A 144,179-nucleotide genomic window follows, 5' to 3' on the forward strand; every position below is an offset into this window, starting at 1 on the left:
GTTTTTTTATTCTTACTTGGTAAAATTTTCAGATTTATTAATATACAAATAATGTTAATTGCACTTCATTTTGTAAAAATAAAGGTTAAAAAGTGTTTTGGAATAACATTAGTATGCATACATACATATACATTTTTTTTTTAAAGTGGGGGCGTTTTTGGGGGGCTATTTGACCAATTTTAAAATGTGAGTGGGGGCTATTTGACCAAAATGGGGGCTTTTTGGCTTGGGGGCTATTTGTTTTGGGGGCTATTTGACTAGGAAGCGATAAGATAATGCAGATAAGATCATCTTTATTTAACGTCGGTTACATTCAACATGGTAACACTAGCTACATGCCATTGTCTCGAATCGAGCTCTTCAATTTTTTGAGGTTATATAGGTCAAGCGTTCCATACCAGTACGCCAGTGGGTCAGTACATGTAGATGCAGATATTTTTTATCTCTAAAGTGTTGGTTTACATTCAAACTAGAGATATAAGTGGTTCATTATTTTTCCATCTCAAACTGCAAAAAAAACCACCGCAATGCATATTTAATGTAAATTATTTAGTTCCTACACCCTGACCGTTGTACAATAGGGCATTGCCTAAATTCAATATGGCGGAATGACATGTTTTTGTACACAAAAGAATCGTTGTTTTTGTGTACTGATGTCATAATTAAAAATAGTATTGCGATAGAAAAGTTCATAAAACATAAGTGAAGGTATTATAATGCTAGATATGTCTGATAAACTGTCATTTTCATCAATATAACGAATTGCGTATTATTCAATATTCGGACAATTAATTTCGGACAAAAACAATATTTTATCATAAAGAACGAAGCTTTAACTAGGCATTCTCAGACATATGAATGTAGGATATTTAAGATATAGCTAATCAAATAATGAATGATGTAAAAAAAAAGATGACAAGTAAATTATGTAGTGCAATAAAATTATATGCTGTTGTTTTTTACATGATGAAATGCAACCTCTTGAATCTTGTGAATAAGCGCTGAAAGTGTGCCTTACAAATTATTATTTGATAACATCATCATTATCAAAAGATCAACTTTTTGGTTTCAGGAAGCAACATTATACAATGAGCTCACCTGAGCACGCCATGCAGTAAGTAGAATGAGAGTTGCCACTCCCTACTATTAAAAGGAGAAATGATTTTTTTGGCATTAAAATCAATATTGTGCTTTTCATACATAATATATTGTATTTCTTTTATCCTTACAAGATTATTCAAAAATACTTAACTCACCCTTAAGACTAGAGCAGTAGAATGCTGCATAGGGGCAGAAATTTAAGCATTTGTGTATCAAAATGCATTAAATTTTGTTCAATCTTTAATCATATTGACTGTAGCGCATGTTGATTCACAGTCTTAGAGCCCTGGCACCATTCACAAATAGGCGAGAAAAAACATTATGTGCACATAGATAAGTTTTTGTTGTTGTTTTTTTCAGTTTGGGCACACCAGACGTGATCCCTATGTTGTTTGATGAAGCGCTACCACCTGGTTGGAAACGCCAGGTTGTCCAGCGAAAGGATGGAAAAACAGCCGGCAAATATGATGTTTACGTTCTCAGGTATTCCAAGTCATTGTCGATATCCAGTGCTTATTCTATAGCACCCATGGGTCGGACTATCAGACCCATTCCCAAAGCCAAATATGATATCATTTTTCCTTTGGACAAAAGAATCAGAATTTATAAAATTAATAGCCAACAATATCTTACATATCAGATACTCATTAAAAAACATTTATTTTTTAAGCACGCTTTGTACAACCGAGACTGGCACTGTTATGGAACCTGGAATTTAGTACATTCAAGGCAGACTGCGTCTGCTATGTACTTGAAACAGTGTGCGAAATTAACATTTTTACCTTGAGATTTCTGTAGCCCGAACCAGATCTCCATAGCCCTCCGGTTAACAGAAAAACACATCTTGACTACCTTATATGGTTAAAAACAAGGAATCATATGACAACTGTACAATATCTGAATTTATTTTGTATGAATGCAAGTATGGTGGTGGGGTGGTCCTGTGTTGCCAGGGCCTAAAAAACACATTTTATTTGAGTTATCCAACCCTACCAACGAAATAGGTGCTGACCCAACCGTTTTTATAGTCAGTTTGTAAAAAAAGTGTATGTTTTAATATGTGTTTTTAAACCATTAAAGCTTTATATAGAAGATTACTTTTACACCATTCTTCAATGCTGACAATAACGTTCTAGCATAAAGCTTAATAAAAAAATGAATTAAAAAAACTACCTACCCCACCTGTTTTTAAAAAGGAGTTAACCCTTACCAGTTACCAAATCTTTTTTTTTCTTTTGCCTTAGTATTTACTATTAGGCTTTTTAACCAATAAACGAAATTTCTATTTGCAGTCCCAGTGGGAAGAAATTTCGTTCCAATAAGGAGCTGGAGCGATTTGGTGAGGAAGAAGACTTAGGCTTCGATCCCACAGAGATTGACTTTACTGTACGGGGAAAGAAAAATAAATCGACACCAGTGGCCAGCAAGAGGCCTAAACCGTCATCCAAAGTACTGATATCGAATCCCTTCTCTTCAAAGTCCAAGAAAGATTTAAAACAATTAAAACAGTTCAAGAAGAGTCCTAATAAAACATTGTCACAAAAATTGGTGGTTAAAATGACTTTTGGGCCGGTGAAAACAAAAAATCGATCATTTGAAGAGGACATTGAAAAAATCAATGAAGCGAAAAGAACAATGGATGAGGAATTAGAAAATAATACATATATTCCGAGTGTCTCAAATCCAGATTTAGGTCAAAGTGGGTCTAACGAAACGACAGTGTCGAAGAAAAATAATAATAATAATAAAAAGAGGAAAAAGTCCACTGATAAAATAGTTTCAAAGAAGAAACAAAAAATAGGTGATTCAGAGAAAGAAAATAGTAATAAAATTAAAAAACAGATAAAAGATAGCAGAAAAAGTACTGATAGTGTTGAAAATGTACAGACTGGGAATGAGGCGGGTAAAAAGGTTCGCCGGAAGAGTAGTAAGGGTGAGAGAAGACAGAGTGCTGATTCAGGATATGCTCGTCATGGCGGAGATCGGGAGCTGATGGTTCTGGCGAATATTCGGGCATCATCGCGCAGTGAACGTTACCGACGAAGTCATAGCGCGAAGGTTGAAAGTGAGGAAGAGGGGCCAGCGGTTGAAGACGTTGTAGTGCCTGAGCGATATGACCCTAGCACGTACGCGGAAGATGATAACAGTCAGGGTGAGTAGGGTATTTTGTGGCCGTAATTCGGCCCCATTTCCCTCCTGAATAAGTATATATTTTTCCCATACCAAGGTAAAAAAAATCCCCTTTTAATTATTTTATTTTTATGTTTTGTGGTGTGTTGACCTCTACACATTTAGCAAATGTAGCAATCAATTGCTATTTCCAACTTTTTGCTCAAATGACTGATTTTTCTCCTATCAAAGCCGCAAACCATCCCCTTCAAATTGGAGAGAAAGACACCGGTGACAATTTCTATTACATGCATTTCAATTAATGTAATGCTGAAAAATAATGTGCATTGGAAACAAAAAAATATCTGTTATTGTTGAACAGTTCAACCTTAAATAGTCATAGATTTAATTTCACCAACAAAAAAACAACTCTGTGAAGTTCCAGTATGCCTTAATTCATTTGAAATGTATCTCATAATTATTTCTTTAATTAATTTCTTTTCAGATTCCCCGTGGGTAGATGATGCTGAAGAGGAGGAGAGTATCCTGAGCCCGCAGGTTTTCTCCGGCCTCGTTAAATACGCATTTATCCATTCATCAGCCATGAAATACAGTCCTGGGTCCCTTATCCTCACCCGGGCGGACGAAGGCTGGTTGCTGGAGCTGTTACTTGATAATGCCAAGTCTGAGGAACCTGTTGTGGCCATAGTGGTAGGTTCAGATCTCACAAGTAACAATGCAATAATATAACCTGGTATATATATGCAAAAACTTGGTTATAACTCAAAAACAGTATTTTAATGAATCTTGGTACACATGTTGCCATAGACAATGTGTACATGTATAACAAAAGGTTTTGATTATAATCAATTTATGCCTTTTGTTTGACTGAAAGTTAAGAGAGAGAAAAATACCATACCTAGCCAAGTGTCCTATCCAGATTTCTGTTGCTATCTTCTCCTAAAAACATTGTAAAAACTTTCATCTAATTCTTATCCTTATTCTTGGACATGCCTCATTGATTCTGTTGAATCAATTTAACAGTCCAATCAAAACACTCCGATTCTACTGTTAAGTTTAAAGATGCACGCTTAATCCCAAATAAGTTTTTACCACAATTAACACAGTTGTTTTAATATACCAAAAAGGATGAATAAATGTAGAAATCAATGTTTTTTATAAAAAATTACCAAGTTTAATTTGAAAGAAAGGTGTAGAAAACTACCTTCTGAGATGGAAGTAGATCGCAGTAAATATTTTATCACTAACCAATCCTTTAATATTTCTGCATATTTAGCTCTTAAATAAACTGTTACAAACGTGTTATCAGTAATTAATATTTTCCATAAATGAATTATTTAGGAAGTAGTTAAAGGTTTATCACTAAAAATGTATGTTTGTTATACATGTGTATGTATTGATTTTGAATAAGAGTGTCGCTTTAAGCTAAATCTAAGTTGGTTATTGAATATGTATCTTGAGATCTGACTTAATCTACCAATGCTGTGAAAGCCCCATTAGTCACATATGAAAATTAAGGTTTTTTTCTTCAGCTAAATGGGCGGTCAATCGAAAAGGTGGAGATTGGTGAGCGATTCTCACTGGACATCTTTTCAGCAGAGTGTGGCTATGTGTCAGTACAATTGAAACCAGATTCCGAGACAGCCATCCGCCTACTGGAGTTACGTATGATTATGGATGAAGCGTCCAGTATAGGTATGTTGTATAATCTTGTCCACTGTGTAATCAGGAATGATTAATATAATGTTGTAATAACTTGTTTCAGAATCATGAAATATATAAGTATTGAAAACAAATACATGTATCAATTTTATGCTTGGATGACCTTGACTGACTTTTTTACTTAAATTAACTTTCTTATTTTTACCATTTGTTCAGTTTTGTAAACAAATATCAATGTTGTGCTCTGGTAACCTTGAATGTCAGCAGTCTTATATCACTGTTTTCCAGACATTTACGCAAAAATGGGCTCATTCTAAGACAAAAAAATAAAAAAAAGTTGACAAAATGGTCCATCTGTGAGAGTGCAGCTTTAATCAATCTTGAATAGCATACATTCATTGTATTTTCTTTGATTCTTGCTTGAAACATATACCAATACATGTTGATTTTGTTTTAGGTAAAGATGAAGAGGATAATAGTCATGAGGACAGTTCACTAAACATCACAGGTACAACCAATAAAGACCATTCATGCAAAGCATCAAAGGGCGCAATGTATTAGTTTGTAATGCTGACTTCTAAATTTGTATGGGAATGAATGATAGACGAAATATATTAATACAGTTTGTGTTTTAGCTCACCTTAGCATAAAGTGCTGAAGGTGAGCTATTGTGATTGATATATGTCTGGCGTCAACTATTGCTTTAAACTATATCTCCACCTTAACCCATTGGACAATTTTGATGAAACTTCACAGGGATATTCCTTGGATGGTGCCCATTGGAAATTGTTCAAAAAAAATAATTCCATGCAGACACGGGTTACCATGGCAACCAGAAGGAACACTTCTTCTTGACAAAAACCATATAGCCTAGAGCTTAGATATCTGGTGTGCAACATTGTCTAGTGATCCTCTACCAAGATTGTTCAAATGAAGCCCCTGGGGTCAAAATTGACCACATCCTGGGCTTCACCTGTGTAACATTGAGTTATAAAGGGAAAAAGTTTGAGTCTTCTTTTCTGAAACCAAGCTAAGACATTTGATGTATAACTTTGTCTGGTGGTCCTCTACCACACCCTGGAGGTCACCTGTGTTATAAAATGTTATAAAGGAAAAAACCAAGCTAAGATATTTGGTGTGTAACATAGTCTAGTGGTAACAAAGGTTTAAAACTTTCACTCAGATGTGTCATTATGTCCTTCTTGTTTAATACTATTTTATTTGTTCAATTGAACATCTCATGCCTGCTCTTGACCAGTCAATATGTACATTTAGGGCTGAAGCAATACGCCAAAGAGTATCGCGATATATAATGTATATAAAAGAGGTTCTCTTTATTGAAGTTTCTAGTTAGCATAACCAACAAAATCTTTTAAGATTTTAGTATAAGATAGCATATAAACATATCCATAACAAGTAACATATTATATATAAACAAGAAAAAATGTAAAATTGTAAATGACCACCACCCCTTACATGACTACTGTAAATTGAGGAAGAGACAAAAACCTTTGATATGCATAGATGTGAACCCTTTCTACTCTTTCATGTCTATGCAATCCCCAAATTTCTGATCCGTACAATAAGACTGGTACAACTTGCAACTGTTGATGGTAGAACTATATTGTGTACAAGGTATCTTGGGACAATATCTTGAAACAAGAAAACAGCACTGCCTTGGATTAAACTGCTATGACAGGCAATTGGTAATATAATAAATCTCACTTCATTGAATTGAAATTACCTAGTAATTGTTGTCTGCTTCAGGTCCAACAATGGGACAGGAGGGAGCAGGCAACAGTATTCAAAAAGTAGTCGTTTTGGAGAACAAGAATGGCTCCGCCTCCATGTTGGACCCGGCGCGCCTCAGTGCGATGGCCCGAATGGGGGAAGATTTAGTTGGTGACGACCCCATGGGATACAGCTCTCCACTGTCTGAGTCTACCATCGGGGAAAACAAAGTCCTGCATGTTCCGGGGGATTCCCATTTCGTCCTAACTTCAGACGAAGAAAGAGTGTTTAATGTTACAGACCCAATAACTGTTCAAGACGCTTACCTTGCAAGTGTAAAAATGGGTCACTTTAATGGAATGGACGAGCACACATATTCAGTGGTTCCATGTGGTCGGACAGGTCAGTTAACGCCCGAATCGAGCCGTAGGAAAGGTGGGCAGGCCAGTCCGCGCGTGACGAGTGCTGAGACCTCTCCATTCGTGAGAAGAAGTATTTCAACTGAGCTGGGTTCGCCAACAAGAGGAGGCTCGTTGGAGGCTGCACAGTCCGTATCTTCTCCACGTCTCTCCCTCCGCAGTGACAACAGCTTTGATGAAGATTTTGGCGTAACACATGGCTCAGATAATGAAGGTTGGATATTATTATTTTGCCAGTTAATGAAATTGGACATTTTCAAAAGAATTCTCTGAAATATCAACTGATAGACTTGTAGGTCCGTGTAAAACTGTGTTAATAGGCCTAAAAAATACATTTGGTTCAGGTTACCCGACCCTACCTGCCGGGTTTTTTTGTTTTGTTTTTTTATGTGTGTGTTTTAATATGTAGTCGTAAACCTATGGTCATCAAATTTTACATGGAGGCTGGGCCTGGCCAGTAGATGGCCCCTTTTGATTTTAGGGGTCATCAGGTCAAAGATCAATGTCACAGTGACCTTGAATGCGAAAAGGTTGTCCTAATGATAACTTGCAATGCTTCATGTTCCATGGCCATCAAACTTGGAGGTTTGGTCTGACCGGTAGATGACCCCTATTGATTTTAGGGGCCATCGGTTCAAGGGTCAAGGTTACAGTGACCTTGAACACAAAAAGCTTGTCTGTGTGATAACTTTATAATGTCTGCACCCATGGCCCTCAAACTTGACATTTAGGTTGGGGATGTGGAATGGATTTTTAGGTCATAGAGTCAAAGGTCAAGGTCACAACTCATATAGGTCATTACAGGTCATTAAAATATACGTCATATTTACTTATTCCCTGCTGCTAAGAGGATACATGTTTATCTGCAAATATCAGTCATCATTTGAACATGATTAAAGACTGTACCTATTATCTTGAACTCTTTAAATGGTCATAATTTTAAAACTGCCTCAATAGCATCCAATGTCAATGACAAATCAGCTGTCTTTTCGGTCCATGCATATTTCACCCCATTGTCCAAATTCCTGACAACATGGTGCTCAGGGGGAGCATAATGTTTGACAAACATCTCTTTTTTACATAGCTTAAGTTTCTACACAATAGTCATATTACCATGATGTCATTTAATAGTGCTGTAACGAGTACCCGACAAAGCAAAATGTTCGACACAAAACTAGCCAGTGCTGAGATCGCTGGATCGCGATTCAAGTGCAAAATTTAATAAAAGAATAGAACAAAATGATTTAATTCAATTCCAGCAAATATTGTGGTTGTTTTAAAAAAATATAATGCATTGTTTATCCGAAATACGTTGCACTGACGCAACTGGAAGTTAATTCATACAGAGCTAGCATTCAAATCAGTGTGTGGTGTTCGAATGAAGAATGCTTGTTGTCAAGGTTTTAAGGGAATATAATGTTATAAAAAGAATACAAATATAGAAATAAGAAAAAAAAGTCAAAGGGCATTAAAGAAATTATAGAGAGAAGATCTACAATAATAAAATAAAATGCGAAACTTATGTACAGCTATCATTTATTTTCGTCTTCAATTCAATGTCAACATGGAATCCCCGTCAACAAAATCATCAAATTCAGCGCTACCGTAAATGACTGGTTATAAGACGGTAGGGGTTATTAGACGCAGGGAAAAAATTCTGTGAAAAGTCGGAGAAAAAAACTTTTAATCTATGTTTTTGGTTAAAAGACGCATAGAAAATATGTCAAAAACGTCTGTCAATTTCGGCCACCATGTTTGTTGACAGTGACGAAAAATATTTTTTCGTGAAAATGGCGATGGTTATCTTTAAAACCATACAATGAAAATGCAAAATGTGTTTCATTTTAATTCGTTTTATGTTAGGAAAGGCACTTAACCCTTTAGCACATAGACAAGTGGCCAGATTACACCTCCCAGTCAATAGCCATCTTACTGATAAGCAGTCCTTATCTGCATAGGTACTTTTCTGGATATTTGAAAATGAGAAAATGAATACAGCAGTATGACCTTAAAATCAATGTTACTCCAAATAATTGTGTCCAAATCTTTTTTATGTGAATTCATTTTTTATAGATAATTAAATTATCTAATAAATGGTGTCAATGATGAAATATTAAATTATTTTATTTCAGCTGTGAATGTATTTTCAAGATGGATTTGTAACATTCCTTTGAAATGTCATAATTGCATTAAATCAAAGGGTAATAAAATGCTGGGATCGATCTAATTTTTATTACCCCTATCATAAAAAAGACCCATCTGGATTAAAAAGCCGACAATTTATGTTCTTGTGTATTAATACACAGAAATATGTCGGGAATATCCGGTGTCATCCAGCTGAGAGATCCAGTCCAAGGTGTCTGTTTAACTTTATTACCCCCTCATAAAATTGTTTACAAAAAAAGAAAGCCGATAAATGATTTTCCGGTATGAATAAAAAGATCTAGATCAAACAAAACGCTTGCACATGACCTATTTTACAGCCAAAACTATGATGGACATTATATAAGCTTCACAGAAATTTTACCCATCATTTTCTCATTTACTAATTGTTTCTTTTGTTTGTAAACAAAATATTACCTTTAAGTAAATATAATCTCAATTGATTTTAATGGTAAACTGAACTGACGTAATATATTTAATGATTTACGCATCAATGAATTTGGGGGAAATTCCATACAGTACTTAGCTCGTGGTCTTATTACGTCACAATGGGATATCACACCTGCGATTGGGAGTATAAACACCTTCTCAATTTAGCAGACGATATTTTCAAGGGAAAATCAATACACAAAAGGTTAAACTTTAATTTTATAAACATCCGGGATATTGTTTACAAAAAGAAAGATGCAAAATTGAAATATTGAAATGACCCTATTGAAATACGCGGGCCATGCGTTTACATCCAGTAATGGATACGGTCGGCCAAATGCGTATACATCTGGTAATGAGCTATGTCGGCCTATCTCGTATACATGCGCTAAAGGGTTAAAAGAACTGATTGTGACCATTTGTTTCTGGATAGCACTGAAAGGTGCCTTTTATGAAAATATGTAAGATTTCTTTTCGACAGTATATTGTAAACGATATGAAGTTAAGTTATGCATACTGTAAACCTTATATTGTGCTGGTTTGTTCTCAAAATGTCAACACCTACAGAAAAGAATAAAGTTTGCGTAAATGTGTGAAAAAAACAAGACCATTGTCGCATCAATTTGTAGTATTGGTATGTTAAACAGAACAAAAGGCAATGCGAGTTTTTCACACGTTATCGTACAGCTGACACAAAATATTTTGACATTGCCCAACTTTGCTTTCTTATATGCAAGTTTAATTATTGTTCCATTCAATTTATTATTAAAAATAATATTGAATAACTTTAGTCGAAAAATATTTAATCGAAAAATATTTTTGTTAAAATTATAAACGTCTTACGATATACCGTTTACCGATCTTCAACTGCCGTTTTAACCAGTATATAATCGATCAATATGACGCAAGTAACATCCCTTTCTACATAAATCTAAACAAACTCTCGACTTGAAATCGACCTCAGAAAAAAAGTTCAAAAAATTGTTACTTGGTATTATACGCAGGCATTTTTTTGCATCGGAATCTGAGGGGAAAAAGCGCGTCTAATACCCAGTCATTTACGGTATATAGAAATGACCAAGCATCCTATTCTTCTAAAATCTGGAAATATTATGGGTTTGATGTAAAGGATGACAAAAAAAAATTGAAAACTTAACAAAAATGGAGCTTTTGTTATACTTCTATTATTCATTTACTTTCAAAATACGTATTGCTTTATAACCAAGTGAATCATGAATCGATTCGTGGATCACAAGTCAAAGATCGGGATTAGAATCGGATCGCCTTTTGTCCGGCGATACACAGCCATATCATTCAAACAGTTTAACAAATCAGGTGTTCCTGATATCAGGATTGAAGGCTTTTAACTTCAGGATTAGGCCTAAAAAAAAAAAATTGTTTGGTTAGGGTTACATCCTTAAAAAAAATAGGTAGGGTAGGTAGGCTTTTTATTTTTATTATTTTTTTTTTTTTATTAGGTTTTATATAAGAAAATAATTTTCATCATTGGAGAATGGTGTTAAAGCTATCTTCTGTATAAGCATTTAAGGTTTAAACTTAATATTAAAAAGCAATTTAAAAAAAAACGAGATATTTTTTTTTTTTTTTTCAAATTGACTATAAAAACGGTAGGGTCGGCGCCTATTCCGTAGGTAGGGTCGGGTAACCTTTTAGGCCTTATTGTACATTTGTAAAGATTGTATTTTTTGCTGGGACATGAGCATCAGAAACAGTAGGAAGTGTGTTGAAATGAATATAAATGACTTTGGAAACAATTTCAAAAGGGTCTAAGACCGTTAACCCTGCTTTCGGCATAAATCCCTCCCACTCAAACAGATACCCTGTTATTTTTTGGGAGTGATATTATCAGTTGTTAAATTAGTTGTTTTATCCTTTGCCACCTTTTCTCTTTCCCAGAAATGTATGAGGGGGACAGCCCGCCATCTTCGCCGGCGGACTCGGGTGTGGAGAGTCAGTACTTCCTCTCCGGGTTGTTTCTGCCCCAGCCCCAGCTGCACCGGGACATGCTCTGGGCCCCGCCCAAGTCCCCTTACAACCTGGTACAAGAGAGCCTTTTTCATGATCCCTGGAAACTACTCATAGCGACTATATTCCTGAACAGGACTACAGGTAAACAGCATTATGAGGCTCGATTAATATGTAGTGTTACTTAAGAGCCCTGCCCAAGTCCCCGTACCACCTCATTCATGTTAGCCTCTTCCATGACCCCTGGATATGACTCATTGCTATTCCATAGAATTACTAAGGGTTGTTTTAATAAAAGATTTTAGTTGATTTAAGTCGTAAGAGAAACCCAAGGCATTTTCATATTGTTGTGTCAACTGTGACAGCAGGAGTGTGCTAAAGCCTTAACCTTGGTCTCTTTAAATACACTGTAAAAAATGAATTGCAGATAATACAGCCATCTGAAAATATGTAATGATCATACATGTACCTTTATTTTCTATGCAGGTAACGCAGCCATTCCACTGTTGTGGCGATTCTTCAACAAATGGCCCAATCCGGACGTGGCACGTAAAGGGGACGAGGAAGCTATTGCAAAGCTCCTGCAGCCTCTTGGGCTGCACGAGAGGCGTGCACACACCATCAAGCGATTCTCATGTATGTCGTTATTTAAATATTTATTTTTTATTTTAGTTTTTCGTTGTACCGGTATGTTTTGATGGATAAATTAAATACTGTAAAATATCAAAAATATTCTACAGAAGCTAACACTCAATGGAGGATCCAGTCATTGAAATTAGTACTTTGGATGGACAAGCACAAATTCTTATACTAGTGCTTGGCATCAGAAAAATGAACAAGCACTGCTATATAAAACCCAGAATTCAAGAGAGCCCAGAGAGCATTATACGAGTGTAAGTTTTGTGGGCTTATGTGAATTTCAACCACTGAGAGTCCTTAAATAACAGCAATGAGCTCACATGTAACTGTAGAGACTCTATTTATACTGTTTTTCTACAACATTTCATTCCATTTTTAGACAATACAACCACAAAGTGATAATCGGATTCGATACTAGTAATTTGATTGTCTAAGACCTCAATCATAATATTTTGATTTTAAACAAAATGTGATCACATGGTCTGGCTACTCAAACCAGAATTATTTTTGGGGGGTGCTATGGGAAGATACTTGTACTTGAAATTAACATGCATTACTTTCTCATTACAGATGAGTATCTTACTAAAAACTGGAAGTACCCTATAGAGTTATATGGCATTGGCAAATATGGAAATGATTCCTTCAGAATTTTCTGCAAAAACGAATGGAAGCAGGTATGCACTATATTTCCATCATTGTCTCATACCCCCAATACACTACTTTCCAATGCTTTGTTGTGAAATGTTGGCGATTTGGCAGGGAAATTTGGTATTCATGATTACTTACATTGACATTTGTCCAATACCTCTGTTACACAGCTGGACTATGCTTCATTGTGTACAGTTTTTACCAATGGCTGGGAATAACTCATAATCATAAATAATTAATAAGGCAGTTTCATTGGTCCCACAAGTTACCAGATCTAGGCTTTCCCGTAGAAATATATTCTGGCGAAAGCCAGAATTAAACTGGGTCCGCCTTTTTAGTACAATTATTCTTGATAGTAGTCAAAACCACCTGACCATTGAGGTTGCTGACATTATAGGGTTATTATGGTAAATATTATTTAACTGTAACATGCAAATTCATTGGAAAAGAGTTGTCTCCCCTGCCTCATGCATATTTATTTAAAGGAGATTTTGTCAGTCATTTGTCAAACGATATTTATGAAGTTTCGCAGACATTTTAAATCTAATATCAGATTTGATGGTTGATTAAGTAAAACTGTTGACTGCTTCAGTCTTAACAATTACATGTAAACTGTTGACTGCTACAGTACATGTGGTGTTTATGTATATATATAAACTGTTGGTAGCTAAAATGATGTTTAAATGTACATTGTAACCTGTTGACTGCTGCAGGTGAGACCAGAAGACCACAAATTGAACCTGTATCACAGCTGGCTGACTGACAATGCTGAGGCTCTTGGACTCTGCTGAAGAGATTGAACACTTTGTACACGGAATTTGCAAACTTTGAAGCAGAGAGAATGCTCTTACTAGACTTCATGCATATTTTGAAGTGTCAAGCGTGGAAGAACCTGGTTTGATAATACGCAGTATGCTGTCATCGAAAGTAGACTTTTAGATGAAAAGCATGATTTTTTAACATTACTGTTTAGCTGTAGAAAATAAAATATGAATTTTGAATAAGCCTGGAAAAAAGGCTACTTACTTGTGTGGAGGTTGCAGGCTTATTTATAGTAACTTTTACCACTGTGTATGTTTTTTCCAAATTGGAAAAATAGACGCAACCCTTGCTTGGGTTATGGCGAAGAAATCATATCTTATATCCATACATGCCATAACATAACTGGCTGGATGGGGGGGGGGATCCCCCTGAATTTCGCTTAATACTCCTCTCTCCTTTGTCCTTGTAGGTTCGTTCATAGAGTCGGGCATATTTAAGATTTACCTTGACAAACAGTAAACACCAAATCGGTGTCCTTAAAAATAGGATGGGCGTGTTTTGCGTCATGTGGCTCTCTCGTTTTATGTGTATGAATGTAATTCGCGGGAAATGCAGAATATCCCCCTAGTTTAGGGCAAAATTCCCTGGTTTTCAGAGGAAATTCCCTGTGGGAAGCTGTATAGAAATATGGCATGTATGCATATATGTGTACTGTTTGTGGTTGTAAATAGAGAAAGCAGTTATTGCAAACACATGTATATTTAATTGTAACAGAATTCCCAAATGTTAAATAATTTTTTAAAAGGTTTTTGTTAGATTATTTATAAACGTCCAGTTTGGTGCATTTATTTATTTAGAGTCTAGACTAATAAGCTATATTCACTAGTTACTAAGGCCTAAAAAGAAAAAAATGCATTTGGTTCGGGGTTACCCGACCCTACCCACGAAATAGGCGCCAACACTACCGTTTTTATAGTCAGTTTGAAAAAAAAAATGAAAAACTATTTTTTTTTTCTGTTAATATGTAGTTTAAAACCTTGAATGATTTATACAGAAGATTACTTTAACACTATTCTCCAATTATGAAATTGACATTCTCATATAAAGCCCAATAAAAAAATTAATTAAAAAAAGGATGTAACCCTAACCAAACCATTTTAATTTTTTTAGGCTTAATTGTTCAATTTCAATATCGCATTGTAATAAAGTTGGATTGAATTTATACTAAAATCTCGATGTCCAGGTAACTGGTTATAATAGAAATGTAAATATATTTTATCCTAGATGTTTTATGAACAGTGTTTATACACCCAAAAGGTCCATTACAAAATGTTTAAGTCAAATAAGACCCATTATTTTAAGCTGAAAAATGTACAAAGCCGAAGACGTACTGTAAATAGCACATATGTATTTATAAATTTTATGTCTTTTTTGGTTTAAAAAAAAATACATGATTCATGCACATATTCTGTACAGTATATGATTTAAGATTTTGTTTCTTTCATGTAAGGCCCTGCAAATTTGGTTTTATGTTAAGTGTTGTCAGCCAAGTAGATTTTAAGTCTTAAAAGTAGAAGTAAAAAAAATCTAAATTAAGCAAAAAAAATAAGGTTATAAACCATATTAATTCAATTAGTAAACGTCACTTGTGCTCAAAAAGACCCATTCAGGGGCATTTTTCTGTGAGAGTTTTCATGCAATGTAACTTTATTTTATGACGACACCTTGAAATCATCTGTTTAAACATTTATTTGATCACTTCTGCGTTATTTGCTATGAAGGGAATTTGCGCGTACATTTGTAGCAAAGAAAATAAGATTTGTGGGTTTTCTATGATGTGTTGTGTTTCTCCTGCAGGCTAGGTACGTTTTGGAATTTTGAACATGATGCTAAACATAGAATCAATTTTGTAAGTTACAATTGGTTTAATGTAAAATATTATTTCAGGGTAAGCCATCCATCATTAATACAAAAAAATGCTACTGGTAATGTTTCATTTTAAAGTTAAAAAATGTTAAGTTTGAATATATATAAAAAAAAAATACGTTTTCACCGAGAGGTTTTGAATTATTTTTTTTATATAGACATAATGTTATCTAGGAAGCAAATTAATAAAATTACTATACAATCATGATTTTTTTTTTACCTCCCCTTTATAAGCATGACATTTTATTGAATTACCTCCCTTTAGTTTTTATATCATAATAGTAGCGTCATTATGGTGTTATTAAAAAATGTAATCCATATAAAATAGTAAAATGGTTAATCAATATAAATTAAGCATAGAAATATTCTGGAATTAAACCCTTTGCATGCTGGGTAAATTGTCGTCTGCTCAAAAATGTGGTCTGGTTTATTCTAAATTTCTTTCAATTTACTTAAAACTTTGGGGATATATTGACTGAGTAGCAAACAGCTTGGAACCTGACCAGGCGCCGAGTTACTCGGCGTCTGGTCTGGTTCCAAGTTGTTTGCAAAGCCTTTAAAATCGCCATCAGCAGCTTAAGGGTTAATATGTAAAATCAGTAAACACATCTTTGCATCCAAATGATGGATGGCTTACCTTAATAAGTGTGTTACTGAGTTACTGAAGTAAAATCAGTTATTTCTTTTATTTTAAATATATATTCCTTTATGATTTATGAGATGTACATTGCACAGTTTGTAAGATATTGGACTAGTTGACCTAGAGAACATTTGTAGATGTTTGGTATTTTATTTGCTATTTGTTATATCATATATAGCATTAAGCATTATTATTTTATTTGGCTGTACATACATAAAGAGACATTGAACTTATCGTTGTCAACCACGGTACTTAGTTCCGATATGCTTCATAAATACCGTGGGACAATTGACTGACAAAATCTCGATTTAATGAATATGCATGAGGCAGGGGAGATAACTCCTCTCCCAATGAATTTGCATGTTACAATTAGATATTTTTTAATAACCCTTGAATGTCAGTTGCCTCTATGTTCGAGTAGCCTTGACTGCTGTCTAATATGATTGTACTGAAAAGGCGGAACCCAGTCAAAGCATCTGGAATCTTGCGGAACCAATGAAACTGCCTTATTGATTATTCATGATTACGAGATTTTCGTAGCCAAGTCGCCCACGGTACACAAAGAAGCATAGCATAGTACTGTATTGAGGGTATCCGACAGTGCATGGAATATGATATCATTATATATTATTTGATGTTTCTGGTGAATTATTATTACTTTTTATTTTATGTATTTGGCCTGATTTCGCAAAAGTATCTTACTTCAGTATCAGGCATATTTCATAAACCTTATTTAATAAAACAAATATTTTTTTGTGATTATCTTAAAACTTTAAAAATATTGTTAATTATAAGGTTTCAAAAATCTCCGACAGGAGAGAAATACACAATTTATCTTTATGACAAACAACGATGAACAATATCTTTATTACCATTTTCACGAAAAAAAAAAAATTGTCACTGTCAACAAACATGGTGGCTGAAAATGCCGGACGATTTTGACATTTTTTCTATGCGTCTTTTAACCAAAAACATAGATTAAAAGTTTTTTCCTCGGATTTTTCACAGATTTATTTCCCTGCGTCTAATACCCCCTATCGTCTTATACCCAGTCATTTACGGTAATTATTTAGTAAAATCCAGATTTTGTATGAAATTTACCTAAATTAAATAAGCTACTTATCCTTGGTACACTTAAGAACTTTCTAGAAATTGGGGCCGGGGCCGGGGTCATATATATGTTTCAGGCCTACTAGAAACTATTATGTTTTTGTAAGTTTATCATTTATGTACTATTTTATTTGTTTCAATGCAAAAACAGGGCATGGGAGTGGGGGAGATTATATGGATAGACTAAAGTGACATGTTTGGGCATTAGCTTACTTTTTTTAACATTTTCTATTTTTGCTAAAAAAAATCTTTGATTGTATCATATTAAAAAACTGTAACAATGAAAACAATGCTTATATGTGTATTTCATGGTTGTCTGTGGTTCATTGATAAATATAGATGAATAATAACTCACCGATTGACAGATTTTATAAAAATTGAAATTTCACTGTATCGGCCATTTTTGCCTGTTTCAATGTAAAAATATATAAGTTAGCGCACACAGTGCAGAGGAAAAAAATCATTTACTAGAATTTGAAGCCATTTTCCATTTAAATATGAACTAAGAACTAAATTTTATGAATTATTGGCATGAAATATAATGAAAAATACCGGTAGTTTGTTTTTTTCAGTGTGAGATTGTAATTCACGTCACCTCATGAACTGTCAGATCACCAAAAGTTAATAATTCACTTTGGGCTAAGTCATTTATGAAATACAGCTTTTGTTTCTCACTCAGTGAAATATATTACGATCTTACACTCAGTGAAATATATTACGATCTTACACTCAGTGAAATATATTACGATCTTACACTCAGTGAAATATATTACGATCTTACACTCAGTGAAATATATTACGATCTTACACTGAAACAAACAATTACTCTCTACTCAGTTTATAATACAAAATATTTTGATGTTAAAATGTTTTCTATGCAAAGTTTCGTTAATAAGCTGTGATTCGTTAACCTTTTGTCTGAAGCACCAAAAACATATGTTACTGTTAATATTTTTGTTACAGCTGATATTTTTGTTACGACCTGTGGCCAAATATGTATGCCTGTTAATTGTTGTCAATCAGTTGATATTTCTTTAGAATAAAGCCTTCATTTCCTGATGATAAAATTGGCAATCGACCAATATAAATCTGTGAATCGGGCCACAATAAATCAATACTTTTGATAACGGTTACCTGACCGACTAAAAAAATTCTGCGAACGCGAAACTTTTCCCGTGGTAATTTTGTTGTTCGTTATAGAATTGATTTGATATTTCTTAGAATAAAACCCTAATTTCCAAACAATAATATTTGCATTGTCCTCCGTCAAATACAAATATTAATCATTTTACCAGGCCCCAAGAAACAAATAGTCTGTTTGATGTTACCTGACCACTTGACAAAAATATCTACGGTATGATCCCAAAAGTTTTATTAACATCTGGAAACATTTTTTTCAATTTATGTCTCTTTTCTGCTCATAGAGCTATTATTGCTGTAAAGTTGTGTCCTGCTTAAGTTATTATGTCATATGAATATTATAGATCATGCTGTAACTATGGCATCGTTTGTTACCCATTTTATCGTATAATTTATATCTGTTTGATGTTTCTGTGTGTGTACAGTCTGATTTTTACTATAATGTATGATAAGAGAAAGTGCGTTTGTATGTTATTGGACAGCGGACAATAAAACTACATCCTAAACCATTGTTGTTGTTGTTTTTGTTGTTGTTGCTGTTGCTGCTGTTGTTGCTGCTGCTGCTGCTACTGAGTTTATAAAGGCCTGACCTCGTCACATCTCTTAGTGTGACTTAAACACAATTTTGAAGCCAAGGGGGGATCTTATCCCCAACAGTTGATGGGATATTCGCCAAGGAGTAATTTTGTTCCCAATATACCCCAAGACCTAGATGAATGACATCTTAAATGGTCCCACAGCTCTTACTTTGAGATATGGCCCCAATTTCTCGAAACTTCTTAAGTCCCTTATAATAGGATTAAGCTAATCTCACTATTTTTGTTGGTCTATAAAATCTGTTATATTTACTTCTTCAAGAAATTTTAGAAATTATGTAGGAATAATCTGTATGATTACCAGAATAAATCATTTTTCATTAATCAAAATCCATTTTTAGTATGTATTTTGGCTTATTGAAATAAGCGACTTAAGCCAGTTAAGCTTAAGAAGTTTGGAGAAATCGGGGCATGGTTTCATTTCTCTGGTCTTGACCAGTTGTAATTTAGAAATTTGAAATTACATGTACCATATTTTAAAAAGCATTAACTTGTAAGAATGGTATATTTTAAAGGATTTGCAATTTGTTTTACATACATTTTTTAAAACGTTCATGTACATGCATAGAGAGTTCATATGCTTATCTGTGTTGGGATTTAGTTCATCAGAGTGTGTGTGGCTTATATCAGTTGAAAGGACCAGCCTTATTGCCAAAGCACCCCCCCCCCCCCAAAAAAAAAAATAATAATAAATAAATAAATAAATAAATAAAATATATAAAAATGAATAAAAATAAATAAATAATATAAGACCAAAAATGATAAGAACATGATCATTAATCACAAAAACCACCAAAACCCTCAAAAATTGATTTTAAGTATATACTAATATCACTTATCAAAGGTTGACATGTAAAGGCCATCGTACGGCTGAAACTTGGTAACAACTCGATAACCGTTCAATATACCCAACTGAAACTTGGTAACAACTCGATAACCGTTCAATATACCCAACCGAAACTTGGTAACAACTCGATAACCCTTCAATATACCCAACTGAAACTTGGTAACAACTCGATAACCCTTCAATATACCCAACTGAAACTTGGTAACAACTCGATAACCCTTCAATATACCCAACCGAAACTTGGTAACAACTCGATAACCGTTCAATATACCCAACCGAAACTTGGTAACAACTCGATAACCCTTCAATATGCCCAACCGAAACTTGGTTACAACTCGATAACCATTCAATATGCCCAACTGAAACTTGGTTACAACTCGATAACCATTCAATAATACCCAACTGAAACTTGGTTACAACTCGATAACCATTCAATAATACCCAACTGAAACTTGGTTACAACTCGATAACCATTCAATAATACCCTGGTTACAACTCTATAACCATTCAATATACCCAACTGAAACTTGGTAACAACTGGATAACCATTCAATAATACCCAACTGAAACTTGGTTGTAACTCGATAACCAGTCAATATACCCAACTGAAACTTGGTAACAACTTGATAACCGATCAATATACTCAAATGGAACTTGGTAACAACTCGATAACCGTTCTATATACGCAACTGAAACTTAGTAATGACTCGATAATCGCACAACATATTCAAATGAAACTTGGTAATCATGTTTCCTGAGACAATATTCACGTGTGCAGCAGGGTCCATAATTAAGGCTTAAATAATAGCCTCTGTTTGACTGAAAACAACAATAGTTGAACGTAAACGTTCACTTGGCGATGTTCTTTTTTCACATCATTAAAAAAATCATGAATAACAGCTTATGCTTGAACGCGCTCATTCTCTGCCGTCTCCGGTTTGTACGTTTTTTTGTGGACTTTTTTGTGAAAACCTTGTTTTCATCATTGTGCAATGTTAAGGAGACAGCTTTTGAAGAGGTGTCATACATGAATATGAAAATAAAACAATTTCCTCCAACATGTTAATGTAAAACGGACAATGGACTCAATTTCATTGATATACAGTACAGCTGCTTTAGCACGAATTAATCAGTTATATGCATTACACATGATAAGTCTATGGAATGAATGTAAAGACGATAGTGTTGCAAGTCAATGGTACATGTTGTTCAAAATCACTATGATCTTCACCTAAGGCCAATATTGCTAGATTTTCATCCATTTTTTATAATGTGGGCGGGGTTGACATTTTTTATTATTTTTCTTAGATGATTGTTTCACCGTTGAATATGTGTTCATTCTCTTTCTTATTGCAAAAGGGACCATATATATACATGTCTTTCTAGACGAACCACGTATACTATCGTAACAATTAGTCTCCTTTTTTACATGTGAATGTTCACACCGACCCGGACAGTACCGGACCGATAGGCAAATATAGGGCCCAGTTCAATACTTTTATTTAAGTCAATTGAATTTTAAGAGCGGTGGAAATATGGGGTCGGGCGGAAATTAAAATCTAGCAATTGATTAATTGTCACCTAAATAAAAGGAAAATATTTGCATAAACATTTGTATCTTAGATTGCATGCATAAGTATGGTCTTCTTCATCGTGACAGGCGTGTCGCCGTCCTCATGTGCGTTTTCAGCTTGCGAACTATCTTCTTGAGAACGCGGACTTTCATTTCTGACGTGTTCATTTTCGTTCTCAACGATTCTATCACCCAAAGAGTCTTCCGGTTCACCAAAGGTCGCTTCCATTTTCGGTGGGCAAGGGAAAACACCATCGTTCTCTTCTTCCGAATCTTCGACAAGGGAGTCATTAATGACGAATCGATCCGGATATTGTACTTTTTGGCTCACAAATCCGTACTGGTTCACTAATGTTTGAATCTTCCTCGGAGATATAACCGTTTCTCCATCTTCCTCTGAGATCTGATCTAAGAATTTCGTTGGATACACCACTTTCTCTGACGGACTGTTTTCTAGTTCTTGATTTTCGTCATAAGTGGAACTAGGGAATTGAAAAACAGGTTGTCTTTGATCACGGGCGCGTTCGTTTTCGATATCGTCGCCGCCACTTGCATCCGGGTCTTTAGGCTTGATATTTACATGCACGGATATGTTAAATGGTTCTGGATCTTGATCAACTGATACAGTTGCTGGGGAATAATTCCGTTCCTCGCGTCGCTTCGTTGATCTTTGAGATTTAGAATCGCCTGCTGGGTGTCCTGGGTGGATAAGTCTACTTTTCGCCGAGGGCCAAAGCTTGTTTCCGGTTAACGCGTGCTCGTCTGGCTGACTCGCATCCTCCGTTAACGTCCCAAGAGCGCTGTCGCCCTCTCTGGACCATAGTTGAAATCTATGTGTGTTGTCTTGCGTCAAAGTCTCGCCCATAGCCCATTCGTAGGTGACCCCATCAAATGGGGAGTGCCCACTGGGTTTAATTGTCCCCGGCACAAACCCAACAGGCACCTGTACTTCCTGCGCAATCTCTAAATGACGTGACGGTTTCGTTTTGAGGATTGAAGAATTGGCCTTGGTGCGAACAGTTCTACGCTCGCTGCCGGGCGAACTGGCAGGCGCACGCGATTGACCGCTTTCGACTGGGTGGTTGAAACGCTGTACCGACATGATGGCAAAAATGTCCCGAGTATCGGGAGGCTCGGAGTGGACAGATGACGGAATATGACCGATTGGCGGTAATTTTGAACGCTTAAAAAGTCGCTGGCCACTTAAAAAGTTAGAATGAACAAAATGAACATGCTGATTTGTATCAAACACTTTTTTATAGCGCCTTTCAAACTCAATGGTGTCATAAACCGCCCCAAAGCCTTTTGGGTGGAACGGTTTATTGTCTTCCCCAGCGGATTTAGGCTTTCGTTTTCCGAATCTGTATTTAAGATTGTTCGATTCGTTGTCGTTGCTTCCGTGAAACCCAGCATAGTGCACAAACTCCTGATTCAACGCAGCTCTTTCGGAAGTGGTGTCGGACGTGTACGTAGACTGCTTCCGGTGGGCGGTTGCGCCCGGATGTGATGCGACCTGTGACCGAGAGGCACCTGAAGGGTGGCTTCCTGGGACACCTGAGGACGGCGGACCCATATGCTCCGAATGCACCCATTGTTCGCCGCTGGGTTGCCAGATGTCGCCTCGATTACGGCGGCTCCGCACCGGTTTGGCCCGGAAGCCGTCCTTCTGTCTGGACGCGTTTTGTGCCGAATGCCCAGGCTCCACCATTTGTCTACGGAAAAATAACAGAACAATTATGCAACAATAAAAATGATATAACGGATAATTGTTTGTTTCTATGTAAGATCGCAATGTATTTTACGAGTGAGTCACAAAAGCTAAATTTCAGGAGTGAATAATTTACTTTTGGTTCTATCGAGGTGAACATGATGTATTGCGACCTTACACTGAAAAAAAAAGTTTGTATTTTTATTTTATGCCTGAAGGATATATAACTTAGTTCTGAAATTATTTGCTGTTTTTCAAACAAAAAATGGGCAAGTTGTATGCGGAGGTAATGTCAAATGGCGTTGTTGTAATGCGTGCGCTGACGATTGCACGTGAGAGCGGTCTAAAATTTAAAATATTAATACTGAAAACTATCATATTGATATTTTCACTTTAAAAATAAACACTTCCAGTACGTCTTCACTGATAAATTTCTTTAAACCGTCGGAAAGCATGTAATCAAGAATAATACATTGTTTTATTGTATATTTAAAAATTCAAAAAAGCTCTTTTTTCATTAATAGTAACCATGGTAACCATTTATAAATATTATTAAGTGCTTAAGATTACATGTTTTGCAAATTTAAATATTAAATTAAACCAAATTCTTTTTCCCTAATGGGTACAATGGGTACCATTTTTTATTGTAAAAATTCAAAAACAAATTGAAATTGGTTTTATTTTTTGTTTTAAATAAATGAAGAAACTGAATATACTTAAATTTTACAAAGTAATTTCGTCTTTAAATAAAAATCCATGATTCACATGTATGAACAAATTGCATCGTCTGGACAGGTTAAATGCTCTGAGCCTCATCACATGGGCGTGACCCTTAGCCGATTTTGCACAATCCCACCCTGCTCCGCAGCCCCACCATCCTATACGACAAACCGTACCACAAAGAGTACCGTGAATACAATCGAAACCTTTTGGCTCGATATCGCTTGGCTCGATTGTCTCATTGGCTCGAAATTGAAGGACAGATTAATTTTCACTCTTTGTAAGTATTTCCGCTTGGCTCGATATTTGCGAGGCTCGAAGTATTTTGGCCGGTCCCTGGGATATCGAGCTAATGGATTTCGACTGTATATTAAAGGCACATGGACACTGTTATAAGACTGACCTTATTACAATGGGTAGGTGATCGACGCACGCGGTCAGCACTTCCTGGTTCCGCTCCCGGTCCTTTTGCAACTTCTGAAGGTAGCGGCGACTCGCATTCCGGTTCATGAGGCCGACAAGCGGCTCCGTGTCCGCCGACAGCGCCACCTGGGCTGGCGGCGCGCGGAGGGACTGCACGTGCGGGATTGTCGGGTGGCCGACGATTTCCAGCCAGTCGGGGTCGGGGGCGGCGCGGGAGCTCCGGTCATGCCTGCAATTACATTAATAAATTGCATACTTGATATAAAAATAAATCGCTGTTCTACTTTCCTCTTGTTCACTATTTAGACCAGCTTTTGTCATGTAAAATGAACATGTAAAAGAACGTGTGAACGATGAAACAACGTTATTACAGCCAATTGGACTACGTAAATAGATTCTAATATAGCAGTCTAACATTGCGGTCAATTGGACTACGTAATATAGCAGTCAAACATTGCGGCCAATTGGACTACGTAAATAGATTCTAATATAGCAGTCAAACATTGCGGTCAATTGGACTACGTAAATATATTCTAATATAGCAGTCTAACATTGCGGCCAATTGGACTACGTAAATAGATTCTAATATAGCAGTCTAACATTGCGGTCAATTGGACTACGTAAATAGATTCTAATATAGCAGTCAAACATTGCGGTCAATTGGACTACGTAAATAGATTCTAATATAGCAGTCTAACATTGCGGTCAATTGGACTACGTAAATAGATTCTAATATAGCAGTCTAACATTGCGGTCAATTGGACTACGTAAATAGATTCTAATATAGCAGTCTAACATTGCGGTCAATTGGACTACGTAAATAGATTCTAATATAGCAGTCTAACATTGCGGTCAATTGGACTACGTAAATAGATTCTAATATAGCAGTCTAACATTGCGGCCAATTGGACTACGTAAATAGATTCTAATATAGCAGTCTAACATTGCGGCCAATTGGACTACGTAAATAGATTCTAATATAGCAGTCTAACATTGCGGCCAATTGGACTACGTAAATAGATTCTAATATAGCAGTCTAACATTGCGGTCAATTGGACTACGTAAATAGATTCTAATATAGCAGTCTAACATTGCGGTCAATTGGACTACGTAAATAGATTCTAATATAGCAGTCTAACATTGCGGTCAATTGGACTACGTAAATAGATTCTAATATAGCAGTCTAACATTGCGGCCAATTGGACTACGTAAATAGATTCTAATATAGCAGTCTAACATTGCGGCCAATTGGACTACGTAAATAGATTCTAATATAGCAGTCTAACATTGCGGTCAATTGGACTACGTAAATAGATTCTAATATAGCAGTCTAACATTGCGGTCAATTGGACTACGTAAATAGATTCTAATATAGCAGTCTAACATTGCGGCCAATTGGACTACGTAAATAGATTCTAATATAGCAGTCTAACATTGCGGCCAATTGGACTACGTAAATAGATTCTAATATAGCAGTCTAACATTGCGGCCAATTGGACTACGTAAATAGATTCTAATATAGCAGTCTAACATTGCGGCCAATTGGACTACGTAAATAGATTCTAATATAGCAGTCTAACATTGCGGCCAATTGGACTAGGTAAATAGATTCTAATATAGCAGTCTAACATTGCGGCCAATTGGACTACGTAAATAGATTCTAATATAGCAGTCTAACATTGCGGTCAATTGGACTACGTAAATAGATTCTAATATAGCAGTCTAACATTGCGGTCAATTGGACTACGTAAATAGATTCTAATATAGCAGTCTAACATTGCGGTCAATTGGACTACGTAAATAGATTCTAATATAGCAGTCTAACATTGCGGTCAATTGGACTACGTAAATAGATTCTAATATAGCAGTCTAACATTGCGGCCAATTGGACTACGTAAATAGATTCTAATATAGCAGTCTAACATTGCGGTCAATTGGACTACGTAAATAGATTCTAATATAGCAGTCTAACATTGCGGTCAATTGGACTACGTAAATAGATTCTAATATAGCAGTCTAACATTGCGGCCAATTGGACTACGTAAATAGATTCTAATATAGCAGTCTAACATTGCGGCCAATTGGACTACGTAAATAGATTCTAATATAGCAGTCTAACATTGCGGCCAATTGGACTACGTAAATAGATTCTAATATAGCAGTCTAACATTGCGGTCAATTGGACTACGTAAATAGATTCTAATATAGCAGTCTAACATTGCGGTCAATTGGACTACGTAAATAGATTCTAATATAGCAGTCTAACATTGCGGTCAATTGGACTACGTAAATAGATTCTAATATAGCAGTCTAACATTGCGGCCAATTGGACTACGTAAATAGATTCTAATATAGCAGTCTAACATTGCGGCCAATTGGACTACGTAAATAGATTCTAATATAGCAGTCTAACATTGCGGTCAATTGGACTACGTAAATAGATTCTAATATAGCAGTCTAACATTGCGGTCAATTGGACTACGTAAATAGATTCTAATATAGCAGTCTAACATTGCGGTCAATTGGACTACGTAAATAGATTCTAATATAGCAGTCTAACATTGCGGCCAATTGGACTACGTAAATAGATTCTAATATAGCAGTCTAACATTGCGGCCAATTGGACTACGTAAATAGATTCTAATATAGCAGTCTAACATTGCGGCCAATTGGACTACGTAAATAGATTCTAATATAGCAGTCTAACATTGCGGCCAATTGGACTAGGTAAATAGATTCTAATATAGCAGTCTAACATTGCGGCCAATTGGACTAGGTAAATAGATTCTAATATAGCAGTCTAACATTGCGGCCAATTGGACTACGTAAATAGATTCTAATATAGCAGTCTAACATTGCGGTCAATTGGACTACGTAAATAGATTCTAATATAGCAGTCTAACATTGCGGTCAATTGGACTACGTAAATAGATTCTAATATAGCAGTCTAACATTGCGGTCAATTGGACTACGTAAATAGATTCTAATATAGCAGTCTAACATTGCGGTCAATTGGACTACGTAAATAGATTCTAATATAGCAGTCTAACATTGCGGCCAATTGGACTACGTAAATAGATTCTAATATAGCAGTCTAACATTGCGGTCAATTGGACTACGTAAATAGATTCTAATATAGCAGTCTAACATTGCGGTCAATTGGACTACGTAAATAGATTCTAATATAGCAGTCTAACATTGCGGCCAATTGGACTACGTAAATAGATTCTAATATAGCAGTCTAACATTGCGGCCAATTGGACTACGTAAATAGATTCTAATATAGCAGTCTAACATTGCGGCCAATTGGACTACGTAAATAGATTCTAATATAGCAGTCTAACATTGCGGCCAATTGGACTACGTAAATAGATTCTAATATAGCAGTCTAACATTGCGGTCAATTGGACTACGTAAATAGATTCTAATATAGCAGTCTAACATTGCGGCCAATTGGACTACGTAAATAGATTCTAATATAGCAGTCTAACATTGCGGCCAATTGGACTACGTAAATAGATTCTAATATAGCAGTCTAACATTGCGGTCAATTGGACTACGTAAATAGATTCTAATATAGCAGTCTAACATTGCGGTCAATTGGACTACGTAAATAGATTCTAATATAGCAGTCTAACATTGCTGTCAATTGGACTACGTAAATAGATTCTAATATAGCAGTCTAACATTGCGGCCAATTGGACTACGTAAATAGATTCTAATATAGCAGTCTAACATTGCGGCCAATTGGACTACGTAAATAGATTCTAATATAGCAGTCTAACATTGCGGCCAATTGGACTACGTAAATAGATTCTAATATAGCAGTCTAACATTGCGGCCAATTGGACTACGTAAATAGATTCTAATATAGCAGTCTAACATTGCGGCCAATTGGACTAGGTAAATAGATTCTAATATAGCAGTCTAACATTGCGGCCAATTGGACTACGTAAATAGATTCTAATATAGCAGTCTAACATTGCGGTCAATTGGACTACGTAAATAGATTCTAATATAGCAGTCTAACATTGCGGTCAATTGGACTACGTAAATAGATTCTAATATAGCAGTCTAACATTGCGGTCAATTGGACTACGTAAATAGATTCTAATATAGCAGTCTAACATTGCGGTCAATTGGACTACGTAAATAGATTCTAATATAGCAGTCTAACATTGCGGCCAATTGGACTACGTAAATAGATTCTAATATAGCAGTCTAACATTGCGGTCAATTGGACTACGTAAATAGATTCTAATATAGCAGTCTAACATTGCGGTCAATTGGACTACGTAAATAGATTCTAATATAGCAGTCTAACATTGCGGCCAATTGGACTACGTAAATAGATTCTAATATAGCAGTCTAACATTGCGGCCAATTGGACTACGTAAATAGATTCTAATATAGCAGTCTAACATTGCGGCCAATTGGACTACGTAAATAGATTCTAATATAGCAGTCTAACATTGCGGTCAATTGGACTACGTAAATAGATTCTAATATAGCAGTCTAACATTGCGGTCAATTGGACTACGTAAATAGATTCTAATATAGCAGTCTAACATTGCGGTCAATTGGACTACGTAAATAGATTCTAATATAGCAGTCTAACATTGCGGCCAATTGGACTACGTAAATAGATTCTAATATAGCAGTCTAACATTGCGGCCAATTGGACTACGTAAATAGATTCTAATATAGCAGTCTAACATTGCGGTCAATTGGACTACGTAAATAGATTCTAATATAGCAGTCTAACATTGCGGTCAATTGGACTACGTAAATAGATTCTAATATAGCAGTCTAACATTGCGGTCAATTGGACTACGTAAATAGATTCTAATATAGCAGTCTAACATTGCGGCCAATTGGACTACGTAAATAGATTCTAATATAGCAGTCTAACATTGCGGCCAATTGGACTACGTAAATAGATTCTAATATAGCAGTCTAACATTGCGGCCAATTGGACTACGTAAATAGATTCTAATATAGCAGTCTAACATTGCGGCCAATTGGACTAGGTAAATAGATTCTAATATAGCAGTCTAACATTGCGGCCAATTGGACTAGGTAAATAGATTCTAATATAGCAGTCTAACATTGCGGCCAATTGGACTACGTAAATAGATTCTAATATAGCAGTCTAACATTGCGGTCAATTGGACTACGTAAATAGATTCTAATATAGCAGTCTAACATTGCGGTCAATTGGACTACGTAAATAGATTCTAATATAGCAGTCTAACATTGCGGTCAATTGGACTACGTAAATAGATTCTAATATAGCAGTCTAACATTGCGGTCAATTGGACTACGTAAATAGATTCTAATATAGCAGTCTAACATTGCGGCCAATTGGACTACGTAAATAGATTCTAATATAGCAGTCTAACATTGCGGTCAATTGGACTACGTAAATAGATTCTAATATAGCAGTCTAACATTGCGGTCAATTGGACTACGTAAATAGATTCTAATATAGCAGTCTAACATTGCGGCCAATTGGACTACGTAAATAGATTCTAATATAGCAGTCTAACATTGCGGCCAATTGGACTACGTAAATAGATTCTAATATAGCAGTCTAACATTGCGGCCAATTGGACTACGTAAATAGATTCTAATATAGCAGTCTAACATTGCGGCCAATTGGACTACGTAAATAGATTCTAATATAGCAGTCTAACATTGCGGTCAATTGGACTACGTAAATAGATTCTAATATAGCAGTCTAACATTGCGGCCAATTGGACTACGTAAATAGATTCTAATATAGCAGTCTAACATTGCGGCCAATTGGACTACGTAAATAGATTCTAATATAGCAGTCTAACATTGCGGTCAATTGGACTACGTAAATAGATTCTAATATAGCAGTCTAACATTGCGGTCAATTGGACTACGTAAATAGATTCTAATATAGCAGTCTAACATTGCGGTCAATTGGACTACGTAAATAGATTCTAATATAGCAGTCTAACATTGCGGTCAATTGGACTACGTAATATAGCAGTCAAACATGACGGTCAATTGGACTACGTAAATAGATTCTAATATAGCAGTCTAACATTGCGGTCAATTGGACTACGTAATATAGCAGTCAGACATGACGGTCAATGGGACCACGTGATATAGCAGTCAGACATGACGGTCAATGGGACCGCGTAATATAGCAGTCAAACATTACGGTCAATGGGACCACGTAATATAGCAGTCAAACATTACGGCCAATGGGACCGCATAATATAGCAGTCAAACATTACGGTCAATGGGACCACGTCATATAGCAGTCAAGCATGACGGTCAATGGGGCCACGTCATATAGCAGTCAAACATTACGGTCAATGGGACCGCGTAATATAGCAGTCAAACATTACGGTCAATGGGACTACATAAAGTCAAAAATTACGGTCAATGGGACCGCGTAAAGTCGAACATTACGGTCAATGGGACCACGTAAAGTCGAACATTACGGTCAATGGGACCGCGTAAAGCCAAACATTACGGTCAATGGGACCACGTAAAGTCGAACATTACGGTCAATGGGACCGCGTAAAGCCAAACATTACGGTAATGGGACCACGTAAAGTCAAACATGTTTAATATTTCAAACCCGGCCGGTGGGACAGCCTTAGTTAATACAACAAGGGTGAATGTTATACCTTAACTTATAACAGTTTTGTCCACGGCTTAGCATAGGGTTATATCGTATAAAATCCAAAGTTGAACGGGTACCTTAAATGTTAAAGATGCACTCTTACTCCCGATTAAGATTTACCACAATTAAAACAAGTGTTTAAATATACCAAAAACAATGTTTTTTATTAAGAATACCGAGTTTAGTTTGAAGAAAGGTGCAGAAAACAGGGCATATCTACGTTATGAGACAATAGTAGAGAGTAGTAAATCTTTTAGCAATCACCAATCATTAATATATTATTTTTTTTTTGCGTTTCCAACTATTAAATACACGGTTACAATCTTGTCATCAGTAATTATTATTCTCCATAAATGCATTATTTAGTAAGTAGTTAAAGGTTTATCACTCAAAATTTATGTTTGTTATACATGTGTATGTATTGATTTTGAATAAGAGTGTCACTTTAATTGAAATGCTAAAAGTATACTGTATGCATTTATTTATTTTAAAAGCCAATGATAAAAAGCGCATTCAACCTCACCTTTCCCTCGAAAGAAACAAACAATGAAATTAATGTTTGATAATGTTCGGACAGCGAAGAAAGTTACATTGAAAACAATAAAGTAACGAATCGTTTATAAGGTCAGATTTGACTAATCCATTCAATTGATAAACAACGCAGGAAAAAGATTGTGACCCGTTTAATATAGGCCCCACATTTAAGTCTATATGAATCCGTTATTTGTCGTATATTAATATTTGATATATTCATAACCTTAACAAAAGTGTCGAGTATCTACCATATATCAATTACAAAGAAATTAGTGTTATTTGCTTAATTGATTTCTTATGGATTCTCTCAAGCCATTTGATCGCGCTGGTGTTATATAAATCCAGGGAATTGGAATAAAGTCAGTGTTATCTTGGCATGACACAACTGTAATGAATTACGTTATTGATCTGAGTTTTCTGACTTTCATCTTTGCCACAGCAATAGGCTTTCAGAGAAACTGTCTTTGTATCATTTCATTATTGCAATACGAGTTCCGCTAAAAAATTAATTATACTCGAGCCTTACGTTTCCAAAAATAGAAAATCTTTTCACTGAGATGAGTGTACTTAAATCATTTTGAATAGTGCGCTTGTGGTCTTAAAGCTGCACTTTCACAGATTGAACGTTTTGACAACTTTTTTATTTGTTGTCTTGGAACAAACTAATTTTTTAGAAAATGCATGTAAACCAGTCATATAAGACTGCTGACAAAAAATAGGTCGCAGATTTTTATATTTAAGTTCAAAAATAAATAAATGTTTTATTCATTTTTCTTAAACCGTTAGTAAGCCATGAAACAGTAATTTTCGAACGGAAATATGCAAATCTGCGATCTGATCTTTTGACAGCAATCTTTCATCATTGGTTTGCAGATATTTACGCAAAAAATTGCTCTTTTCAAAACAAAAAATAAAAAAGTTGTAAAAATGGTATATCTGTGAGAGTGCAGCTTTAAAGGGACTCGCGCTCATTTTTGGGACAATTTTCTGAAAACACTTATATTATAATTATTTACTCTTTGATACCGAAATTGCCGAAATATACATTTAAATTATACAAAAAAGTGTAGTCTTAAAGGGACACGCACATGTTTTTGGAGAATTTTCTAAAACACTTATATTACATTTATTTTACTCTTTGATAAGGAAATTGCTGAAAGAAAAATAATTTAAGTATAAAAAAACCCTGGTTTTAGTGGGGGAGCGAACCTTTTCGTAGGTACAGTAAAGAAAACTGACAAAAACGCTCGCCTTCAATGACTCTTACATAAGCTGGGGGGTAATTTAGTATTTAAGCCTTAAAAAGGCAATCGTAAATAATGCTACTCAAAATCGTGGACTTCAACGACAATATCTGAGCATATATCAATGTTTGTTGAAGGGTTCCTGCCGTTAGTATATTAGTGTTAGCACTCGAAATACACGTAATTATCCATACTTGAAATCGTCATACAAGAAAAGTGCATTTTACAACAACATGAGCGAGCCCCTTAAAGCTACATAGTCTAGATGGATGCATAAAGAAATGATTTAATTTGTATTCATTATGATGTTAAGCTCATTTGACTGTAATGATACGCAAGGTTTTTTCGATTAACTTTCTAATATATGTTAGTACTATTGTTAAATAGTTTTGTTAAAGCGTTGTATCCCACTTTCTTATTAGCGATATATTTTTGCGCTTTTTTAACTGGGACATTTGTGGCCTCAGAGCTTTTAAGGACTTTCCTTTTTAAGGACCGAAAATGGATGTGTACACTTGCGCGTATGGGAATATGCATGGGTACGCCCCTGTACGGGAATATGCCTAGGTACGCCTCTGTACGGGAGAAAGCCTGTGTACGCACTTGTACGGAGATATGCTTAGGTACGCCCCTCTACGGGAATATGCCTAGATACGCCTATGTACGGGAGTTAGCATGTACGCACTTTTACGGAGAATATGCATACGTACGCTGCACTACGGGAACATACCTGGATACGCCTCTGTACGGGCATATGCTTATGTACGCCCCTCTACGGAAATATGCCTAGGTATGCTCCCCTTCGGGAATATGCCTGCGTACGCCTTTGTACGGGCGTGCGTCTAGGTACGCACTGGTACGGAAATATCCTTAGGTACGTCCCCCAACGGGAATATGCCTAGCTACGCTCCTCTATGGGAGTATGCCTAGGTACACCCCTGCACGGGAATATGCCTTGGAATGCCCCTCTACGGGTTTATGCCTTGGAACGCCCCTGAGAAAGGATATGAATGCTGGCATTGTATACGACGTCCATAAATTACAAATTAATGGTCTACACCTGAATTTAAAATTAATTTAAAACGTTTATTAGAGATGCACACCCGTCGATAATGATGTACCATATAATCGCAGGCATGCCCCAGCTTTAATAAATCCAAAGTCGCTCGTAAAAAACAGGTCCGAATAAATACTTTCCTATTAAATTATTAATCCATCGGGTTGCAGTCTGCACCTTAATTCTGCGACCTTAGAGCAAAACGTTGTTATGACCCAGGCTCAAAAAGTAGGCACGTAAATTATTTCCAAGACATTCGTTTATTAAATGTCATATTCAATGGTTGATGCTGATGCGGGTCATTCTGCAGTATGCAGGATCTAACTCCAACAAAGACTCCCAACCAACATTCAATGGTAATATGACCTTCCATTTGGGTTAACAGACGATTTCTTCGAGTTTGTATCGTATAAAATCAATACAGAGGTGCACCTCTATCTAATTTAGAAATGCACCTATATATATCGAGGTGTACATTCAAAAAAGTAGAGTGCACAAAAAATTCGATACTATATTTACTGTTTGTGTTTGGCGACCTTGACCTCAATAATACGACATATGTTAACAGGAACCGCCAACTCGATTTTTTCAAAAGGTGACGTCACCATCATCTCACCCAATCAACACTCACCGGTTAAGTATCTCCACCATCTCCGCCAGAAATCCATCAATGCTTGTTTCCCGGCTCGGATAACACATCCTGGAGCCGAGAATTCCGTATTAGTCGTAACGGCCGTCTAAAGTTACCCTTTATTACTATATTGCATTCGAGCGTTACTCTCTCACGTAACACGAGTTACTCGTGCTCAATCATGATCTGCGGACACTTGCTAGAACAATCGCCAATATTTGCTACAGCCATATTCGGTTATTCCTATATTGCTTGCTGTCGCGAGAAAAGTCATCTACATCGTCACAAATTACTCGTGCCAAATGCGCAATGCGCTCAAAGTCGGCACGTGGATGCTTTGAAGCAACAATCACCTACTGTTAGGACGCAGCTACACGCGTTGTTTTCGTGGCGTCGTATATTTCACGGACGTCACTCATAAATTCATTGAAAATTCCATCATTTTTAGACTGTTTTTCCCTTTCCAAGTTTCACCAATTCACCATGCGGTATCAATATTGAAGTTATTGAAGAAAGTCTCTGAGCCGTCCGTCATGAAAGTCCGAGGGTGTCATAGAAGCACAGATAATGGGTAATCCGCAGTCCTTTAATATTTGCCATGGCTTAATCCGCATAGACTTCCAAACCGCTCCCTCTATTTTCATCAAATTTGGTATGATCGTTTTTTATCCTCCATTAAAAATCGTTCAACTGCATTTACTTCATGTTTTTCAAATATAATTTTCTACAAAATAATTCCACTTTCCCACAGTTTCGTTTAAAGTATAATTGTTATCAAAGAATCTTATTGATATTGATGATGTGTTTATTTTTATTAGTGTATGCTAAAATGAAAAAAAGCTGTGCAAATTATCAGCTTCTCTTTTAAAAGTTCCGTTATCATACTAGGTATGAACATTTAAACCTAAACTCGAAATCGCATTAAACTCCATGTACAAGAAATACGATGGTATCATGTTATATATATGACAAAACATGAACACCTAATTTACAACTTCGCAGGTGTTTTGTTCTACTATTGTATTCAAATGCTGTTAATCAAACAATCACTACGGCGCATGATTTAACAGGGTTTAATCGGTTAATATTCACCGCGGCGTATTAAAGCTGCACTCTCACAGATTGAACGTTTTGACAACAACAACAAAAATTGTCTTGGAATGAGCCAATGTTCGCGAAAATCCATAGAAACCAGTTATATAAGACTGCTGTAAAAAGATTTTTATATTTAAGTTTAAAAAATGATGTTTTATGCATTTTTCTTAAACCGTTAGTGACGGTTTAAGCAATAAAACATTAATTTTCGAACGGAAATATGAAATTCTACGATCTGATTTTTGTCGTCAATCTTATATCATTGGTTTACAGACATTTACACAAAAATTTGCTTTTTCACAGACAAAAAATATATATATATAGTTGTTAAAATGGTCAATCTGTGAGAGTGCAGCTTTAAACCTGCATTGTCACAGATTGACCGTTTTGACTTTTTTATATTTTGTCTTGGAATCATTACCAATGAGCCAATTTTCTCGTGAATGTCAGGAAACTAGTGATTTAACATTGTTGTCAAAAAATCAGGACGCAATTTTTCATATTTACAGTCGAAAGTTGATGTTAAAGCTAAGCGTTACTAACTCTTTAAGAAAAATGAGGTTTTTTTTACATAAAACATCAATTTTTAAACGTGAATATTCGAAACTGTTATCTGATCTTTTGCCAGCGGTCTTATATCACTGTTTCTCAGACATGTACGCAAAATTGGCTTATTCTAAGACACACAAAAAGTTGTCAAAACGATCCATCTGTAAGAGTGCAGCTTTAAGAATGAAATAAGAATATTTTTTCAAAACCAGAGATATGTTTTTTCTTGGTTGCTCTTAAGAGCTGCCTACTTACAGCACTGATAACAGCCGTTTGTTAACTGTTACCAAAGTAGAAATATATATAAATGATTGTAATGAAGACAATTATAAACAGTGATTTGCACTATGCAAATGAAACTTTCAGTGTATCTCAAATAAACTATTCATTTATTTTTTTATACAAATATAAGAGTCCTATTTTCAAAAGGCTAATAAAATTGGATATTTATTTTAAATGAAGTTTCATTCGTCTCTTTTGAAACTTTTCTTTCATGTCTTAATTTCGATTTTAAGCTTAATGAAAAAATGATTAGTTTGATTTTCTTATAATCACTCAAATATTTACTTGTACTATTTACCAATAAAAGCCATTCGCTTTTTTTTCTCACAAGTTCTTGTATTCGTTTCATTTTGAATAACAAAGTAAATTCTATATAATATACTTTAATTAAGTTCATAGTTGCTTTAAGGTAATTCATCAATCATATAAATACAAAAAAATGCTATTTATCAAGATTCATTTTTAAAATAACAAAATGTTTAAGTTTGTATAAATAAAGTTTTCATCGAGGGATTTTCTTATCTAGACATTCTATTATTTACGAAATTAATTAATAAAATTGCTTTATAATCATAAAAAAAAATCAATTTATTTCGATCGAAACCCGTTGGCTCGATTTTGCAAAATACTGGTCAGCCAAAATACTTCGAGCCTCGCAAATATCGAACTAAGCGGGGTTACTTACAGAGAGTAAAATATATCGATCTTTTACATGAAGTTCAAACCAAGGAGGAAATCGAGCCAAGCGATATCGAGACAACGGGTTTCGACTGTACCTCCCTTTAATATATGATATTATAATTATAGCCCCATTATGGTGTTATTCAAAAATGCAATCCATGCAAAAATAACATTATGGTTAATCAATATAAATTAAACATAAAAATAATCTCGCAATAAGTTTTTATTACCTCCCTTAAATATAGCCTACCATAATTATAGCCTCATTTTGGTGTTATTCATAAATGCAATCCATGCAAATCTAATATAATGTTTAATCAATATAAATAAATCATAAAAATTACCTTGCAATTTGTTGTTTTTTTTTGTTTGTTATATTACCTCCATTCAAAAATGCAATCCATGCAAAAATAACATTATGTTTACTCAATATAAATTCAACATAAAAATAATATCGCAGTTATTTTTGTTTGTTTTATAAGCTCCCTTTAATATTGCGTATCAAAATAGTGGCGTCATTATGGTGTTATTCAAAAATGCGATTTATGCAAAAAACGTAATGGTTAATCGATAAGAATTCAAGATAGAAGTAATCTCGAATTTAATATCTAAAATACACATCCTTGCATCCAAATGATGGATGGCTTACCTTAATGCACTATCACATTTTTGCATCCAAATGATGGATGGCTTACCTTAATGCACTACCACATCTTTGCTTCCAAATGATGGATGGCTTACCTTAATGCACTATCACATCTTTGCATCCAAATGATAGATGACTTACCTGAAATGCACTAACACATCTTTGCATCCTAATGATGGATGGCTTACCTTAATGCACTAACACATCTTTGCATCGCAATGATGGATGGCTTACCTTAATGCACTATCACATCTTTGCATCCAAATGATGGATGGCTTACCTTAATGCACTATCACATCTTTGCATCCAAATGATGGATGGCTTACTTTAAATGCACTAACACATCTTTGCATCCAAATGATGGATGGCTTACCTTAATGCACTATCACAGTTTTGCATCCTAATGATGGATGACTTACCTTAATGTACTAACACATATTTGCATCCAAATGATGGATGGCTTACCTTAATGCACTATCACATCCTTGCATCCAAATGATGGATGGCTTACCTTAATGCACTATCACATCTTTGCATCCAAATGATGGATGACTTACCTGAAATGCACTAACACATCTTTGCATCGCAATGATGGATGGCTTACCTTAATGCACTAACACATCTTTGCATCCAAATGATGGATGGATTACCTTAATAAGTGATATAGAAATGGAACGGTTCATATAGGCAAGGTTTATAGACAGATTCGGTGCTCGAGTTTACATACAGCTGGCCAACAACCTTATTCAAAAAAATGCTAATACGATTAATCCGATCAAATTAATGAATGAGATACATCTATAAGTAACTTTATTAATTAAACCCAATGACCGGAAACTGTACTAGTTCTTTCATGTATAATATCCGATCATATCGATGTATCTTCGAAACCGTGGAATTCAAAGTCAAATATAAAAATCCATCGGTTCTGGTCACCACTTTTTAACCCTCCACGTTACAACCATTCTGGATTATGAACGTCCAGGGGTGTCATAGATTAGCAGATAGCCGATAATGGAAAATGTACTAGTTATTTCAGATGTCACCTTCGATCATCTCGAAGCATCTTCAAAAACGCAGAATTCAATGTCAAATATAAAAATCTATCACTTTTAATGGTGGCAATTTTTTCACTCTCCAAGTTTCGCCAATTCTGTGCGGTATAAATATTGAGTATAAATGTTGAACTTATTAAATATTATTGATGTTTCAGTACTTTCTAGCAGAATAAGGATTATGGAAGTCCAAGGGTGCCACAAATGAGAAGATACTGGGTCATGGACAATATATTATTTCTTTCAGATTGCATGTTCGATCATGTTGAAGCATTTTCGAAACCGTGGAATTCAACGTATAAAAATCCATCACATATGGTCACAAGTTTTCCCCCTCTACGTCATTCGGAACACCTCGGCCATTTTCCATCGAAAACAACCTCGGATGTATGTCGGTTAAATTGATATCCAGCGAAGTGTATAGTTGCTTAAACAATAGAGATTACCAAGAGTAAACTTATTAAGTTTAACTGCAATATTTAAATTAATACGCGATCTACTTGCCGTGTAATTAAATGTAAAGATTGCCGACGTTGTAAACCGTCCATATATATGTCTGAGGTTGTTCTGGATGGAAAATGACCGAGGAGTTCCAAATGCTAGTCACCATTTTTTATCCCACAAGTTTCAATTACTTCGGTGCGAGGTATTACAAAATTCTGTACTTCTCAGCAGAGTTATAATTATGAATGTCCAGTGGTGCCACATATGTGCAGATAGCGAATAATAGACTATGTACTAGTTCTGTCAAATTTCATGTTCGATATTTTTGAAGCATGTTCGAAACCGTGAATTTCAATGCCAAACACCAAGGTTATTTATTGTACAACAAAAGTCATAGATTCGAATATTGTAGCATTTGTGGTCACAATTTTATTCTATGTGGAATAGAGGTCATGTTTTGGGGGAAATGTAGTCAAATTCCAGGGCTATTGCTAAACAGTATTCATGTGTTGAAAGATGGCGGTGCTCATGGTAATGTCGTAACTGTTATTGACCAAAAGTCCAGCGTTTGGATTTGCAGGCACTTATTAATATTATTGTAAAACAAATGTTACATGTTTGGAAATGGTGAAAATCGTAGTCACAAACTAGTGTTATTGTCAAACAGAAGTCCACGGGGAAATTGTGAAATTCGTAGTCACAAACTAGTGCTATAGTAGAACAGAAGTCCACGGGAAAATTGTGAAATTCGGAGTCACAAACTAGTGCTATTGTAGAACTGAAGTCCACGGGGAAATTGTGAAATTCGTAGTCACAAACTAGTGCTATTGTAGAATAGAAGTCACACGTTGGGAAATTGTGAAATAGGTAGTCACAAACTAGTGGTATCGTAGAATAGAAGTCACACGTTGGGAAATTGTGAAATACGTAGTCACAAACTAGTGGTATCGTAGAATAGAAGTCACACGTTGGGAAATTGTGATATACGTAGTCACAAACTAGTGGTATCGTAAAATAGAAGTCACACGTTGGGAAATTGTGAAATACGTAGTCACAAACTAGTGGTATCGTAGAATAGAAGTCACACGTTGGGAATTTGTGAAATACGTAGTCAAAAACTAGTGGTATCGTAGAACAGAAGTCACACGTTGGGAAATTGTGAAATACGTAGTCAAAAACTAGTGGTATCGTAGAATAGAAGTCACACGTTTGGAAATTGTGAAATTCGTAGTCACAAACTAGCGGTATCGTAGAACAGAAGTCACACGTTGCGAAATTGTGAAATTCGTAGTCACAATCAAGTGTCATTGTAGAATTAAAGTCACACGTTGGAAAATGGTGATATTTGTAGTCACAAACTAGTGTTATTTAAGGAATGAATTGCGGGATTGATGTCATTATCGGAGTATGAACGCAAATGGGCTGGTCAAAGTGTGTGGAGTACGAAGGAATTTTATTTTACGGGACCTGCTGACACAATACAAATAATAACAAGATCAACAATTTGCATGTATATTGTTTTGCGACGAACTGCGATCCGAACATATCCGAAGAGGTTACGTTAATCGGATGATAACCGCAATTGCCGAAAGGCAGTTCATTTAAGGAATTGCAGTTGAGGTGTATATATTGTAAAATAAAAGTCACGCGTTGGGAATTGGTTAAATTCGTAGTCATGTACTAATGTTATTGTAGAACAGAAGTCACACGTGGAGGAAATTTGTGTTATTCGTAGTCACAAACCAACGATGGTGTAGAACAAAAGTCACTCGTTGTGAATTCAATGGTTTTTTTTCTATATTAGAATCGTATTATCTCGTATGTTATTTGATATAGATGTTTGGTAAACATTGTTGAAAAAAACAAACTTTTCATAGCAAGAGTAGTAGTAGTGTAGTTAGCTATGATTGTTGCGTGTTTTATGACATAAAAAGGGACCTAATGCACAAAATATGGTTAAAATATTAAAACTATCTTTTTATAACCTTTATAGTATCATTTACTTTTCATTTGTAAGTCTAATAGGACTATTAAGTGAGGAATAACTTGCCGTGATTTCTCGAAAGTTCTTAGGCTTAGGCTTAACACACTTAAGTAGCTTATTTAGGGTAGCATAACTTCGTCCGTTTACCTGATTTTGTTAAATAAAACTTCGTTTTCCGAGATTATCAGATAGATGACATTAATAAACATTTAACTTCCTAAATAGTAAATATTTTACCAATTATTGAACAACTAAAATAGTTAGGTTAACTTAATCATGTTATAACAGACATAAGTTGTTTCCGATAAATCGGCCACAGAAAATACGGTGGTCATTTTCAGAAGAATGTCAACGCAAGACTAGAAACATGTTTATGAGCACCTATGGGTATTTAATTACTAGAAATAACAAATTAAATTGTAATTTACTTACATATTACAGCAAATACATATAGCTCCCACAGAGCGTTTTAGTCGCTCCGACATATATCCGATTAGTTTGTATGGAATATGTAAAACTTGTTAAACAGCTACTAAATACAATTTCAGGAAAAAATCCCCACTGGCCTTTAAAATTAAGGTCATGGCGAGCCATTCAAGCACAAGAAATGTTAATATATTTCAAAAGACTTCTCACAATGAAACCGAAAAAAATCATTGGAAAAACGGTGAAAAACAATAGATACACAATCAGCCGTTGTATTGGCAGAACTTGATATGGTGTGTAATTCACAATCTAAATGAATCCATTAGTTTTTTAAATAGAATAATTTCAATACGTTATTTCCGTTCGGCTGGTCCGTTTCGAAACTTAAGAACGGCTATTTTTCTAAACGGTGTTTAGGTTACAAATAATAGGTCATCATCGCTTTCGTCGAATATATTCGGGCGGAGGTGACATACAAATACAAATATGATATATCAAACTTTTAAAGCTGCCCTCTCACAATTTTGACATCGCTTTCGTCGAATTTATTCGTAAAAAGTGCGGAGGTGACATACAAATATGCTATATCAAACTTTTAAAGCTGCCCTCTCACAATTTTGACATCGCTTTCGTCGAATATATTCGTAAAAAGAGCAGTAGTGACATACAAATATGCTATATCAAACATTCAAAGCTGCACTCTCACTGATTGACAGTTTTGACTTTTTTCTCTTTTTTTGGTTTCAAAATCAGCTGATTTTGGTATCAATGTCTTCAATTCAGTCATATAAGATAACTCTCAATTGAACAGATCTCAATCGAAAAGCTCATTTTTCGTAAAGCGTTAGTAACGCTTTCAGCCATAAAACATCATTTTTGGAACGTAAATATGAAAAACTGCGACCTGATCTTTTGACGGCAGTCTTATATCACTCGTTTCAAGACATTGATGCTAAAACCGGCTCATCCCAAGACAAAAATAAAGAAGTTGTCAAAACGGCTAATCTGTGAGAATGCAACTTTAAGGCGGTTCTAAATTTCCATATTTCTACTCAACCATATGTGTAAATAAATCGTACACTGCTTGTAGCGCGGTGTTTGCATATCAATTATAATAAATGATGTTGATTTTATTATTATACCTACGCTGTAAGAAATTTATCATCCAAAAAGCTTATCGGCAGCTTCCTGTCAAGTTGATTATCGGTTTCCACCAATACAGGGGCGGCTCTGGAATTTGGTGTGAGAGGGGGCGTAAATAAGGGGTGTAACCTTTTGACTTGCGCCCCTCCCTCAGGACCTAAATCTATTTGGTTTTAATTGTTGGCCAGGGTATTTGGGGGTAATACCACCTAACCCCTGAATTTTTAATAACTTTTAGTCCAAAATTATGCTTTTTGGCCGTATTTTATTACTTATTTATCTCCTATATTGAAATAAAACGTAAACTTTGACGAATTTAGTGGGGACGGAGTGCCCCGCCCCCCGCCAGAATCCGATAGTACAATATACACAATGCTTATGTCAGTTATTTTGAAGATTTCTATAAACGTTTTTACATACATCAACGATTAGTGTATGTGTGTGTGAAGGCGGAGGGGGAGGGGTGAGGGTGCGTCAAGTTTACGATGCCACTGGGAAATCCATCCACTGTCGTCAGGCCCAGTGCGAGTATTTAACTTGTTATGTTTTGGGCCATATTTCAAATACAGGGTGTAACCCTGGTTACTCTGATTCGTTAACGTGCAGCAGTGAAAGCACTATAAAGCGCGACCCCCGTTTATCGACCCTCTCTTAGGCATTCGGAACTCCTTTGCCATATTCAATCGAAAACAACCTCTGATGTATATGGACAATATTCGATGGAAAATGGCCGAGGAGTTTCGAATGTTCCGAAGGACAGATGTTTTTGTTAGTGCTGATGCGGGGTACCTCTGGATTGACAGTAAGTTCTTTTACCACTTGGCCGCTTAACAGATGTACGATCGGCGGCATTTAATGCTGGTTTTATACGAGATCGAATAACGATGTAGCTAATCGGATTGAAGGATATAAACCAGACACGTCGCAATGCGACGAAATCAGGTTGAAAATGATTGACAGAAGAATTTCAGCCTTCATTGTGAGATTCAGTTTCAACTGTGGTTTTTCTTCTTCAATTATTCAGTTTCAGCTGTTTTCCTATTTTTAGTTCCAATAACCTTGACGTTAACTCCATGGAGCCCAAACGAAATCCCATGATAGGCCTCCATAAATTCTTCCAAAATACTAAGTTTCGTTACAGTGACCTTGACCCCAAACGCAATCCCATGAAAGGTCTCCAGAACTCGAACTAAATACCAAGTTTAATCAAGATATGTCAATCGCGACTAAAGTTATTCAGTTCCAGCTGTTTTTTTATTTTTAGTTTTATAGACCTTGATCCCAAATGCTATCCCATGATATATCTATAAACTCTTTCTAAATACCATGTTAAGTCAATATATGACAACCTTAACTATTGTTATTCAGTTTCAACAGTTATTCTATGTTTAATAATAGTTACCCTGACTTTGACCCCAAACGCAATCCCAAGAAAGATTTCCATATAGTCTTCCTAAATACCAAGTTCAGTCAAGATAAGTAAACACTATTATTCAGTTTCAACTTTTTTTTATTGTAGTAACAGTGACCTTGACCCAAATGCAATCCCATGAATGGCCTCCATTTTCTCTTCCAAAATACAAAGTTTTGTCAAGATAAGATGCATGAGTTTTTGTTCTGTGTTGGTTTGAAAACATTTGAGCATATTTTAAAGGGACTAGACACCAGATGCAAGAATACTATTGCAAGAAAAAAAGAAAATTGTAAAAAAAAAACTTTAATAAAATTGATATCATTGTGTACAACGCATTGAATCTTACTTACTGGTGTATCAAATCTCTTGTGTATCTTTCGCAGTTTTTGCGTATTTTTTTTTATATTTACTGGGTTTGTCTACCATGTACATCCCAGTTATTTTAGAAAAGTGTCAGTATATGTATCTGTACTAATCACATGACTATCATATGCTAAATACACACACTTTAAACTGGGAAACCATTATGCACTATTTTTAAACAGGTTAACTCAGATGAGACAGCGACAAACTATTCTTTTAATAATGTAAAATGATGTATTATCGGCCTCATACTAGTTTAAATCGATAATTCTAGGCTTGTTTTGATGGAAATAATGTATTTGTCAATGTTAGGACTATCTGGTGTCTAATCCCTTTAAGTCTTAGATGAAATTTAATATAACCTATCGCAGTGGCACGAAAGCAACGAAACAACAAATAGCATTTCCAAAGTATTTATTATTAGCATCTGATAATCAATCATAAATGTGTTAATAGAGTTAATGATTAGAAAGAGTTAAACCATTTGGAAAAAATCAAACAACATAAAATAAATTCATTTAAAACAAAAGAGACCTAGGATTACCCTAGCAACAAGAATAACCTTTAACAACATAGCACAATCGGAGTCACACACAAATACACTCAAACATAACAACAGCTTATTAACAAGAGCACCACAGGTGGACTTTATCGCTTGTCTGTTTTTCTTAGTTGACCAAGGAACATTATATTAAACCTCAACAAATATGTTATATTGGTAATTTAGGACAAACAAAAAATACTTCAGGTTACATTACCTGACCCTTCCTATAAAAAAAGGCGCCGCCCCTACCGTTTTCATGGTCTGCTGTTAAAAAAGGTTAAAAAAAATTTAATTAATAATTATAATGTAAGTGCATATTTCAAAATGTAGTTTAAAACCTTTTAAGCTTTATACAGAACTTAACTTTAAAGCTGTACCTCCCTTTTTTATAGTCTGTTGTTAAAAAAAATAAAAAAATAATAATAATTTAAGTGTGTGTTTTATATGTAGTTTTAAACCTTTAAAGCTTTATACAGAGATTATTTTAATGCCATTTTCTCAAAGGTGACAATATTGTTCTAACATAAAGCTTAATAAAAAAACTTACAAAGCCTACCCTCCCTACTTGTTTTTAAAAAAATATTACCCTTACACAACCATTTATTTGTTTTTGCCTTGTGAACATGCGTACCAAGTTGCATGTAAATATCTTCATAACGATTTCCAAATTATGGCCAAAATTAATGTTTTTGCATGGTGAACACGCGTACCAAGTTGCATGTAAATATCTTCATAACGATTTCCAAATTATGGCCAAAATTAATGTTTTTGCATGGTGAGCACGCGTACCAAGTTGAATGTAAATATCTTCATAACGATTTCAAAATTATGGCCAAAACTAATGTGTTTGCATGGTGATGACAACAACGGCAACAACGACACCAAGATTATAATAATACCTTGAACTTTCCTTTGAAATACAGACGAGCAGACAAGCTATACATATCTGTGCAACCATAATTATTTTTTTTAAAAACATTCATTAACTGCATATAAACGCTATTATTTATAACTTAACATATTCTGATGCCTTCAGTATGAAATATAATACAAAAGAAGGAATGGCCCATTTAATCGTGGACTGAGTTGTTTCGTGAACTGAGTAAACAAAAAAAGCAAATGAATAACAATCAAGCATCTGTCGCTAATTACAAAAACCATGTCACAATGGCAGGATTGTTTAGAAATTTGTTAAAGTTAACAACATGATTAACAACATTGCTGTTAACTTTTGAAGCTGAAATACTTTGAAAAGTCTTTATGTACAGCTAAAACAGTTGGCTCAAATATTATTTAGGAAAACTGCAGATCATATATTTATATGACTACTTGTGAAAATACCACAGAAATGTTGATTTTAAACTAAACAACATGACATCAACAATGTTGTTTAAAAGTTAACAACATTACATCAACAATGTTGTTTAAAAGTTAACAACATGACATCAACAAAGTTTTAAACAATCGGCCCAGTGTCTCTTGTCTTCTTTTTTAAGGTTTCTTTTAACCAACTTAGTTAAACATTTCTTTATGTGTGATATATGTACTGTTATGTGACGCACATACACATGTTTGTATCATAAATGAGGGGACTATCATGAAATAACGTTAAGTATACATTTTTTTATACTATATAACACACCATCATTTATTTTTGTAGCAGACAAAAAGATGCAATGCCGATTTCTTATAAAACAAGGGAACAAATCATGAAATCCGCCACAGGGAAACATACTTTTACATTTGAAACCAAGTAATATTATCCATTCAAAACCGCAAACATGACATAAACCCCACAATTTTCCATACCTTTCCAATCAAACTAAATGCAAAGGTTCAACTTCATCATCACAGTTTCGTACAAAGCCTAGCTTCATGAAAATTAATGTATTAATAAGCCTCGGGAAACTGAGTTATGGGCCCTTTTTTTACATTTGGGCAAAATGATCAAGCCTTCCAACTGAATCGGCACATTTGTTGCAATAACAAAAAAAGCCTCAATGAGTTTTGCTATACAGTTGAAACCCATTGGCTCAAACTCTCAAGGACCGGCTAAAATACCTTGAGCCTCGTGAAATTTAAGCAAAGCCAGAATGCTTACATTTGGTAAAAATAAATAATGGCTCTTTACATCCAGTTCGAGCCAACGATGAAATCGAGCCGAGCGAGTTCGAACCAATGAAGTTCGACTGTATATCACTGTTAACTAGGGCATGGATGGGTGGGTAACTGCGGGCTGATCAAATTTTGGCATTACAATTTAAGTACCCAATACCTTATCAATGCAGCTGTACCATCAAAATGTTTGGTGATTTTTGGTTGGTTCACATCAGCCTTGTCACCAGCTGCTTGGTAAAGTGAATGAATATGAATTTTCTTCTCAATGAGCATTTTCATAGAAGACGTTCGCCAAAATGTAACTGAGCTCACATAAACAGAGCGAGAATAATGTTTTTTCAAAAGACATACGATAAAAAAAAACCTGCACTTGTTGTTGATAGGGGCACCATATCTATTAGCTACTGGTAATCAATATGCTAATAAGCTGACTGGCAGGCCTAATATGGCTTGCTTTGACATGATGTAAAGGGTTTAGATGACATGGTTAATGTATAATATGTCCAGTTTTTTCTGTGGCATGAAATGTACATGTATGTACAGGATACCCAAGGGTGGAGGATTGGGTTCCCATGTCCTAAATTGTAACCCCATCCATGCCCTACAGTTAACCTATGTAAAAACTACTTTTTAATTATATTTTTTAAGTTTAAAAAATTATTTTAACTACAAATGTCCATGTACAAATACAAATACATGTACAACTGACAAAGTTCAATGCGTAAATTAGCCTATCTTGGGTCTAATTTTGGTGATAAGACTTGTCACTTCTTTCCATGAACACAGGGCCCGAATAAAATACATATTGTATTGTTTGTGCTAATTCACCATAAGCGATGTAGTACATTCAAACGCACGCTATAGCCAGCAGTCTATGTTAGCTAGGGGGCGAGTCCGGCCGGCCAGGAGCCCGGGGGGATCCCTTGTCCGCCCCAGGGAGTGGGGGATGAGCCCCCCTCTTGAAACTGTCTATATACTCCTGTTGGGACTGGGCAATCACCTGGGCCAGAATATCCTCTTCTCCGAAGTTTGCGTAGTCCGCTGAAATTTACACGAGGCAAGATATAAATGTATTAAAGTGATACTCGTAGTTTAAATTAATAACAACTATCATAAACTTTGAATGATAAACCTTTAATTTCTCACTAAATAATGCATTTATGGAAAATATCAATTACTAATAACAAGATTGAAACTGTGTATTTAATGGCTGAAATGTAGAAATAGTGTGTTGTATGCACCTTTCTTTTAAATTAAACACGGTATAATCCTTCAAGAACCATTGTTTTATATATTTTCCCTTTTTGGTAAATTAAAACAATTGTTTTAATACAAGTTAGTCTTTGTTCAATATATGATGTAAATTAATAAATGACATAACTTTTTATTTAGTTTCTATGCTTGGATATATTCACCATATTACCAATACCCAGTAATACATGGACATAGAAGAAATCTAATGAATTCCACCACTTGACCATTCACAAACCTAATCAGCACAATCACAGTAATGAGGCCACCCCACTTTAAAGACCATTTTCTCATTGTTCCATAGGTGGTTTGAATAGAGAGTTTTTACTGTGTAATCAAATATATCTTAAAAAGTTTTCATAACATGTTTATAAATGAATACAAACTTAACATGTTTCAAACTTTGGCAGTTGAAACCTAATATTACTCCTAATAAACATAATACCAGACAATTTCTGCCTTTTTAAGCCCCCTATCCATCTTCTGCAGTGGCCTGCCCTTTTATAAAAGTGGCTATAACACTAGTGCTAAAGGAGACATACCATAGATGGACTCCGGGTATTGACCGACTATCGAGTGTGTCTCGTACTCCCTCCCTCCAACAGCCCCCTCTCCAACCGCTGCTACATCCGACATGGGGGACCCTGCAATATAAGGAAAATATTACACAAGTAATCAAGCTGATATATCATATATATGGCCTCTGGTACAATCCGCAAAATACTTAAAATGGACTTCATGTGAACTTTGTCTTAAATAACGTCAAGTCTGAATACATGATGTTTACCACTACTGTCGGAGACGATAATTTTAACTGTGATACAGTGAGGTACTACCTCAAATCTTGTGACAATTTTCAGAATAAAGTCACTTTAAAAGCTGCACTCTCACAGATTGAACGTTTTGACAACTTTTTTATTTTTTTGTCTTAGAACGAGCCATTTTTGCGAAAAACCATGGAAACGAGTTATAGAAGTCTGCTGACAAAAAATTAGATCGCAGATTTTTATGTTTAAGTTTAAAAATTGATGTTTTATGCATTTTTCTTAAATTGTTAGTAACAGTTTAAGGCATAAAACATTAATTTTCCAACAGAAATATGTAAATCTGCGATCTGATCTTTTGTCAGCAGTCTTATATCAGTGGTTTGCAGATATTTACGCAAAAATTTGCTCATTCCAAGACAAAAAATTACAAAGTTGTCAAAACGGTTAATCTGTGAGAGTGCAGCTTTAAAACTAGCTATTTATAAGGTCAAAGTGTCACGAGTATCAAAGCGAGCATCAAATAAAGCAACAACCAACAGGAACCAATTAACTTCATTTTCTTTGGTCTCTTGAGCCATTAAATGTGCAGAAATCCTCGAATCTGCATACAATTCCATCCCTGAATTCCTTTAATCTTTGGAGACAGCTTTATTGAAATTGAAGCTGATAAAATTAATGCTCAAAATTATGCCAACCCCTACTTATATGTATATTTACCCTTTTGGGGTCCAAATTAGAAAAAAAGGCATCCACCTATATACTATGAAAATAATTTCCCCTCCATGGGATATATGTTTTAATGGAATAGCCCTAAGTTAAGAAATGAAGTTTTTTATATAAATATAACGGGCCTTAAACGACAGAGGCACAGTATGATCCCCACCTTTTGATTCATGTTGTCTAGGAGACATATCAAGGGTCTTGGGCGAGCCCGGATTGGAAGTTTTATGGTGTGGGGATCGGGCGTGTCTAACGTCCGGGGCACTCGGGCCATCTAGAAGTTGAGAGTACTCGCTCGATGAACTGCAGGTGGCGCTAGCTGTGCACTGTAATGTAATAAAGTGATTATGCTCATGTATCAGCAAATGGGATCCCTGGCTATATTCTAATTAAATCATATAGTAAACTTTTGAAGAAAAAAGCCGTCAAGATTTAACGGGTTATTTAGCAGTTGGCGCATTTAAGTTGGCTGGTATAAAAACATTTTTGTCAACTTTTACGAAGTTAGTCTAATTTTATTATATAAAACACCTTTATGACGAAAACGAAGCCAAAACATTTATAGGGTTAGTCAGCCATTCAATCAATCCTGCTGGCTAGCATAGAGACATTTGTCCCAAGACTTTAAGTTAGTCTGATTTAATTATTTAAAACACTTTTAACAAAAACATGGACCAAATATTATCGGGTTAATCGGCAGTTTGCACATTCATTCTGTCAGCGTGTATCAAAGGCAGCACTTGACACATGGTACTATGCTGTTACAGGATCATAAAATGGCAGTAGTATGACACGTCTTTTTCCATGTGGCAAGCTGTATTATTATTGGATATGGAAAAAGATGTGGATATGGATGTAATAAAATGCAATAAAAACAACAGTTTGTCTAAATCAGTCTCAATGAAATGTGATGCCATTTCCAAACAGATTTGCGCTTTATTTAGGGAATGTGATTGACCTGAAAGCTGAAGGGCTGAAATCATTCGGGCGATGGGTTTTGGGAGCAATATAGGTCCAAATTTGAGGTGAGACACCCTGCCACAAAAGCAGAACTGACTTTTTAGAAGCCCTTTCTAGCCTTTTCCAAACTTCAAAATTGAGGGAACCCGAAGTGTCAACTGATACCAACAACAAATAAAAACAACAATCCAAAGCAACCAGTGAACTGTTTTTAATCTGTTAAAAATTAATTAAAATATTTTGGGGGGTCCCTGGAGCCCTAAGATCTTAGGAAATCCATGATTCCGCGAAAGGTCACAACCCTATTAATCCATATAACACAGGTATTATTTTACAGGTAGCTACTCACGTTTTGCGAGCTCCTCATGCGTTTCTCGTTGTCTCGTAGCCAGGAGAGGTAGGACTCACGCGCGACCTGTTCCTGTAGCGTCTCCTGCGTGACTTCCCAGTCTGTCTCCCGTATTTTATCCTCTAACATCGCCTGCTCCAGGTGCAACTCCTCAGACTGACGTGTTGCGTCACGCACAAGGGTGGGCTCCGACAGCTTTATCAAAATGAAATTTGAATGCAATAATTAGTTGTTCACAAGCTAAGACTATTTAGTATGATGCAGTGCCAATTGCGTTAAATTGTTGTAGGTTTTGTGACATTGTCAGTTTCTACATCATGCAAAACCTTTATATCTGGCCATAACTCATAAACTTGGTATGCATGTTACAACAGACAATACACACATGAACACACAAGGCTTTGGCCACTGACTTCATACTTAATTGTCAAGTTTTTATTTCATCTTTTTTTAGTCGACTTTAAATAAGAAAATTATTGTCATCATCGCAGAATGGTGCCTTCTGTATAAAGCTTTAAAGGTTCGAAACTACATATTACAACACACTAAAAAAAATATTTTTTTAACAACTGACTTTAAAAATGGTAGAGTCAGGTAACCCAATGTATTTTTTTTAGACCTCAGCACTCTGATATTCCTTTGATGAAAACCAATATTTTCTATTGACTAACTACAACAGATGTGAATATCTACCCCAGGTTGAAAGTTGCTCAAAGGCAGCCCCAGCCCCACACCGACGGTCTGCTTGTACGGATCAATGACCGCGTTGTAATGCACGTTACGATGGTAGCTGATCCGTACTGGCTCATTGTCAGTCTTGTAGGATCCGTGGAACGTATTAATGGGATCTGACAAACAAAATTATAAAAACCCAGGTAAGTCAAAATCAAGTGTGTTGATTTAAAGACTAATGTTAGCATATTTAGTTTAAACATATTTATTTTACAACAAATGTGAAACAAGTTATTACAACATTTAATGATTATATTAATCACTCTCGTTGGCACGATTTTACGCGAGAGTGTGGTCTTGTTGTGGGGCATATTATATGGCTTGATTATGCAGACAATCTTGAGTCTGTAGAAGCCAGTACTGAAGTCCTTTTTAAAGGCCATAAATTTCTAACCCTGGTAGTGTATCAAACCCATAAACACTTGGTCCATACTATCATACTTGAGGACAAAATTAAGTTCATAAAGAACTCTGGAGTATTTTCAATTGATGTCATGTTGTTAGATTTCAGCTAGTTTTGTTGGTATTTATAAGCTTATTTTATTTATTTATCATGTATTTAAATTCTGATATATATTAATGTGTGCATGATAGGTTTGCATGTAATAATTATTTTTTTTAAAGGTGTATACAACAAATTGATTCCAACTAAAAACAAACAGTATGACTATTTTAAAACAATTTAAACACCTATTTATTTTACACCTATTTAAAAGCACAGAAATGTTGTACAGGACACATCAGAACCCACCATTTGACATTTAAAATCTCAAAATTTTCCAACCTGCAGGAGGGGGAAACCCTCCCCCGTTCTCACTTCTCCCTAAAATTTCTGTCTAGGATAACGCTTATGATAGGCGTACCACCTTAACACTGGACTATTCCAACTTCATTGTTAAAGACTGTGTATATTTCCTTTACATTTCAAACATTACAGTTGTCCGGCTAGCGCACATGGTTCTCACCAAGGTGACCCGGGATCGATTCCTAGCCTTGGTGCTTGTCAGTTTGGTAAGTGGTCAATAAACCGGCCAAGTGGTTTTCTACGGGCATTCCGTTTTCCCCCACAACACAAGACCACACTCTCGTGCAACAATGTGCCATTAAGAGTGACTTAGTTTAAGTTGAAATTAATTTCTTCACAAAAATTAACAAGAGGCCCAAAAGGGCCTATGCTCTACTGGCATGGCTTTTGTGGTCATATCAATCCAGAGCATGTATGTATGGGTAAAAGGCAACAGACATATACTTTATATTTTGTGTTTTGGTTACCTGAAAACGAAGCACGATCAACATCTGAGCCCAGAAAGTATTGTAAGCAGATTAGTTGCATGAACTATTTTAATATGTGCCAAGTAAAAGTCATCTGACAAAAAAAAAATGCTTTCAAAACTGTACTCATAGTAAAAATTTCTGCAGTTTTAAAAGTTAAAGTAGGTCAAAAGGTCAAAGTCAAGGGCATCCTAGGACAACATTGATCAATTTGAACAAACATTCACAATCAATTGTTCTGAGATGGATGCACGAACACACAAAAAGATTTTCAAACCTTTCCAGATTTATGTTTACCAAACCTGTGAACCCTGGGTGTGGCCAGTAATGACACCAGGTGCATAACTTAAACATTCACAACCAATTATGTTAAAATGAATGTGCAAACTACAGAACTTAAAGCTAAAAAATGGCCTTTGGGCTTTCAACAAGAACAAGGCAGAGTAATTCACAAAATCAACTGCAGAAGCAAAAAGCAAATTGTCTCTCAAAATCCTAGACTTGCAAATTGTCTCCCTTAATTCTAGACTTGAATTTACATGTACATGTAAACTTGGCTAAAAATAGAATTCGCTCATGCAGACCTGGCTAAAAATAGAAAGCATTTCTTTAAAACTTTCATGGCCCATAATCTAGGCATTTATGGACGGATCTGGCTGGTTTTCGAAAGGAACCGAGCTCTAATGGATATCTATATACTGTGCAAGTTTCATCGAGATACAATCAAAACTGAAGACTGTATCGTGTTCACAAGCAATTGTTTACAGACGCACGACCACACAGACACACGACCGCACGGATGCACATACTACGTACACATTACCATCGCATAAGCTCTTCTGGCCTTTGGCCAGTAGAGCTAAAAATTAAATAAACTAAACAGTACGCATAGAATTATTTATAAACCCATTTAAAGAACACACAATAGATTTTAACATTATACTTATAAATGAATGTATTTACCAATACTATATTGGTAGACTTCTATCGGTCGGTTGTAAATTTCACACATGGCTTGGATTTCTAAATGGTTCCCATGGCAGTTTTCCATTCTTTTTCTATTCAAATATGTATTAAAATCCTCTGTTACATAGTGCGAGTAGTAGTCAGAGTTCTTGGCCTGAAATACAAGTCATTCCAACATAAAAACATTTGCATACATCAGGGATGTGATTGACCTGGCAACTGGAGGGCTGAAACCATTTCGGCCATGGGTTCTTGGGGTACATTTGGGGTCAAAAGCACACTGCCGTAGAAGAAAAACTGGCTTTAAAGAGGCTCTTTTGAGGGTTCTTCTGACTTCAAATTTGAAGCAAACTGGAACATCAACACTTACAACCAAAAGCACTCTAGTAACATTTTAAATCAGCTAAAAAAAATAATATATATACCATTAGATCCGCGAATCCGCAGACAAATCACATCCTTGCACATCCTAAAACAAGCAGTGCTTCAGCTAGGCTTAAACAGCAGGGTTGGGCACCCTGCTGCCCTCTTCCAGCACCCTGTTAGCTTTTTACTACACCCTGCTGTGCCCTTTTGTTTGACAGTCATTTTCCATACGTAAGTTAAGTATAAAAATAATAAATATACATAATTTTGACAATAGATATTTATACTCACACGGATTGATATTTCAGTCATTCAAGTCTTTTGAAATGGGGAAAAGAAACAAATATTTTAATTATTTCCTCATTTGCAGGAGACAGTAAATCTGGTTCTGTTAACTGTAAAATTTCCCTATTTTTATGAAAAATGATTACTTTTCGTCAAAATGGCATACTTGGCGACACAAATTTTGCCAATATGTCAAGGGTCTTTTTCCCAAAATTGGCAGAAAAAGGCCTGTCTATAAAACTAGACTGCAATTTGTACAAACATGAGAAAACACAACTTACCAGATACTCAATGCACTGTTTTCTCACTGTTCCATGCATCTCTTGATCACCATACACTTGATCGGCTGAAATGGCATATTTTTTAAAGTTAAGAGTTAAGGTAACTTAATTACGCCTTATTCATGTCGCAGAAATCAAAATAGATCCACAAAAAACATCTGTTAGGGCATGTGGGTTTTAAAAGACATTTATGATATGAAGATATGATGTAAGCAGTAAATATGAAGTCATAGTTTTCTGTGACTAAAAACAGAATGACGGCACAAGTGATACGACATGATCTGAAGGTCACTGATATGTTCAAGACAGGTTAGGTTTCTTTTGATGAACATATAATTCTAACGCCCAAAACTATCCGTCTTGAATTACAACTGTACTCTTGCTGCGGATCATTTTAAAGCGTTAATTTAGGGTTTTATTGTTAATAAACAATCTAAGTTCTCGTAACCCTTCTACTGTGATATTAAAATGTCCCACAAAAATGAACATTTCTTACCAACAGCTCTAAACAGGCAGGCACCATCCTCGCCCATTTTCCGGATTGAAAATCCTCGCTTTTCCTTAAGAGAGGTTTCAAACCATTTTTCCAACTGAAGAGAAATTGAAACAAACACAATTTAAAGCTATGCCAGGACAACTGCTTTATGTAAAAAATATTAAAATTGGATTTCAAAAAATATTAAAATTGGATTTCAAAAAATCTGCATAGTTTGAAAGGAACAGACTAAGGCAGACATCGAAATTAGTCTTTTGGATGAACAAACCAGAATTCTTACACTAATGCTTGGCATTACATTTAAGAACAAGCCCTGCTGCATAAAACCTAGATTTTGAGCAAGCCCAGAAAGCATTTTACCAGTGCATGGCTTACGGGCTTAGGTTTTTAGCCAGGTTTTAATAGGGCACCCTGCTGATGAAGAGGAGCGGGGTGCTAAGGCAAAACAGGGCTGTATATGGCTGTGAAGAACTTAAAACATTATGAATTTAAAATATATAAGAAACTATGTTTGATTGAAGTGAACATTGTCAAAGATGTCATCATGCCATACCTCCTCAATATTTTCTGGGTGTTGGGGAGGAACGTATTCATCGTCGCTGTTGCGAGTTGGTTCCTCTTCCTCATATGACACACCCTGTTGTGGTGAGTGAGCCGCAACCGCTGGAGCTATGCTAGCATGTCCGGAATGTGCACCACGATGTTTCCGTGGGTGATTCCTATGCGGCGACGACCGGTGCCGACGCTTGTTATGACCAGCTGCACTGTCATGAGCGTCATATGGGCCCGGATCAACGTGAGCCGCATCCTCTCGACCTGGGGTCGGCAGCCATCGCGTCGGAGAGTTTCTGACACGGGCTGGTTTTTCGTGACGGTTCTCTGTCCCCGACGGATGGTGACGGGGGTGGTGGGACAAACCTTTATCTACGTTGTCACTTTCATTTTTATCTTTCGTTACTTTCTTCTTCGGAAGGATAGTCATGGTTCGCAGGTGTGCACCTACTATCTGCGTGTATTTAAAGTAAATTTAACACGAATATTCGTGGCTACAGGACGTTATTGGTGGTTTTAGGGATTTCTTGGCGACTGCCAGGTGTGACGTCACTTATTATTTTGCTAAATGCGCCATCTTCAGGGAAAATCCGAGACATAGAGGGGCAGCAGACAACAGTTCTAATTTCTACGGATGTTACATTTTTTTTACGTAGTGATTTCCCCTCAACTAAGTTTAATTGACAACATACAGTTTGATTCGTCTCATTTATGATTATTTTTGATAATTTATTGTATTTGTAGTTTTCAGAATTCATCTCTGAATAAGAGAATGACATGCTTTTTTAATACTGTATAGGGCATTATTCAAAGGAACAATAGTTTGTACATCTGAGATGGACTTTTTATGGATGTTTTTATTATAACGAAGTGTGGCAAATCATTAGGAGTGTTAAAACTAATAAACTGACGGCTAGAATCCTTGAGGAAATGCTGATTTATGCTTAAATATTGTCTTTGAAGTCCACGATTACGAACGGCAAATGTACGTGTAGCCAACGTGCTGGACTTGGTATTTACCTACAAAGAAGAGATGATTTAAAAAGTGATCGTGATATACATGTTTAATGCTTCATCAGGAAAAAGTGACCATGTTGTCATAGAATTCGATTCATATGCTACAGAAAAGTCACAATGGCAAGATGATCTAAGTGGCGAAGATCAAGAACTGAACTTTTCGTAGGCGATACTAAGATATAGCAAATGGTTAAAAATAAAGACCAAGAGTTATAACTCCAAGATGACAATTTTACTTCGAATGCATGGTCTGACGAGTGGCAATTGATGTTCAACGAAAAGATTAAACAATGCTTTCCTGAACCAGATATATACATATGACATACTGGGAATACGTACACTATTATTGATATTGCAAGAGTTGAAAATGAAAAGGACCACGGTGTCATCCTTGACAAAGTTCTCTCATTCAATGACCATATCAGCGTGAAAATATGCATCAATAAAAAATATTGACATCATATGTAAAAATTGACCCTTTTATGAAAGGAGATATTCATCAACCTGCACATGACAGTGGTAGGATGTCATATAGTGTCTGTTGTAAATTTAAAAGAGTTTATTGGGCATAAGTGAACATATATGTATGTGAAAACTTAACATAATGATAAAGATTTGTTTCAACTTTTCGATGAAAACTTAATGGTATGGAAATATCTCTTTTGAGCTACACACGTTTATATTAATGAGAATGAAGAGTCAAAAAAATCATCAGTGGATAACAAATTTGAAGTGAATGGTGTTGGTTCAGATATATTTGTCATGTTTAAGGTATTGAAATCCTGGTATGCATTATTAATAGGTGCCATCCGCGCATTATCAATAGGTGTCATCCGCAGGTATCGTCTAAACTGCTTACCAAGTATAATGTTCCTAGGCCGAATATTTCATCAGTTATTGACCCTGACCCACTGACCACACAATATTTCGGGTTTATCTCCTTGTCATGATCATACTGTATACCAAGTTTGGTTTCCTAGACCAAACGTTCTTCATTTATTGATCGGATACGGACTTTCAGCTCACGGTCACCACGTCAATGACCTTTGACCATCTGACCTCAAAATCAAAAGGGTTCATTTGCTGGTCATGCACAGCCTTTCCACCAAGCTTGGTGTCCTTGTACGCCAGCATTTTTCTATATTGATCTGAAATGGATTTTAGAAGTTTACGAAGACCTTATAACCTTTGATCGACGGGCCTCAAAATAGAAGGGTTCTTCCTCTGTTCATGACCAACCTGTCTACAAAGCTTAAAGTCTTTGGGCTCCAGCGTTCTTCATAAATTGTTCGAAAACATATTTTTAGCTCACTGTCAAGCGACCTTGACCGTTCACCGACTGACCTCAAAGTAAATAGGGTTCAATGTGGTTATATAGCCAATCTGCAATTCAAGTTTGAGGTAACTGGGCCTAAGCATTCACAAGTAATCAATAAGAAACCGTGTGGACGAATGAAATCAATATCGAGTCTGTTTTTTTGGGTAGCAACTAGTACTGGTTTCCATTTGAGAGGCCATGAGAAGGAGCCTCTAATTGGTATCGAGTCTACAACGGCCTCTTGGGTGAGATGAGGAAACCTTAACCAGTAGACCACCTTCACCTGACACATTATGTGTACATGCCATATCCCCCGGAGGGGGATGAAAATCCCCCGGAATTAAAAAAAAGTGTGTTTAAAATTACGCAAATTTATCACAGGGTTTAATTATATATGCCTGTTTACAGTTATAATGCCCTTCCTGTCCAGAAGCTTAATTGGATTATCAACTGATGGTGTGTTTTAACAACACCTATTGGGTGACACTTAATAAATCAGCAGGGCACATTTCATGCATAATTTTAATTGAAACTGACAGAATTTGTGTAAGAAATGTCAATTAGACTGGTCAGATAAAAGGTCGATTTTCATTGGTTAAAACTATAATTTTTATCCAATCAGAGAGGATAAAAAACATCAAAACATGTGTCATTGTCATCAAAAGGATTAATAATTTAAAGGTGACAGTAAATTATTCAGTAATGAAAAGGATTAAAATAACTAATAGACAATGCTGTTCTTTGTTATGCCTCACTAATATGTTTACATACATGACATTGACCTTCATCGCAAATATCGGAAAATAACAGAACTTTCAGAAGAGAAACTGAAAGTAGACAATTCGGATGAAATGGCTTTTATTTATTATGGTGGTGATGTTGTTGTTTTTTATGAATGCCAAAAAAAAAGATATGTTTATGAACTTAAACAATAAATTATGCATTTGCTTTTTATCAGAAGCAAACAAATCTGACTATTTGGGAATTGAAATAAAAAATATTGATAATTCATTCCATTCTCTCTATTAGTCTGAAAGTCATCATGTATGATCATAGGCAGCAGATTTTGTATCCAATTTTAGAGGAAGGTAAGCCCATTAAATTGTCTCTGAAACATATTTTTCTGTGAAGTATTCTATTTTGCAAGTGAGTTCTTTTATTGTGCAATATGGGCCTATGGCTGTGTCTCATAAAAATATAGATGAAGTGCTGGAAAAAGGGGTAAACAAGGTGAATTGGCACGTGTGTCTTGCCCGTAATGCTACATGGCGATGATGAAAATCCCCTGGTATGTGACCCAAATCCCCTTAAATTCTGGACATAATCCCCTCGGGAGCCTTTCAAAATTAAAGCAATTTTTTTTTTCGTCTTGCGTCTTAAAATACTTTGAAATTTTGCCGAATTATATCTGCTAAAAAATCCCCCTGAATACTACCAAAATCCCCCTGAATTTTCAGACTTTTGAACAAATCCCCCTGAATGGTCTCCAGAAAATATGGCATATAAATGATTTATATAATTAATTAAACATCATTAAATCATAAGCAAAGTATATTTTCATGCCTAAAGATAAATTATGCACGTTATCGATCGTTACATTTCCAAAGTTGTATGATCTAATATGAGGCTAAATGCTCCACAAGGGACAACTACTTTTTATACTAACTGTTGTCTGCCTCTAATTTTCAAGGGAGACAAACGCAAATCATTTTCCGAAAACACTTCCGGTTTACAGGTAGAAACTTTTTAAACTTTTTAAAACTCTTTTTTTGTATCAATGCAGGTATCACATGTCATTAAAACTTATACAAGTAATGCGTAAATAAAGTTGTGTTATTGTTTTGGTTGAATTACAATTTTGTTGCGCTGACATTTTGAATTTCACGTTAAGGTGTACGAAGTCCTCATCTTCAAACTTTTAATAAGTTAAACTTTGTAAGTTATGTTACTTCCCTACGGGTATCACGAAATTAAAATACTATGATGGTCATTCAAATTTACCCCCACACTGCTTACTTCCTGATTAAAAGGATGTGACGTTCACTTGAGCCTCTACTTGAATAATTTCCTGTCCTGAACCTCTCACTAGGAAGTAAATACGTGCAGACATTTTCCTCATAAGTATCTGCTGATTCTTTAAAATTTACCATAATGGGGGATCGCAATCAAGTAAGTTATACCCTTTCAACTGTTTTGTTTAATATTCTTTTTCAAGGTATTTTGTTTATAGTTGTTTGTTTCACATTGACTTGATGATAGTAGCTAAACTCCTAGAATGAAAAGGTTCATTCATCCCAAATTTCCCTTTTTCCATAGCATAACACATTAATCATCTCTTAAATGCATTTCCAGTCATATTAAATATGATTTTTACTATATACTAACAAACCCTATACTGTTAATATTTAGGTAAAAAAGCTCATTTAAGCTGGATGGACTGTTTCGTTTTATGAGTTAAGCTTCTATCATCAAGTCACTGTAGTCTAATTAATTATACTTTGATGGATTTAATTTCGATTTTTTTATTGCAAATAGTTAGGGATTTGAAGAATCCCATATAACACGTCTATTATTTTTGACTACAAGTCACTGTGGTTTGTTAGGCCATTTTTAAAAAAACAAACTTGAAGATCAGAAAAAAATATGTGAAGTCAGTAGCTTATTCCGTCATATCAACATATAACAAGGTGTAGCAAAAATAATTGTTTCTAGTTTCCTGACAAATCTTAGTTTTTTGCCTAAGAAATTGAAGATTTTTATTGCCACTGGACAGACTTTTTCTGACCATTAAATTGTTATCCTTGAAAGTTAGAGTGTGACATGTGTGCTTGTTTAATTTCTAAGACTAAGTCTTAAAACCTTTGTGACATTGTGTCCTAATCCTTTTGTTATTCATAAAAATATATAAAGAATTATTTTTCAATTACAGAAGAATAGGCATATTTAGGTGTCTAAATCCTGTGTTATTCATTATAAAGGAATCTCATTCAATTACAGAAGACCAGGATGCCCCTGTTTAAGAAAGATTCAGGGGCTGGCGATAAGAGCAAGAAGAAGAAAGGGGAGAAGGCTAGCGTAGGAGATGGGGAGGGGATGAGTATCGGCACCCCATACATGGTGCAGCACAACTTTCATGTTGGATTTGACAAGATTACAGGAGAGTTCAATGGGCTTCCTGGAGCCTGGCAGCTCCTATTGCAAGGATCTGACATATCGTAAGTACATTGATTCGATTAATCACTATTATGCCTAAAAATATCTGATTTTAGGGCAATGGTCTCAAAAATGCTAGTTAGGTTAGGAACAAAGTGTGTAAAATATGTTGTTGTTTTTTGTTTTAAGTCCAGTCAAAACAGCAAAGCAGGTTGCGAATGCTAACCATGAAAATTTGGTTTGTTGTTTATTAAATAATTAATATTTTGTTAATAACTGCAATCATCACAAAAGGATGTTAGGGGCAACAACAAATAATCTGAAAAAAGAACAGATGTGTTTTATCTGTGGTAGAATATTTGTTAGGGTCAAGGGGTTTGCCAGGTAGGGTTGGATTGCCCTAAACACAGGATTTTTTTCAGGCCGTACATTGATTCATTTTCAAATCCACTAAAGTGCATTTTTTGTGAGTAACATATTCATAGCAAAATCTTGGGAGTCCATAGCCTAGTTTAATAGGGATATTACCTTAAAACAAAGAATAATGGTTGTTCAGGAAACACAATGAGAATAATACTTGATGGATGTGCAGAAATATAAATCACTTCATATAAATTTACTATTGTATGAAAGCTGTGTTTAACTCCACAAATATAATATTATGTTATAGTGTTAAAGTGGGTGATAAGCATTGGTTTAGCCTTGAAAAAAAGATTGTTGGTTTCAGGTTACTTGGCCCTCCTTAATAAAAGCTGCTAACCCTAGTATTTGTTTTCAAAAAAAAAAAAAAGATCTTGCCACCATTAACATACTTTTTTAAACATAAACTGTCATTAAATTTTGACATAATGCAGCTCCATAACAACAGCATGATATATATATGAGTGACATTTGCATTTAAAAGTGCTGCAAGAAAATCATCTTGACATAAAGTATGTTTGAGAAAAAAAAACAAAAAAACAATTACCTTGTTATTTTGTGAATGTTACCCAAAACAATCATATTTATTTTAGGCCTTATCCTAAGTGTTCAAAAACAGTATTCATAAATATTGTTTGGTTTCTAATTTTAGTCATAACATTTATAACTTCCTCAGTGTGTAATTTTGTGCATAATTTCTTCCACTTGTGTCTCACATATTGGCTGTCAGGTATTGCTGAAATTATATTGGTTGTTTCAGATAGTTTTAATTTGGTGTTGTAAAGAAATCTTGATGAGAACACAGGGATGTATATACATAGCATTGTTAATTGAATGCCTATTTTACTTAGGCCAAAAAACACAATGGTTTGGTTAGGGTTACATCTTTTTCCAAAAATAGATAGGGTAGGTACTGGTAGGCTTTTTTATTAGGGTTTATGTAAGAATGTTATTGTCATTTTTGGAGATTGTTATTAAAGTAATCTTCTTTATAAAGCCTTTAAGGTTTTAATCTACATATTTAAACACACATTGAAATATTTTTTTATTTATTATTTTTAACATCTGACTATAAAAACAGTAGGGTGAGCGACTATTTCATAGGTAGGAACTGGTAACCGAAACCAGGCCTTGAGTGAGCTGTTGACATTTGAAGGTCTTTCATAAGTTTGGTCTTAAAATGTGATATGAGGTGGGAATGGGAGGCATGTCCTCTCCCAAAGGAGCATTTCAAAGAAAATAGTTATAAAATAACCATTTTGAAGCATTCAGGGGCTGTATGAAATATAAACCAATTTAGATCTAACTTAAGTTTATGAGTTCTTTGATTCTTGACTGTAAAATTAACTGGTCAATATAGTGAACGGAATCAATTAGGCATTTCAAGTGCTCGATTTGATTTTTTTAAAAATCATTTTGTGTTTTATTTTTCAAAACAAAAAATCGCCCAAATATATTTTACCAGACAAAAGGACCTGTAATATCAGTGTTATAACAGGGCTGCAGCATTTATTACCAGCTGGAGCCCAGCGCCAGCAAAAGTTTTGTTTAGACTGTAATAAATGAAAACAAGAGGGCCAAGATGGCTCAATATCGCTGACCTGATTGGACAATTTATAACCTGCTGGAGCCCAGGGCCTGTGAAGTTTAGTTTGGACTGAATTAAATGAAAACAAGAGGCCCAAGATGGCCCTATATCGCTCACCTGATTGGCTCAGGGCCTGTAAAGTTTCATTTAGACTGAATAAATATGTAAAACCTTGTGGGTTCTTACAGGAAAGAGGAACAGAAGGAGAATCCCCAGGCTGTGATCAACTCCCTGAAGACGTATAGCAAGTCAATCAAGAAGAAGCCTAGTGAGAGATTCCTAAAGGTGAGCTACGCTTGGTGTATATTTCAGGGTGAGGAATCATGTGTCACCACGGGCCTGCTTCTATACGTGTAAAGATTTTAGATTTGCTTTTATTTTAATGATGCAACCTTTGCCAAAATTTCAGCCTCGCATAATCAAAATACAAGCAAATCTAAAATATTTCACATGTATAGAAGCAGAAAATAGCATAGTTTTTTATAGGCTAAAAATATTTAGAAATTACCGTCACTTGCTTGTTCACATCGGTTGTGACTCATGGTGACTGATCTGAGAACCCCTCATGTAGGTCACATGATTCCTCTCCCTGTATTAGGGGTCTTCAATAATATTTATTGACATGACGTTGAAACATCCTTGGGCTGTATTCATTGAGCTTCTTATGTCACATCTTAACTTAAGTTGATTCCTAAGATTTTGAAGTCATATTTAAAGAAAAGTTTTTTTACCATTTAAGTTTGTAGTTTCAATTAAATGAATTAGAATAAAGTATTTCAGATATTGTTAGGTTATTGAACAATGTGACCAGTGTCATACTTAAAGATGCACTATTAATCCCAAATAAGATTTGCCACAATTAATACAATTGTTTAAATATACCAGAAAGGATGAATAAATGTCGAAAACAATGGTTCTTATGGAGAATTCCAAGTTTAATTTGAAAGAATTGTGCAGAAAACACGTTTTGAGACTATTGTAGATCACTGTAAATCTTTTAGCATTCACCAATCATTTATATTTTTTGGTTTTCAGCTATTAAATTCACTGTTACAATCTTGTTATCAGTAATTAATATTTTCCATAAATGCATTATTTAATAAGTTGTTCAAGATTTGTCAATCTAAATTTATGTTTATTATACATGGGGCATTGTATTGATTTTGAATAAGAGTGTCACTTTAACTTTAGAAATGACCTTAAGTAAGGAAATAACTTAAGATGTTGAATAAATACTGACGCTGATCTTGATATTCATAACTGTTAAACCGGTGCAGTGCAGAAGTCACATGATAACCAGGATAGACTAATACATGTGGTTTTAATAACTCAATATATTATTTTGTCAAACAATAACATAGTATGCTATTAATTGTTGACGGCAGTCGCAATCTGTTAAGAGCTATATTAGTTATATTAGGTGTGACAGAGTCTTGCTGAGTTCAATTGCTCTAAAGAAATAACACTCTTTTAAGATATATTTAGTCTTTCGTAGAACAACACTTAATTCCTACAATTTGACTTCATTTTGAAATATTTGTCAAACATTTGTTCGACTTATACAGTGCTTAAGCTTTGGCAATATGATGTAAAGAATAATACTTATTCTGAAAACCATTGCGTATCAGGTTTCAATCCGTTTACCCTTTCTATATTTACTGTAGTTCAATTCAAATTTGTGAGGTTCATTTTTTTGGCAATATCTTGGGTTTGTCCAATTTTAAGAGATAAAAAAAAATAATTCACAGAGACAATTATTTGATAAATGACAACTTAAGCTTAATTTATTTTTTTCGTAAAGTTTTAAATTGACCTTCCGATTGTTGCTAAAAAATGTGCAAATATAAAACCATCACAGAATTTGAACACTTTACAGTAATATTGTTAATAGATTTCGCATGTAAATGTATGTATTTGCTGTTATGCTCTTTTCCTTTTCAAAAAAAGAGATAAAGATTTCTTTATGAAAATGGATATTCCTTGAACCTAAGTACTGATAAAGTTATCCTTAAACATTTCCTGAGCTGGTTTATTCTACTATGTAGGGCCTAAAAAAAAATTGTTTGGTTTGGGTTACCTGACCTCACCGTTTTTATAGTCAGTTGGTGAAAAAAATAAAATAATAATAATAATTTTTCAGTGTGTGTTTTTTAAGTAGTTTAAAGCTGCAATCTCACAGATTGGAAGTTTTGACAACCATTTTATTTTTTGTCTTGGAACGAGTCATTCTTTGCGAAAATCCATGGAAACCAGTTATATAAGACTGCTGACAAAAAATTAGATCGCAGATTTATATATTTAAGTTAAAAAATTAATGTTTTATGCACTTTTCTTAAACTGTAAGTAAAACATTAATTTTCGAACGGAAATATGAAAATCTACGATCTGATTTTTTGTCGGCAATCTTTTATCATTGGTTTGCAGATATTAATGCAAAAACATGCTCTTTCCAAAACAAAAAAAAGAGAAAGTTGTAAAAACGGTAAATCTTTGAGAGTGCAGCTTTAAAACCTTTAAAGCTTTATACAGAAGATTACTTTAACAATATTCTCCATTGGTGATAGTTACATTCTTATATAAAGCGTATTGAAAAAAAATAAAATCAAGCCTACCTACCCTATCTGTTTTTGAAAAGGATGTAAACATAACCAAACTTTTTTTTTTTGGCCTTGGGGAATGGTTTCAGTTTAAGATCACAATATAATTACTTTAAGGAGTGAGTACCAATCTAGCCATAAATGAAATTTTTATTCGGGGGTGTTCACAAGGTGAGATAAACTGTGATCTTACACAGAAAAAATTTTTTTTTTTAGTTTATGCCTAAACAGGATGTAAAAACAACTCAAATTGTATGTAAACATTTTGGAAATGATGTCGCTGAAATTGTGTACCATCCTTGTGCGCTCTGACATTTGATATGGATGTGAGAACGTGCTCAAATTTCAAAACAGAAGAAAATATTGAATCATTATCTGTTTGAAACAGTGAATTATTATTTTAATGATATATATAATTCACTGATAAATCTGTATAAATCATCAGAAAGCATGATATATAATAAAATATGGTTATTACGCCAAATTTCAGGGATATTCAATTCAGGATTAATCGAGAGCTTTTAGATGTAGAATGCTGCATTTTTTTAAAATAAAAAAATGATTATTTGCATTCAAAATAGTGAAAAAATACTTTTAAATGGATACAAATGGCAATTAGTTTTTGTCAGCAGTGAACTTAGTCCCAGTGCTCCAGCTTGGCCGACTTAGCAGGTTGGGGCACCTGCTGCCCTTTTCCAGCACCCTTTTGTCTTTTTACTACAACCCGCTGTGTCCTGTTAAAAGAGGCAATCTTTAGGAAAGAGTTTTAAAAATCATAAATATACATATTTTAGACAATAAAGTAAAGATAACAGCTTAGGTATTCATAACAAACTTTTAGTATTGAAAGTTGGTACTACACATGCACAATATGAATTTAACATTGGCTCTTGCAAGTGCCCCATTAAGGCTCATTCATTGCACATCAAATGTGCCCTTTCTGACCTAGCACACTGGGGGCCGTTTCATTAAAGGTCGTAAGTACCGATATCGTAACTTTTTATCGCAACTTTGAGTTTTCCTCGTAAATGCGTTTCATTAAAGTTGTCGTAGCTAAAATATCGTAACTTAATCGTGCATAACTTTACGCGTGCTAGGAAGTGCTCGTAACCTTGAAGTAGCGTTCGTAAACATGGCTGCCATGAAAATAAACTGAAAGTGAAACTGAAAGTTGGGATACTTACTGGTCCAAAGTTCAGCAGACGACGAACGGGAAGTAAACAAATGCGCAGTCAACAAGTTCACTTCTCTTTTACCCGAAAAAAAATCGTAAAGTTACGATCGCACCTTGCGATACACTTTCTGAAACGGTCGCAAGTATTTTCGTAACCTTCCGAGTTACGATATCGTAAAAGTTACGACAGTATGTTTTAATGAAACGGCTCCCTGTCTCTTCTCAAATCCTGGCTGGAGCACTGAAATCCCTTACCCTAATTTGGGATTGAATACCTCATACTAACTAATTTCAGAATTGGAACTTTCGTTCAGTCCAGCAAGACCAGAAATTTAAATTTGTTTTGGACAAATAAACCTTTTTGTAAACTCATTTGCATGACCTTCATACAATATTTTTCTTTTTATATACATGATTGTCTGTGTTCAAAGTCCAGATAAAGTCAGGACAACTCATTGCCAGATTAAAATAGAAAACTCTTTATTATTGTCAATATATATTTGACAGTCGAATTAGAGCAGTATGTTCTAAATGACAGGTTTAGAACGATGTTTATACATTAAAACCATGCCTGGCTGTCACATTTATCGAAGTGTACGCTCCTTTAAGGAGAACTTGTCAGTTTTATCATATTGAGGACTTATTGATCCAGATTTTAAAACAGTTGTTGTAATTACATGTGTAACAAAACGGACCTATAAGGTTTATGTAGGTCCGTGATAACAATTAATAAAGAATGATAGCAGGGGAAACTATACCATTATCTTAATAACAATTTTGAAGGCCAAATAAAAATAATTATTTGGTTATGGTTACTTGATCACTACTATTACATAACATACTAGTTGAAAAATAGTAAAATGTTATTCGGGAGACTTAAACTTCCACATTTCAGTGAAAAACTTCCAAAATTGATGGACAGGAAGTTCATACTTCCAACTTCAATTTCTTAATGGAAGCCATTATTCTAACTTTCCAAAACCTGTTTTGTGCATGTTTGTAAGAAGAACCACAATATTGTTTTTATTTGGCCTAATTATGATGACAATTATGGAATAAAATGATATCAAGCACATACATTGTAGGTATTCATATGAACTCTGAATGGGAAACATTAAAAATCAATCAAGAAAATTAATGGTCCAGTACATGTTTAAAGGTGCATTCCACAGATTGACCATTTTGACAACTTTTCGCGTAAATATCTTTAAACCAGTGATTTTAGACTGTTGACAAAAGATCAGAACACAGTTTTCATATAAGCGTTTGAAAATTGAATTTTTGTGGCTAAAAATGTTACTAACGCTTTAAGAAAATGAGTTTTTCAGCATAAAACACAGTTTCTCAAAACATAAATATTAAAAAAAACTGTGCTCTGATCTTTTATCAGCAGTCTTATATCACTGGTTCTCAGACACTTACGCAAAAATTGCTCATTCCTAGACAATATAAATATAAAAATATGTCAAAACAGTCCATCCATTAGAGTGCAGCTTTAATACATAATTGTGATTACAAAGCCAGTATTCATGACATTATCTTGAGTCATTTCCTTGAACAGCAGTATTTCTCTCCATATTTGATAGGGTTTCTTTTGTTTTCCTGAATATATTTACTTATGTATACCATATCGAACAGTTAAAAGTTAAGCGAGGCTTTGCAGTTAATTTAGTAGAGTGTAGATGAAATACAACACTAAAATTGACCGCAAATTAGTTGCTAAATTTTTCTTCACGTTCCATCCTCTTTTTCCGCCTCCCATTAAATTTTATTGACTCAAATGTTGAATTGCGGTCTATATTTGTGTATCAGTCCGGTACTGTAGGGCGTTTATTCATATCAGCAGTTGTCGATGTAAACTTTTATATGTTAAAAAAGGAGAATTGTAACGATAGTGTTCTTGGTGTGACTAGAAAAAACATGTATATGGTCCCTTATGCAATAAGAAAGAGAATGAACTCATTTTCAACGGTGAAACATTCATCTAAAAGAAAAGAAAAAATTAGAAGAAGAAAAAGTGATGAAAATCTAGTAATGAATTTTTATTGGCCTAATGAGTTATTATGCACATTTGTTTCCTTATCCTTTGAACATTTAAGGGACTTATCATTCCCCCAAACAATAATCAAGATGTTTTATGTTGAATAATAGTCTGCATGAAAAATAACTAAAACTCTTTTTTTTATAACAAACAATACAAAAATAGCTCTCATTCAATGAATAAGGAACTTGAGATATCTTTTTGTATAAAAATGTTAGGCCAAAGAAAAACATAATCTGGTTCTATGAGATGACCTGAAATAATAGGGCAGGTAACAGTCTTTTTTGTGGGGATTTATATTAGTAGAATACCAGAAAAGTTCAGTAAGTTATGCATCCATGGGTAAAGTTCAGTTATGCGTATTTGCTTCAAAAAAATTGTTTGCATTAGGTCACAGTGCCTTGATGTTTGGAAGTTTTTGTATTTCTTTAGCTGAAAACGCACAAATATGAAATGACTGGTGAGTGCTAAAAGATTTACAGTGATCAACTATCATCTCATAAGGTAGAAATAACGTGTTTTCTGCACGTTTTGTTTAAATAAAACACAGTATTCTTCATAAGAACCACTGTTTTCGTTATTTATTCATCCTTTTGGGTAAATTTGAACAAATGTGTTAATTGTGGTACATCATATTTGGGAGTTAAAGTGCATCTTTAAATGTTATTATTGACAATAAATGTGTTGTGAGTCATTGTTCGTATTTCCATTTCACAAAATAATTTGTTTTGATTTGTTTTGGCCTTACGTAAATCTCTTTACTCTGAAGCAAGTGTTTTATCATTTTATCAATTTTCAGGGACAGGTAAATCTTTCACTAAAAAGTATCAGGTACTTGTTATTTTGTCGGGCAAAAACAAGGAAGAGAATCATGAGAATAATACGAAACTCATCATGAATTGGGTTTTTTCTTATCGAATTACGACTGAAAGTTTAGGAAATAAAAACTGCTTTTGAAACAAACCTAGCATTTATGGGTATCTGATTTATTTGAGAGAATTTAGGAGATCTGGGGCCATGGTTACCGGGTACAAACTGTAACACATCTGAGTTCAGACTCAAATGTAAATCTTTATTTCAATTAAAATTTCCTTCTATTTGAATATTGATGATGAAATATGCTTGATTTAATAACTATTCCAAATCATTCAATTTAATGTTATATTTATTTATGTAAAACAAATGGAATAAAGATGATTCTTTGAAGTTTAATAAAAGTACTTTTCTGAGACTGAGTCTTGCCTCGAAGTCTTGAGCATACATGTGATAACGTCCCGGACGTCCGGGATTGTCCCGGAAATCGTATCTCTGTCACGGAGTCACGGAGGGTGCATGTTTGTCCCGGAAAGTCATAAAAAAAAAAACGAAAAAAAAAAATCTCGGAATCGGAATCGATTATCCTATTTTACCAATGTAAGTCAGCTATTTTGCCTGTCCGGGACACTGGTCGTAAAACACAGGACATGTTGACACTAATCCGTTAATTGGTACGTGTGTCGTCGAGGTCATCGTCAATCACCCGATAATTGATCTATCGGCCTATTGTTGCGCTTAACGAGTGGGGGAGGGTTCTTGTATACAAATTCATTGTTTTCATATGGATTTGTTTGGTCTTATGAATGATAGCTTTAAATTGATGAATTGATATTTTTCACACATTTTACCGACAAACGAGCATGAAGGTAAGTTCAAAGAAAGTGACAAAATGAGTAAAAAAACAAAATTAAAACACGGAAAACATCCCATATTCCTTTCAAATTTCAAAGTCGATACATCGTTATACTTTAAACAACTTACGCGTCCATAAGGAATTTTAGTGTTTTGACATTTTTTTCCGAACTATCGCGTGTATTTTTACGCCGAAATAAAACTGACGATATGGGGTTTACCGGTGGTTATATAGAATGCTTTAATCACGTGACCATGGTAAGTCACGTGATCGCTTTATACAGCCGATTGTTGACATGTTTCTATCAAAATTATATGCATCTCCAAACGGAAAAAAGCTCATCGACTGGAAAATCTTTTTTATCGTCTGAAAATATTATGTGTCATAAATTGCAAACGTTTTAAATGTGATGAAAAAATAAATATTTTGTAACGCATGTTCTCAAAAGCGCGGGAAAACAGGTGCCCGTATAGTTGTTTATTTCCTGTTTTGATGAAACCGAAAGTAGACTGCATATCCTCCTGGTTAGCACTTCATTTAAAGCCTGGGAAAATATCTGGTGGTTTTATTTTTTCAAGAAAATGCAGAAAAAAAAACAACCATGTCAAGTAAAAAATACGTCTTGGCAGTCAAAATAGGTACATTTTCCCGACGTTAAAAACGACTAAAATAGCCCCAGATATGCTCTAGAATGCACCACAGACGTTCCCCATTTAAAAAAAATTCCGGGGGGGCATGCCCCCGGACCCCCCTAGTGTGCGTTGACATAACGACGAGTGTCCCGGAATCGACCCAAGAAATTATCACATGTATGGTCTTGAGACTGTTAGAAATCACAACACAAATTTTTGGCCTTTAAAGATTGCGAACTAGGTCATTCCTTGTTTGATTAAAAACAAATATATAAATAAACAAACTGCAGCTTGTAATTTTGTTCTTTATTTCACTGAAATAGGTTATTGATATTGACTGTTTTGCAGTTAGTACTTTAAAAATAACATTAGTTGTAGGGTTAACATATTGTGACCAAACTTGGTATGTAGGAATAATTTATGGATGACTTTCATGGGATTGCATTTATTAAAAAAATTTAAAAACAGTTGAAACCGAATCTTACAACGAAGGCTGAAGTTCTTTAGTCAGTTATTGGAAACTTGGTTTCGTCACATTGCGGCATTTCTTGCTTTAATTTATGGCCTTAAAGCTATTTATTAAAAACCCAATTTATAAAGGTACACAAATTGTATGTTGTTATTTGGTCATGATCATTTCAACCTAATTTGTCATTCATAAAAATACATTTAAATGAAAAAAATATATTCATCAGTATCAAGTTTAAACCTGTAATGTGCCACTTTGACATATTCTAAATATTTCACTAAATTACTTGTCATTTAGTTAAACATCCTTTTAAGTTTTTTCAAACGTCCTATCTATTTAATGTCTATGGACCTTTGGATACAATTATTTACTTGTATTAAAGCTGAGAAATATGCTATTAATCATTATTCACAGAGGCAATTGACGAGTTCAATAATGATTTTGCAGTCAATAGGAACTGCATATTTCACAGCTTATAAGTAAATTACTCTTTTATAAAATGATACTGCATGACATAAATTTTTTTATTATAACTTCATATAATAAACTGTTTCCAGTATATATATATAGACAGGTCACTATTGCTTTTTTAAGTTGTTTTTCCAGTGTTATTATGACGTCATACAATTTACTGTTTCTGGGGTATTATGAAAAAGACGGGTCAATATGGCGTTTCATTCAGTCTTTGAAAATGGCTGTTTGTCAAATCATGGAGGTTTATTTATAGATCATGTAATAATGTGTGCAAGGTCATACTTTATTCATGCTGGTAGTTATTGAATGTTGTCCTTGACAACATATTTTTAACAGTAAATTTACCCTCTACATTCATGATTGAAATTTTACCCTAAAGCTGAAGGGCTTGGCTCAATAACTTGAGTTGTTGCTGCAGTTACTAACTATTAAAAAAAAGTGTCTCAAAAATCTTAAAAAATGGAGACAATTTTACTAGAATACTGTAAAAGTATTTTCTCACTTTGCCATGTTCTTTAATACTTTGTTGAAGGCGTCAACATGTTGATAAACAAAGTAGCATACTTTGCTTTCATATTTAAGATCCTGGTTTACAATAACCATTTGCCATTTTCACAATCCATAAAAAAATCAGTACTATAAACGAACATCATGGCTCTCTGATTTGCCAAATCCCACTGTGTCCTGTCTATTGTATTAGAGCTTTTAAGCGTTTTTTTCTAAAATTGTTTACATATTTTTTGCCCCCGCGTCTATGGACGCGTCCTATACACGGTCATTTACGGTATTAATGATTCAAAACTTATGTTGACCTAAATCAGAGCATGTTTTTGTGCCGGCATGTGTTAAATGTGTGCCGGCATGTTGTTTAATGTGTGCCGGCACATTGTTTAATGTGTGTCTGCACGTTGTTTAATTTGTGTCGGCACGTCGTTTAATGTGTTCTTTTGTGCACTTTGTCTGTAGCGGATAACAAATTCAGAAGATTTCGAGGTAGGTTCTGGTGAAAGTTGGTAGAATGATTGTTACATATATGCTGCCTTGCATTGTCCAATACCCTTGGTTCAATATTACACTCTGCTTCATTGGGTACCGTGGGACATTCAGCTAGGAATATCTCATAATCATGATTAATTAATGAGGCATTTTTGTTGGTGCTGAATATGGGGACCTCTTTGGAATCTAAAGCCAATGAAATAACATGTTTTCTTTTCTATATTTATTAACAAAGCCAATGAAATAATGTGTTTCCTTTTCTATATTTAGTAACAGAGCGAATGAAATAACATGTTTTCTTTTCTATATTTAGTAACAAAGCCAATGAAATAATGTGTGTTCTTTTCTAAATTTAGTTACAAATCCAATGAAATAACATGTTTCCTTTTCTATATTTAGTAGCAAAGCCAATGAAATAATGTGTTTCTTTTTCTATATTTAGTAACAAAGCCAATGAAATAATATCTTTCCTTTTCTATATTCAGTAACAAAGCCAATGAAATAACATGTTTCCTTTTCTATATTTAGAAACAAAGGCAATGAAATAATGTGTGTTAATAACAAACATCCTGTATGATGTCATGGGTTATGAAATGTTATTCAATTGTTGCAACCAACTTATCAGGAAGAGATTTACCCATACCTTATTAATATGCATGAACATGAGAACTTAATGATTTTCCCACGGTACGTCACCTTAGTGCAATAACTCAATAACTGCATACAGAAATAGAAGCAGATATTGAGTTATTGCACTCAGGTGACGTATGTAAGTAGAGATAATAGAATAATGTACAGGGGTGATATGCATACGATGGCTGCAATCTATTAGCTAGTTAGGGGTTGCGATACATACTCTACATAATTGTACCTGTTTGTGTTAACTTCTTTTTTGTACCACATTACAATGCTAACTCGCATCATTACGATGTTAGTAAACATAAAGCTTATACACAAACTATATACCTCTCAAATGAACAAATGAAATGTTGTATATGTGTAGTGATGTGTTTATGTGTAGTGATGTGTTTTTTGAGACATAACTAAACATATAGGATTAGTTACAATGTAGCTACACACAATATCTTATATCTCATTTTGCAACCAACCTAATGTACCGTAATGTGTTTACACTGGTTCTGATATAATTATTTACCATTTATCTTCTTACCTGAATTTTCTCCTTTTCTGGTTATTTGTACTTCTATATTCATGGCATTTTTTACTATTTCTGGGAACGTCTTTTTATAAAATGCATGAATTTGGAAAATATAATGAAGTTCAGATATATTGAAAAAAATCCTTCTGTATCCCATAATTCTCAGAAACCATTGAGTGCTACCAGCGTGTACACATTCAGTTGGGCAGCTAAATTATATTCATAGTGTCATTCCAGAGCTCGACTTCGATCCAGTGTTCGGTGATTTAGAAGAGAATCTTGAATGAGATATGTTCTATATTGTGAGTTGTGTTAAATGACTGAATTGAAGGCATTGGTACCTAAATCAGCTGATTTTGAGACAAAAACTAAAAAAAAAAGGTCAAATTACTGTCTTATCTGTGAGAGTGCAGTTTTAAAACCCTCCAGAGAGTTTGTAAGAAATGTCATATCATTTTTTCTGATTCCAACAAATTCCAGGTCACAATTTGTAAATTGTTTGTTTGACGTTACCAGAGTTTTTTTCTGGGGTTTTTATATCTGAATTGAAGGATAAGGAAGTAAAAAGAAAAGGAAGAGACATATTAAAGGGACTAGACACCATTGCAAGAAAAAAAGTACAAAAATAGATATCGTTGTGTACAGCACATTGCATCTTACTTACTGATGTTTTAAAATCGCTTACGACATATGACTATCTCTTGCGGTTTTTGCATATTTTTCTTATTCGAAATTTACTGGGTATGTCTACCACGTTATTCCCAGTAAATTTTAAAATAACGTTGGTTTATTTTTCTATACAAATCATGTGACTATCACTTGCTAAATATACACTTTATTAACTAAGAATTATGCACTATTTTTAACCAGATAAATGCTAGCTCACAAACAGCCACAAAATATTTTTATAATCATGTAAAAATGATGTATAATCAGCATCCTACTAGTTCCTATTAATAAGTCTAGGCTTGTTTTGAGGAAAAAATGTATTTGCCAATTTTGGGACCATCTGGTGTCTAGTCACTTTAAGCTACCCTCACTAAAAATGTGGGTAGAGGTCTTCAACCTCAGACAAACTGTTAATTGAGAATGGCCATTGTTTAGGCCCCCCTAAGAAATACATGACATTCGGGTTACCAGACGCTACCTTCTGATTGGCCCTGACCTTACCGTCTTTATAATCAGTCTGAAAAAAAAATGAAAAAAAAAATAAAATGTTTTTTTGTTTTTTGTTTTTTTTGTAATTGCTCTTCAATATGTAGTTTAAAACCTTAAATGCTTATACAGAAGATAACTTAAACAACATTCTCCAATGATGAAAATGACATCCTAATATAAAGCCTAATAAAAAAAAAAAAAAAAAAGCCTACCTACCCTACCTATTTTTGAAAAAGATGTATCCCTAACCAAACATTTTTTTTTTTAGGCCTTACTCTTGGCAGATAACTTGTAACATTCTTACATTTGTTGGCAAATGATTGTCTGGTAAATTTATGGCTTGTTTAAGTATGGAATATTTCACTTTGAGATGTTAACAGTTGTTTCTACTACTACCGGTACTTTAAAAAAAGTTTTATAATTTGTTTCCACTTTTGTAAGACTCTTACTATTATAAGTGGACGAAAATAACAGCTTCCTATTTAAATCCGAGTTTGTTGAAGTTAGATAAGTCCATAAAGCTGCATTTTCATAGATTGACAGTTTGGACCTTTTTAATTTTTTTATCCCAGAATCAGCCGATTTGGGCATCAGTGCCTTCAATTGAGTCATAAAAGATAAATCTCATTAGAACAGATCTAAATTGTTCGAAAAAACTGCCGAAAATTACATTTTCAGTGTTAGTGACGTCTCTAGTCGTAATTAAACATCAATTTGAGAACGTTGATATGAAAACTGCAATCTGCTCTCTTGTCAGCAGTGGTGTATCACTGGTCTCCAGATATTTACGCAAATAATGGCTCATTTGAAAATGAAAAAAGTAGTTGTTAAAACAATCTATCGGTGAGAGTGCAGCTTTAAAAATAGAAACTGTTTTACGACCATCCACCTGTTGTTGTTTTTTTACCCCTGACTGAATTTTTTTAATATTTTTGATCCTGTATTCCAAAAAGGGTCTGAAGGGATTTACAGTCTTTAATATCAAATATGAATGTAAATCTTAACTGAAATGGGAAAAATGATTATAATTCGAAGGAACTGTTTTCCATGTTAAAATAACACATACAAGAATGACCTACCGACCCATATTTTTTCAGGCCATTACGAGAGAATTTTTTTTGTTTAGGTCTAAATTTGGTTGAATTGAAAAAACACGTACATTTAGGAAGGTTAATTATTAAATTAAGAGATGATTCTTTTAGGGATGTGGTATGTCCGTGGATTTCTTCTGATCTTAAAGCTTCCGGGAACAAAAAAACTTTATCTTGTCAAGTATTGACACTCCAGTTTGCTTCAAATTTGAATTAAGAAGAGCCCTCAAAGGAGATTTTGAAATCCAGTTTCATAGCAGGGTGCTTTACTCCCATTGGGGGCCTAAAGTGCCAGCCAAGGCCATTGATAAATTGGTGTTAAAGGGGCTATACACCATAGGATGAAATAGTGAAAATTGTCGTAAACTGACATAAACTTGGTATCGATGTGTACAATGCATTGATACTAACTAACTGAAGTACCACATATTTGGCAATTTATTTTTTTTCCGCAGTTTTTTCATATTTTTCCATTAAAAAAGATTACCAGGTATGTCTACCTAGTAGAATTCATTCCTTATGCGTGATTGGCTAGTCGATGTTATCACATGATATTACCAAGTGATGTATATAGCTTAAATATTCCAACCGTTAAGGGGAAGCCTTCGTAGCACAGTGGATACAACAATTGCAATTTTGGCGACACCGGTTCAAACCCAACTTGATTTTTTTTACATTTTGGTATTTTTTTTACAATTATGATATCAAAGAGTAAAACATTTTATTAAAAAAAATGTCCTGAGAGACGTTACAGAAAAAAAACTTTTTTGGTGCCATTCTGGTGTATAGTCCCTTTAACCCTTCAACAACCAGGTCAATCACATCCCTGTATTTTGTGACTTTTTAAGAGTTATTTGAAGGAGCAACCCAATTTTAGATAATCACAAAGATTATGAGTATGCATTTACTAAAAGGAAATTGGCCTGGAGTATCACAGACGCCTGCCCCATTTATATTTGGTAAATTTGAATAATAACCCTTTAACCAGCTTGGTGGTTGAGATTATATTTTGTCTACTGACAAAGCCAATGTTTAAAACTAAATCTATTGATTCATCTGATTAAAGTCAATTAATGGCTGACTTCTGATCTACCAAAATAAACGCACAGCAGATTTGAAAAATACTTCTTTCCCACAACGACAAAATATAATTTCAAACACAAATAATTTTTGAAATAAGGATTTTTGTGTCTTTCGGGCCACGGTTCAAATTGTAACACAGAAACATAATGTAAACTTTATGTTTCATGTGTGAATGGGACGATTTCTTGTACATTTATGAATGTGGGATGTCTTCTTATACGGCCAAGGGTCTATCTTCATGCATGGGGAGTGGTCTTCTTAGAGATTTTCCTTTAAAGCTGCCCTCTCACAGTTTTTCAGTTTTGACACTTTTTAAAAAAAACATTTGTCCAAGAATCAGCTGATTTTGGCATCAATGCCTTCAATTTAGTCATATAAAATAACTCACAATAGAACAGATCTCAATTGTTTCGAAAACTGCCAAAATATTATTTTCGTTAGATATGCTTTGAGTCATTATAAAAACATCAATTTTCCAATGTAAATATGGTAAACTGAGATCTGGTCTTTTTTCAGCAGTCTTATATCACTGGTTTCAGGACATTTGCGCAAAAATTGAATGACAAAGACAAAAATAAATAAAAAAAAGTCGTTAAAATGATAAATCTGTGAGAGCGCAGCTTTATCAACATATACATATACATATACATAAGCTAGGCTAGAAAAGAGTTCTTATGTACTGTCAAACTCTTTTCTTTGTTTTCAGGGACATCATTTTCTTTTGTTTACACAGTTTTAACATTGGCATACATTTCTTTAAAAATTGTCAAAAGAATGAATAGGATCTGTTTCAGATAAACTTATGAAGAGTTTGCGGATATGAGGATAATTAATGAAAACAAGGAAAAGCAATCATTGTTACAGTACTTTGAAACATCATTAAAAATATTAGAAAAATGTTAATGATTATTGCAGAATATTGATAGAATTTGAAGTAAACTTTCATTTGTTTTGTCCAGAATGATTCCTGGTCAGTTTTTTTAATAGAGAGCAGTGTTTTTGCTTTATGTACAGATATGGGTTTGCACCAGATGGTGAAAACGTCATTTAAAAATAGAATAAGTTCAGGGATGTGAGTTGTCGCAGATGCGGGAAATTTCACAAATCTATTGGCTCAAGGGGCAAAAAAAAAACCCCAAAATATTTCATTTATATAAGAAAGTTAACTGGTTTCTACACTAATAGTTTATGAGACTGACTCCAGGTCGCTTCAAATTTAATTTCAGGAGAGCTTCTAAAAAGCTCAATTGCCCCCTCCCCCCCCCCCCCCCCCCCCCCCCCCCCCCCCCCCCCCCCCCCCCCCCCCCCCCCCCCCCCCCCCCCCCCCCCCCCCCCCCCCCAAATTTTTCAGGCCTTCAGATGGAAGGTAAATCGCAATCCTGTAGTTAGGTCAGTCTTGCTTATTAATGCCTTTGAATAAATAATTGAGAAGATAAATATTTAATCACCCTTACCTGGTACGTCTTTCAGGTAGCAGAGTCCATAGGGTCAGACGATGACTTGGATGAGCGAACCTCGGAGCCCAAGGTGGAGTTTGAGCAACAGAACAGCAGAAATGACGAGGTCTTCAAATCTGCAGAGGAGCCCAAAAAGCCTCAGGAGGTCAGAATAAGCATGAAGTCACATGATCAGGTCGATACTATGATAGTACGCAATAATTTTTCCATTCTTGTGTTGGTGGCAGTGCTGAGAGTAGCATCTTAACCCTAATGGTCATAATTCTGAAAAAAGCAGGGTACCAGCGACGATATACACATAAATCTGTAGTTTTAGCCAGGTTTTAAAAAGGGCAGGATGCTGCCAAAAAGGACAGGGTTCTGAGGGAGAAAAGGGCATATTACATGTATATTGGGCGATGAAGAACTTGAATTAGACAGAAAATGTTGGGATTCACTTAAATTAAAGTAATAATAGATTTCAAGTGCCATAAATTCCAAATTTAAACATATTTCTGAATCATTATAAGTATAAGTTTTAAACAAATGAAAAGTAATATTTCATTATCATAAGGATTTCATTCCATGAAGGCAGAAGGGTGCCAATGCTGGTCTCCATGAGGCCAAAAGAATTCTGCCAAAAAAGGACAGGGTACAGCACCCTTCCATTTCTTTTTAGCAAAAAATCAAAATCTGGTTTTAATGATGTTGAGTTAAGTCCCTTGTTTGACAGAAGAAATACCAGGACAGGTGTTGGCATTCACTCAGTAAAGCTCTCATTGTGCACTGGGTAGTGATTGTCGATTGAAAGGATGTGTAAATTCAATTGCCTGAATACATCATTGTCTTGGTCACAACACAACATAATTGGTTGTCTGGTTAGCGCAGTGGTTATCGCACTCCCTTCTCACCTAGGTGACCTGAGCTCGATTCCCGGCTCGGGCACATGTAAGTTTGGTTTGTGGTCACAAAGCCGGACAAGTAGGTTTCCTCCGGGTACTCTGTTTTCTGGCACAACACAAAACCACATTCACAGCCAACAAGAGTGATTAATATTATGTTGTAATATCTTATTTCACAAACATTGTGAAATAAATAAGTTTAAGTTAAGTTGTAAGCTTTGTTTGTTCTAATCATTTTTGTCGAATAAGTTAAACAATATAATGCATCAAAAACAAAACAAAATACAGCAACACTTTTGCATCAACCAATATTGTGCAGCTTTAATTAAGACATAATATCATATTTTTGTGGCTTAATCATATTATGAGTTCAATTGAGCTGGTTAACATTTATCAATTTTTTTTTAAAAGAAACTGAATTTTACAAACAATTATTGTGGCTTAGAACTTTGTGAACTAACTTCTTAAGAAAATATGCTTCAACAATTCCAGTATGAAAAACGAGTTATAAATGTAATATGTACAATGTATATAAATGGATTATAAAAACGGGAAAACAAAGTTGCTTCATGTACATTTTTTTGAATTTTTAACAGGATGCCCAAAAGACAGTTGAGGATGGGGTTGCCAAGGTGACTATAGACGAGAAGCCCAAAGAGGAGCCCGTGGCAACCAGACGCCCGAAGGAACAACAACATAAAATGACAGACTCTGAGATTAATGATGGCCTGCGTAGGTTTCTTGTGAATTTACACTTATCATCCTATTACTTGCTTTATCTATTATTGCATATAGTTTTTTGTATAGCTTAGAAATTCTGGTCAAGGTTTTGCATGTAAGCACATACAGTCAAACCTGTATTAAGTGGCCACCTGTCTTAAGCAGCCACTTTGATCATTTCCCATGGGTGGCCACTTAATACAGGTTTGACATTTCTGCCACTTTGTAGCTATTTGCAGAGATGGAGTTTGTATCTTAACCACCACCTCACACCACAATCAGTAACATCTGTATCAATATTATCGAAGAAGGTTGAATACAAATACATTTGTATAGATAAAATAACTTTATTTCAAATTTATAAATAAAATACATTAGTTAAATGTCGATACAAGGCATAAACAAAACACACCACATATCAGTCTACACATGTACACAACTACATGTATATACACATGTTTGAGTGAATTTTTTAAAGTAGTCCGTACATTATATATAAATGTTGATGCAAAGCATAAACAAAACACACCACAGATCAGTCTATCAGTCTTCACATTTACATAACTACATGTACATACACATTTTAGTTAACTTTTTCTGATCTTTCCTTCCACAGTCCAATTCCTTGGGAACACTTCTTGCATTACGGCCGACACATTCTTTAAGAGTCAAACACGTTCGATTAGTCTTATTTCCAGCCTTATTCATTTATCAAGAAAAATGCATTGTAAATATCCGTTCATAGAAATTTAAATCCGCGCACTTTGAAAAATAATATTGAAGCGAATAAAAATCGTAACTCGTTTCAGGCCTTAGAATGACAATGCAAACTGTGCAAACTTATTCACAATAACCGGTGTTTTTGACCGTTTTTAATAATTTAATTCGTAATTATGTAATTATCTTATTAATTGTGTCATTAATTTTGTCAATTCTAATCAAAACATTCGCTGATGTGTTATAAACATGATTTCTCGATGAGTAAACAGGCTTGGCAATCGTGTGATGCAATATTCATTTTCATTGGACGACGGAGATACCCGAGGCCGTCGTTCTTTTTCCGTAAACTTCTATACGCAATTAAAGCTGTGTATTGGAAAAATTTATATGCGGAAGTGTCAGTGACAGGGGATTAGTGGCCGCTAATTAGTGTTTATATGGCTTCATGGGGACAAAAATTAGTGGCCGTGGCCGCGTTAGACAGTTTGCCGCTTAATGCACGTACATTATATAGTAAAAACGTTCGGGGGGAATTTGGAGTGGCCCGTTAAGGCAGGTGGCCATTTAAAGCAGGTGACTGTTCAATCAGGTTTGACTGTATAGGTTAATATCTCACCAACAACTTGATTTATTGAATTGAGACTTAATACAGTGATCCATGTACGTTTCGCCAAAACTTTTCAATCCTTACACTGAAAATTGGTGGAACAGTCAAGCTGTGACAGCTCTTGTTAATTTGTACAGTGGTCAAAGATGTCATTTTATCATTTAATGAATAACTATGAGATGTGTACTATTAAACAGGTAGCATACTTTGTTTCACAAATAATGAGTGCAATTGAAAAGAGATAAAACTGTGAGATAGTAGGGTGGCACTATAATATTATAATTGTAAACATTGTTTTATGATGTCTTCTGTGCCGGATGCTTTTATTGACAATAAATTTGAGTTGAGTTGAGTTACAATGTACTTACCCTTAAAATTCCTTATTAACCTGAAACAAAATACTCATTTCAGGAAAGATATCAAGCCCAGGAAATGCTTTACAGAAATATGACACCAAGAAAAAAGTTGGGTCAGGGTAAGTAGTGTGTTTCTCATTTATTTATTTAAGCTTTTCTGTTTTTCGAAGGAAAAAGTTGGGCTATTGTGATAGCATTGGTGTTGTCCGCAACGTGGTGCATTTCTTTTTAACCTTGACCTATTTATTAAACCGACAATACAGTTCATGATATTCAGAAATACATATAATTGTTGAGTTATGGCCCTTGTTTGACTGAATGAAAAAAAAAAACAGTCTAGCAAATATGTTTTCCTCCCATTGGCTTTATTATTGTTTGACCTCTCCATATGCCATTACGACTGATTTATGATTTTCAAAGTTTTCCCTTTTTATCTTAATGTAAATCAAATGACCCCAGAGGGCACACTTGGTTTTAGTTTTTCTAAAGCATTACTGCTAAAACCTGGTTACCAGACTTTTATGCTAGAGTCCAGTAACTGGGGAACTGGAGGGGAGGGCGGGGGCGGGCAGTGTGGGGAGCTGGACAGTCTGACTCTTTCCTGGTCAGAAATTGTTAGACCCTATCAAAATTGGCCGGTCATGTCTGTCGAACCGACAGTTTTCGGGAGGTCTGCTTCTGTGAAAACATTCAATGGGATTGTTTTGGGGTCAGTAGGTCAAGGTCAAGGTACTGAAAAATGGTTTCTGCTTAATTTGTATAAGATTGGTGTATAGGGATGAAATGTGGGATGTATAATGTGAATGGAATAAAACAGTGATAAAACTTGATGCAATCCTTGGCCTAGATTTTAACCTGACAGCATTTTGTGGAAGCCCCTGATACACTTTACGCTATGCTTTGTTGTGTACTGTGGGCAATTTGGCTAGGAAAACCATGAATAATTAATAATGCAGTTTCATTGGTTTAGCAAAGTACCAGATGCTTTACGGTTGATAAATATTCAGGCGATTGCCAGAGTTGAACTGGGGCCGCCTTCTCAGTACAATAATATTGGGTGGTAGTCAAGACCAGACGACCACGGAGGCTACTGACACTATTAAGTTATTGAATAATATTTGAATGTAACATTCGAAATCATTGGAAGAAGAATTGTCTCTGCTCTCCTGCCTCATGCATATTCATTAACATGAGATTTTGTCCGTCAATTGTCCCACAGTATGTATGGAGTGTAACGGAAAAAAGTTCGGTGGTTGTGGACGATGGTAGAAGCATGCAATGCTGAAATTTTGGCCAAGGATTGCATCATTGATTTGCAAGCAAATAAAAAATAGTTCACATGTTTAGAAGCAAAAAATAGCAGTCTTTTATAGGCTAAGAAAGATAATTTATTAACATTACATTTATAACCTGTACCTTACAATCTATGAAATCTTTGTTTTTTTGAACGACAGGGCTTCCGGAAGTGTGATGATGGCGCGCCCAAGGGCAAATCCAGAAGATGTGGTAGCTATCAAGATTATGGACCTCAATAATCAGCCCAAAAAAGAGCTCCTTATTACGGAAATCGAGGTCATGAAGACGTATCGACATAAGAACATTGTTAACTTCCTCGACTGCTATTTTGTCGAGGAAAACCAGGAATTATGGGTAATAATGGAGTTCTTGGAAGGAGGACCGCTGACGGATGTTGTCACAGAAACTATTATGAAAGAAGGCCAGATTGCAGCTGTTACGAGGGAATGCCTAAATGCGCTAAGTTTTCTTCATGCTAGGAGTATCATTCACAGAGATATAAAGAGTGATAATGTGCTCTTAGGAATGACGGGGAATGTTAAGCTTACAGACTTTGGTTTCTGCGCTCAACTTAGTAACGAACAGTCCAAGCGACAAACAATGGTCGGAACTCCTTATTGGATGGCACCTGAAGTTGTTTCAAGGTAAGAAATATTGGCAACTCTAGGGCACTTTTTTAGGCTTAGGCCGTACAAAATTGAATTTATGAAATGTTTGTTTGAATGTGAGGTATAATGGCAAATCAGTGGCAGGTTTTGAGGCAAAGGCCGTACAAAATTGAATTTATGAACTGTTTGTTTGAATGTGAGCTATAATGGCAAATCTGTGGCAGGTTTTGTTGCAAAGGCCGTACAAAATTGAATTTATGAACTGTTTGTTTGAATGTGAGGTATAATGGCAAATCTGTGGCAGGTTTTGTTGCAAAGGCTGTACAAAATTGAATTAATGAACTGTTTGTTTGAATGTGAGGTATAATGGCAAATCTGTGGCAGGTTTTGTTGCAAAGGCTGTACAAAATTGAATTTATGAACTGTTTGTTTGAATGTGAGGTATAATGGCAAATCTGTGGCAGGTTTTGTTGCAAAGGCTGTACAAAATTGAATTTATGAACTGTTTGTTTGAATGTGAGGTATAATGGCAAATCTGTGGCAGGTTTTGAGGCAAAGGCCGTACAAAATTGAATTTATGAACTGTTTGTTTGAATGTGAGGTATAATGGCAAATCTGTTTGATTTGAAAGGCCAGAAGAGCTTATGCGATGGTAATGTGTACGTAGTATGTGCATCCGTGCGGTCGTGCGTTCGTGCGTCTCTAAACAATTGGTTGTGAACACGATACAGTCTTCAGTTTTGATTGTATCTCGATGAAACTTGTACAGTATATAGATATCCATTAGAGCTCGGTTCCTTTCGAAAACCAGCCAGATCCGCCCATAAATGCCTAGATTATGGGCCATGAAAGTTTTAAAGAAATGCTTTATATTTTTAGCCAGGTCTGCATGAGTGAATTCTATTTTTAGCCAAGTTTACATATACATGTAAATTCAAGTCTAGAGTTAAGGGAGACAATTTGCAAGTCTAGGATTTTGAGAGACAATTTGCTTTTTGCTTCTGCAGTTGATTTTGTGAATTACTCTGCCTTGTTCTTGTTGAAACCCCGAAGGCCATTTTTTAGCTTTAAGTTCTGTAGTTTGCGCATTCATCTTAACAAAATTGATTGTGAATGTTTAAGTTATGCACCTGGTGTCATTACTGGCCACACCCAGGGTTCACAGGTTTGGTAAACATAAATCTGGAAAGGTTTGAAAATCTTTTTGTGTGTTCGTGCATCCATCTCAGCACAATTGATTGTGAATGTTTGTTCAAATTGATCAATGTTGTCCTAGGATGCCCTTGACTTTGACCTTTTGACCAACTTTTTTTAACTTTTAAAACTACAGAAATTTTTACTATGAGTACAGTTTTGAAAGCATTTTTTTTTGTCAGATGACTTTTACTTGGCACATATTAAAATAGTTCATGCAACTAATCTACTTACAATACTTTCTGGGCTCAGATGTTGAACATGTTATGTTTTCAGGTAACCCAAACACAAAACATAAACTATGTCTGTTGCCTTTTACCCATACATTCATGCTGTAGATTGATATGACCACAAAAGCCATGCCAGTAGAGCATAGGCCCTTTTGGGCCTCTTCTTGTTTTGTATTATCGTTGCATTGCAGCGCAAGTTGCAAGCATGGAACCAATTGCAAATGGTTACCACAAACATCTATGTAAAGCCGCAGCTGTACAGTCATTTGTATTCTTGTTAGGCCTAAAAAACACTTCTGGTTAGGGTTATCCGGCCCTTTAAGTTTTTATTGTCTGTCAAGAAATTGTTAGTGTTTGTTTTTGTTAGTGTGTGTGTTAATTTGTAGTTTAAAAACTCTTCAAGCTTTATTTTGAAGATCACTTGAATGCAATTTCCAAATGATGACAATAATATTCTTACATATTTAGCCTAATACAAAAAGAAATAAAGCCGACCTACCATATCTGTTTCTGGACGAGAATGAACCCTAACGCCAATTTTGTTTGTTTTGACCTTATCAACGATTTTATTCATATCAACTTTTTTATTCGCTTCTTTTTTCAGAAAGCACTATGGCAAGAAAGTTGACATCTGGTCACTGGGAATCATGGTTATAGAGATGCTTGAAGGTGAGCCGCCATATCTCAACGAGACGCCCCTCAAGGCCATCTACAAAATTGCGACGAAGGGAAAACCCGATATCAAGAACTTTGAGAAATTGTCCCCAGAATTGCAGGACTTTCTTAACAAGTGCTTAGATGTTGACGTCGATCGCCGATCATCAGCGGAGGAACTTCTAGAGCATCCGTTCCTGAACAAGTCCATGGACTTAGGGACACTCCGACCTCTTATTGTTGCTGCGAAGCAAGCAACCGGTCACTGAGACTTATGTACTGTTATGTTCCGTATAATCACTGTATTCAATCGTGTGCCTATATATCAGTTGAATATGATATCGATACGTATGGGATAATGATGTGACATGTCGGCATATAAACTGTAAAACTTTGATTTTACTGCAACTAAGATATTTTAACGTAGGGCTCAAATATCTGTAACCCTGAAACGAGGGCGGAGCCCGGGACGATTATAACTCCATATAAAAATACAGTCAAAACTTGATATGTCGAAGTTGTTGGGACTTGGGAATAACTTCAAGATAACTAACATTCAATAAAACAGAAATACAAAACATGTCTTACAAAACCCAACACATTCTAAAAAGGTTCGACATAACCGCAACATTGACATAGCGAGTTTCGACTGTAAAAGGATTTAAAATATATCTGTTTTGCACTAAGCTCTGGAAATTTGAACTTTCTTATCTCACTTGCATAAGGATTTGAAATTTTATCCAGCCTTAGCTAGCCAGTGTACTGTTCATGATGATCTGACAATACTTATTGTTTTTCACATACCGATAATATCTGTTTCGTCTTCCAAATCATAATCCATTAGTGATTACAGTTTCTCAATGTTTGTGTTGCTATTCTTGGGACGTAGTTTTGAGTTCTATAGAACCAAGCATAGGCGTTGGTAAACAAGAATTAGTGAAATGTAACCCAGGATGTCATGTCGTTTTATCTTTTAAGTCAAATATCAATCTCAAGTCATTTTTCAACTTAAAAGCATATAGTAAGATTCAAAATCTTGTATTCACTCTTAAAACATATTTTTGCCTATGTGTTGATGAAAACATTTTGTCAATATTCATAGTAAGCTGATTCTAAGGCCAATACTGTATTTAAATAATTGCAGTCATCAAAATTAGACTTTGGGATGAACAAGCCTGAATTCTTATACTATTGCTTGGCATCAAATGTTTTTACCAGCCCTACTGTATAAAATTCAGAACTTGAGCAAGCCCGGAAGACATTTTACCAGTGCAGGGCTTGTGGGCTTGTGTAAATTTCGACCACTGTTGTTGATAAAAAGCAACGACTTGCGATCAATTACATTTTGCTTTAGAACGAAATTTCTTTGGAATCTTGACCAAAGCTTTTAATCAACATATTCCATGAGAGAATGGGCTCTGAGAAATAATTAAAACATGCGTTTTCAGTGTGTTGATTCACATTCGTGTATAAATTTGTTGGAGATGTCCCTGGGATAAACTTACATGTCAAATGTCAAAGGTCACTTAGCAGCCAAAAATTATTTCAGATATTTACCTGAATCAAAATCTTTTACTGTCAAAAGGCAGATTGTTCAGAACTTCGTTAAAGTTAACAACGTGGTTAACAAAATTGTTGTTAACTTTTAAATGTGATATATTTGATGATATGCTCATGTATTCAAATCTAAACAAGTACAGCTGAACCATTTGTCTCAAATTTTGTTAGAAATACTGCAAATCATAAGTGTTTCCATTAAAGTCCAGCGCAGTAACAATTTGAAAGTTAACGATGACGTTAACAACGCTGTTAACTTTAACAAAGTTCTGAACAATTGGCCCATCGTTATACATATATTGTTTTGATATATCTTTTTGAAAAAACTAAGCGTACATTTCTTTATATTTGTAAATCTACCTGTATTTAAACATTCCATAAAATATATCTTGCTGGTTTAATGGCTAGATAAATCTGTGTTCGCTAAATAACTGTAAATTGTATTATTTTGAGTGGGTTAAATTTTGTTATTTTTCATGATAGTCTATTGTAAAATAGCCCAAAACTTCTTTTCTGCTGATATAAATAAACCTCTCTTTATAAACCTTACATACTTAGTCAAAACTTCCGACTTGCAAAAATATACCTCGCAAATAAAGCAATCTACTGTTAATTGTCTTTTACCTATTATTTTTGTCTTCGGCAATTATGCAAACTGTAACATTTGAGCTGCATCGCGTGATTTTGGGCCTTAAGATGTTTAACTGCATTTATTGTTTTATTGTGCGTTTCAGTTAAATGACATTTCAGGAAGCAATATTGAATACAATGTAAATATTTCTAAAATTGAATACAATAAGTGTTTTTGTGTTTTCAGACCATGTGTGCAATGCGCATATCAAATTGATATCCCACACATGACACCTTAACAAAAGTATATCAAGCCTCCAACATAAATGATGCAATGTAATTGGTCCATTACTGGTCATGTGACCCCATATTTTTCCATATTGGGTCACCAAATTTTTATCTTACCAAAATGGCGTCTATTTTCCGATTTCCGATGAATAAGTGAAACATTTAAACAGGTTGTCAATGTGATATATATATACCTTATGGGGTTTAGCAGGTGACCCGTTATGGGATATACAGGGCTTAGGAAACCATATTCCGATATGGCATTCGGAGCTCCTCGGCCATTTTTTCAAAAACAACCTCGGATGTATATGGACGGTTTACATACTTAAAAAGTGGTACGTTTAAGTCTGCTGCAAATAGATCGCGTAGTAATCTTATTTAGTAGCTAAAATTTATGACTTAACTCTTGGGAATCGTAATTATGTTTACAATAATACACTTCACTGGTGATCAATTTAAACTGAGAGCAATGAATACAACTCTTAAACACTACATTTAATTAACGCTTAAAAAAGTACGGACTACTACAACAGATGTACCGGCATACATCCGAGGTTGTTTTTGAAAAAATGGCCGAGGAGTTCCGAATGCCGTTATGGTTCCCTGCGCCCTGTACATCCCATATTGGGTCACCTACTAACCCTGTAACTTATAATATAACTAAGATGACAGGCATTATTAATGACCAATATTTCAACTAGCTTATAATCTTTAATGTTTTATTGTACAATGAAGCTCTGGAGAATCAATGAAGAAATATTTGATGATTCATTTTGGTATTTTTAAACAATGAGGCTGTTTGAATCTGACATTGTAAATGTGGTTGAAATAAGTCAGGACAAACGCTGTGGTTGTTATGGAAACATGAGTTAGGTACTTGTCCTAAATTTGTTGTTGAGAAAATTATGTGCCAATGACAATCGTTATAAAGAAAAACATTCGGAAAATATTGAAATACATGAACAAAATAAATATATTCATTTATTATCGCTATATCAATAATGTCTGAAAGTCCTAAAAAACGTGATGTGGATTGTTTGTTTACCATTTCAATCGCTCAAGTATTTATTTATAATTAGGGCATACCAAAATGATTCAATGGTTAGTGCTTCAGACGCAAATTTCTAAACCTACCTACTCTTCAGGAAAATGCAAATTGCCATAGAAAAAAAAATATATAATGTAATTATTAAGCTCTAGAAAATCATAAATTCATATTTTGGCTAGTGTTTTTTTTTTCTGCTTCATAACTTTGTTGAAAGCAGACAACTTATTTGCCTGATGACCATAAACTTAGAATCATTTTGGCATGGCCTAATAAATTCAGTGCCTTATGATGCCATGTATAGTTTGTACAGGATCTATTTTTATCTTCTATGATCATGGATAAAGGTTTTGACAGTTTTATACATTCTTATTAATGAATTGTTAATAGTTATTGTACATGTATATACATTTATATACTTTGAAAAACAACGAAATGTGGAATATATATTGAAAAACAACGAAATGTGGAATGTACATTGAAAAACAACGAAATGTGGAATGTACATTGAAAAACAACGAAATGTGGAATGTACATTGAAAAACAACGAAATGTGGAATGTACATTGAAAAACAACGAATGTAGAATTTATTGGGGAGAGTTATAATCTGTATTCCGGTTGATGTCTGTGTATTTGTTTGCTTTGGGAAATGTTGTTTCAATAATCAATTATAATCGAAATTTGATTGGTAATGTCAGCATGGGCGACTACAGGGATTTTGTCACTATTGCCTTAAAAAACATATTTGGTTCAGGTGACCCGACCCTATCAACGAAATTGGCGCCAACCCTACTGTTTTTAAAGGCAGTTGGAAATAAAATAAAATGAATGCTAGAGGGATTAAAATAACAAAAATCAGACAGAAAGTCCATATCAAATTTATATTATTAAAATCACATATCCAAAATAAAAATTAAAGTGCTTATACATGTATGAAAATATTTGATTAAAAAAAAAAAAATTGGCACCATTTTAATTTCAGTAACAGCAAAGATGTTATTTAACATGACAAGAATTGAGGCTTTGTTCCACCCCATTTCTTGTCGGAAGTGTTCAAATTAATTTTCTGGATTATGTGACCTTGTGCTTTATTTAAACAATGAAATATAACCGCTTTATTTGTAAAAGTGTTATAATTCTCATCTACACCATTTTTACTACGAAACCTTTTTTTCACTTGTTGCAGTTCAAAGTCTGAATGGATATACTCATTAGAATGATTAGATATTAACTCATATAAGTATTATTTTTTCATGTACATATTCAAGCTGCACTCTCACAGAGTGACCATTTTGACAACTTTTTTTTTTAAAAATCTCAGAATAAGCCAATTGTTGCGTAGAGGTCTGGAAACCATGTGATACGATACTGCTGACAAAAGATCAGATTGCTGACAATAGATCAAATCACAGTTTTTATACCCCCCAAAACAAAGTTTGGGGGGGGGTATACTGGAATCGGGTTGTCCGTCTGTCCGTCTGTCTGTCTGTCTGTCCGTCTGTCCGTCCGTCCGTTTTTTTTTGTCCGGGATTCATCTTTGTCGTTATTGAACAAATCTTTTTCAAACTTTCAGATATTAATGGCCATGATGTAAACTTGCGCCTCTGTGAAATTGGTACGGGTCACATGACCCTGACCAGAGTTATCTCCCCTTGATGTGTTAAAGTAGGCAAAATAAGCCCTGTCCGGGATTCATCTTTGTTATTATTCAACAAATCTTTATCAAACTTTCAGAAATTAATGGCCATGTTGTAAACTTTCGCCTCTGTGAATTTGGTACAGGTCACATGACCCTGACCAGAGTTATCTCCCCTTGATGTGTTAAAGTAGGCAAAATAAGCCCTGTCCGGGATTCATCTTTGTTATTATTCAACAAATCTTTATCAAACTTTCAGAAATTAATGGCCATGTTGTAAACTTTCGCCTCTGTGAATTTGGTACAGGTCACATGACCCTGACTGGAGTTATCTCCCCTTGATGTGTTAAAGTAGGCAAAATAAGCCCTGTCCGGGATTCATCTTTGTTATTTTTCAACAAGTCTTTATCAAACTTTCAGAAATTAATGGCCATGTTGTAAACTTTCGCCTCTGTGAATTTGGTACAGGTCACATGACCCTGACTGGAGTTATCTCCCCTTGATGTGTTAAAGTAGGCAAAATAAGCCCTGTCCGGGATTCATCTTTGTTATTATTCAACAAATCTTTATCAAACTTTCAGAAATTAATGGCCATGTTGTAAACTTTCTCCTCTGTGAATTTGGTACAGGTCACATGACCCTGACTGGAGTTATCTCCCCTTGTAGGCAAAATTAGCTTTGTCCGGCCTAACTCCAGGGCAAACAACCTAGACATGGAGGGGTGGGGGGTATTCGTTAGCCTATGGCTTACAGTTCTAGTTCATATTTATGTTAAAAAATGATATTTTATGGCATTACTAACTCTTTAAGACAAACAAGTCTTTCGGAATGTTTTCAAACAGCTGAGATCTGTTCTATTGTGAGTTATCTCATATAACTTAATTCACGCGGGCATTGACGGCATTGATACCAAAATCAGCTGATTCTGAGACAAAAAAGCTCAAAACTGTCCATCTGTAAGAGTGCAGCTTTAAGTAAAATTGTTTAGATTTTTCAACCTCATAGAAATGTCATTTGGGGCGTTATGGCAAAAATGTACCAACAATTTCTATATTTTGATATTTCATGGTATTTTCTGCCATTAACCTTGTATTTAGATAAAAAGAATTTGGGACCAGTGTGATTTTTCTAAGATTTTATTCTGCGATATGTTTTTTTTGTACGCAACTATTTGTTACCTAACTTTTATTGTATCATATTGCTTTTCAACTATATATATATGTATTTTTGTTGCCATTCACTATTTGTTTTTGTAATCTCCAAAAATAACATTTAGCAAATAAATAAATTAATTCAAGTTTGACTTGTCATATGACTCTCTCATGTAATTAGTTTAAACTTATTTATTTTACAACGATTGTGAAACAAGTTATTACAACATTATATTAATCACTCTCATTGGCACGATTTTACGCCAGAGTGTGGTTGTGTGTTGTGGGGGAAACCGGAGTTACGGGATGAAACCCACTTGTCCGGCTTGGTGACCACAAACCAAACTCACATGCGCCCAGGCCGGGAATCGAACCCAGATCGCATTGGTAAGAACCGAGTGCGCTTACCACTGCGCTATCCAGACAACCAGTAAATGACAATGGCGCCATCTTATCGAGCAATCTATTTTTGAAATCAATACCTCTCTTTAGAAATACTCTGTAGTTTGAAAGTAACTGTTGTTTTTTACAGTTTGAACAGTATATTTGATGAAACGAGCAAATTGATAAAATAAATGTAACATTGGCCCTATATATAACAAATTCATATTATTTTGTCAATGTACATTGATAAGTTGGTTCCAATATGAGTTGAGTGTTCAACTATAGTTGTAACTATGGCATAATAAATAACAACTTCCTGTTATTTTGTCATACTGGATGAGTACCTAAATCGGAACACTTTTGGCACTATTTGTGAAATATTTTTAGATAGACTTGCACCACAACTACAAAAATTTCCATCAGAATACTAGAATTCAAGACCAATTGGTTGATATAAATGGCATTTTTCAAGATACTACCAATCTTTATGAAAAGTACTTTATAAACCGCACAATCAAGGACTGCCATTTTTAGGTACTCCGAGGACGAAAATGGCAGTTTTTTTTCGTCCTCGGAGTACCTAAAAATGGAACAGTTTTAATTCGTTATTCATTTTTATGTATTCTTTTAAAATTATTGCTCCATGTTTTGTTTAAGTAGATTAATAATTCATGTTATATCCAGCTTGTCTTTTTTGTCATTTTTGTCAGTAAAATTTGATGGTTTCAGAAAAATACAGGCTGTACCAATATGCTGTGATTGTGGCAAGCATGAAGTCTTTCCCCCGCATGCCATATATTGACATTTGAACATGAAAAACTTTAAATGATCGCAGTATTTGAAATACTTTCTGGAGAATCGTGTTCCTTGGAACTTGTATCTGAAGCAAGCGTCTTTATTGATTAAAATTGTAAATAAACTGATCTCAATCGGAAAAATACTTTTATAATGGGTGTTCCATATTTAGGTACTGTTCCGATTTAGGTACTCGCCCAGTACGCACTTTGATAAGATGGTTAAAATATATGCCCGGTTCAGAATCACCAAACCCAAATGGTTGAAGCCTGGAACTAGAATCATTCTTGTTTTCTACCCCTTATTCTCCGGTACAAACAACTATATACTGTTTTACTAGACACACCAGAAGTAATATAATCATTGATCAGTTATATGAATTTCAGTAGTTTATATAAAGCTTTGTAGCTTTGTTATTTTAATTGGTATGGGAAAACTTCAAAAATTGAATTCTAGGTGTCATCTTATTTTAGAATGACATGTGTGACTTTTCACTCCTCTGTTGAGTGAAAAAATAATAAAAATTATTTACATATGGAAATAATTTCATTTATTAAGACGGAATAAATTGTTTTCTCTTTTTATCTACGATTTCTCGGAAATACTTCCTAGATACGGGTAAACACACGTGGTTGCCCGGAAATCAACATGCGGAACGCTCCGGTCATCCGATTACTTGACCACGTGACTAGCCCAGCACGTTCTTTTCTCGCTAACCTTCGAAGGAGTAACACGTGGGAAAAATACCGAAAAAATATTATTTATAGTTATTGTATGGTTTGTCTGATTTATTCAAATCCATTTAATAAAGTTGAGATATTGTGATAGTTTCGGCTGCAAAAGTAAAAGGCTTTAACATAAGCCATAACTCAAAAACTGTTAAAAAGATATTCAAACAAAACTTGGCAAAACATTTGCCAGTAACAAAACAGTGTTTTTTTCACTTTTTTGTAAATGGCACCAGTGCTCATAGAGAAAAGCGAAAAAAATAATATTGTGAACTTACAATATAATATTTCATACCAAGGAAAATAAGCATAGGCACTTTAAGATACAGAATTTTATGAGATTAGGAATGCATTTAAACATAACTGTTCTAGTTGACTTGTTAAAAGTTGAGAAAAAGGCGATTTAAATGTGTTTTATTGAGCAAAGCTTATAATGTTTACTTGCGACAACTTTTCGCCGTTGTGAAAATAGCATGCCGCACTTACCAAATGTATGACGTCAGCGGTCCATATTACATTTTTTGCGAGGTCCGGACCGGCCAAAAATATAATATGGACCGGTGACGTCACAAAACTGTATTTTAATCAAAATACAGTGATATACGGACCGATCAAGTTTATTGTGTCGCCTGAAAAGACGACATATAGGGGTTACTTTTGTCGGCGGCGGCGGCGTCCGCGGCCCATTTTCGCTTGTCCGGGGTATATCTCCTAAACTATTAGTGGTATCAACTTGAAACTTCATATGTACATAGATCTAATTGAGGGCAAGTGCAGTGCACAAGAACTATTACTCTTGCTTCCATATTTTTAGAGTTATTGCCCTTTGTTAATTTTCATGCTTAAAGTTTTGTCCGGGGCATATCTTGTAGAATATAAGAGTTATCAACTTGAAACTTCATATGTAGATAGATTTCATGGAGGGCAAGTGCAGTGCACAATAACAGTAACTCTTGCTTTCTTAGTTTTAAAATTATTGCCCTTTGTTAATTTTCATGCTTAAAGTTTTGTCCGGGGCATGTCTTGAAGAATATAAGAGGTATCAACTTGAAACTTCATAGCTAGATATATCTCATTGAGGGCAAGTGCAGTGCACAATAACAGTAACTCTTGCTTTCTTAGTTTTAAAGTTATTGCCCTTTGTTAATTTTCATGCTTAAAGTTTTGTCCAGGGTATATCTTGAAGAATATAAGAGGTATCAACTTGAAACTTCATAGCTAGATAGATCTCATTGAGGGCAAGTGCAGTGCACAAGAACCGTTACTCTTGCTGCCATATTTTTAGAGTTATTGCCCTTTGTTAATTTTCTTGCTTAGGTTTTGTCCGTGGCATATCTCGAAAACTATAGGAGGTTTCAACCTGAAACTTATTCCGTAGGTATATCTGATTGAGGGTTCAAATGCCACCTACACTTGAAAGTTAAATGGCAACATCATTGTCTATAAATGAATAAAATGCCAATCTAACAGCTATAATGTCGACAGTAAATAATTCGTCAGGCGACACATCCGACTCGCGGAGTTCTAGTATATACAAAGAAGGGACAAATTTATGTGAGGTATAATATTAAATAATAGACTTGAAAAGGTCATTTTTTATATTCACAATTTAAGGGCCATAACTCAAGTTCCTGAAGTGGGTTATCAAACTAATCATGATGAACAATTGAACCAAGTTTGGTTAAAAAAAAGGATGATGAAAAGTGAGCAAGCTATTTATATTCAAATTTCATAAAGGCATACCGGGGTATACATTTTCTTTTTCCATGGCAGATAGTTACTTCGCAACACAACCTTTTGTACATACATTATATTTATTTAAACAAAATAACAAATAACATATTCATCACAACCACAAATCATCATCATGTTTTGTATAAGAATTCAATGTTTATACATGTGCTAAATCCAAGCCTTTTATCCCCTTGCGATACCTTTGTCCAGCAAAGGGCTTCCACTGTTTGATCTTTTTTCAAATGTGTGCCCGTAAATTGATATACATTATTCAGAAAGTTAACAATGAAATTAACGACATCGTTGTAGTACATTTCCATAACTTTTTTGTCTGCTTCTTGAGTTCAACTTGGACCCCTATTATTTGGAATGAGCCATTCTTTCTTTGATAATTACAAACTAGATACCCCCACATTCTTTGCAATCAAACATACTAAAAGTTTTAAATTATTTTTTTCTTTACAACCACACTTAGCTTCCCTCTTAAATGTTATGTTCATCATTTATAATCATCCTAATTCCCCTTCTTTGAAATTGACAAGACCACTCTAGTCCAATTTTTGTACCCTTACATCACCATTTAGTGTTGGGCATTTTAGGCATAAACAGGGCAGGGTGTTGCAAATAGGTACAGGGTGTTACAGGAGAAAAAGGGCACATTACCCACCCCCTCAAAACAATGTTAAGTTAACCTAACTCCCCTTCTTTGAAATGTACAACACCACCCAAGTTCAATTTGTCTTTGCTTTCTTCACAACCACCCTGTCCCCCTTCATTTCCGCAGATAGACCCATCTCATCCAGTAGAGCCTGATTATTGGCCATGCCCTCAAGACGCAGGGCTCGGATGTACGCCCGGTTCTCCTCGTTCCCCTCAGTCAAATTATGGGCTGCAAACACCGCCCACTGGCATATGACTGGTGAATGGTTAAGGACAACATTGTAGAATAATAGACACAATACTGGAATATAATTATGGGACTGTCATACAGAAGTAATTTAAATGAAAATAGTACATTCTCTGTAAATTCAACAATTTCCTTATTGTTTTATTCCCCTTGAAAATAGTGTTATGCTCAATGAGATTCTGATGCTTCATGTGATATATTTAATTATAATTATTACCTTTATAAAATGTTTTCTATTCTGTTTATGTATTTTTGGAATGGCCCTCTTATATTGAACAAATAAAACATGGGAACTTAAAAGATTGTTAAAATAAAAACACAATTTTAAAGCATTAGTTTTTCCAAAAAATATAACAATTCCAATTTTCCAAATGTAACAATTTAGTGATCTATTTTTGAAATGTTTTATAATTTTAAAGATGATTTCTTATTATGGCCCAAGATTTTTATTATTCCACAGGTGGAAAGTTGTTTGCTTTATAATGTTAATTCTGCAAAAAATATTTAAAACAAAACAAAAATAATAACACCATTTTAAAGCATTAGTATTTTATATATGTTATATATTCACACCTACATGTAGCTAGGCAACCCAGATTTGATTCCTAGGTACATGAATGTTTGGTTTGTGGTCACCAGACCAGACAAGTGGGTTTCCTTTGGGTACTCTGGTTCCCATTTTGCTTAACATCGTGCCAACAAGAGTAATAAATATAATGTTGTAATAACTTTTTTAACAATTGTTGTATAATAAATAATTTTACAGGTAAATATATATTTCAAAAATATTCTTTTTTATACGATTCCAGAATTTAATCCAACACTACTGAATGCAGAAGATAATTGATCAATGTCAAAAATGTAATGAATGAAATCTCGATCCTTACTGCATTTGGCATTGAAAGTTCCTTCTGCTGAATTACAGGCACTAAAATTAAGAAATATTACACACAACTGAGGGTCATATGATGGCCCTAGAAGATGAATACGGACAGAGGCATAAGCCTAGGTCCATTCACCATTGGGGGCTGACTGGCCGGTCCTTATTATGTCATATGGCCCGAAGTTGTGTGTTATATTTCTTACATCGTACTGAACACTTGATATTACCATTTTCATTTTTTAAAGCGCTTTTGATGCGTTTTATTGAACAAAGCTAATAATGTTTATTTCCAAATTGTTTTCCCCTTTGTGGAAATCGCAAGCAGTACTCATCCGTTTTATTATGTCAGAGGTCCATATTATATTTTTTTGTGAGGTCAGGACCGCCCAAAAATATGAAATGACCCGCTGACGTCATAAAAACTGGATTTTTATTAAAATACAGTGATATACGGACCGATAATTACACTTTATATACATAAAACAAAGAAGAGATGCATTTATTTAAGGTATAATATATAACATTTCTTTTGTATATATCAAGGATACAGGGATTTCGGGCATCGATGGTGGTCTTGTTTAAAATAAGAGGAATCGCGTCCAGCTCTCGAACCTACAATTTAAACACAACTATTTTAACAAAATGGCCACAGTACCACAAAACCTACACAATTAACTCAATAATTTAAACAAAACTAGCCTCCATTAACTTACTATGCAAAATCAAAAACTCAATCATTTAAACAAATCTGCCCATATCATAAACCGACTCGGCAAATTCTCAATCTGAAACCATTTTACCTCAAAGCAGAATTTTAACATCCTTATTATACATTTTTCTCTTTTTCAAAAGCACATTTTCTCACAGATTATGAAATTATTGCAAGACATTTAAATTATGTCATTAATTATGCATGAAATTGAAATCCAAATCATTATTCCTAAGCAGTAACTCATGTACTTTTTTTCCTGAAGATTAAATTTCCTTTAGAATATTTACGAAATATTTTATGAACAATAATTCTATGGGGAAGTGCACTTTAAAAAAAAAGGAAAACATAAGAGATTTGCTCTTACGTGATAAAATGAATTGAAGTTGATATCAGAGTTAGAATTTAAGATACAATTGCAAGAGAAAAAGAAAATTGACAAAAACTTACATAAAACTGATATCGTTGAATAAAACACATTGAATCTTATTTACTGATGTGTCACATTTTAAATAGGTTAACACAGCTGAGACAGCGCCAAATATTTTTTTTATCATTTAAAGTGATGTATCCATTGCTTCATACTAGTTTTTTTTTGCTGATTTTTTTCTAGTCCATTTAACAGCCTTGTTCACAGATTTTTAAATTGAGTCATTTTACTTACTTTCATGAACAGCAACTGTCAGAATTTAGTAATTCCAAGGCTATAAGTATTTAATTTCCAACTACTGACTTTCAGCAAAATCTTCTGTTATATTTTGCAAAAATGATTAAAAATAGAGAGCTTTACATACTCTATTTTACATATCATTTGATCTTTTGTTGATGTTTTATCATTGCTTTTGAAGAAACAGGCATGTTATCAAACTAAATGTGCATTGTCTTTTGTTCGCCTTTCACACAAAATAAAAAAAATTGAGCCCTAAAGATGTTAAAGAATCCCTTTACTACTACATGAATTGTGTAGAACTTTATATCTACTCTTGTTGAAAACACTGAGAAATACATTTGTTGAAAACTTAGTCTAAAAAAACGATATTTTTCTCCCACCTCAGATAAATAGATCCATTAATTTAACCAAGCTAGAAATTCTTATCTTGCCCACGGGAGAAGATAAAATGCCCGTATGGAACTTCTTTTAATGGTCACCACATTGTAATTACCTCCCTTGTTGAAGACTGTCATCTGTAGCGTCTGTTTGAAGTGCATCATGGAAACCTGGTCTTGTGGCAATATTTAGAACGCTAGTTAATTATTTCTTGCTTCAAATGTCACCAGAAAACAGTTTTCACGCACCTTTCAAGAAATAATGCTTCACTCTTCTTAGAACTATTTAAAGACCGATCAGACAATTTACATACTCTGAATCACTGCGCATATATCCATGACAACCACGAATTATCGCATATCCATACGCAATTATTTTCACTAGGCACAAAAGAGTTCCAGCAAAAAAATACATTTTTACTTAATTTTGTTTAACTGAGGTGGGAGAAAAAGCATCTATCATAGCCGCTCGTGTAAGATAGGTTCATCCCGACCCTCGCGCAGGGTGTTTTGCAGAAACTCGGTAAACCTCGTTTCCGCAAAACACCCTACGCTCGGGTCGGAATGAACCTATCTTACACTCTCGGCCATGGAAGATACTTATAATCTTCTTAATATAGATCTACCGGTATAATGTGTTAAGTTTATACTCATTTATTTTGAAGACAGCTGGTATGAATCACTCTGAAGACCATTTCTTGGCATTAAAGCCACAGCCTCTCGTGAGTGAGGCGGACACCTTTACAACTAAAAAATCCTACTTTGAAGGGGTTTCAGCAATCTTTGCCTCCATCAGATTATAATGTATTAAACAGGAAATGATGTCATGAACAGGAACTGATGTCATCAACTTCTAACTTCTAACAGATGCAAAAGCCAAATACCATATTTTGGTTGTGTGTATTTCTGTACACAAGATTGGCTACCAGTTGTATCAAGTCCCGCTTGAGTCCGTATACAGGGTGGTCTGTATTAACCTCTGACCCCCGGGATATCTTGTCCACGGGAGAAAATACCCCACCCTCCTGGGAGCCCAGATCTTCAATGTCACTAAGCAGCTCTGTAAATGAAGATTATAGTGAAACAAATTGAATCCAAAGGAAACTAAATGAATGTATTAGTAAAACATTACAAATGAATACCAAAAGGGACTAGATACCAGATGATACATTTGCAAGAAAAAAAAAATTGTCTCACAGTTACATAAAATTGCCATTATTGAGTACAACGCAGTGAATCTACTTACTGATGTATCATGTTGCTTACGAAAAATGTATCTTTCGCAATTTTGGAATTTTTTACAATTCAAAATTTCTAAGGTTGTCTACCATGCAAATCCCATTAAGTTTAGAAATAGAATGGGTATATTTATCTTGACTCATAAACAGGTATGATTTAAACTGAGAAACCATTATGCGCTATTTCTGGGGAAACTCAGATGAGACAGCAACATGATTGCTGCGCTAATTCTTTTAATCATGTAAAATGATGTATAATCAGCTTCCTTCTGGTTTGCATTGACAATTTCAGCCTGTTCAGAGGAAATACGGTATTTGCCAATTTTTGGACCATCTGGTGTCTAGTCCATTTAATAACTAAGGAATGCAATGGTGTGATGGTTACAATCAACAACAAGGGATACAATCTCATAGATAAGTGTAATATTTCTTTTATTTAATATCTTTAAATTATTTTTCTTAATAAAAGTTTAATGTTTATAACCTTTTAAATTGACGAAAAACATCTAATTTTGACAGTTGATTTGCTCAGACATACAAGGCTACTGCATGATACAGAATCAGAAAACAGTGTTATGCGGAAATTCTGTCTGGGTTTCAAGATTTTATGTTTAAATATTGCAATATTTTAGACGAAAATTAAAATGGCATGAAATATATCAAAGTAAAATGGCGCCAAGGACTGGTTGTCTTTGGCTCTCCGACCATAAGTTATTTGAGTAGATTGGTATTCCCGATATACAAGTAAATTATAAGACTTACTTATTGCTGTAGTCAGAAGCTGGTCATTATCCTGAAGGGTGGCGTACATTTGGTGAAGTGCTGTGGCCAAGCATAGACACTCAAGTTCCTTTACGATACACAGCACCTATAATACAAATACCGTTCTTTTACGATACACAGCACCTGTAAAACGAACAACATTCCTTTACTTTACACAGCACCTGTAATACAAACAACATTCCTTTACGATACACAGCACCTGTAATACAAACAACATTCCTTTACGATACACAGCACCTGTAATACAAACAACATTCCTTTACGATACACAGCACCTGTAATACAAACAACATTCCTTTACGATACACAGCACCTGTAATACAAACAACATTCCTTTACTATACACAGCACCTGTAAAATGAACAACATTCCTTTACGATACCCAGCACCTGTAATACAAACAACATTCCTTTACGATACACAGCACCTGTAATACAAACAACATTCCTTTACGATACACAGCACCTGTAATACAAACAACATTCCTTTACGATACACAGCACCTGTAATACAAACAACATTCCTTTACGATACACAGCACCTGTAATACAAACAACATTCCTTTACGATACACAGCACCTGTAATACAAACAACATTCCTTTACGATACACAGCACCTGTAATACAAACAACATTCCTTTACTATACACAGCACCTGTAAAACGAACAACATTCCTTTACGATACCCAGCACCTGTAATACAAACAACATTCCTTTACGATACACAGCACCTGTAAAACGAACAACATTCCTTTACGATACACAGCACCTGTAATACAAACAACATTCCTTTACGATACCCAGCACCTGTAATACAAACAACATTCCTTTATGATACACAGCCCCTGTAAAACGAACAACGTACACATTTTACAATACCTTATCTTCGGCTGAATGAGTTGATGCAAGCTCTGGTATGAGGCTGTGTTGGTGAACAAAATCAGCAGCCAGGAAGAGCAGGTTTGAAATGTGTGGGGGTTGATGGGCAGGGGGGTCCGCACCCCCTCCTCCTCCACCTGGGGAACCGTCAGACAAGCGACCCAAAATGCTGAGAGACACCTCCAACGCTAAAAGTCTGCAATGAAAAAAATATCATGTGAATAACTGTTAGGATGTATAGCTGTGAGACTAATATTTACACCTCCACTTCCATTCCTTAAATGAACTGCCTTTCGGCATTGCGTTCATCAATCGATGAACGCAACATCTTCGGATATGTTCGGATCGCAATTCATCGCATAACAATATAAATGAAAACTTTTGATCTTGTTATTGTTTGTATTGTGTCCGCAGGTCCTGTAAAATATAAGTCAACATTTTAGAAAGTGCTAAGTTATTATATTTTAAACATTTTGTTGCCAAAAGTGTCTCAATTTTATGTTTAAAAGCGATTTCAAGTGGTTGATCTGTTCCTGGGTTATTGTGACATCAATTAAAAAAAAATGTTTCCGGTAACAGTCAAGTCATCCTATTTACAGAATGGGTAAGAAAGGAACACTGAAAGGTAATCCAAAATGAAATGAAGTATTTTTTTTAACGTTTCTTGAATAAAATAATGAACTTTTGGTGTAAATATAAGGAATGAATTGCGGGGTTGATGTCATTATTGGGGATATGAACGCAATTGGGCTGGTCAAAGTACGCGTGGAGTCCTTCGTACTCCACACACTTAGACCAGCCCAATTGCGTTCATACCCCGATAATGACATCAACCCCACAATTCATTCCTTAAGTGGACTGTTGTGTAGTCTTTATACAAAGAAATTAGCCCCTAAAACAAGTCATAAAAGTACTTGCAAGGCCACATAATAATAAATGATACACAATTATTAAGTAAGATCTTGAATGACAAGAGCTGTTATAGGACAGTATTCGACTATACGCTTTGTAATATGTGCCTGTCAAAAGAAATACAAAAAAATACCAATTAAAACGTAAACAAGAAACTTCTCAATGTGTCGAAACCAGGTTTTCAATAATTGACAGAATATTAATATTACAAGTTAATAGACATGACAACATAATTTGGTTCTCCGCATGCTGAGAACAGCTTACAATCTAAGACATTTAGAATATATAAAGTAAAATCTTAGTGACTAAGGAAAACCTTGTTCGTTTCGCTCACTCCGACATTCTTTATCTTTTATATTTTACTAAATATGTTTACATTATTACTTTTTTGAAGGAGCATTGAGAGATACTAATTTCTGCTGGAAAATGTAAAGACATTGACTGTGATGATGATGATGTTGTTGTCCTTCTTGATCATCTTTACAAACCATTTGTGATGGTGCGACAATCAAATATTATCAAATAATCATTGATGGGTGCCCAATATCGGCGATAATGAGCTACCGGAATGATAATCCATCATAGATTTTCATTAAACTTTCAATTTTCTTGAAAACCATAAAACAAACATAATATGATGTCAAGTGATGAGTCATGACATGATACATGTACATCCAAGTTTGTGCTATGAATGTATAAAAATAATGCCTTTTTTAAATACATCCTTCTGCCATACAATACATTGTATAATGGGCCACTTTTGAAATATAATTTGAAGACATAGAACTTGTTGAAAAAAACACATAAATATTTTTCATACCAATTTTTTTTATACATTTCAAAATCGTATAACCAACTGGATGATCGATTATAGTTGTTCATTGTGATTCGGTTATCGATTTTGGTTGTCCATTTTGATGTATTGATTTTGAAGTTATTCTGATTATCCACAACTACAAACCATACTGACCTTGTTTTGAGGGAGAGATTTGGAAAGACATTGCCCAGGCAGTCAGGCAGTGTGAGACAGGCCTCCACTACCAGCAGACTGAAACATGTACTACATTCCTTATTAATTGTCCAGTTAGCAAAATGGTAAGTGCACTCTCACCAAGCGACCGGGGTTTGAATCCCAGCCCATGTGCATGTGAATTTGGTTAGTGGTTAGATGGACAAGTTGATTATCTCCGGGTACTCCAACACAAGACCACACTCTTGCGCAACATCGTGCCAACGAATGACTTAGAATAAGTTATCATAACTTTCTGCACAATCGTTGTGAAATATATAAGGTTTAAACTAATCCTTACTTAGACAATTAAAACACATGTACTGGTAGGTATAAAAAACAATTCTCCTTACAAGGTCAACCCGGAATCTCTAATTTAATACCTTTAATGTTCTGATCACTACAATTCTTAAACTCTAAACTTAACATTAAAAATACTCAGTTAAGTTTACATGAACAATAAATGTAATGTATAAATATACACTGTTGTTGATGTTTGCGGGTTACTTCCCACAGAAATGCATCTCCACAAAAACAAAGAATTCCTTTACTTGACTTCTTACCCATTTTCTGACTGTGTGTCAGCTGTGATGTTAAGACAATCTTTCAGTAAGCTCCATACAGTCTCTGCCTCATTTTCCAGCGCTGGAGCTGGACCAATTTCCCCTCTAAGGGTTTGATCAGTTGAAACTTTGGTTGGGTCTCCGTTTCCGTGGAGGGGGCTACATTCCACATGAGTTGGGCTTTTTTTCAAGCCTTCATCCATAGGCTCTGGGCCATTCTGTCTACATGTCAGAATGTCTTTATCTATGGTTGGACAAGACAGTATCAGGTTAACCACAAGCAGAACATACTCCTGTAGTTTGTTGTCCTCTGCCTTCAAAAGGTCCCTGAAATCATAATAAAGTGTAAATAAAAATTCAAATACTCACTGATGTATCACATAGCTTATGATTCATGTATCTTTCGAAGTTTTTGCATATTTTTCCAGTTCGAACATATTCTGGGTCTGTCTACCATGTATATCCCAGTTAGTTTAAAATGGCTTCGGTATATGTATCTTGTCTAGTCCCTTTAAAGAAAAGATATTGTACAAGTTGCTTAGTGCTCCAGCTAGGATTTGAATAGAAAGGAGCATTGCAGTGCAACAATTTATCGATCCATTTGCCATCTGTTACCCAAATGGATAAAAAACTGCACCAGAGATCACTTTAGAAGCAAAGCTCAGTATAGAAGGAAATATAAGCCGGGTAAATTTCAATCTACAAGCTTACCTAAACAGTTGACGGCAATGTTTCCAAACTTCATAAGTGTTGGCTTTATTACCAGAGCAAAAGTTGCCCAGAAACTGAACTGAACATCTCAACAGAACTATTTCATTTTCAGACCTCTGTTGCTTGTTCAGGACTTTATATAATACTGAGCAAGTCTGTTGAAGCAAAGTTGAGGTGAGGAACTCTGCTTGACAGCTGGGATCTATTGCTAGTAGGTTTCGACATAGTCTAAAGCAGTTGGTTAAACACAACACTCCTTCATTTAATGGTTCACGAGCAATAAACGAAGTGAAGATTAATTCTAGGACTTCTACCAGAGATGAATCACAGGTAAACCTGAAATCAGAAATGTTACCTCAACAGTTTTATAGAATATCATTCACTGAAAAAGCACTTCTGCTGCATTGCAGATAAAGACAGCATTCTGCAAAATAAACACCTGTCATCTTACTCAGTTCAGATTGAAGTCATCGAATTAGGATTTTCTTCAATAAATTGGTATACTATAACGTTTAAAAGTATATAAATTATTATGATAATGAAAATATAATCCACAATCACAATATATATAATCATGACAAAATAAAGATTTTTAAACAAGCGCAGGTGTGCAGGCTTGTGCTAATTTTGATCACTGGCATTTGTACCGGTTACCTGTCTGACAGAGAGCCTGTGGTCAGACAGGCTGTTAAACTTTATAGAATGACAAAAATTTTTATGAATAGCATCAGCAAAATGAAGAGGAAAAACAAAATTCAGTACCCCTTTTATACCATAAATTTTTACAGTCATTATGGTCATGACTTTCATTGTAATTGCTTTTTTTCATCATTCAAACTCATTTTTAGAACAGGCAAATTTTGTTTTGAACAGGTGAATTTTAAATACTGGAATAGTGTTTCTGGTCATGTGAATAGTTCTGAAAAAATAAATCTTTCACGCCCTATGGATGATCATGAGCAACAACGCACCAATTAAAATATTGAAATGGATAATTTATTAGTTTCTGATATAGAAAAAGCAAATAAATAAAATATATTATTTGACCAAAAACCACTAAAAAAATAAAAAAAATAATGCACTTTTCTTAAGAACTCTTTGATGTCATCTGTGGTTTCAAATTATTGCTCATTTTGACGTCAGTAAACAATGACACACGTTTTAAACGTCCAATTAAAAATTCATATATAGTTCAATGTACAAAGTTTAACATTCTAAGATTGCAGTTTTAGACTAAAATTTAAATGTGAACTATCAATATAGCAATTTCGCCATTTGTTTAAAAAAAACTTTGTTCGCTTTGAATCTGAATGACAGTTCTTTATAAACATGACAGACTTTTGACAGTATTGCATTGAATAAATCCTACTTTCTATCCGATAGTGACTTCAATGTTGTAGAAATAAAATCATCAATTGTCTTGAATATGGCTCCAGCATTTTCAAGTTTTATTGAACCTTCTTCAGACAATAACAGTTTAATTTCTTGGAAATCAGTAAGTGCAGCCATCTTTTTGTAGCACACAACAGTTTTCTTGCAGACTGTATTGATAAAGCTCGTTTTCTAGTGTGAAACGGACAATGTTGAGCACACACCAAATTGTTGTTTATAGATCCAGTGTGGACGAACCACTTACACTGGAATATGTATGAGGACTGTTGGGTATATGTGTCAAAGGCGAGATTCCAACACTAAGAATAGCTACCAAACACCACACAGTCTGGGGGCGACTTGAGTATCATAGACACCAAAGATATCGAAAAGAAGTTAGATAGGCATTGCGATATCTACCAGTGGAGCAATGACGGAACAAAAAAAAACCCGGACAGTAGTGATTTGATTACAGGACTGAATACCAGTTATTTGAGAGCTCAAGATATTTTGTTATGCATTACATTGGAAAGAATCTGTCTCCCAGCCTTTGGTACACGGCAACCAAAAGAATGAACCAGAAAAGGTGCACAGGCGTACCAGTTCTTTTATAATTGATAAAATGCGGGAATAGAAAGATCTCGGCAAAGCGGCAGGAAAGGTTTATCATAATTTAAAATCAAATTTTGAAGAGTTCGAGGCTGCTTCTGGAGCCCCGAAAAAAAAAAACGCCAAGTAAAAAAGCAAATGGTAAAGAACAAACTCGGAGACTTTCACAAGACGAGGTATACAATACAACCGGACGAATTTGTGCGTCAAATAGATTTATTTTCATCACTTGCTGTGATTTTAGGATTAAAATAAACAATAGCCGACTTAAATGACTGTTTAGATGTAAAAACAACGAACGACTATACTTTTATCAATTGACACAATCTTCGACTGTGACCAGTAATTATTTTTTTATTTTACTCCGATTGTATACAAAAAATATTTTATTTAAGTTATTTTATGAACCAGCCATTCCTCTGGCATTAATGATACACGAGAAAAATGGCAACAATTTCACGAAAGACTATTAAGTGTAATTATTGAAATATTTCCCAATTTGACTAAAAAAATATTAGTTTTGTGGCTGACAGAGAGGTAGGATTAACGAAATCTATTGAAAGTTATCTTCCAAATGACAAAATTTTCACTGTTGGAATCACGTAAAACGCGACATTAGGGAATGGCTGCACCAACTAAAAACTACTCAGGATTATCTAAAAGTCTTGATACATTACTGCAACCAGAGAGTGCAGAAATTTTCGACAACCCATTCAACAATCTAAGTGGCTACTGGGTGAAGCTTACCGTTCCCATTTTGAAGGTTATATAAAACCTGAAAAATACTCGGGGGGGGGGGGGGGGGTCTGAAGGGATATACGTACAGGGTTTGTTCAAGAATAACCAATAAAATGTCGGAAAGTTTTTTTTTGAAACAGTACGAAATGAGATTCAAAATCTCTGTTTAAAGTGTTGTTAAAAAAAACCGTTTAAGCCAGAAAAACGAATCGGACAACGATATGCCATGTCCTGAAAACTCTTCACAGCAAGATTTAGGCGGCCGATGATAGAGTACGGTTAGTGTCTGGAATGAACTCATTTATCGTCCGCGGTGTGTGTGATAGAAAATATACTGTTACTTTATTTCCTACGGAAAAGTGTGAATGTATTTCAACAACAACAACAACAACAACAACAACAACAACATGTTATCATAAAATCGCTGCTAAAAGGCGTATGTATTTTGCACAGGCCATGAAAAAAAAACCTGCAAATTGATTCTATTGCGGTATAAAAACCGACAAAAAACATATACTTTTATGGCAAAAAAGCCAAAAAGACACAGATTTCAAAAATGTCATTCCGGCTCCCAACTCAAAAATCGCGAAGGAAAACAAAATGCCAGAGATTAAATTAAAAATAAAATTCCGCTATTAAATTGAATATACCCCCTGACTGAAATCGACACAGTCGAACTAGGTGAAGGTACGAACAAACATATATTGAACAATATACGGAGACGGTCAAAATTGACTGAGAAACCCCCCAATTAAAGGCCTAGTTTAAGGGGTCAATTTCCTGTCTATTGGCTCAGGGCCATTTAGGGTCCATTTCGATAATAAAATCTCCAAAACTGCACATTAGATCGGAGATCTGATAAGACAATTAGACAATTAGAACTATAACTAGACCGAATACTCTAAAGAGAAATTTGCAATATGTTTGATAAATATGCCCATAAACATTGCTATCAGGTTGTAAGAAGTAAATAAATAAACACTCAAACAACGTTTGTTATGAATGTCAGTGTCTTTACCAAGAGCAGGTGAAATAGAATGCATATAACCATTGTGAATACATTTGTTAATCAAATTTTGATAATTATAGGACCATTACTCCAAAGTAAGACTTTTTGTAAACATGTACAGAGTACATGAAAAAACGAAACGATCGATGTCACAGTCTGATCCACTTGTAAACGTTGGGGCCTTCCACCAGAGTGAAAAGTTTAGTTAGGTTCAAACTCCGGCCGCGTCAAATCGAAAGACGTTAAAATTTGGTATCAGCAGCTCCCTTGCCTAGCACTCGGCATTTAAAGGATGGTAGTGGGAAAATGGTGTACTCAGCACTGGTTCAATCCAGAAAAGTTGTATCCCGATAATCGGTCTCTTGTCAACGAGCTATGGTCTCGCACCTGAATCTCTTGTATCTCACTCTGTTTCTTCAGGCCTTCCAGTGTCTGAATTTGCCATTACTTCTATCTCATGTCACCTATAGCATGTTAACACAATTTAACTGATGATGGCGTCACGGCGGGTAAAGCCATAATGCAGCCAATTGGCGCGGGCAGACCTTGATAAATTCAAATAAACAGACGAAACAAGACCATTACTCCAGATTAAACCGTGAATATATAACAATAAAATAATAAGGTCGATATATTATGCGTATTGTGACTAGGTTTAGAATGGATAACAACTGCAGATCTGATGAAAGATTGGTTTCTCGGACGATAATAACTGAAATAACAATTTGCGGATGCAAGGCCAGAAGGGATGTGGGTCATTTCTAAGACAAACAAATAGAAATATCGAATGTATTTATCCCCACTAACAAATTTACATTGACCAGAAATCACTTACATAAAACTTCAATCTAAATATCGTCCGGCAGTTTTGTCTTTCTTTTATTTTGTAATTACTGCATTGTCACCACATTGAAAACCTTTTTTTTTAAAAAATCATATTTTAACGCTGTTAGATGTTGAGCAAGAAACATGATTTATACAAAACAATTAGACTCTGACATTTTCATAATTAAATAACGAAAGAAATTTAATTGACCTGCTGGTCGGGGTTCCCTGGCAGATAACCGCGTTAGATATTGTTCCGCGTCGTTAATCAACAGAAACAGTTGTCTGCTACCTTATTTCAACTGAGGATGGCTGCAAATCTTATCACCAATCCAGCAATATTGCAGGCGTCGGAAGAAGTCTTTAGATTTGCAGAGAATTTAGCAAGGAAACGAAAACTACCATTAAATGATGTAAATTATATTTATGTTCTTAATGTAAATAATTGCACAAGATAATTTCACGAAAACTTTTATTTCGGATAAACATTATTTCGGACGGACTGTGGTAATTTATTCCGGTGATTCAGGCATTTTCAAAAGAGATACATTATAAACAAGCAAACATAATATTGTTCTTTAGAATCTAAATCCTCTTTGTTCTATCTGTAGTAGCAGTAGGGCACTACATCAATTATAATAATAAGTATGTTAACAGCCTAGTCTAAAATAATAGACGTGTTATACGGGATTCTTCCAATCCCTAACGTCTAAACGGGAATGTGCAAAAAACGGGGGTGTTTTAAAAATATTGAAATTGTTTTAATTGAAGTATTTTATGGTTGAAATTGATCATAAAGAGTTATATTCATATTTATCCATGTAAGTGAAATGTTATTTTGCACTAAACAAGCATTTAATGCATTAAAACAAGTTGTTTACTTTTCCAATAAAACGAAAGTTGACTGACACAGAAAACAATTATGCGAAGGGGAACAACTCGATATAATCGTAATAACTCGGCCTCCTCCGACAAAGCTTCGAGATAGACCTCGTTACACAATCGTAGCAACTCGGCCATGACCGAAATGTTCCGAGCGATTTAAAACTGTGCCCTGAAGCCTTGCAGGTGCCCGTCATGTATATATCGTTATGTTTTGACAGAATGAAATGAAGAAAAGCCGTCAAACTCATAATTATAAGTTGGATATTTATTTTTTGTGTACGGAACTAATATAAATTAACATTATCTGGTAATAATTCTTGTTCTTATGATATTTTATAGACGCTATATGCTTTAACCCGGAATCCTGATCGGAACAACTACCCACTTTTGATACTAAACAATTTGTACGTGAAGGATTTGCCATATCAAAAATCTAAAAAAAATCCGTCAACGTACAATTATTTGGACTAGTTAACAGCCATGCTCTGGCCATTTATTAATTTCAAACTGTACAAAAATTCATAAATAAAATCATTGATAATTATGAACAGAATAAGAGAATGAGAACACACATTTTGCATATAAATAACATTTGATTTATTTACCCGTTTCAACACAGTAAGGTACGAAATCTTAGAAAATTTAAAGGTATCGCATCAATTAGTAAAGCGTGAGTTGGTGGTGGTCACCAAAGCCAGACAATTGAGTTTTCTCCAGTTACTTTGGTTTTCCTTCAACACAAGACCCACTTTTGTGTAACTTTGTGCCATACAGGTTGCCTTAGCATAAGTTATCCGGCCAAGTTATATTTCAACTTGATGTATTTCGACAATTTTGAGATGTGTTTTTATGCCCCCACAAAGTGGCGGCATATAGGGTTGCCCTTGTCCGTACGTCTGTCTGTCTGTCTGTCTGTCTGTACGTACGTCCCGAAGATTGTTTCCGATCTAATTCTTGAAAACCGTTTGTCCAATCCTCACCAAACTTTAAACACATGTTTGTGACCATAATATCTTGATCAAGTTCGATAGTCATGGAAATCGCTTTAGTCATTTAGGAGTTACGGCCCTTTTTTGCCAAAAATACTTCAAAAATATATGTTTCCAATCTAATTCTTGAAAACTGTTTGTCCAATCCTCACCAAACTTTAAACACATGTTTGTGACCATAATATCTTGATCAAGTTCGATAGTCATGGAAATCACTTTAGTCATTTAGGAGTTACGGCCCTTTTTTGCCAAAAATACTTCAAAAATATATGTTTCCAATCTAATTCTTGAAAACTGTTTGTCCAATCCTCACCAAACTTTAAACACATGTTTGTGACCATAATATCTTGATCAAGTTCGATAGTCATGGAAATCGCTTTAGTCATTTAGGAGTTACGGCCCTTTTTTGCCAAAAATACTTCAAAAATATATGTTTCCAATCTAATTCTTGAAAAGTATGTGTCCAATGTGGATCCAACAAGTTTTTTCCTGCCTGAATGGCGCCATATAACCTATACAGTCTTGCGATGCCGTAAAACCCAACTCAACTCAACTTATCCTATATGTGCAGATTATCCTCAATAATCATTATGGCTTATTTTCTGTGACAAAAAATCGAAGTGGGGGCATCCGTGTCCTATGGACACATTTCTAGTTTTTGTACAGTACACTAAGCCAGTTGGGCCAACTTTCCTCACTCACTTCAAGGGGTAAAGTCTATGATCCGGGGTTTCTTCCAAGGGTAAAAATGTTTCCCTTGCTGAAACTCTTGGCTTTGCTTTTTAATTGTGGAGTTTAATATGAGCGGTAGTATCCAAAATTATTCCACATTATGACCCCGCGATGGAACTCTGCATCGGATGAGATTAACAAGAAATCGTTATTCGTTTTTATCGTTATGTGCATTGTAAGTTGCATTAAGTTCTTACCAGCAATATATTTTTTAAGTGCATTTCAACGCTAAATTAATAAATATTGTCTTGGCTGTGTAATTATAAACATTGTATCATTGATGTATTGTCTCTGTCTGTTCATAAAACAGCTGACATTTTACATAATTCTGAACCATAACGCTTGACTTAATGATCGTGATTCTTTAGTCGACTGATCACTCTCTAAGGGCCTTACATCCAAATCTTAGGAATATGAAGACTAGATATATATTCATTGTCTTGGCTGCGATGAAGAAAATCTTCGAGGGAAACGGAAAGTGGGTCTTATTTGCTCTATTCCCTTATAATATTGTCTAATTAAAGTAGAAATTTACACCTAAGACATATTATGAATATTAAAAAGTATCAATCTTGAGTGACTCGACTACTAAACCTTGTTGATAGCTTATTCTTTTTTGAGGGTACGGAAAGACTCATCAGATACTGGCTGCTTTTTGATAACAAAGCTGTCCAAGAATTTGACATTGTATATTTACCCTCGCGATCGGGTAATACACATTCGGCAAGCACGCTACAGATTTCATTAAGTCTATAAGTATTAAAAACAAAAACATTATAAATTTTAAAATCAATAAAAGCAACAGTAAATGTAGCCTGGATGCTTTGGATCATGAAATATATCGATCGGCGAAGTCTATTCACTTTGACAGTTGGGCGGAAATATATTCAAAGGTTGATGGGGTTAACATATAGTGCGCGAAAATTTAGCCAATGATTGAGCTAGGTGATTACGTCATTTGTATTCACTTTGTATTATGCACGACTCGGAGCATCCCGGAAAAAATCGCAATAAAACTCGGCCTTTTCCATATTTGTTCTATTTTTGAAAACTTACTAGAGCGTGACTCCGTACTGTCTTCTTTATACTGGTAGTGTAAACATGCCATTTATAGGCTGTTTACATTCGACTACGTAACGGAGTTGAGTTCATATTTATTCTACTTTCCTTTTAACATTTTGTGGTCTAGAAAAAGCCACTCGCAGAATTTTGCGAGCTTGAATAAAAGTCACTCGCAATTTGCAAATGTCGCTCGCATTTTGCGAGTATGTGAGTCTAAATTCGAACCCTGTCTTACTCGTTGAGTTTACTGTATAGGTACAAAACTTAAATGTGTTCAAGCCCATTAGCATACCACAATGTGTCCATCTTTTCCCATGCAAACACAAGTCAGATTTCAGTTGGCCACTTCCACCATTGTTTACACAATGAAGTTGGCTAATATTGTTATAATTATATGTTATTTGAATTTTATAAAAAAATGTGATAGCTTTGCAAGAAAAAAGAATGTGTGTAAAAAAACTAGTTAAAACAATTACTTAAATGTCACTTACCCATTCCCATGAATGAGTTTAAATTCTTACTTGTCTGAAGTAGTTTTACTTGCTATGGGTAAGTAGGTTATTTCGAAGTATATATATTCATAAAAGAAAAATGGAGATAGCCGTATATTTAGCTTGATTGTTCGAAGAATATGGAAAGCTGGACTTCTTACTCTGCCTGGTGTCAGCGTCACTTCTTGGTTAAGGTTTTGCACATATTAAGCAATTTAAATCAATATTATAGCATAAATGTCCTAAACATAAAAAAGAATAAGTGTATTTTTATGTAGATTAAAACCTTTTGAGCTTTATACAGAAGATAACTAATGCCATTCCTCAATACTGACAATAATACCCTACCTATTTTAGGATGTTACCTTAACCAAACCATTGTTTTGGCACATGTCGGTCAGAAATATAGTGTATTGATGCAACAAAACAAAAAAGTAATGCATGTAGGTCTGTTAATTAGTCGAAGGCAGTCTTGATGGCAACACCACTAAATGATACCCAGCCTATTCAATTATTTGATAATCTAGCTTTTTTTTAGGATTTTATTTCGCTATTTTCACAAGTCAAAGGGCTTTGGCCCATTCTCAAAAGTATGAGAATAATTATGGCTGTAATTTACCTTTGCAGGTTGTGTTAGCTGTGCTATGGAAATGTATGAACAAACCAACTTCACCTGTCTGTGGTCAAAACTACCTAACAGCCTCACAACTAGTGAGGAAAGTAACACCAGTCAAAGCTATTGGTACACCACCATCTCAGAAACAGCCTCAAGAAATAATTGTGTCTCCCAAATCTCCAGGTGTTGCCTGGCAAACAGAAAGAATGGTTTCAAAATTAAAGACTTTGAATAATCCATTTATTGGTAGAAATAATGCAAGAGGTGTTGCCAAGCCTTTGACTTTTGTTCTTGAAGGTCCAGTAAACTCCAAAGGAAAAGGTGCTAAAAAGACTGGTCCTTTAAAAACAATTAAAGATCCCGTTATTCTTGGTGGAACTTCCAAAGGAATTCAGAAAGCAGGAAATAAAGCATCCAGCAAATCAAACAGTTCAGATAAAAATACCCTGTTGGTACAGACAGCTGATGGCACTAATGTGATAAATTTAGATCTTGATGATTCGAAAGAAACTTCTGTCAGTAAGGTCACAGCAAAATCAAGCAGGAAAGAGTCCTCAGATGATGGTAAGAAAGACTCTAGTCCAGATGAAGTTATTATACTAGATGATGATGATGAAAGTGACGAAGAAGTGGCGAAAAAGAGTGATGAGAACAATGATAAAAATAGTGAAACTGGTGGAAATGATGAACTTTTGGACGAAAAGTCTGGTAATTCCATTACAGGAGATGAAGATGATACAGAAAAATCAAAAGAGGACAAAACAGGTGAAGAGCATTACTCTGCTATGTCAGAAGGCAGTAATGATTCAAGTAGTAAAAGTGAAGCAAAAGCAATAACTAAAGAAACTTCAAAACAAAGTTCAGATGATCATGTTGATTATTTTGAAATGGATTGTGAGGAAATTGATGAAGATGATGACATTGTTGAGTTGACATTGACTTCTGATGAAGTAAAAAAGGATGTGAAGGAAGTTGAGAATGAAAATGAGAAAAACTCTGATGACAGTAAAGAAGACATTGATGATACTAAGGAGAATGGTAGTGAGAAATTGAACTCTGATGTTACTGTCATTAGCGATGAAGATGAAGAAAAGGAGGAAGAATCTTTGCCAACCAAAAGAGTAAAAAGGAGCAATAAAGAAAAAACCAAAGGTAATGAAGAGACACCAGAGAATGAGAAGAATGAAAAGGCTGATGATAGCTCAGAAACAAATGAAGATAATATGCCAGATACTTCAGTAAAAAATGAAGATGATATGCCAGTGATTTCCTTTGCATCTGTTCCAGTAATGATTGCAATGGATGATAAAAAGCAAGGTGATATTCTAGAATCTCAGAACGAGAGCAATTTTTTGGACTTGGAAGCAAACTCTTTGGTAGATACAGGAAACAGTGTTATTGATATAGTTAATGACAGTCACACAGCGTCTGCTGCTGCACTTGGACTTATACCTGTTCAGGAACTCTCTGGAGGAGGCTCAATTCCTCTGGTGTCTTGTGTTTCAACTGGGTTCATGCAAGGCTCGATTCCATCTATCTCACCTCTTGAACTTTCAACAAATCCTGATTCAGCGGTATCATCTCAGTGTGGAGACTTCATTACTCTGCCAAGTACTTTTAAAGGTATGTTGACTGTTGAAATAAGAAATGTAAGTTGTCATTTTAGTTAAAAATCAAACAGTGGGCGAAATTAACACAAGCCAAAATGCCCTGCACTGGAATAATGTCTTCTGGGCTTGCTCAAATTCTGAATTTTATATAGCAGTGCTTGTTAAAAGAATTGATTCCAAGCAAAAGTATAAGATTTCGGGCTTGTTCATCCATAAGTCTAATTTCAATGACTGTTAAAATTTTAGGGTTTTAGCTGAAGGGTTATGGAAGGGTGCTGTACCTGGTCCTTTTTTAGTAACACCCTTCTGTCCTCATGGAGACCACCATGCATACCCTTCTGCCTTCATAGAATTAAATGCTCAAGACTGACAAATATTTCTTTTGTATTGTCTATAGTGTATACTTATATTAAAAATACATACACACTTTACCTATCTGACTGTGGAAACCTAATGTTACTTCAATTAAAATAATTTCTAACATTTTCTGCCAAATTCATAATGTTCAAATTCTTCATTGTCCCCATTTACTCTTAGCCCCCTGTCCCTTTTCGGAAGCACCCTTTCCTTTTTAATTCTAGCTAATACCCTATAAAATAGAAATAATAGTACATGTAGTACGCTTTTAAAAGATGATGATATTTCTGATAAAAATGTGAATCAATTTGATCCTGAAATGTAATTATATTACAATTCACAGCGTCTACAGCTATAGATTGTGAAAAATAATTGCTAACATTCTTTTCAGGAGGCCTGGATGATAAATCTGTAGCACAGATGGAAACAGATGGCAGTCCTGAATCAACATTGGTGAGTTTTTCTTTCAAGTTGCTCTCTGACTGTTTTTATTGCTTTTTTTTGTTTTTTGTCTTGGAATGATCAAACTCCAACTTAAATATTTTAAGAGTTATGGCCCTTCATAACTTTCCAAACAAATACATGTATTTATGTTATTTTGCACCCTATTATATAGTATTACGTATTATAGTTTATGGCATACAGGAGTGTGGTGTCCAGTATGTTGACTGATAAATAACTTTAGAACCCTTTGTCCAATCAGGTGAGCGATATCAGGCCATCGGGGCCCTCTTGTTCTTAATTTTAAATAATAAAGTGTGGGGAATTTTAATTTGTCCCAATTTTGTGTTTTAACAATATGGCTGGAAACCCCGTCTGGTTGTCTTAAAGATTTAAGAACTTTTTGTACAATACGAGGTACATGTACTTAAAGAAACACTGTCCAGGTTTCAAACAGACATTTTACCTTCAGGATGATGATAACTACACCCCACCAAAGAAGAGAAGATTGCTGGATTATGACAACAAATGGAACAGTGTCCCAAAGTATAGCATGGAGCAAGATAAGGTATCAAAATTTTATTTGTTTGGCTCTTGTTTGGAGATGATTGTGGAATTTTTTCTCGTGTCGCACACAAGGTCCAGGTCCAATATCAAGGTTACACTAAATTAAATTAAATTAAATTTTTCACCAAATATTGTGAAGAGGCCTAGCCTTTTCATTTTGGGAAATTTAAACGCGTGAAATTCTGCAAATCGGGAAATTTAAATGGGTAAACATCTCAAAATGGGAAATTTTTGAAGTATGATCTTCCTTTTTAGGGAAAAATATCTGGGAATTGTGAAAAAAATTTCTGGAAATTGGGAAAATATGCCATTTTTTCCAATTGTGAAGTAGCCTTATTTCGGCCCCTAGCAAAGAAGGTGAAAAAGCCCTGCTTCCCTTAAAATTTAGAGGTTAAATATAAAAATTAGTACTGTTGATAGGACTGGCTTGGACTCAGCCTTATCCAGGCTGATATTTACCATGCATTATAGGATTTTCAAAAAACCTGCCATGGAGGTTCACCATGCTGAGACATAGTTTCACAGGCACACATATTGTTCAACACAATGTTAGTCTGTATTGCAATTGCATGGAATAGCATTATGTCTTTGTCAAAGGCTCTTTTAATAGGCTTGGCCATTTGACATATATTTTTCTGCATCAACATACCATATATTGAGCGTCTTTAACCATTCCTTCTTGTTTCTAGTACCTTGCCCTACCAGGAGGCATAGAGGCCAACAGTGTGGAAGTAGACACGGATTGGACGGACACAGCTCAAGCAGTGCGGAAAAACGTTGGAGATGACGACTGGCAAAGACCAGGGAAATACACAAGTATTAGCAACGTCTGTAGCATTCCAACAGTTCAAAATGAGACTGTTGCTGATGATCATGATAATGATGATGAGGTAGCAGGGGAAGAGAGTTTGGAAAATGACATTGATGGTGAAAATGCTTGGGAACAGGAGTTTGCATTATTTTTTGGGAAGGAACTGAACGCGGGTCGTGCGAGGTCAAGAGGTCGTGGAAGACAGCAAGGGGTAAATAGGGGTGCTGGACACCTTAAAAGGGGTGGCGGTGAAGTGGGGTCAACAACGGGTCAAAGGGGAATCAAAAGAAGTGCTTCTAGTCAGCGTGGACGTATTTCTCATGGAGGTCGTGGAACCTCAAGGGGACTTGGAAAGGGAAACAGTGTGCATGGTATGGGGACAAGTTCTAGTCAAGTGAAATCATCAGGGAAGAAGATCGGATTCTATTCAGTGAAAATTCGAAATGTTACCACAGTAGGAAAAGTGACAGGTCGAGGTAGAACGTCAGTTCGTGGTAGACCGTCGAGGTCAAGGGGGCGGGGCCAACAGTCTGGTAAGACCTGAACATTCCTATTAGATAGTATTTTGTACGTGATTTTCAGAGCAAAAAGGGTGCAACAAACGGCTTTGAAAAGGAACATGCAGTATTGCTTTAGATTGAACTTCAAAATGTTGTTGTATATAGTTGAATGTATGTGTTCAGCTTCCTCCCTTTTATGTATATATATTTCAAGAATGGAAAGAACCAGTTGAAAAGAAAATAATCCATTCAATCAGTTTTTTTAACATTTTTTATGTTGTTCAAGTTTACCTTAGGAGGTTGTTAACTCAAAGTAAAGATAAAATACACTGACAGAATGAAGAAATGAAATGTTTAAGAAAGCGCATCTATTAAAGATACATGTATATATAATCTCTAGAAATTGTCTCATGAGAAGGTATGATCTGTATTAAACGTGTCATAGGATTGTAATTATGGATTGTACAACCACTTGATAAATTCATTAAAATGCCATAATAGACATGTAAAAACAACCTTACAACATTTAATAATCAACAAACACACACTTATATGAATGGGTAATTACTTGCATAAAAAAATATTTAAGTATTTCTTTTCAATTTTAAGACCTAAAAAAATGGTTTCAAAAACAGGTAGGGCAGGTAGACTTTTTTATTATTAGGGTTTATCAAAGAATGTTGAATTGATATTTTTTTCTCACCAACTGACTTTTATAATGGAAGTGTCGGCCTCTATTTCATAGGGGGTCACCTAAAACAAATATTTTTTAGGCCCTATTAAGGTGGCGTACAACCCAGAAGTGCAATCCAATGACATCCTGATGTATAAATGTTTTAAGGTAATATCAGAGCAACAAATTTTCGTGGACCTGTTTTTTTTAGACAGATTTCCCATAATGCACAATTCATTTTTCCACTTATATCAGTCTTCCCGAAATTGTAAAATTTCTGCCTGTCCACCGGACAGGCACTTTAGAAGTTTTTGCCTGTCCGAAAAAATATTTGCCTGTCCGAACAAATATGTTACAATATAGTATACATAAAGAGTAAAAAAATGATTGTCAACTGTTTTTAATGCTTTCCTGATTTAGTTCACAAAAAAACAACAACATATAAACTTTACATTGACATGTCGTTTAGTAAAAAAAACACACACTTGGTGTCGCAAAAAAATATTTAAACACCGCCGCCATTAGGGTGCTTTCTGGTTTTTCAGTCGTCCGGTAATTCCACCAACCGCCGCCATTTTGACCGCAGACGAAGTAAATTGAGTGCCGATGATTTTGATTGTACTTTGTTGCAAACCAAGAACCAATCAAAACTGTTGTTATAAAATGCCTTTACTGATGAATCATATTTACTCGTTTATCCCTGGGAATCAATATCATGATCGCATATCGGAAATCCGAAATGGCCGACTTTTCGCGATGTTATGTGACGTCAATATCAGTATGGGATCGACTAACTACCGCAAAGGCAAATAATCAGCGAAAGTTTTTATAGACATTTCGCTTTCAAATACCTTTTCGCTATTTAGTTGTCTCAAAATATATATGTCGGTCATCCGGACCGTCATTTTCAGAAGATCTGCCGGACCTGTACAAAATTTGCCGGACATGTCCGGCGGACAGGCACATTTCGGGAAGACTGTTGTATACAAATATTTTTTCTGTCTAAAAATGCTCTAAGAACATTTGCTGTTTGCATGTTGCCCGACGCATTTTTCCCCATTGTTCTCTTCTATTTAGAAATTATATCTAATGTCTCAAAAATAGAATGAAAACATGAAGACCAAAGTTAACCTGGACTGTTCCTTGTTTTCTGAGCTGAAATATGTTCAAAATATTTTTTCTTGCTTACCAGATACGTGTTTCAGTCATGTGACCAATGCTGGAAAAACTCATCTAACACCCCCATGTAAGAGAGCTGAAATATGTTCAAAATATTTTTTCTTGCTTACCAGATACGTGTTTCAGTCATGTGACCAATGCTGGAAAAACTCATCTTACACCCCCATGTAAGATGAGTCAGACGCTACAACGCGCCACTTCTTATTTTTTTATTGGTACATATGGTTTATGAAAAGTATATTACCGTATGCAATTTCAATAAAGCGCAATCAAATATTCAATGTATCAGTATGCAAGACAAATATATACAAGTATGTCTCATGCACGCTGTGTGGCTGATAACTCCGTAAGCCTCATTACCAGCTTATGTACGTGCCGTTGGGTTGGATTTTTCTATCTGGACAGGAAAACCATGATAGATACTTATATTATTAGGGATTAAAGTTTTGTCTTGGAAATTTTACTGTTTAAGACTAGACTAAGGTCACTGACAATTGATTGTACAATCTTGTAATCAATTTTCCTTATGCGGTATCATCTTAAAATTATTTTTTTTAGAATAGCAGAATAATTTATATGGTAATTAGCTAAAAACATTTTTTATTTAAGTAACTTTTTTACATAATGATATTTATTTTCTTTCAAATTACACTGAATTGTTAGCTTGGCCTTAAATGAACAACTTCAATTACTATGATTATTGAAAATTAATCAAAAAGCTTTACCGATGATCTGTATGTTGATGATTGATTTGGGTTTCAGACCAATATTTTATTAGTCGGCGCCCAGAAGGGCGCCGACTATATTTGATATTACTTTAGAAATATTCCAACTTAGGGACTAGTTCATAAATTGCAGAACAATCCTTTTAATAGTTTAGTGATAAAATATGAAGCTTTTGTATTTTTTATAAAACTTTACTCTTTAATTGATAATGAAACCTTAAATTATAATAGCCTTGCTTATCATTTTGAAAAATTTAATTTTAAATACCAACTCAATCATAACAACTCGGCCATCTCCGAGATAGATACAGGCCGAAGTGTTCCGATTGATATCAATAGATGAAGGTTACACGGTACTATTACAATATCCATTATGTTTATAAACCTCCTACGCAGTAATCTCCCTTGGTGACAGCAAAAATGCCGAGTTTTGAAATTTTAACCTTGAGCTTAATTATTTGTTTTGAAAATGTCATTCGAAAGAATGAACTCCAGATATTTCCCTCTTGATGTATATTATTTTTCATCCCCGTTCTATATACACATATGAGTGAAATGTGTTACAAAAAATATACAAATATAAAGCAAGGAATTAACATAACATGCCGGTACAAATAAAAGGTGAATTTCCTGTTATTGAAATCTATGTTCTAGACCATATTTCTTCCGAAGAAACGTATGTATATTTTTTTTATAATTTAGTTTTATCCGGAGGATTAGCTTGGGAAAACCCCCAGAATATCTATAATTCCGGGCTTAACCTATTGTAACAATATTATAATATTAATAACCATAATGTCCTTCAAGCATATGTACACCTAACATAAAAACAAATATTATCATTGAAATAATAACTATTTTTGGTTATCTGCATGCACGTTTTTTTCTTCTAATTTCATTGCGCTGACTTGATGCTATGCATCAACTTTTTTCTTGTCCTAAATTGTCCTTCCAACTATTTCTTACACGTGCCCACCATCTACCTTAAATCTCATTCACCATTCTACTGCAGTAGCTGGTAATTTACCACAGAAACGCCACTAAAGAATATCTGTAGATATTTTATGATTTATCCAGCTTCTTGGATAATTTTTGAAATTACTACGCCATTGGTTGTTGATAGAAGTTTTGACAATATACTTTATTTGAAAAAGATGTATGAAAATGTTTCCGTTAATTGCTATATAATTGAATTTTAATTTTAAATGTTTACACTGTTTGGTTGGCTGTCCATATTCATTCAATGGGTCCTTCTGAGCTATTGGGTAATATTTTTTTGACAACACCTGAACAAATAGAATTGAGTATATCCTGTAATGCATGGGTTCTAGTTATGGCAGATTTATTCACCATTTATAAATGGTACGTTAGAAGATAGTTCAGAATGCATAATATATATACAAATTAAGTTTTTTTATGAGCTACATTGAAAGTTACGGACGTTACTCAACATGCTTTGACTTTGGTTTGACATAAAAATAAAGTGCTAAATTGGAGATGAATGTTAATTTACAACAAGTTGGATGCACAGTATATGCCCATAATGATCATTTCTCAAACAGTGTTCGCGCTAGGTTTCTGGAAGCGAAACGGCTGGTCTGACAGTTGTCCTATTGTAACGGGAAGCTCTCTGAATTTAAGCTCTGGGTGCTCCTTCATAGACCGGACCGTGGTTATGGCACCCATCACAAGAGTTCCGACTGTGCTGTAGACCGCGTCCTTCGTCTGAAATGTGAATCCAAAAGTGCATCCATGACAGTGAATATATACTACAGGTGCTCAACTATCAATGCTTTTTTACCTCATTTATTTGAAGAAAAAAACATATTTATATACTAGCTTTTGCATCAAGGTTAAATATATATTGAATAAATTCTCATTTTAATAAAAACGGATGTTTTCATTGTTCATTGCGCTGATGTTACATACCTGCAGCGCAAGGGACAGGTTCGCCAGTACGGGCAACATATCTGACATCATCATCAGAGCTGCCACGAATCTGTACTGCTGCATGAAAATCGCAAGCCCCTGTGCCACTGCGTCGCATCGCTCTCTTGCCTCATGCTCCAGACTGGTAAGTAGTGACGGCAGACAGCGTCTGATCGCCTTCACGGCCTTGTTGTGCGACAACCATCGGACATCCTTTGCCTCTGTGACCTTCACCTTCGGCTCTTCCAGGATAGTCTGAGAAAAGAATAAAACATATAGGACAACACAGAATGCCTTGGGGTAATACCTAGTTTTTAACGATTCCAGTGTTTGCATTAAAAATCAAATTGAAGAAATGTACATTCGTTATTTTGCGCATATTTACCTGAATCTCTAATAGAGATGCTGTTCTGACGCCACTAGCGTGGTAAAACCGGAAAAGCTGTTCCATGTTAGCCTTCCACTTAAGGAGGTATGGCACTTTCTCGGCGGCCTGTGAGCTGGCTAACGCAAGACGGTGGGCGACGCAGTGGTTCACCAGGATGTGGGGAACCATGGTTTGGAGTTGTGCAGCAACGCCATTCTTCTTCCCAAGCATGGCTGCGGCGCCATCGCTGCCAAACGTGCACATCTTGTTAAGCGGCAGTTTGGCATCACGCAGGAACTGGACGACAGCAGCCCGGATGGTGTCGGACTTCCCGTTGTGAACTTTCACTAGCGAGCAAAACACGGTTTTACTGGCGCCCTGATGAAGATATCGCACGTAGATGGATAGCTGGCTGTGAGTGGCAATGTCTGTCGTTTCATCAATCATCACGGAGTAGAAAGGCGACTGCTGGATCTCGGCCACGATGTCTCTGAAAATGACGTTTCCAAACAGGACCACCGTCTTGTTCACGAAGTCGTTGCTCGTGTAGTTGGCGTTGCCTCCGAGCGTCAGCATGTTCAGCACGTCCATTCCCATTCCCTTGATGGTGTCCACGAGTGACTCGAACTTTGTATGTTGCGGGATCTCTTCCTTCACCAGCCAGTAAAGTAACGTCATTGCCTTCCGGATTGCGTCACGGTTGACATCTCTCTCCCGTATGAAACCCCCCTCAATGCCGCCGCCTGTCGTCACTGCCGTGGACTCAAATAGGACAGCTTCCTTGTGTGAGTCGCTGTCCTGGTGAGTCTTGCAGGCTTGTCGGCGGACGGTGGTACAAGGGACGTCAACCCAAGTCGCTCGGCCTGCCGGACACTTCTTGGGACGGCGCTGATGCTGGATACATAGGGACAGATCATGCCCCTACCTGTTATGAATAAAACACAGATTATTTTCAATCATTACTATGAACTATTTTATGTCTGGATTGATTCGTTTTGCGGACTTTTATAATGTGGTTAATATACCGATAATAAAAACACGACAAATGCTCGATTACGACGAGGAGCACGTATTTAAGTTCCCAGACTGTCATTTTAAAACTTTTACAGCATATCATAATCAAATGAAACGGATAAGTTTTATTCACGTCTATGCAATATATATTTAATCAGAAAAAGACTTAATTGCATAATGGGATGGATCAAGTCAAGATGGTCAGTTGTTATGGACATCGATTGCGCTTTATTGTAATTCGGTACAGCGCAACCAAACAGTAATGTTACTTCCAAACTGTATCAAAGTCATTTTATTTAATGTGTAGTTCTCACCGTCCGCGCTTTCCTGCAACCAAGAAAACGTCTCCTTCCACTTGGGATTGAACCCAGAAGTACGCTGTTTTGACGGTGTTGAAACACAGATTGGCGGTTCAGGAGCTGGAGTCGGTGAGCTAGGATCACTAACCTCAGTACGGGAGCGCTTGAAGAATGATTCAATAGATGCCGTGGAAGGTTTACGTTTCGACATGTTGGAATTCTTATACAGAATGATTTCTTTTTTCATATAAACATAGTAAAAAATCAAGATGACATGACATGTTTTGATAGGCATTATCTTTTCTTCGACCATGCTTCTCAATTACAATTTAATAATTGGTAAACAAAAGGACAATTAACAAACGGACTCGGGATCAATAAACAAAATAAAACGACACATGATTTATGCTACCGAAATCAATTAACACTTATTGTTTACTTTGCAATCATAGGTGATTATAGGGATAAAGGACGCAATCACGACAGTGGTGTTTTTCACACATTCCAATTTTGATAAAAAATAGGAGGAGTTTGGTTAATGGCACTGTTGAACCTCACCGACACGCCTTCATGCTGTCGTCGATCCTGAATGGCTGATACAAATGCCGTAATACTCCCGACACGCCTTCTGGCTGTCAGTCAACCGTTGCAACCGTTGCAATCGAAGCGAAACTGTGTATTGTCAAAACTGATGATTGTTTTGATAAGGCTTGTCGCTGCGCGGATTAAAGCATGTTGGCATAATTAACGCGTGTCGGTAATTAGCCTTGCCAGCGGAAGGCACGTCGGGCCCGACAAGCCATAAAGGTCTGGCGGAAACCTTGAATACCACAACAAATGATTGGTTCTCCCCTGTGATAAAGTCAAAGTCTAATTTAACTTAAAAATCTGAACACGGTTTGAACTCTTCTGGATGTCAAGAACAGGGTTCTCCCATACATGTGATAAAGTCAAAGTCTAATTTAACTTAAAAATCTGAACACGGTTTGAACTCTTCTGGATGTCAAGAACAGGGTACTCCCCTGTGATAAAGTCAAAGTCTAATTTAACTTAAAAATCTGAACACGGTTTGAACTCTTCTGGATGTCACGAACAGGGTTCTCCCCTGTGATAAAGTCAAAGTCTAATTTAACTTAAAAATCTGAACACGGTTTGAACTCTTCTGGATGTCAAGAACAGGGTTATCAAGGTGGCGAGTAACTGATGAATGATGCTCCCAGCTGACATCTTCAACTGTTGGCCATTTAAATCCACCTCTGGCAGCTTCCATGTAGCGAAACAACACTTCATCCTCCTGGACATCAATAACCTGAAGTCAGATGAAGACATTGGATGAATAATTAGTCAGATTGACACATTCAATCATTACAAATCATAAAACATGCATACAAGCAAATAAAACTAGTCATGTTTGTAATGATGATGATGAATTGGGGCTTAAAGCCGTACTTTCCCCATTTAGCACATAGTAAACAAACTATTCCAATGTATTGATACCTTTGATCATTTATAGTCTGATTACTATACATACAAGTTTTAGCACAAGATTGTTTATAGATATAATCAAAATCTATTTGGACGTTATGTAGAACACATTGACATACAGTTTAGGTGTAGAAGTAACGTCCATACATGAAAACAGTTTTATTCCTCTATAATATTACTTCGGATCTGGTTTGTCTCATTTACTCGATCATCAAATCAAATGTAACACATCTTGCAAGTAATGAAACAATATTCTATCAGATAGATTCGGAATGTAGATCTGTATGTACAGATGTTACGGGTTGACGTAACAAAAAACCAAAAAGTCATTGTCCAAAATAACGTCTGTGATATTCAAGTGTTTCATGTACTTCAACGACATTCTCTCAATACACTGTCTGTACAGATACATTATGTGAAACATGAAGTGTTTTTTACCAATAAGATGGTGATTGTAAACTATAATACAATGCAAGAATGATAATATAGTATGTGGACGTTACGTTGGCAGTGCAGACTCAATGCATAGCGTTGTCCACGTGTAACGGGAAAACCAAAATAATGGTCCAAACGTAACGAGCATGCTCAATACAGACGATAACTATCGGGAGGCCCCCAGTATGCCGAGTGAAAACATCGAAAATCCAACACATTGTCATTTGTCATGTATAAGGAGGTTAATAAATCACCCCAATACATGAATACAGTAGAAACACAATATGACAATCATTTTCAGTTTGTACAATGCCCGTTATGCGCTCAAGAACATGATGGACCGACACCAACTTACCTCATTTGCCGCCATGCTAATTTTCGTTGTGTACACCGGGGCCCACAATTGATGACGTAGTACACAACACTGCGTTCAGAAGTATAACATGTTTATAAAATTACGTAGTGTTGTATTTAATGATAAATAACCGGACGTTATAGGTTGGACCGACACATTGAACTTTGTGAAAAAAAGTTTATAGTGGCGTTTCTGATCATCAGATTCAGGTGCAACGCATAAATATCGCGAAACCAGTGTTTCTTCTTGTAAAAGACCGCTCACATCACACAACATTATATGCATGGACGTATCGAGATTCCAATGTTTTAATGCAAAGAAATGGACCGACATAGTAACGTCCTAATGCACTTGTTTATCGGGACAGAAATACAAGAAAACAAACTGATTTAATCAAACTATTTGCGTATTTATATACATACTTTATTGTTGTATTGTTTGTTTCTAATTGCCGTAATTATGAAGCAATATTTACTCTTTTACAGTTTGCATGATAGCACTCGAAAATGTCACAAATAACGTCCCCAAAATTGTCATTTTTTAACAAATATTTAAAGTTTAAAAATCATTCCTAATAAACAGAACATTTTAGTTATCGTTTTCTATATCCTTGATATAAGTTTTGAAAACACAAATGTTATTTATTTATATTCCAAGTATAATTGCAATTTTACAAGCATTTTTAAAAAAAAAAAATAAAAATTACTCAATAGCTCAGAAGGACCCCAATGTCAAAATTAAATACAAAATATAAGTTTGACGTCCTCTTAACACCAGCATATTCGGCGTCCAAACAACTGCCCAATAAAAGTGCAACAAAAAACACAAAACATACTAAAACGAGTACATAAACATATAATATATACATGGAAATGAAGTGTAAAATTAAACATGATTAATTTAAAAAATGGGTTGATTGTAATCGAAATAAACAACAGAAACAAATGCATAAAAATAATATATACATAGTTCTGTTTGAAAACATGTTATTAGTCTATATGGAAGTGGATTTGGAGGTGGAGGAAAATTATCCAAAGAATTTTGCTTAAAAATCGCAAGCACATATCCCTGAAGAGTTTCTATTATGGATGAAGTGGGAGGTTCACAATACACATCACGTGACCACTGGTCACGGCTAGGTTTGCTGATAAGCCATGCTTTAGATGTGAACGGTTTAACGGAATGACACCGGCAGAGGTGAAGCAATAAATTTATGGGCCTAGATAGTTTTTTTGACAGACTTTTTAATTTGTGAAAGGATTGGGGAGCTAATTGGCTCAGAATCGGTGCGCCATTACCTGTTATCAACTCTTGAGTGTTGACTTTTCAAGGGTATTCACAGTCATCGTCAGACTCATTAGAGTTGTCCCTTCCAGACATATTCACTGTTTGAACATTTCCAGTATGAATTGAAAAGATCTGGGTGTTTGACCTACTCATAAGAGAACTGTTATTGTTTGGAGGAGCTGGGATGGCTATCTCAGTCTCACTTTCTGAATCTTCATGGGATAGTGAATGCCCCTCCAAAAATGTCAGAGTGAAAGTTCTCAACTAATGTGTTTTTTTTAAATATTATAACATGTAAACACTGTATGTGGGTAATTTGATGTCCGTCTGTTTTATTTTGTCATTGTTATTCTAATATTTAGATTTTTTCACAATAATTCTTCACTCTTCATCATTTGAAGTTTGGTCTGTTCCCATGTGTTTGTACTTGTAGTGTGTGCACAGATGACAACTACTCAATGCTGAGTCAGTTCTGATTTGGTTTTCATGCACCTTCAGGTACTTTACCCATCTAGAATATTTAGTGCTGTAAAGGAAAAAAGTTGTACTTTAAAGCCTTTCTAACTAATTAGTATAGATAATTATACTGCCATACATAATTATACAAAATAAAATATCAACAGTTTAATAATCCTCAACATTTTAAAAAAAAACCCAAAAAACAAGCTGATACATACATGTATATATTAAGAAAATTTATCAATAAATTCATCATCATCATCATCATCATCATCATCATCTTCACGACCACCACCACTTGATCACCACCACCACCACCGCCACCACTTGATTATTGAATACAGTGTATTATAAAAACAAAAACCAAGTCAAATATGTTTTATATGAAATACTCACATCATCTCTATCAGATGCGACTGCCTTGTAGATAGACATGGCTGTCAAATCCGCTCTCAAGGATCCAACATAGTATTTAATGCAGGCTGGAATTCTTCATAACCCAGTGTTGTTGACTTAGTAATATTCAGTCATTTTCCTGCCTGAAAGAAATCAGAAACCAGCAAAAAACTACCATCGTAAAATACAAATGCACAAGTATTATACATTCTGCACTAATATTCGTTTTAGCCAAGAGTAAGGAGTGGTTGGCACAAATGTGTAGTTGTTGTGCATATGATTTATAATGATTCACGACAGTCTGGGGTTTTAACGAGACCTACACCAAGCAGATGAATGTCGCTAGTGTCCAAGCAGTCGTGGCTTCAAGCCCCAAACCACGTTCATCTTTTTCTCGCAGGTTAATTTTAGAAAAAGGTCACATACCAAAACACATCATTTTTAAACAAAATTTTAAGTCTAATATTTTTCTAAGATAAAACAATCAAATTAAAGCTTACATACTCATATCATATACATAAATAATGTACATAAGTACATATAACAATATGTAACATGTACATAAGTACATGTTAAAATATGAACATGCTGTCTTAACATTTAGCTAATAAAAATGATTTCAGAATTCCAAAGATAAATTAAAAGACAAACGTTTTTGAACACAACAACGTACAAAACTGTTTGTCCATAAGCTGTACACTACTTTTGACAAATAAAGGGTTGGGCCCGCACACCATGTCCATTTTTGCCACAATAACAGGGATGTGATTTGTCCGCGGAATTCCGCGGATCTAATGTCCCCAGAGCCCCCCCCCCCCCCCCCCCGCCCATCGCAAAAAAAAATAAAATAATAAAATAAAAAATAAAAGAAATAATATTATTTTTTTTGTTTTTACCTGAAAAATGTATTTGGTTGCTTTCAGTTGTTTAAGTTAATATTCCAGTTTGCTTCAAATTTAAAGTCAGGAGAGCCATCAAAAGAGCTTCTAAAAAGCCATTTTTTCTTCTACAACAGTGCGCTTTTGACAAAACCCAAAGAGCGCCCCATAAACCCATGGCCAAAAATGTTTCAGCCCTCCAGCTGCCAGATCAATCACATCCCTGAATAAGAACACACTTTATATGGAATGAATTTCTTTGGATGTTCTTGACTTTTTGCTTGTTGTTGTTGTGAGCTGCATCAAAGCTTGGTAAATCAGAAACTTATTTTTTCCTTCCGAAATCATCTGTTAAATTGTTCTGCGCATTCGCTGATTCTCCTTTTTAATATTTAAGTTCTTAAACACGTCAGGTTCAACATGGCTTCCGTAAGGCAGAGCCCATCCACAAAGTTGATTACTACAAGACTTTTTGTCAATGCTTGTGAATTTTGATATTCCATTGGCCATCTTTTCTGACATGAGGAACAATGTGACACCTTGACATGTCTACAAGTTCCCAAAAAGCCGATAGTGTAAGTGCAATATTCACTGTAGGGTTCACTAGTTATTTTGTCAATTACTACAAACAGTGCTTTGTCTTCTTTCGGAGATTGAAAAAGTTGTTAATTCGTCATTCTCACAGTATTTAATTCAATGCACATTATTCCTTAGCTGGTTTGTATGTTCTGGTAGAGGATTAATCAAGAATATTATTGTCAAGTAGGTAGCGTTTCACAGAAACATAATTTATGGTAATTTTGTTATGTCTGTTGTTCTTTTTGCTGCGGTTATGCGATGCAGTATTTCAGATATTAAGTGTTCTATCTTCGCAATCCTTTTTGATGTAAGGCTATCAAATGTCCTTCTAAAGTGATTTACCCTGTTGTTGTTGTTGTTGTTAATGTTACCAGTTGTTGAAATTCCAAGCGTTTGACTAATAAATACTATTTTAGCCTTCTTAGGTAATGCTGGGTCTACATTGTATAGGGTCGCTATCCTGCTGGAAACGGTGTCCGTCTGGATAGTAGGCTTGAATGAACGGAAGCGCCCAGTTTGTCACAATCTGGTGCGTGAAGAATGTCTTCTTAATTATTCCCGAGATAATGGCAATCTGGGTGGCACCGCTGTAAGGGGGCCATTGGCTCATAGGATGTTTATAACTGGTTTTATTCTTTTATTTTGTTGAAGACCGTAAAAACTGAAATTGACAAATCTACATCAATGCAAAAGAAAAATATGTATAAAAAAGGAAACCAAACAACGTCAAGTGCTAGTTTTCAGACAGCTGTCATACTATGCCTTTAACCACAATGAAATATGGTAAACATACTTAACAGTCGTTCTTAATAGATTGAATCTTGGACTTTAGGACAGTAAATAATTTAAGAAATAGATACATGTACTTACGAATGCATAATTTTATAATAAACAAAAAAACGCCTTTTAAATGATTTACTTTGAGCAGAAATTTTAATTGTTAAACATTTAAGAAAACAGAAGTAAAGCATTCAATGCGTTAATATAGAAAGCATCAATATACCTGGTTCTTCTAACCAAAGGCCCTTACGTTATGGAATTATTATGAATAAAAGAAAGAAATATAGTCGAAGCCATTCGTTCATTAAGAAAACGTTTTATAATTGAGCAGGGTATTTTGTGTAGAAAACATCCGCATACATTTGAAATGCCAATTTCATTGGTTGATTTCAGTAAAGAGCTGTGGGGATTACTTTTGAATTGAAGTAATAGTGGCATTGCTGGTTTTCCTAATGCTTGTGGTTTGATTGTTGTGGTCTTTGTATTATAATTATGGAAAGTCCACAAACTATTTTGTCAATGATTTTTTATCAAGGGGAGAATGGTATTTGAGAACGCCCCAATGAAATGACTTTATATGCATAAGCATTATACATAGACAAGTTACTAACACTCACGGATGAAGTTTCATCATCATCAGACTCAGATAATATTGTGGGAACCTCCGTACCGTCACTTTAGTTCGGGTCCTTATTCCCAAGGAGTTCACCAATTTCGTGCAGAATTTCGTCATCCTTGGAGATGGCGTCAGCCAGTAGGACGGCCAAGTCAGGCTCTGTTAATTTCCCGTGTTTTGATCCTGGACTGCCTTCCATTTTCCCGTTCTATTTGTCTCAGGGTTCATTTTGGACATTATGCTAAAATTAATGAAGTCAGTTAATTTTAGTGTGTAGTTATGGTACAGGCTACAAGTTGTAACCTGTAATTAAGCACACTGTGCTAATAACAATCACATTGGGTGATAATAAAGATAGGAAATAGGCACGCAACCAATGCCCGAAAAGCCATCTATAAATAAATGTCACATTAAGTGATAATTAGGAAAGGAAATATACACGCAACCAATGCCCGAAAATCCATCTTTAATATAATGTCACATTAAGTGATAAATATAATAGGATATTATAAGACCACAACCATTGCTCGAAAATCCTTCCATAAGTAAATGAAACATTAAGTGATAATTAGGATAGGAAATAGGCACGCAACCAACGCCCGGACATTCTATTAAATAATTGTCCTGAGATTTGTTACGAAAATTGGTGCCAATCTGGTGTACAGTCCCTTTAAAAGAAAAAAGGTGTTGATGACCCTAGACATCTCAACTAAGTAGCCTGGAGACCAAACCTTTAACACAATTTCAATGACCAAGCTTGTTTGCCTGTTGTGAACTCTCTTCTTTATTTGAGCTATTGTCCTTTCAGGTATTTTCCCAGCTGCCAGCCTTATGCGGTAAGAGTTGGTATATGTTTGTCCGTTAGACATGCTTTAAAGATTGGTATGAAGATCTTGTTTTCTTCTTCAGACCACCTTTGTTTCTTTTATTGTGTAGAATCCTCTGATGTTGGTTCACCATCTATGCTGGTCTCTTCCCTATATCAGTTTCCATCAAAGATGGATCTCCTATTGAGTTATCACCATCATCATCTGCAAAAAACATAGCAAGACTTTCATGCAGTATAATGTTAACAACTGATGAATAACAATGGTGGGTTTGATTTTGACACAACAGACAGTTAAGATTCTTTAATTATTTCAACATCCCAAAATGCATAATAATTGATTCCCAGATTCTAGAACAAATCTATCTAGAAACAAGGCCAGTGTGCCATGAACCTTATAATAAACAAAAAAAACGCCTTTTCAGTGGCGGATCCAGGTTTCTCAGTTGGGGGGGGGGCGTAACTTCTGAAATTGACTTCTGTTGGCCGCTAAGGCCCCCATGTGTTTTCATGGTAATTCATGGTAATTCAGGGGGTCGGAGGCCTTCGCGACGGTCTCAAGCTCTTAAACTATTGCATGTGTTTACTATGGAACGCCGCGGCTCAATGCTTCTTGCGAAATGCGTTATGCAAATGCTATATATAGAACAATAGTTTCATTTTCGACCAATCGAATGGCCAAGTATGGAATTACGGGAACGCGTGCTATGTGAAATCTAAATATAGTAACACCTCCTGAATAACGGATTTCCTTCGCATCTCGCATTTCGAATGAAGCAAAAAAAAAGCCAGATAATCTGACAGATTCATTAATTGAACAATAGCCAGGTACACAACAACTCATGCTAGTATATGGATGGAAAGGGAAACTCCACACCATCACCATTTCTGTACATAAAATAACAAGTGAAGTACATGTGCTAGTAATGGGACTAACATTATAAGTTCTTGTTATATAAATCCCCAAAATTTTAAACAAATATATTTTCATCTAACACACATTCTTAATGATTGTGAAAATGTCTTGAAAGAAAGGACCATGAAAGCATTCACTTCGCTACATATTTATTTAATATGAAACTAAACTGTTCAACATGTAAAAAAATGAAAAGAAAACTGAATGTGAAGGGACCTTTAGAGAGCAGTGTCATTGACATTTCTAAAAAATACAGAAGGGCTGCATCTACAAAGAAAAGATTTTGATTTCCTTCTTTCCATGTTTCAAATGTATCCACGTCATTTTGAGGTACGAGGAAGAAATCCCCATAGCCACATGTTACAGTAACATATCTCTTGTTCATTAAATTCATAAAACAAACTATTTTTGGATCGGTGGCATATACTGGACAGAATTTATTAGAATCCACGTAATCTAGATCTACTGATTCTAAATTATCACCTCTACTTTTCAAGTCCTTGAATTCTTTTCTTATGCACTCAATTGCCTCTTCAGCTGAACAAACATCAAAAATCTTACTTTCTTTAGAGCCACTTTGCTCTGATGACACATTAGTTGACACACTTTGCTCCGTTGATATGTAAGCTTCTGATGACACATTAGATGACACACTTTGCTCAGTTGATACAGAATCTTCTGATGACACATTAGATGACACACTTTGCTCCATTGATACAGAATCTTCTGATGACACATTAGATGACACACTTTGCTCCGTTGATACAGAATCTTCTGATGACACATTAGATGACACACTTTGCTCCGTTGATACAGAATCTTCTGATGACACATTAGATGACACACTTTGCTCCGTTGATACAGAATCTTCTGATGACACATTAGATGACACACTTTGCTCCGTTGATACAGAATCTTCTGATGACACATTAGATGACACACTTTGCTCCGTTGATACAGAATCTTCTGATGACACATTAGATGACACACTTTGCTCCGTTGATACAGAATCTTCTGATGACACATTAGATGACACACTTTGCTCCGTTGATACAGAATCTTCTGATGACACATTAGTTGACACACTTTGCTCCGTTGATACAGAATCTTCTGATGACACATTAGTTGACACACTGCTCCGTTGATACGGAATCTTCTGATGACACATTAGTTGACACACTTTGCTCTGTTGATACATTTGATGACACACTTTGCTCCTTTGATGCATTAGCTGAACCTACATTTCCTGGATTGCTTCGTTCGTCTGACATTTCAGCTGAACACACTTTTTCCTCACTGAAGCATATCAGTGGTTTGTTTTGTATACCAATGTACATTCTTGTAGCTCCAACATACTTCTTATGGTGTTGAATGTAGTTAAAAACAGAAAAATTATCTTCATCAATAATCTTGTCCAACATATTTAAAGTTTGGTTGTTGTTTTACTGGAAGTATACTTTGTTTAAAAACTTACACACAAGTTTGCAGCACTCACACTCTTCGGAATCACGCCCCAAGTATGAGACGAATTTGTGGACAACTGAAATAAATGAATTCATCATTTTATACACATTATAAATACCTACAAATATCGAGAATCAGGGTCAGCTCGGCCCTAAAACATACTCTGCCCTATTCCAACTTGGCACGGGTCAACTCAGCCCACTTTTCAATTTATTAATATTTTGTTTTTTCTATTACTATTTATTGTTGGAACCACATAATTAATATAGATCTATCTAGACTTATTCACAATTTACATTAATTTCAGCATCATTATGTACAATTATATCATAATATACCAGATATTTTTCATTTAAAACAGCTTGCCTTGATATAACATGTAAGTAATTATAAAAAGTTAATCCGTTTATTATGTTGTTGTTTTTTGTTTTGTTTTTTTAAGTGGGCCGAGTTGACCCGTTCCGAGTCGGTATAGGGCCGAGTTGACTCATTACCAATATCGATACATGCAATAAATTCAGTCTACAGTATACGTACATTGTTTACCTAGGTAATGTACTTACATAAATGCTCGGAACGGTCGATCCATGAAGTGAAACAAAATCAGGTGACCGCGGTTATCCAACAATGAATGCTTTTTGAAATTACCTAGTTCAAACGAGACAACCGCCAAAATGCTTGACGCTATCTTCTTTTAACTTCGCAAATAGCTGTTTACTACCTACCTTCCTGGAAGACAGCGGTCTGATTAATGGTGGAAATTGTTCTAAAATAACCTTGTGCCAATGAGCATTTCGCAATAATCATTAGCAAATGTCATTTCGCATTTGTCATTTCGCAAATAGCAATTCGCATAGCAGAATAGCTATTTGCATGGAAGAATGGCATTCCATATGCTAACAACGGTAAAAAATATTGAATCGAAGCTTTTCGCATTTCGCAAAAATAATTTCGCATTAAGCAATTCGCAAAAAGCATTTCGCATAAAGCATTAAGCGTTTTGCAAAAAACATTAAGCATTATGCAAAAAGCATGAAGTATTTCGCAAGAAGCATTGCGCCCCGGCGTTCCATAGTTTACACTGTTTTTACAAAGCTTGAACTGCGAGAGACACTTTGTAACGTAGTAACGCCGTTAAGCTGATCGTCACCTCCCTATAGTCTCAAGTTTTTTCCCCCGCATAAATTGAAAGACCTTGGTAAAATTGAAAAAGTAATTCATACAGTTATTGGGCAAACTTTAATGTTTGTTCAGTGACACCAAGTGAAAGTGTCTGCTTTAAGCAAGTAGTCCGCTGAATTCTCGTGTATTTGATCTCTTAAGTTAATCTTGTTTCATATTATCGGATTTGGTGAAAATGTTACTGGATTGCTAAACGGTTTGGATCCGGATTAGACGCCGAGTTACTCGGCATCTGATCCGGATCCAATCTGGTTGACGACATCACTACGGTCGCTATCGGCATGCTTAGGGTTACAAACAAAACTTTATCGAAATTACCCATTTACTTCATAGATACGCAAGTATTAGCATCTCGAGCAGATAGAAATTGATGCCATAGTGGGAATTTTTTTTTTATGAGTTTAAATGAATTGCCTCTCGTAAATTGACCCTTACCGCTATAAACACAGTGTTGGCCCTTATCATACCGATGGCGACCATAGTAATTTTAAAGTTAACCAGCTTGGACGAACTAACTCGGCGTCTGATCTGGATCCAAGCTGTTTTACACTCAGTCAACTGTTTTACCAGTTTTCAGACGGACCAAACAAGTTTTAATGACCAAACACATGATAATTCAGCAGACTATTTCTTTGAAGGCAGGATGAGGGTTAAACCATTACAGTTCGGGAGCTATGGAAACCGGAATCGGATCTGAATCGAGCACAAAAAAAACGACATTACCGTGTTCAGGCTTTAAATCTAACGGCATATCTCTTCGAGCACATCCTTTGAAAATAGCAGTCGAATCAGTTCCAATTCCCAACTGTTTCCCGTAGTCTACATCGAAAAGTGTCGCCTGCTCAAAATACATGTTTCCTTTTTTTAAATTTTCATGTAGTTTGAGTGTTAAAAGCTTGGATCCAAATCCAGTACATAGTTATTTGTATATATAACATAATCATGAAAAATCCAACCTTGATTATTTGAACTCGGATTACTCGAATTCCAGACAATTTAAATTTATAAGCGGAACCAAAATTAAGTTTTTATTGCTTTATGTATTCACATCAAGGTTTGATCTCACTTTTTAAAAGTCCGAATCATCCAAGGTGCGAATTTGGGTGATTCAGGCTTGTAAAAATAGGCCCCACAATTTGAATAATCGAGGTTTTACTGTTAAATCAGAGGAATAGCCGGTAGCTTACTCTCAATGTATGATGTCGCATGAAGAGCAACATAGAATCAGTGGAAAAGCGCATTTACAGTGAGAGAAATGCAATTATGTAACACGTCTGCGTAAAATATCACACGGCACCAAGAACATCGACCAAAATTGCCTGTAACTTTGTAACAAGAACAAATGGAGAAGCCTACTCTACATGCAATATAAGCATGGTCATTGCCATACTCGTGGCTTTGGGGATCTGACGAAGTAATCATTTTAAGATTTTTTAAGGTTAAAAAGTTGATTGACAAGAAAAAACCATGTATGCAAAGTTAATAAAATTAAATGCCCTCTAATATTTTTTTCATTGTAATTATTTTTACATAATATGTACATATACAGGTGAAAAAAGGAAATAAATGAGTCCACACAGTTGTGTCATGGTTACACAGAAAGTTGCTGAATCTGGCCTTGTGCCAACTTTGTCACTGTCTTGTCATAGTCATATTGATCCATGTGAGCACCTTCCATGGAAATCATTAGGAGAGTTCAAGGTGTCGTTGCCTAGGCGACTCCGCTGCTTTGTCTTTTACGGCTTCAAAGTCGAGAAGCTGCATTCACTGTCTAAAGTAGATGCCGGTACAATTTTTACATCTTTTTAATTCTAAATGTCATCATAATAGTATTAAACAAATTAATTTACTCCAATCAACTTAAGGTTGGTAGTAGGATGTGAATTTTTGGCACAAGTCTGACCAATTATTCCAACAATCGTTGACTCCTGTCTGGAGTTGAGAGCATCTCGGGTGCTTCGCTTTCATCCAGCAGGAATTCCACTTACAGCAAGATTCTGGGGGTGAACATGCCAGCAACCGATAGTGGCAGAAATGCAACCTGGCTTGTTGATACAAATCAGCATAAGTCTACCTTTTTTCACCATGTTGACTTAAATTTGGATGTATGTCTGACTTGAATAAAATTATACTTCTATGTTTGATAAATTCTAATGTATATCAGTTCTTAAACAAGCTGTCTGAATTATCAGTTTTTTTATTGGACTTGGCCTTGCAAATTCTCTTTTGATCATTGCTGTCTGAGCCGCTGTTCGCTGTCTCGAGTTTCATACTTCTTAACCGTGGCCCAGCCCCAGGAGAAAAATCTGCTGGATGAACTGCACTGCCAGGTTACACAATGTCAAGCATACAAGATGCTTCCTGGTGTTGAATGCGTTCTTGAAGACCTTGAAGAAGTATAAAGAACTCGAAGACGTATGAAGTTCTCGGATGGTGCTGTACACGTCACACACTACCACCGACCAATGGCTGCACTAACTGATTTCCAAGTTTCTTGACTGATTGTAAAGTGTCGTGTCCAAGTTTTCACAATCAATAATAGAATGGCAAAGAAAAGAAATTTCCTTATTAAACAAAAGACTGAATAGTATACGATGTAATATTTTCGTGTGTATCGTTGTCAGTAATAACGTCAATATTAGTTGAAACTTAACATGATGCAAACAACGGCGTCGTCATACGATATGACGTTTTCCCGGGGAAATTGACGCAAATGTCTACTCATACTGCGCCGGTAAGGTATATACTTGTACATTAAAAGCAATGTATGAAATCTATACTAAACAATAACGATTCAGTTTTTCTTGATTTTTTTATTTGTTATATATTGAATAAATTAGATGCAAAGTATTTTTCATATGTGACGTCGTATAATTTTTTTATCAACAAAGTCTACGATTTAGTGGGACAGCCCTCGTACTGTTCTTGAAACTAGAAATGGTCAGTTTATCTGTCATGCTTTTATTACTACAAAGTTATTTTGTAAGCCTGTCTATTTGCGCATGAAAGTATTCTCGAAACAGGCCAAATGCCTGGAATACATCTTCTTTGTCCCCTGAGGCCCTGGAACTTTGTTGACAAAATTATGTTCAAATCAACTTTATAACCATTGTATGTTTCACCTGCGACACTACCATGTTGGTCCGAGTGTCCGAAACTTTCACTGATTTATTGTTGTAATCAACCAGTAGGAGCCTTTCCCCTTACAAGAGGGCCACACTGTTCAGCCAGCAGTTACTGGTATCACTTGTTGTCTTCACTGGGATGTCAGGCAGTAACAGCCTGTGTCCGGGTTACTAAGGGCGGTCTTGGACAACACCTTGTTGTTCTCGGTGTCCACCAACTTCACTGATTTATTGTTGTAATCAACCAGTAGGAGCCTGTCCCCTGACAAGAGGGCCACACTGTTCAGCCAGCAGTTACTGGTATCACTTGTATTGGAAAGAACTTGTTCCATCCTCCTCCCTCCACTGCTTCTTGTAGGTGCTGCTAAGTCCCAAATCGAATAAAAATTTACTGATTTATTGTTGTAATCAGCAAGTAACAACCTGTCCCCGGGTAGGACGGTCTCAAAGACCATCTTGTTATTATCGGTGTCCACCAACTTCACTGATTGAATGTTGTTATCTACCAGTAGGAGCCTGTCCCCCGACAAGAGGGCCACACTGTTCATCCAGCAGTCATTGGTGTCACTTGATGTCTTTACGGGGATGTCAGCCTAGTAGCAGCTTGTGTCCGGGTAGGACATTCTCGGACATCACCTTGTTGTTCTCGATGTCCACCAGTTTCACTGATTTATTGTTCCAATCAGCAAGTAGCATCCTATCCCCTGGCAAGAGGTCCACTCTGCCCAGCCAGCAGTCACTGGTATCACCTGATGTCTTTACTGAAATGTCAGCAGAGCACGTCAGTCATTTTTTACAAGAATGTTAAACATATAATCCGGGTAGATACGGGAAGAAAATAGTGGTAAACAAAACTATATATGATTTTCACACATGAGTTTGTAGTCTTCTTTAAGTAAATAATGACTTTTTAGTGTCATAGTCTTCTTCCGTAGGAGTCCCCTCTTCTCCCGAGATTATGTCAGTAAACATGCCAGCAACCAAGGGTGGCGCAATTTCACCTGGCTTGTTGATACAATCCAACATACATCTCCCTTTTTTACCACATTGGGATTTTTTTTATGTGTGTCTGACTTGGATGAGATAATACTTATCATCTAGTGTGTCAACATCTACCACAGCTATGTTGACATTATATTCTCAAATCTCTTTTCTTTCCTTCATTGCATGCTTCACCTGGGACACCACCTTGTTGGTCTGAGTGTTAGCCAACTTCACTGAATTATTGTGGAAGTCAACCAGTAGGAGCCTGTCTCTCGGCAAGAGGGCCACACTGTTCAACTAGCAGTCAGCAGCTATGTTGACATTATAATTTATGCTCAAATCTCCCTTACCTTCATTGTATGTTTCACCTGCGACACCACTTTGTTGGTCTGAGTGTCCACCAACCTCACTGATTTATTGTTGTCATCAGTCAGTAGGAGCCTTTCCCCAGGCAGGAGGGCCACACTGTGGTCAGCCAGCAGTTTCTGGTATCAGTTGATGTCTTTACAGGGATGTCAGCCAGTAGCAACCTGTCCCCAGGTAGGATGGTCTCAGACATCACCTTGTTATTCTCGGCGTCCACGAACTTCACTGATTATTGTTGTAATCAGCCAGTAGCAACCTGTCCCCTGGCAAGAGGGCCACACTGTTCAGCTGGCAGTCACTGGTGTCACTTGATGTCTTTACTGAGATGTCAGCAGACCACAGGAATTTTTCACAAGAAAATGATAATTACAATAAAATTTTATTTCACGGCCCACACACGGTTGCATCGTTCTACCAAATTTTGTTGGGTTGAAATTTTGGCCAAGGATTGCATAGTTATAATACAAGCAAATCTTGAATAATTTCACATGTAGAATCAGATAATAGCCTAGTCTCTTATAGGCTAAGAGTTATTTTTATATCTTTTCTGTCATAAAAGTGATTTGGAAATTAACTTCACTTCTTGTTTGTTTACATCGGTTTTGACCCATGGTGATCTATGTGATAACCTCGTTGAAACTACTGTATTCCTTAGCCTGTTCTTTATAGTTTTCACAGGCATAACTTCTGTAACAACTCCTAAAACACCAGTAACACAAGATAATAGCTTTAACTTTATTCCGTGAACAAGCACAACAGCAGACCACACTTACCGACACACTCAACAGTCTCCCGTCAAGCCAAGTTACCGACAACCATTTTTATCTGACGTTACATACCTCCCCCCTGAGTTTAAAACACTTCCTAGTGTTGTAATGGAAATAAACAAAACTTTACAAAGACAATATAAAATAGAATAAAAACAACATGAAATATTGTGACACAAATGGTTACCATCAAACTGTCCCGACATAGTACATGCACACACAATCGATGTAATACACTGTCTATTAAATCCCACAACAGACACTTTTACTCACCGATATCAACATTGTCATTGTTGTCGTAAAATGATCTAGCACCTGACCTGGGTACCTGATAGCATTCGCTCAGTTTTACATTATACGAGGTAGACTGTAACTGGATTCCTGAAAATTTCTCAAGGTAACACCAATCATCCTCAATTTTCACAACTAGATATCTGTTACTACTTTGTGATTTGTTTTTATCATTATACAAATGAACAAGGTCACCAACACTTATGTCTGGAGAGTTTCGAAAACAAGCAAACTTGTGTTACATTACATTTTCCAGGGTGTCCATGAAATTTCCATGGAACATCCATGGAAAAAATGACTGCAGAGTAACTGGAGTATTCGGACTGACTTTCACAGTCCTTATTGCTGGAAATATTTCAGAAAAATGGGGGACATATATATGTGGAAAATTTGCAGAACATGTACTGCGGAAAAACTCTGGAAATTATATGGAAAGTACCCAGGAAAATTTCTCTGCACTGCAAAATATTTGGAGTATTGGGACTGTTTTCCAGAGGTATCCCTGAAACTTACTGGTGGAAAAAGTGTGGAATACATTGTGGAAATCTGTGGAATTTCCATGGAACTTTTGTAGACTTTCCGCAGTACTGTAAAAAAAAAATGAAAAAAAAATCACATGAATCGTGAAAATAAAACTATGCAAGTCACAAACAGTTCCAAACTTTACTTT

General features: G+C 35.4%; 7 protein-coding genes across 9 annotated transcripts; 3 read left to right on the top strand and 4 right to left on the bottom strand.

Moving 5' to 3' along the window:
* The first annotated feature begins 588 nt into the window (after nucleotides 1–588).
* LOC128216562 (uncharacterized) lies at nucleotides 589–18,992 on the top strand. Its single transcript, XM_052923156.1, has 12 exons — nucleotides 589–708; nucleotides 1,073–1,114; nucleotides 1,462–1,584; nucleotides 2,394–3,253; nucleotides 3,716–3,921; nucleotides 4,764–4,926; nucleotides 5,351–5,401; nucleotides 6,661–7,257; nucleotides 11,553–11,765; nucleotides 12,108–12,257; nucleotides 12,831–12,934; nucleotides 13,622–18,992. Exons 2-12 carry the CDS (start codon nucleotides 1,089–1,091, stop codon nucleotides 13,697–13,699), a joined length of 2,571 nt encoding a protein of 856 aa, XP_052779116.1. The 5' UTR covers nucleotides 589–708; nucleotides 1,073–1,088; the 3' UTR covers nucleotides 13,700–18,992.
* A 1,855-nt stretch (nucleotides 18,993–20,847) lies between these two features.
* On the bottom strand, nucleotides 20,848–41,743 carry LOC128216563 (uncharacterized). Of its 2 annotated transcripts, none has more exons than XM_052923158.1 (3): nucleotides 41,655–41,743; nucleotides 24,334–24,582; nucleotides 20,848–23,214 (listed from the first exon to the last, which is right to left on the bottom strand). In XM_052923158.1, exons 1-3 carry the CDS (start codon nucleotides 41,705–41,707, stop codon nucleotides 21,549–21,551), a joined length of 1,968 nt encoding a protein of 655 aa, XP_052779118.1. In that variant the 5' UTR covers nucleotides 41,708–41,743; the 3' UTR covers nucleotides 20,848–21,548. The 2 variants fall into 2 exon arrangements, with proteins under 2 accessions (XP_052779118.1, XP_052779117.1); XM_052923157.1 differs by lacking the exon at nucleotides 41,655–41,743 and adding an exon at nucleotides 34,487–35,350.
* A 3,222-nt stretch (nucleotides 41,744–44,965) lies between these two features.
* Nucleotides 44,966–56,812, bottom strand: LOC128216564 (OTU domain-containing protein 5-A-like). The gene is made up of 9 exons (XM_052923159.1): nucleotides 56,229–56,812; nucleotides 55,676–55,769; nucleotides 55,180–55,244; nucleotides 54,245–54,401; nucleotides 51,971–52,125; nucleotides 51,278–51,472; nucleotides 50,132–50,294; nucleotides 49,024–49,125; nucleotides 44,966–48,271 (listed from the first exon to the last, which is right to left on the bottom strand). Exons 1-9 carry the CDS (start codon nucleotides 56,655–56,657, stop codon nucleotides 48,108–48,110), a joined length of 1,524 nt encoding a protein of 507 aa, XP_052779119.1. The 5' UTR covers nucleotides 56,658–56,812; the 3' UTR covers nucleotides 44,966–48,107.
* A 3,788-nt stretch (nucleotides 56,813–60,600) lies between these two features.
* LOC128216750 (serine/threonine-protein kinase PAK 3-like) lies at nucleotides 60,601–93,383 on the top strand. Of its 2 annotated transcripts, XM_052923404.1 has the most exons (9): nucleotides 60,601–60,731; nucleotides 61,560–61,777; nucleotides 63,912–64,008; nucleotides 73,746–73,772; nucleotides 79,737–79,868; nucleotides 81,201–81,336; nucleotides 83,063–83,126; nucleotides 84,462–84,947; nucleotides 86,940–93,383. In XM_052923404.1, the coding sequence occupies exons 1-9, from the start codon at nucleotides 60,714–60,716 to the stop codon at nucleotides 87,256–87,258; spliced, it is 1,497 nt and encodes a 498-aa protein (XP_052779364.1). In that variant the 5' UTR covers nucleotides 60,601–60,713; the 3' UTR covers nucleotides 87,259–93,383. The 2 variants fall into 2 exon arrangements, with proteins under 2 accessions (XP_052779364.1, XP_052779365.1); XM_052923405.1 differs by lacking the exon at nucleotides 73,746–73,772.
* Nucleotides 93,384–96,948: 3,565 nt separating this feature from the next.
* Nucleotides 96,949–108,042, bottom strand: LOC128217698 (ataxin-10-like). The gene is made up of 9 exons (XM_052925021.1): nucleotides 107,889–108,042; nucleotides 106,520–106,855; nucleotides 105,809–106,135; nucleotides 105,207–105,284; nucleotides 103,325–103,520; nucleotides 102,425–102,530; nucleotides 101,309–101,484; nucleotides 99,217–99,280; nucleotides 96,949–97,794 (listed from the first exon to the last, which is right to left on the bottom strand). The coding sequence occupies exons 1-9, from the start codon at nucleotides 108,026–108,028 to the stop codon at nucleotides 97,610–97,612; spliced, it is 1,608 nt and encodes a 535-aa protein (XP_052780981.1). The 5' UTR covers nucleotides 108,029–108,042; the 3' UTR covers nucleotides 96,949–97,609.
* Nucleotides 108,043–111,379: 3,337 nt separating this feature from the next.
* LOC128216266 (uncharacterized) lies at nucleotides 111,380–120,176 on the top strand. Its single transcript, XM_052922836.1, has 5 exons — nucleotides 111,380–111,484; nucleotides 115,858–117,469; nucleotides 118,205–118,266; nucleotides 118,727–118,822; nucleotides 119,511–120,176. The coding sequence occupies exons 1-5, from the start codon at nucleotides 111,380–111,382 to the stop codon at nucleotides 120,174–120,176; spliced, it is 2,541 nt and encodes an 846-aa protein (XP_052778796.1).
* A 4,087-nt stretch (nucleotides 120,177–124,263) lies between these two features.
* LOC128216267 (zinc finger protein 862-like) lies at nucleotides 124,264–126,529 on the bottom strand. The gene is made up of 4 exons (XM_052922837.1): nucleotides 126,278–126,529; nucleotides 125,024–125,899; nucleotides 124,639–124,893; nucleotides 124,264–124,434 (listed from the first exon to the last, which is right to left on the bottom strand). Exons 1-4 carry the CDS (start codon nucleotides 126,527–126,529, stop codon nucleotides 124,264–124,266), a joined length of 1,554 nt encoding a protein of 517 aa, XP_052778797.1.
* Between the last annotated feature and the right edge of the window lie 17,650 nt (nucleotides 126,530–144,179).

Source organism: Mya arenaria, chromosome 14 (assembly GCF_026914265.1).
Source record: "Mya arenaria isolate MELC-2E11 chromosome 14, ASM2691426v1".
NCBI lineage: Eukaryota > Metazoa > Mollusca > Bivalvia > Myida > Myidae > Mya > Mya arenaria.

Excerpts from the sequence above, each read along its gene's own strand:
- LOC128216562 (XM_052923156.1), top strand. The coding sequence starts at position 1,089 with ATGAGCTCACCTGAGCACGCCATGCA. Across the intron at positions 3,254-3,715 it reads GGAAGATGATAACAGTCAGG|ATTCCCCGTGGGTAGATGAT; the intron begins GTGAGTAGGGTA and ends ATTTCTTTTCAG. Across the intron at positions 12,258-12,830 it reads CACCATCAAGCGATTCTCAT|ATGAGTATCTTACTAAAAAC; the intron begins GTATGTCGTTAT and ends TTCTCATTACAG.
- LOC128217698 (XM_052925021.1), bottom strand. The coding sequence starts at position 108,028 with ATGGCTGCACTTACTGATTTCCAAGAAATTAAACTGTTATTGTCTGAA. Across the intron at positions 105,285-105,808 it reads GACACACAGTCAGAAAATGG|TCTGCTGGTAGTGGAGGCCT; the intron begins GTAAGAAGTCAA and ends TACATGTTTCAG. Across the intron at positions 97,795-99,216 it reads CATCGATGCCCGAAATCCCT|TCATATGCCAGTGGGCGGTG; the intron begins GTATCCTTGATA and ends ACCATTCACCAG.
- LOC128216564 (XM_052923159.1), bottom strand. The coding sequence starts at position 56,657 with ATGACTATCCTTCCGAAGAAGAAAGTAACGAAAGATAAAAATGAAAGT. Across the intron at positions 50,295-51,277 it reads GCATGAGGAGCTCGCAAAAC|TGCACAGCTAGCGCCACCTG; the intron begins GTGAGTAGCTAC and ends ATTACATTACAG. Across the intron at positions 49,126-50,131 it reads TAGACAACATGAATCAAAAG|GGTCCCCCATGTCGGATGTA; the intron begins GTGGGGATCATA and ends CTTATATTGCAG.
- LOC128216750 (XM_052923404.1), top strand. Across the intron at positions 81,337-83,062 it reads TGAGATTAATGATGGCCTGC|GAAAGATATCAAGCCCAGGA; the intron begins GTAGGTTTCTTG and ends TACTCATTTCAG. Across the intron at positions 83,127-84,461 it reads AAGAAAAAAGTTGGGTCAGG|GGCTTCCGGAAGTGTGATGA; the intron begins GTAAGTAGTGTG and ends TTTGAACGACAG.
- LOC128216267 (XM_052922837.1), bottom strand. The coding sequence starts at position 126,529 with ATGTCGAAACGTAAACCTTCCACGGCATCTATTGAATCATTCTTCAAG. Across the intron at positions 125,900-126,277 it reads AGTTTGGAAGTAACATTACT|CATCAGCGCCGTCCCAAGAA; the intron begins GTTTGGTTGCGC and ends CTATGTATCCAG. Across the intron at positions 124,894-125,023 it reads CATCTCTATTAGAGATTCAG|ACTATCCTGGAAGAGCCGAA; the intron begins GTAAATATGCGC and ends TTCTTTTCTCAG.
- LOC128216563 (XM_052923157.1), bottom strand. The coding sequence starts at position 34,554 with ATGTGTTATCCGAGCCGGGAAACAAGCATTGATGGATTTCTGGCGGAG. Across the intron at positions 24,583-34,486 it reads ATGGTGGAGATACTTAACCG|GCATGACCGGAGCTCCCGCG; the intron begins GTGAGTGTTGAT and ends ATGTAATTGCAG. Across the intron at positions 23,215-24,333 it reads CACCTACCCATTGTAATAAG|ACAAATGGTGGAGCCTGGGC; the intron begins GTCAGTCTTATA and ends ATTTTTCCGTAG.
- LOC128216266 (XM_052922836.1), top strand. The coding sequence starts at position 111,380 with ATGGCTGCAAATCTTATCACCAATCCAGCAATATTGCAGGCGTCGGAA. Across the intron at positions 111,485-115,857 it reads GAAAACTACCATTAAATGAT|GTTGTGTTAGCTGTGCTATG; the intron begins GTAAATTATATT and ends TTACCTTTGCAG. Across the intron at positions 118,267-118,726 it reads GCAGTCCTGAATCAACATTG|GATGATGATAACTACACCCC; the intron begins GTGAGTTTTTCT and ends TTTTACCTTCAG.